At 36.5% G+C, this 125,188-nt stretch overlaps 2 protein-coding genes and 1 long non-coding RNA gene across 11 annotated transcripts; all 3 read right to left on the minus strand.

The window, feature by feature from the left end:
* Window positions 1-46,686: 46,686 nt before the first annotated feature.
* On the minus strand, window positions 46,687-56,929 carry LOC121315863 (2-aminomuconic semialdehyde dehydrogenase-like). Its single transcript, XM_041250396.1, has 7 exons — window positions 56,628-56,929; window positions 55,368-55,515; window positions 54,294-54,449; window positions 53,683-53,832; window positions 52,767-53,023; window positions 51,353-51,514; window positions 46,687-50,446 (listed from the first exon to the last, which is right to left on the minus strand). Exons 1-7 carry the CDS (start codon window positions 56,772-56,774, stop codon window positions 49,994-49,996), a joined length of 1,473 nt encoding a protein of 490 aa, XP_041106330.1. The 5' UTR covers window positions 56,775-56,929; the 3' UTR covers window positions 46,687-49,993.
* A 7,940-nt stretch (window positions 56,930-64,869) lies between these two features.
* LOC121315865 lies at window positions 64,870-69,442 on the minus strand. 5 transcript variants are annotated; one of them, XR_005950335.1, is made up of 7 exons: window positions 69,365-69,442; window positions 68,822-68,899; window positions 68,117-68,220; window positions 67,501-67,550; window positions 66,902-67,005; window positions 66,342-66,485; window positions 64,870-65,483 (listed from the first exon to the last, which is right to left on the minus strand). It is a non-coding gene; the product is annotated as an uncharacterized LOC121315865 (long non-coding RNA). The 5 variants fall into 5 exon arrangements; XR_005950332.1 differs by having other exon boundaries at window positions 67,342-67,550; XR_005950334.1 differs by having other exon boundaries at window positions 66,386-66,485; window positions 66,902-67,550.
* A 183-nt stretch (window positions 69,443-69,625) lies between these two features.
* LOC121315864 (HBS1-like protein) lies at window positions 69,626-112,568 on the minus strand. Of its 5 annotated transcripts, XM_041250400.1 has the most exons (7): window positions 112,369-112,568; window positions 111,831-111,893; window positions 108,939-109,082; window positions 107,809-108,003; window positions 70,667-70,701; window positions 70,243-70,328; window positions 69,626-69,711 (listed from the first exon to the last, which is right to left on the minus strand). In XM_041250400.1, exons 1-6 carry the CDS (start codon window positions 112,409-112,411, stop codon window positions 70,260-70,262), a joined length of 549 nt encoding a protein of 182 aa, XP_041106334.1. In that variant the 5' UTR covers window positions 112,412-112,568; the 3' UTR covers window positions 69,626-69,711; window positions 70,243-70,259. The 5 variants fall into 5 exon arrangements, with proteins under 5 accessions (XP_041106334.1, XP_041106336.1, XP_041106335.1 ...); XM_041250402.1 differs by lacking the exons at window positions 69,626-69,711; window positions 70,667-70,701 and having other exon boundaries at window positions 70,265-70,328; window positions 112,369-112,564; XM_041250401.1 differs by lacking the exons at window positions 69,626-69,711; window positions 70,243-70,328; window positions 70,667-70,701 and adding an exon at window positions 73,406-74,286 and having other exon boundaries at window positions 112,369-112,565.
* Between the last annotated feature and the right edge of the window lie 12,620 nt (window positions 112,569-125,188).

The following is a 125,188-nucleotide window of genomic DNA, read 5'->3' on the forward strand; positions in this document are numbered from 1 at the left end:
TTCACTTGAACCACTGTAAACTGCATTGCTCCAAAATCACTAATTCACACACCAAACGGACTTGTGTATGTGTTTTGTGTTTAATGTGGGGACACAATAACGGGACTATTGTTTTGGAACCAGCCCAGGGATTATAAATGTTAGTAACACACAAAAGTAATAAACACACCTTTTTCACCTGGATTACAATTGTCTGTCTGTTCTTGGATCACCTGCACACTATTAACCAATTTGTCACAGCACTTTAGATATATTTCGGGCTAAGAACTGGAATATAGATAAGTACCAGCCCATTTGAAGCACTGTTACATTGTAGGTTCTATACAATGCTTCATATGTTCCCCCTGTTTCTATTTCGGTTCTGAACACAGATATATCCTGTGGTGTTCGGAACCCTATGTAAAAATGTTTGTTTAACGAACTGTAACAAAGGGCTCTATCAGAGGACTGTTGTTCTACAATTAAATATGAATTTGATATGATTTTTCTGAAGTTATTTTTAAACAGTATTTGCAGGGGTGTAGGCAGGCATTTGAGGGGATGCTACTTCCGGAAAATAAAAATGAGCGGCAAAGCCAGGAACACAAGAGCTGAAGGGGTGGAGCCATAATGGGTGGGGTCAGGGGGCATTTCACCTTTAAAATCTATATAAACACTAGTGAAGCCTTATCTTTAAAAGAAAGTGCTACTTTATAAACACATTCTATTACAATTACTGTATCTAAATAAAACTTTTGTTGGGGGAAAAAAAATTGAGAGCAGCGGGATTATTTTCAGAAATGTCACATCCACCTAAATTAATAACTCACACTTAGAGTGCCTGGACTCAGATGAACTGAGAACAGTATATTAGTGCTTAACTGTATTTAATTTGTAACGTAATACCTGCTGTAACCCCAATCTCCAACAGCATAGTTGGTAGGGTGACAGAAAGTTAATCGTGAGGACCAGACACAATTCAGTTGAGTAACAGCTGCCCCCTGGACTGGCACTGGCAGAGCAGTTAATTCAACACAAATAACATGTGTCATATGAAGTGTGTTATTTAAGCTGAATCAACTGCCCTGTCCAGGCCAGTCCGGAATCACTGAGTCTCAAGTCGAGATGGACAAAGAATTTATGGCTGTCCCCTTCCCAGCTCCGTTCCCTGTCTTCAGAATTAGCCCCATCGGAATAGTAACACGCAAAATATAAGGGAAAATACCTAATCATCGAGGCGAGAGGCACTTCCACTCCAGTCTCAATGGCCTAATTCCCCACAATCAATTGTCCCTTCATTACATTACAGCTTCCGATGCTATTAAATCCATCAAAGCAGCAGGGCACAGCGCCTAGCTTGCAAAAGCGGATATTAGACACTGAGTTCACCTTTTCCATTCTAAGTAGATATGATAGTAACAAATCACTGATCAATCCTGTATTAACTAACACATAGGATGGTCGGCATCTCATCTCTCTAGACATGTCACACTGTGGTACACCTTGCTGCAACACTGGATCAATCAATGAATGAAGTTCCAGCAGCTCATCTTTAATTATTTGGATATCAGTTTTCCACAATTTCATCATCCAAGCTCGCCATCTTCCAAGCATCTACAATAATGCAGCCATCCCAGCAGTACATCTAACACTTTGAGGAATCACCAAGAACCCCCCTGATTCATCTTCCAGACTTCCTATAATTCCTCCAAAAGCATCATTACCAGACACTGGTACTCTAACCACTTGGTTCTCTTCCCACCCCTCCCCTATTCTATACCACATTCTCCTTCAGGATTGGCTCAGCCTCTTCAGCAGCCAGAGCCTGCATCAGATATCACGTGATCAAGACCATGGGACGTCGGTCCGTTTCAGCAGTCAACTCCTACATCCGATCGCTGCCATCCAATATCACTACAGCTCACCAGTCTATAGCTAGTATGCCCGGAGTGGGGGCCCCCTTTCAACAGTTGAACACTTGTTTACAATAGTCTTAAAATCAGAAAGAATGTAGACTGTGTTGAATGTCAGGAAGTTGTGTTTTGAAGGACAAGCAGCCTGAATGCACAATGGAAATGGAATACCATAGATTGTATAGTTCAGTTCAATGCCATTTCATTTTTCCTTTGCTCTCTTCTGCATTAGTCTCGATGGTTGCTGTTATGACACCTTAACTAAGCTGATGTGAACCGATCAACTAGGCATGGTCTGGTTAGGTTTGGTTTGGTTAGAGATAAAGGGGTAGATATCCTGTTCACTGTGCAATCTGTTAACTGCAGATTTTCCTTAATTTCCCATTTGAATTGCGTCTAACCATCCAGTGGAAATGTGTTACCGGTCTACTGGCCAGACCTTCCTCACGGGAATTGTGTGTCTTTCCATTATTAGCAATATACAGAAAATCACACAATTTCACCAGGTGAACTTCACATATCCATGATTTCAGTTCTTGTAGTTTCTTTTCCATTTTTCACCTGATGAAGGGACAAGAAGCGTTGTAAGCTTCTGTACCATTTGTGGGTACCGGTCAACTCGGCATAAGCCCAACACTCTCAGCAACCTCAGACCAAAATCATTTTGCCCCAAAATATTTGAATGATGAATGTCTGCAGATGTTTCAAATTGCAGTTGCAACATTTATTAAGAAATCTAAAAGTAAATCTCTCTCAGATGTCTGCATGTCATCTTTGGAAACCTATAAATCCTCCAAAGGATGGATGTGTTCTTCAGCATATTGAACAGAGATCAATGTTCTCACTAACTGTAAGTGATGATACAATATCAATCAACATTGTTTCATGTATATTGTATTAATTTTATCTAACTAAAAAAAGTTCCATAAAATGTCTTCCTTAAACCTAAAATAGTACCCAATATCATGTTTTAAAATGAAAATAAATGTGTGCTATAAGAAGGGCATCTGATATTACAACTGATACAAAAAAATGAAATTGGTGTATATCCAGTAAACACAGGAAAAACACTGGACATGGTTGCTCAGTTCATGTTGACTTGACCCCTTTCCCCATGAAAAATAAAAAATAAAATACAAAAAAAAGAATAATTCCCAGTGCAATTGGGCAATGTCCCTTATTCCTGACTTGTATCTCACATTGATTCTCTCTGAATACTTTAAACTCACCCCAACTACTGAGTGACAGCAAATCCCTTCATTTCTACTGGAGGATTGTAACTCGCTGTGAAACTGTGGTTTGCAGTGATTAGGTGATTAGGTTTAACTGGTGCAAGGACAGACACAAAGGACAGACACAAAGTTACGGTTCAAAACAGTCTTCTTTTTTTTTCCTTGGTTTGAGACCATGAAATAGTAAATGCTGACTCTACCCAACAATGGGTATTGCCAGCAGTCAAACCACAGGGTTCAGTCCCAAAATAATAATACACAAGCAAACACACAACACAGACACAGCCACTTCTGTCTGTGCTCTGAGTGCAGATGCGTTGCAAGGCATTTTACAGTGTTAATTGCAGTCCGCGCTCGTTGCTGGACTGTAGCAACAGTTCCCGGATCATGTTAGCCGACTAACAGTGACAAACACACCCAGTTAGTTTTCATAAAAACAAACACTTAACAATCACGATTGTTTATACACGGTCCGTTTACTTTTTGGTCAATTTCGTAGCCACATCAGAAGGAACAGATTACGTCGTCACATCCCCAACTATACCCTTAGTCACGCCCCCTGCGATAGCTAGCTCAGTCGCGTCTCAGGCATTTTGTCTCCACCCCTTACCTGGCTGGCTTCCAACTGACCCTAGAATGAACTGCCAGACCAACCAGTACAAGGCACTCTGTTCCTATTACACAGTGCCCTCACCAATCAGGAGGGAGATTGTTGATTAGGACTCATTTGCTCTCTGTCACACATGCCTCTTTGATTTAAAATAAGATTTCTTGCTAGCGAGATTTAAAGTTATATACAGTACAATAGGCAGTATTTACACACATGCTCATGAAATTTAAAACAGAATTGCACATTGTGACGAAATGTAAAAAACATGCCTAATCACACAAAAAATTCCAGAGGAATATGCCCGTGGCCATAAGGATTTTGTTGTGGAAGACAGCGAAGAAAGAAGGTACAATTGAAGTGATGCAAGTACTGTCAAGTTACTATGCATAGTGTAACAGAACAAAGTAACCGAAAACAATCATTTCATACAGTATATAAAAAATGAAAATCTCAAAGAAACAAAACGATACATAACGCAAAAATAGCTAAAAATAAGAATCAAAAAAATGAAATTAATAAAAACAGAAAAACAGAAACCTTAGCTGTAAGATAAATTTCTCTTAAGCCTGCACATTTGAGACCGCTGTAGCTCATGGAACTACAAAACAGGTAAGATTTATGTAATTTTTTTTTTTTAGCTTCAATTACTTTAATTGTGGTGGGGGTGAAGAACAAAAAAACAGGTATTGATACTGAAAACAATTGTGACTTACCCAGGGACAATAACGTTGCTTCTTTTTAACAGGAGATATGAAACATAGAAAGATAGCCTGAAGCAGCAAACAAGCCTAAAGCAGTTAAAAGCAAACTAAATTTCCACACATTTCAATCATATCAGGCACGCAGTTTTTAAAAGTCAACAATACTGAGTCAAGAACCTGAAAACTTCTGAGGTCAGATAATAAAATTAGTTATGAAACCATTCATCTGAGAAAACTTGAGCTTCAGTTACTTTGGTGATGCGCTTTTGTGTTTAAATGAATGCCAATGGCCTAACCTTTAAAGCCTGTGTAGTGTTCAGTCATAAATAAGAAGATGAGAACCTACAGTGCTTAAATAACAGAGCTTTGGCTACTTAACCAGTTCACAATTCACTCATTATAGACAATCACATTGCTTTATTAGAAGAAAAATAAAATGTTTCACACAGTGGTGTAGTACATAAAAAATACAAGCAAACTCCCCTGTTTGGTGCTTGAGGCCATGCAGTGGCATGTTAGGAACTTAGGTTGACCATTGTTTTCAGTTTTCTAATTGGGGCTGGAGGACATCAGGGGCAAAAATGAAAGCCATTAAAATGCACTTCTGGCACTCAGTTCCACAGGTACAGTGACAACACAGTTTTAAGAATGATTTTGGTTTTGCAAATAGCACACGAGTTTTCAATACATTATAAATGTCAGAACACTGGAAAACCTAGTTTCAAAAAACAGTGGAGGCCAAAAATAAAGAAATAAACCAATGATGAAGGCTACTAGCACTGACCTGCAGGCCCAATGCACTGAACAACAGAACTAGGGCTGTCGAGCGATTAAAACAATTAATTGTGCTTAATCTCACGATTATATATATATTAATCTCAGTTAATCTTGGTTTTAATCTGATATTTAATTGATACAATGACTGCATTCATCTGATTCTAATTTGTTTTCTTCTTCTTCTTCTTCTTCTTCTTCTTCTTCTTCTTCTTCTTCTTCTTCTTCTTCTTCTTCTTCTTCTTCTTCTTCTTCATAAAACAGTCCATCATAAAAACCCTGTTTTCTTATTTCTGGATTCATATTGTTGTCCCTTCTTTATGGTTTTATATTTATTTACACAGAATTATACAGAAAAGTCCAGCTTTTGCTGTTAAATTGTTGAACCAACTGTTAAATCATAATGGAGTCAGTTTATTACTCACCTTAATGCATTTCAAATTAAACTGAATATTTTCTTACCAGTTTCCTTAAAATGGTATATTTTATACTCATATACTCAAAAACAGTTTTTCATTTCTGCAAACTGTATTTATACAGGAATGTCACTCCTAACGAAGACCTGGACTGAATGCCAACATTTAACTGAAATACTTATAGGGCTACTTTAAAGTGGGACACCCTTGCCCTGAATATCAAAGCTCTTTCCACAATTGGGAAGGGCTTTTGTGGCTGGGTTTTAACTTTCCAACTGTTTTTTGTATTCTGAGCAAAAATCTAAAATGGCAAGGAAGGATGAAAACAGTTGAAAAACCCCATATATATATTAGAGGCAGGCACCAAGCCAGCTTTCACCTCACAGCTGTGCAAGGATCTCAGTTTTGCTCAACCCTCTTGCCTGTTGCGTCATGGCTAACACTAAAGTCCATTGGGGGCTTGGTTTAAACTATAAGATGACTAAACTCGATTCACGATCCGCATTCAAACCCAGATGTGTGAACGAGTCGAGTGAATAACCCCAGTGACACAGGAGGAGGTTAAAGATCAAAACGTTATTTAGATGGTGTGACTAGACCCCCTCCCCCACCCTAAAACCCAATTTTTCCTATGAGGAATGTTATGCAAATAAAGTGTGCACCTAATTAACATACCCCCCATTCATTAACAGAACATAAACAACCAATCACAGAACACTTGCACAAACGCAAACAGAACGCACAGTCCAGTTGCCATGTCCCCTGCTCGCGCTGCAGTTCTGACAGAGCTCTCAGCTATCATTCATGGGGTTTCCATGCGTGGCAATTTACATGTGAATGGCAACGCGTGTGCACATTTGGGAGAATTACGCGTGTAAATCACATTTGTTGTAGAAAAAAAGGGATGGGGTAAATCTCATTTACTTGTGTAAATGATGACACATGGGAAAATCCACGCCCAGTTTGACATGGAAACCCACATTTCACGAGTAAATGTTAAAGAGCATGTTAACTCTTAAGTGACATCACTATAAATAATGCAAGGGAGCAGGTTAGTTGTTACTGTGGATTCCAAGATGGCAGAAAGTAGTGTCTGATGGGCGATAATGCGGGTGGCTTTTTTTAATTATTGTTTTTTGCTGTGTCTGGCCTGTCATGTTGTATATCTCTTGTGGATTTACAGTTCTGTATAAAACTACTTACCATGAACTGCATTATGTCCTTGTTATAATATTAAAGCAGCTGTTTGTGAATACCCTAGCTGTAAAAACTATGCTGAAGTTAAATACGAAGAACAAGTGAGCTGCATACTAAATGTCTGTAACTCAATTCCCTTATTTTCATCCCAGCTGTTTCCAAAGACAACATGTGTCTGCCCTCTACTCAAAACCAGGGCATTAATAAGTATAGTTAGTGACTTGGATGTGTTGAGCCAGCTCCATCGCCTGAAACAGCGTAACAAGCATGTGTATTAACAAGTGGTTGATGCCCTGTCAGAAAGAGAAATAGGGCGCACAGTCCCACAAGCTAGAGACAAATTAAAAAAATTGAAACTCCACCAATGTCACGCTGCGGCAAAGTGGTTAACTGTGTGCAGGTGCAAAAATGCAGTAGTGATCAATGAACAGACAGGCAATGATATTTTATTTTAAAATCCAATTGGCCTGATGACCCAAAGACATTGCTGTATTGCTGTTTTAATCCGTGGGTTGGTCCCAAAATAACAATCCCGATCTTAAACACCCACACGTAACACAAAACACAAACACAAATCCACAGTGAGTGCTAAAGTTCTGATTCTCCCCAGTCTCGGCCCTCTACCTTAGACACTCTTGGTTGTAAAAGATTAGTGCTAATGGTTGTCTGTAAAACCAGGCAACGCTTTTGGGACTCTTAAGTGGATGTCCTTGTTAAGAAAGACTAACTTAATTGCACAAGTGCTGCTATGTTGACATTTTTGAAAAAGCCTAGTCAGACTAATTTACAGTTGCACAAGAGCAAACAGTCATATCAGAAACTATTGTACATTTGAGCTTTGCATAGCCATCAGAAAGACTAACATGCTGATTTGAGAAGCCTTGCACACCCGAAACGTGTTGCAAGCACACCACCATTGTCCGCTGTAAATTTTGAAAATGTCTGTGCTTTGCCAAAAAAGTGCATTCCACATATGTGTAGCAAACATCTGCCTTGGTCCTAGCACACCCAAATAAACTTTTTGTTTTAACATGTGGTTTGTGAGGAGTTATGCAGTATCTAATGACAGTCAGCACAGTGAACAAGATCCTGGTTGCTACGGCGATAGTGCCTGCATGACTTGGAATCAGCATGTTGCCAAAAAATTCTATTGCTGTGAAGGATTAACATTAACTCTGACATTCAAGTCCCTGCTAACAACAGCAGGGTGACTGTAATTTAAATTGTGAACACAAGATGCCACAGAGTCTATGATGAATGCAGTGGAACAGTAATATATGCCGGCAGACAGATTTTTGCAATTACCTAAATTGCTAGTTCCATTAGCCTTGTTACCCATATCACAATTCCTCTCATTCTATAATATCCACCGATATTATTGAGATGGGCGTCAAAGATAAGTACATGTATAATAATTTCTGATAGGGGTCAGATTAAGCCACACACTGCATTGTATGCTTCGAGGTGGGAAGATTTTCTTACATTTACCAAACAATACACAGCCCTGTAGAAAAGTATACATTAACTGGGCAAAGTTGTCAACTGTACAACATTAAATCTACTGCAAAAGTAACTGAGCACTGCATGAACCTGATTGGTGTGGCACTGGTTGAAATTATCATGGTAAAGAGTTAGCTAACTTACTCATTCAAAGGTGGCCTCAGAACTTTAACAAAAGTAACCCATTTCGAATCACTACAATTGTAATGTTAAGAAATAAGCATTTTTTTTTTTTTTAAATGTAATTTTGTTTTTGTTATTTTCATAGTTTATTATACGGCCATTAAAAGCTGTAGCTACTCATGGGTATAATACAACTGCATGCCCTGCTAAAGCTCACAGGAATTATGTTAAATTTCCCACAAAGAGGACAGGTTTACACATCTGGAAAGTGAGCTTCTACCAGGTTACTGGCTTCCCCAATGTGTTGAGAATAAATAATTGAGAATTTCAATACATTTCAAGTATATCAGATATTATTGTATTCGTAAAACCAGACTTTGAAAAAGCAGTATTTTAATTAGTTTTGTATGCGTCCAATTTGGGGCTTAAGAAGTAAGCAAATGAAAGCTGATGCACAGCTTTCCATGACTAAATAGCCAATAGTCAGTTAGAAGTTTCACCATACATTACTTGTATATAATAAATCTGACCTATAATAATAGCAGTGTTTGGGGAGAATATGAATGCTCATGACTTTATTTATCTAGGTTAGTCTGTTTCATAATCAACAGTTCTTCACTAATAATTTGCTCAATACCTCTAATCAGTGTCAGCCCTGTCAGCAATTTTATACCACATGAGTTCAAAACCCTTATCGTGTCTAAAATAGCTCCCATTCTAATCACCATTTTCATTGCAGGAAACAGAGCTTCCTACTACAGGATGCTTCAGATGGGCCACAGAGACACCAGTCTGAGTGCTGCTGTGCCAAAGAAGCACTCCCTGACTGTACAGGCAGATACCAGGAAATATCTGAAACATATTGCTGATATTATTTTTATAATATGTCACCTTCTTCCTTTGTCAGGATAGTTTGAGACCCTTTTTAATTTGCTCTTCTCTTTAAATAGGCTGAGGGCAAATCCCTGGCCCTGCTAGAAAAGTATAATGATGAGCATTTTCCATTTTTATGACTATCTTGATAAATGTCTTTGTGGGAAATTTGACATATTTTCTCACACTTTGGTGGTGGCTTCTTCTGTTCTGTAATTATCTGTTTTACATGAAGTGGTTATTTTTGGCACTGCTGACACAACTGTGTTAGTTGGCAGTGTTTTTTTTTTTTTTTTTTTTTTTTTTTACTTGCACATTGTGCATTTTCCTAATACATAAAGTGGAATGTACCTTTTCCTAATTCCTAATTAACTGACATTTTTGCATTGTACCAATGACAATGCAGTGATGACAGATCATTAATTCAACTACTTTATTCCAGTAAACTGCTTTTATCTACTATATAGTCTAGGACTGGATTACTGTTGGCTCTGCTGATTTCACAATAATGGTCAAATTAATCAAATACACAATTTCATAGGACTTATGAAACAATAAACCACCATCTCCACAAATTGAACATTAATATGTTACAGTTCCCACAGTTACCTGAAGGCAGTTTAATGAATCAGACAAATGTCCTCACGGTAAATGTCCAGGATTAGTACATTAGGAAATCTCACTATTGGAGCAACTGAACTCCATTGAGAATGATGCTATTTAACCTCCAATAAATGTTCAACAGTTGCACCAAACTGTACCTGAGTAAACTTTTGGTAATCTTTGTTTTTGTCAATAATATATTGTACCAGCAATGCAAATAGATTTTCTCAGTCTGATGATATCAACTCACAAAAACATGTAAAAAGACATGTAAACATGTAGGACTTTGTGTGTCATAATTTTCCTTTTGTGTCTTGACTTTTGTGGCTTTGTAGACATCCCGTGATTTTTGCTAGATTTCTACAGTGTTCATAGCCCAATGTCACTTCAAAACTATCCCAAACATTTATTTATTTTTGTTAACTGAAACCAAGTTTATTATTATTAACACGTAGGCCTATGCATAAAAAAAACAAACAATCAAAAGCTTTTGTAAGAAAATATATCTAGTATAGATTTAATAAAAATGACAAGCGCCATTCATACCAACAACCGGATTGCGGTGTGATTCCTGTACTGAAGCACTAAAGGGTCGTTCACACTGGCGCAGCCATTATAGTCTACCTCAGTGTTCACCAGTGTTGCCAGATCACTTAAAAAAATGTTGAGACCAGCATAAAAAAAAACACCTCTAGATTTTAAAGACTATCCTCTAGATTTGTGACGTATGTATGGCAGGGGGTCAGGGAGAGGGGGTGCTGTTGATAGGGTCATTGAGCCAGCATGTTCTTTTCTATAACTGTAAAGCACATTACATTTATTGAAAATATGGTTAAAGGTAGATAGTAAAATTCTCAAAATAAAAAAAAAAGCCATGACTGAACTGCCAGAGCCCCATGCCAGTGGAGAAGGCCTTCTTTGGGCAGGCGTCGTGTGCCAAGGATACCTGGTAGTAGCCACACTTCAGGTAGAGAGAAGAGAACTAAAATGAGCCCGCCACCAGATCCAGCGATTCGTCGATCCAGGGGAGAGGGCAAGATTCCTTCCACGTCACTTCAGCCTCCACACTCCGTCCTTTTTGGTGACCATCACTACTGGTGCCGCCCATGGTCTGTCGGACGACTCAATTAGCCCCGTGTCCCTCATCTCTCTCACTAGCTCTTCGGCAGCGTCGTGTCTAGCCAGTGGCAGGCGGCAGTGTTGCAGCCTGATTGGGATTGTGTGTAAAGCTTTGTGTGATGGACTCTCCCTAGCTATATTGCGCCAATCCCTGCTTTTGTTAGGGTTTCTTTTTGTGATATTTTGTATCAGTGTTTTACATTCATCCTGATAAAGATGGAAATGTTGATTTTACTTGATGGCATTGTGTTTTTAATTTAAATTAATAAAAGTTGGAGCTTCATAAGTGTGCAGGCATTCTATCTTACTTGTTTGGACCAATCTGTGCCCTGCACCTTTTTGATTAATGGATGTGCGTATAAACATATATATTTTTTATATTAAATTTTCCCTTGTTTTTATCATTTTAAAAACAAGCTGTTTAATTGGTCTATTTTTAACTACATTACACAAAATATATATTGGCTGCACATTTATTGTAGGTGTGATTATCAGCAAACACATAATAACCAAAGTTACTATTATGTGCTGGCTGGTTTATGTTATTTAATATCAGAGGTGAAGGCTGGAAATTTTGTAAGCAGTAACTTGGCCCGCGGCAGGTTTTCTCCCACCTCTTTCACCTCCTAGCATGGGGAACTATGGTGTGGCAGTTGATTTATTTTATTTATTTCTCTAGAGTGGTTAATTGGTTATTATATTGTTGGCATGTTTGATCCGTTTCTTTTGATTTTAGCCACTTGTGTTAGATTGTCTTTACGTTGTCAATTTGGTTGATTTTTTTATATTTCTTTGTTCACTGTGCTGTGGGCTGGAAAAGGGGGTGCTGTTCCAGGATCTTGCCATACCTGTTTTCTTTTTCTCCTACCCAGCTCTTTGTACATTTTGCAGCTGACCTTATCTCTCTTGTTTCGAGTGAACATTCCTGGATATTCTAGGTCATTGTATTGTACTGAAGCAACCAAAAGTATTGTCTTTGTTTTATATCTATGGGCGCCTTTGAAAGCCCCATGTGTGTGGATTCTGTATCAATTAAAGTTTTTGTTTATTTCTCATATACTCTTGACTTATTGTTCCTTCATTTAATTGAGGGGAACATCAAATTGGGAACTTGGTTTTGGTGTTTAGATTTATGTGGTGTTTATAAGGGCCCCCTGCCCTATGCAAACCTCCAGAGGGTGGCGTAGTCAATAGAGCTGTCCCCCACTACAGTGAAAGGGGTGTCCCCTACACATTGTTTTCAATTCTATCTAAATTTTGTGGTGGTCAAACAGAGCGTTATAGATGTCTTTCATAGACATTTTTCCTTCACATGTCATCTGCCACATAAACTCCAGTTTTGCTACGTTTCTGTATATATTATACCAAACATAGTTATACAAAATGAAGTTTATACCAAGCAGGGTCATTAACACAGGATTTTGCCACATAAGAATTTTTAATTGGTTGGTTTGAACCTTTTTTGAAACAGAATAGTTTTTCTTACAGAGCTTCCCTGTGCAGTGTCACACTCTTTTAAACTCGGTCTGAACACCTCCCCACTCGAATGCACTAATTTATAATGTTTGGCATTTTCATTCATGTAATACATACTGTAGTATGCTTTCTGAGAGCTACAGCGGTGGGAGTATGTGATATATGGGTTGTTTAAAAATCTCAACGCTTTTTTAAAATAAAAGCTTCAAGAAGAAATGGGTATTCTGAGATTGGGAGAAGGAAAAGAAAGCTGTGCATTAATTCTCATCATGGAAATCTACTTTTGATAACTGGCAAGTGTGTAACAGAGTTATGGCCATAGCTATATAAACCCTTTTTTACTTATCGGATATGCAGAATTCAGTCAGTTATAAAGGGACCCCTGTACACATTTTTTTAATTACACCAGTGTGATGAACGCAAACATATTTAAGTAAAAATAAATCTAACGGCATGTCTTTTTCAAATTGGCAGATCATACTTTAACAATTTAAGCTGTCAATATATCTGCATAGGCATATAATAGTTTAATTGTATGATAATATAATTGTTTATAGTTAAAACATATGAACTGATATTTTATTGCATCTAAATGGACTGACATTTTATTGCATCTTAGTATTTGTTTATTTAGCAGACACTTTTATCCAAGGCGACTTGCAGAGACTAGGGTGTGTGAACTAAGCATCAGCTGCAGAGTCACTTACAACAACATCTCACCTGAAAGAGGGAGCAGGAGGTGGTTAAGTGACTTGCTCAAGGTCGGGCAATGAGCCAGTGAGTGAGCTGGAATATGAACCAGGTAGCCTGGTAGCCCTTTTCTTTAACCATCAGAACACACAGCCTCTGAATGTGAGGACACATTAGAAATATACACAATAAAGTTTACAAATTAATCTTTCGTTATTGTGTTATTTCAAATGTTCACACATACATTTTAAGCAGGAAATGCGACTGACAAGCAAGCTTACTAAGGCCCTGTCCACACAACATAACCAAGCTCAAGAACCATACTTAACAATGTTTCAAAGCGTCCACACTAAAGTACCGTTTCATGTTTAGTTGGGCTTAATGCATACAAATACTATTAAAATTGTTTGGTTACAGTTCCTAGCAGCGCAATGGACTGTGGACCTTAAAACTAGAACGACCAAGGCAGTCATTTTGACCATTTTTGGAATTTAAATTTAAATTGTGTTGCGTGTGTTTAAGATACAGAGCTGTGCTTTCCTGACTTTTCCTAAATATATGTACTAATTACCCTGACAAAGAAAGAATCGTGTAGCTGCAGAAATTTGGGAGATAAAATACTGTCATGCCTATTCCGAACAGGAATGGTCAAATTGACCGATACATATAAAACATATTATAACATTTAAATGTTGCAGTATTATTTGTATTTATCAGTTGGGACTTGTATAGAAGTTTGATTGTATCAGTCTGCATTCCTCAAGTGAACAGTCTTCTGACATTTTTATTGTTTTAGTGATTCTCCTGATAGCCCATCAATCAGTCTTGACAGCTCGTCAATCATTTTTTTTTAAGAAATTCATTGTTACCCCAATACACATTGAAAATGGATCACAGGAGATGCAGAACAGCAAAACAGTGTTTGGAATTACCGCAAAGTTTACCAAACAAAAATTGTGACAAAAAACAGACAAATAGCATTTATTTTGTGTTTGCCTCGCAAAACCACCTGCGCATTCAATACCAATATAGCAGAAATGCACAAGAGCGACACGTGAATGCACAGAACTGGAATACTACACAACAGTGGGCTGTTAACAATACCCTGTCAAGCAGCTATCATAGGTGTACAGTACATACCAATATTTCTCAAATGTAACCTGCACATGAAATGCAGAATCAAAGCTCAACACACATCGTAGCATTGGCACCCCCCGAAGTTGCATACCCACCCCCACAAATATATAAATAAGCTACTAAATGGAGAAATGGAACATACAATAATTAATAATATTAATAATCCAGCTGGAATCGCCAGTTTTTTTATAGCCTATATATATAGGTTATAAAAAAAAACTTCACAAACCTGGGGGGCAATTAAAACTGGCTGAACGAGCAGTGGAATAAGAAAGGAGAACCTTTCATACATTAACTTGACACTCGAAACACCGACAAAATTTACCAATACAGTGATCAGTAGTCTAGCCTACTATTGTATAATCAGTGTCTTTGATATTGAAATCTGTGTGACTGCAAGGTAAGGGGGTGAAGATTGTTGCTTGATCGATCTATGTGTCTATTAAAGTAAAGCATTCCTGCATTATACAGGTAGTTGTTTAGTATACTCAGTTCAGTTATTTGCGATGAATGTTGTCTGGGGCAGAATAACACATTCCAATCTGATTGGTATACTAAGGAAAGAAGGCAGGCTTTTGTTTCAGTGACATTTCTCCAATTGAGTGGATTACATTTGATGGCGGGGTTATTTTTGACTTTTGACTCTTGATAGAAGCCACTGATTTGGAGGGAGTTGTGGATGAAAACACATGTTACTATATACAAAACAAAACATAAAGAGTGTCAAAGCAATGTTCAAGAAAATTGAAAATTGCTTCTAATCTTGGAGTCCTCAAAATAGCCACCCTTTGCCTTAATAACAGCCTCACAAACACGAGGCATTCGGTTAACAAGTTTCAGCAGGAAATCACCCGACATGTCTTCCCAGCTCTTCTACAGCAATTCCCAGAGATGTAGGGCACTTGTGCATAGCTTTGCTTTGACTCTTCTGACCAGTTCGTCCCATACAAGTTCTATGGGATTGAGGTCTGGAGACTGGGCACGCCAGGTCATTAGATTCAGCTGTCCTTCAATATTCTTCTTTGCAGGATAGCTCTTGCACAACTTTGAGGTGTGTTTCAGGTCATTATCTTGCTGAAGAATGAAGGACTGCCCAACTAGCCATAATCCTGATGGAATGGAATGCCTCTGAAGTATGTTATGATAGCCGTGCTGGTTGAGCTTACCATGGACTTGGTAAAGATCACCAACTCTGTCACCAGCAAAGCAACCCCAGACCATGACACTGCCTCCTCCATGCTTGACAGTGGGAACCACACATGCAGAACTCATGAACTCACTCTCTCTGCGTCTTACAAATACTCGACGGTTGGACCCAAATATTTCACATTTTGACTCATTGGTCCATAAGACCGACTTCCACTCCTCAAACATCCAGTTTCTGTGTTTTTCGGCCCAGGCAAGTTATTCTACACTTCTAACAATGGTTTCTTTGCAGCAATTCTTCCAGTTAGGCCAGCTTCATGCAACCTCCTCTGAACAGCTGATGCTGAAACATCTGTTCTTATAGTAGCATTTAGCTGAGCTTGTATTTCAGGGGCAGTTAATCGCCGGTTTCGCAGACTTGTGACTCGAATGAACTTGTTCTCCGATTCTGAGGTTACCCTTGGCCTGCCTGACCTTGTTCGGTCCTCATGAGTGCCAGTTTCTTCAAATTGTTTGATTGTCTTGGCCACAGCAGTTATAGACACTTGCAAAGTTCTTGCGATTTGTCTTAAAGATTGACCTTCATTTCTTAAAGTAATTACAGACCGTCTTTTTTTCTTTGCTTAACTGAGCGTATTTTGCCATTTTCTGCTCCCTTACATTCAGGAATGACATACTTGTGCCTGTGCTACCTATATTTGAAGTAAGAACATGAGAACATAAGAAAGTTTACAAATGAGAGGAGGCCATTCGGCCCATCTTGCTCGTTTGGTTGTTAGTAGCTTATTGATCCCAAAATCTCATCAAGCAGCTTCTTGAAGGATCCGAGGGTGTCAGCTTCAACAACATTACTGGGGAGTTGATTCCAGACCCTCACAATTCTCTGTGTAAAAAAAGTGCCTCCTATTTTCTGTTCTGAATGCACCTTTGTTTAATCACCATTTGTGACCCCTTGTCCTTGTTTGTTTTTTCAGGCTGAAAAAGTCCCTTGGGTTGATACTGTCAATACCTTTTAGAATTTTGAATTAGGTCACCACGTAGTCTTCTTTGTTCAAGACTGAACAGATTCAATTCTTTTAGCCTGTCTGCATATGACATGCCTTTTAAGCCCGGAATAATTCTGGTCGCTCTTCTTTGCACTCTTTCTAGAGCAGCAATATCTTTTTTATAGCAAGGTGACCAGAACTGCACACAATATTCAAGATGAGGTCTTACTAGTGCATTGTACAGTTTTAACATTACTTCCCTTGATTTAAATTCAACACTTTTCACAATGTATCCGAGCATCTTGTTAGCCTTTTTTATAGCTTCCCCACATTGTCTAGATGAAGACATTTCTGAGTCAACAAAAACTCCTAGGTCTTTTTCATAGATTCCTTCTCCAATTTCAGTATCTCCCATATGATATTTATAATGTACATTTTTATTTCCTGCATGCAGTACCTTACACTTTTCTCTATTAAATGTCATTTGCCATGTGTCTGCCCAGTTCTGAATCTTGTCTAGATCATTTTGAATGACCTTTGCTGCTGCAACAGTGTTTGCCACTCCTCCTACTTTTGTGTCATCTGCAAATTTAACAAGTTTGTTTACTATACCAGAATCTAAATCATTAATGTAGATTAGGAATAGCAGAGGACCTAAAACTGATCCCTGTGGTACACCACTGGTTACCACACTCCATTCTGAGGTTTTTCCTCTAATCAGTACTTTCTGTTTTCTACATGTTAACCACTCCCTAATCCATGTACATGTGTTTCCTTGAATCCCAACTGCGTTCAGTTTGAGAATTAATCTTTTGTGTGGGACTTTGTCAAAAGCTTTCTGGAAATCTAAATAAACCATGTCATATGCTTTGCAATTATCCATTATCGATGTTGCATCCTCAAAAAAATCAAGCAAGTTAGTTAGACACGATCTCCCTTTCCTAAAACCATGTTGACTGTCTCCCAGGACCCTGTTACCATATAGGTAATTTTCCATTTTGGATCTTATTATAGTTTCCATAAGTTTGCATATAATAGAAGTCAGGCTTACTGGTCTGTAGTTACCTGGTTCAGTTTTGTTTCCCTTTTTGTGGATCGGTATTACGTTTGCAATTTTCCAGTCTGTCGGTACCACCCCTGTGTCAAGAGACTGCTGCATGATCTTGGTTAGCGGTTTGTAAATTACTTCTTTCATTTCTTTGAGTACTACTGGGAGGATCTCATCCGGCCCAGGGGATTTGTTTATTTTAAGAGCTCCTAGTCCTTTTAACACTTCTGCCTCAGTTATGCTAAAGTTATTTAAAACTGGATAGGAACTGGATGACATGTGGGGCATGTTGTCAGTATCTTCCTTTGTAAAAACTTGTGAAAAGTAATCATTTAATATATTTGCTAATTTTTTTTTCTTCATCTACGATTTTGCCATTTGTATCTCTTAAACATTTAATCTCCTCTTTGAATGTTCTCTTGCTGTTGTAATATTGGAAAAACATTTTGGAATTGGTTTTAGCTCCCTTAGCAATGTTCATTTCTATTTCTCTCTTGGCCTTTCTAACTTCCTTTTTGACTTGCATTTGCAGTTCCGTGTACTCTTTCTGCGTACTTTCTTTTTGGTCCTATTTTAATGCTCTATAAAGTGCCTTTTTTCGCTGAATATTTTTTTTAATTGATCTATTAAACCATTTTGGCAATTTAGTTTTACATTTAGATTTTTCTACTTTAGGGATGTAATTATTTTGCGCCTCTAGTACTACATTTTTGAAGAACAACCATCCTTCTTCTGTGGGTGTTTTCTCTATTTTACTCCAATCTACTTCTGTTAGTCTCTGTTTCATACCTTCATAGTTTGCTTTTCTAAAATTGTAAACCTTAGCTTTAGTCATTACTTTTGGGGTTTTAAAAAACACTTCAAATGAGACCATGTTGTGGTCTGAGTTTGCCAGTGGTTCTCTGACCTCTGTTTTAGTTATTCTGTCTTCGTTATTTGAAAAGACTAAATCAAGGCATGCCTCCCCTCTAGTCGGTGCCTTCACAAATTGTGTTAGGAAGCAGTCATTTGTCATTTCCACCATTTCGATTTCATCCTTCATGCTGCCCACCGGGTTTTCCCATTTTATATGGGGGAAGTTGAAATCCCCCATTAGTATGGCTTCTCCTTTGCTACACACATTTCTAATGTCATTGTATAACAGATTATTCTGCTCACCGTCTGAATCTGGCGGTCTATAGCATGCTCCTATTATTATGCCATTTGAATTTTTGTCCGTTATTCTGACTCATATTGATTGCTGTCTCACTTCTTCCAGCTCCATTTCTAGCATACTTACTAGTTTATGCAAATCCTGGATCACACGGCACTTTACGCACACTTGGTTTAGCTCCGCTGGGTTTTCTCAGATTTCCCACATCAAGCAGGTGTCACAGATTATTGGCTTGAAGACCATGTTGAGGGTTTTTTTTTTTTTTTTTTTAAGTTTAGTTTCTTCTGCAGCCGTCAACCTGCTTTCATACTGCTTCTAAACTGCTCTGTACTTTTCCACGCCTGTACTTTTCCCACTCGCTGTCGCTTCCACTCGCTGTCGCTGGGAAGACTGCCTCATTTAACTGCGTTGTTCTGCTGTGCTGTTGGCTCCTCCCCTCGCCCGTGTCTCAGAACGACGCCGAATTTGAATCAGCTGCTCCGAGTTTCAGCTTGTTTGTTATTAGAAAAACACACGCGGCTGTTTGACTTTGAGCTGCTGCTGTGTTTCCCCAATGTCCTGTGTTTTCTGATTAAAGCAATTAAAGATGCAATTTCTCCTTACTGCTTCTAAAACTGCTCTGTACTTTTCCACGCCTGTACTTCTCCCACTCGCTGTCGCTGGGAAGAAGTACAGGCGTCGCTATAGTAATCATGTCGCTATAGTAATCATGTCGCTATAGTAATCTGTCGCTGTAGTAATCATGGACCCTCACCTGTTAACAATAATTGGTAACAAAATGTTAATTAGGTAACATGCTAGTTAACTCAGAGAACATCTAACAAAGACACTTTTATACTTAGGCCAATGTTCTAACACCGTGTTATACACATTTCAGACTTTTAACTGACTTGGGCTTCAGACTGAAATCCCCTTGCTTTGGGTGACCATTTCATTGAAATTGACAAGATTTACATTTTCATTTAAAAATTAAATTTTTGAATGCAATTCACTTATGATTATCAGCTTATATAAGTGCATGTATCATATAATGAAATATTAAGTGTTTATAGACAAGTTTGTACAGTTAAAAACAAGATAATCATGAAAAACTTGGTTTCAAGGAGGTGTACTCATCTTGGTAGTGGAACTGTATTCTGCTATCAATAAGCAGGCTGAAGTACTGATTATTTTAAGTGTAAACTGAAAACATAATTTATGTAATTGGTTGTAATTGGTGTATTATATGTTGAGCTGTTTTGTTCTGTTTTTAACTTTGTACAGCGCTCTGTGTTGCCATGTGTTGTTTTTTGAGTGTGTGTGTGTGTGTGTGTGTGTGTGTGTGTGTGTGTGTGTGTGTGTGTGTGTGTGTATATATATATATATATATATATATATATATATATATATATATATATATATAATGTTAGTATAATGTTGTGTCAGTGCCTCAGAGTTTCATGCATTTAAATGAAGATTTTTTCCACTTATCTACACACTATATTCCACACTGTTAAGGGGAAAAAAGTTTTTAATGAGAAAAGAAAAAAAAAATAATGATGTTGCCACCACCATGCTTCACAGTAGGGATATGCACTATGTTGGGCTTGTGCCAAACATAATGTTTTGCATTTCCATTTTAGTTTTGTCTGACCACAAGACTTTTTGCCACATGGCTACAGAATCTTCTGAGTGTTTTTTTTGCATACTTCAAACAAGATTCAAGGTGGGCTTTCTGAGTAATGATTTCCTTCTTGCCACCCTACCATACAGGCCATATTTGTGTAGTGCTTGGGATATTATTGTCACATGCACACTTTGACCAGTCTTGGCCATAAAAGACTGGAGCTCTTGCAAAGTTGACATTGGCCTCTTGGTAGCCTCTCTGAGCAGTCTCCTTCTTGCTTGGTCATTCAGTTTGGAGGGACGGCCTGATCTAGGCAGGGTCTTGGTGGTGCCATACACCTTCCACTTCTTAATAATCATCTTGACCGTGCTCCAAGGGATATTCAAGGCATATTATATTTTTTTTATACCCATTCCCTGATCTGTGCCTTTCATCAACTTTGTCCCGGAGTTCTTTTGAAAGCGCCTTGGTGCGCATGGTTGAGTCTTTGCTTTGAAATGCACTACCCAGCAGATGGAACCTTCAGGAACTGCTGAATTTATCCTGAAATCATGTGAATCACTACAATTTAACACAGGTGGAGGCCACTTAACTTGGTGTGTGATTTTGAAGGCGATTGGTTACACCTGAGCTAATTTATGATTGCTATTACAAGGGGGGTGGACACTTATCCAACCAAGCTATTTCAGTTTTTATTTTTAATTTTCTACAAATTTCTAGAATATTTTTTTCACTAGGAAGTTGTGGGGTAGGATGTGTAGATAAATGAAAAAATATATATTTGAATGCATTTTAATTCCAGGCTATAAGGCAACAAAAGGTGAAAAATTTTATAGGGGGTGTAGACTTTCTATAGGTACTGTATATATATATATATATATATCTCAGTACCTATAGAAAGCCCTACACCCCCTATAAAATTGAATATATATATATTATATATATATATATATATATATATATATATATATATATATATGGCAAGGCGGGGTATATGGACCGTGAAAATAGCATACGTATACAAACTTTTTTGGCAGTTACAAAAAAAAGCAATGTGGTTGTTCGAGCAAGGTTCCAGCTGTCCAAATATTGATTGGATGGATACGGACAGTTGGAGCCTTGTCACATATTCTAAATCACTGGTCTGAATTGAAGAATTGAAAGTACCAGTAGCCGTCTTGCTTTTACAGCTGTAACTGTGAAACTGAGTGACCAATTACCTGCAAAAAATCCATCCCAAAGTAGTGACATGCCGATTTGGATAAAGAACAATTAAATGAACTGGAAGATAGCAACAAAAAATAAATAAAAATAACAATACAATTTTAAAAAATGTAAAAATTGCTGTCTTTATACTCAGTCTCCCTTCTTAAAATAATGTACAGTAAAACACAAAATGACACTTCCGCACATTATCCACCCCTCTCAGATGTATAGCTTAAAAAACAATGAAGTCCGAGATGTTGTTGTATTTATTTTTATTCCTCCTGTCTGTTCTGCTCAAACAGTGTGTCTGCACTGTCAGTGACTGGGGAAAAAATTACTCTGTGCTGTCTCAGCTCCATTCCCTGGTGTATTTTTTCAATGGCAATGTTCACATAAAATTAATTTACACAGCTTAACTTAAGTAATTAGAGTTTATAAATGGGATTACTTTATTGGCGTAAGGACATTTAATAAAAACAAAACTAATCATTTTTTGCCCTAAACATGATTTATGTTTGACCTGGATTATAAATGCAATAAAGCCCTTCAGTGTGTCTGTATATATACTGACTTCTCGGGCCAAGGCTTCCGTATATTCGTATACGAACACTGCTTACTGCGAACCACCCTGAAGGTACTTGTATCCTTTGTTTATGTTTGTTTGTTTTGGCCATTGAGCCGTTTTGTCTTTTGTTCATTTTTGTCTATTAAATAAATAGACTATGCAGCCACGCAGTGTTGCCACGTATTTGAATATTGCTTCCTGGCCTGACGTCATCCATGACTAGCTAACCTGTCCACAGTGACACACTGTCAAAATGAAAACATTACAAAGTTAGTATCGGGTATGACCTTCAATAGTATTAACACAGTCCTGGCAGCGTTAACGCATAGACCCCTGCCTTCCAGTACGTCGCCTGTCCCTCACAGAGCTGATTTCATGATTAAAAAGTAAATAACATTATGTATGTGCCCAATGAGCTATTGATGGGAAATCGTGCGTTTTCACTGTGCACCAGGACAAGAAAAGCCTCAAAACCCTGTTGTGTTTATTTTATGAAGAAATTAATTATCACCAGTGTCCTTTTTCATTTTATTTGTATGTGTATTTTTGTATACTGTGGATAAAGTTTGTTTGGGGGGGATCTAAATTAACATACAGTGTAATGTGTAACCCTAGAGGGGCAGTTCATTTGTTCAACTTATTTGTAAATTACAGATTTTAAGATGTTTTCATGCTATATCGGGTCTGGATACTGTACATCTCGGTGCAATATATTTTACATTATATAATTTACACTTTTACAATATTTTTTTTTGACCTTTAGATACTAGTACTTTGGTTTTACATGTTAAGGGTGCTGTGGTAGGGCAGGGCCTTGCTTGTAAATAGTGTGGTTTGTGTATTGGTGTTGGTGGTTGGCAGGGATGGGGTTAATTTCCTCTCTGCTTGATTAATGGTTAATTAAGCTCCATCCACATGGTATTTAAGGAGGGGGAAATCCTTTTTATTGAGAGGAGTGGAGTTTGGGGTGAATTTACACTGAGTGTTTGTAACTTTGTAATGAAGGCTATTGCTCAGCCTACAACTGTGTACTCTTTTTTTTAACCTTTATGTTGGCCTTTATGCCTTTTGTTCTGTTTTTATGTTTATGTTCAGGGTGTTTGTGACTTGTTTTTGTTAAACCTTTTTATCTTGATCTGTGTTTTTGTTGATTTATTTGTGTTGAATAAATGCACGCTCCAACACTTGAAACCGTAGTTCCTAAACTCTGAGTCTCTTTCCTACCTCCGGACCGCCTTAGGCACCCAGCTACCCTGTCACATGTGCTCACTTGTGGGTAGTGTGGTCTTCAGGTAGAATGTCTGTTCCGGGTTATTTCTTAATTAGCCCCACGTGGTGGTGTTGTTCCTCAGGGTGCCACAGGTAAGAGTACGGTCCTTATGGGAAAACAAAGTGACTGATCTTGTTGGAATAATTCAATGTAAACATGCAATGAATATTCAAAATGTCATGCAAATCATGCTGGAGCGTGACTGCCGCTTAAGAAAGAGGGAACCACTGCCAGGTTCAACCACACGTGTGAAGCTGTGGAAATACGGCAGGCGAATGGGGTAAGATTCCCAAGTGACGTAGTCAGGTTACTTGTCTTTAATTAAAATGTATCAGCCTATTCTGTCATGCTACTGTAATGGACCTCTTTGATCGCTCCATTAGAACTGTGAATAGACACACCTGTTTAATTAGTGCAGTGCAGTCTGTCGGCAGGTGCCGACTATTGCAATTTGACTGCCCAGACTTTAAAAAGAGAACCGGCACTTAACACAGGGTGCCTGGACCGGGGATAGATTGCTCTGAGTGAGCACCGGGATTCTATTAGTCTGTAAGGGGACTGACTATGACTGAAATCAGGGAAGTGTTCTTTGAAACTGTTACACTATTGTACTGTATTTTCTTCCTTGTAATCTGGGTGTTTTATCAGTCTTAACCACACTTAAACTCTAAATTGATACACTGTATTTAAATCGTGTGTGGATCTTTAAGGGAAATTTCCATTTTAGCCACAGGCATCCCCTGTCATTTAGAAAGCCTTTTAACCCCTGTCATTAATTTTATATTATATATATATATACATATATATATATATATATATTATATATATATAGATATATATATATATATATATATATATAGATATATAAATGTTTACAAATGTACAAACATTAGGAACACCTTCCTAGTATAAGTTCAACGTGATGTGTTCCCCCTTGATAATTTTAGGCAAATATATGGCTCTATATCAGTAACTGAGTTATAGGTTGTTCAGGCTTACACTTAATGCAATGTTTGTAAAGTACAATTACTGAATTAAAGTTTGTAAAAAAAAAAAAATAGTGCTTAAATCAGTTAAACTAAGATTTTAGTTTGTATTAATAATTGTTAATATAATAATAATATTGTAATAATTTTTTATGCATTTTTAAAGAGTGGTTGATTGTAGTTTTTTATCAAATTGTTCAAGTAAAGTTTATTTTTGTTAGAATAATTGTTATTTTCAATGAGTTTAAAATACAATTAGAAATTACAAAATGCATTACATTTTAAATAAATATGCCAGTTTAAAGTGTAATTTCACAACTGGACAGAATGGACTATTATTTTACAGAAAAACAAACTTTATCGATAGGGTTTTGTGCTGAGATACTGCATACAGTGTTATATCTGGATATTGCAAGTTAAAGAAACATGTTTTTGCTTGTCATTTACTTCCCTGCAACCTCTATGGGACCTTCAAGGCAGAATTACACCACTGGAAAACAAAGAAAAGGCAATACAATGCTAGAAAAACAAATCAAGTTTGCCAATAAATACATGTACATGCCTTTAGGGAAATAATACTGAAACAAATGATGATCCCAGTCTTATATAAGACCTAGCAGAAGAAATGTCAGACTACATCAAGTCATCCATAACCATACTTAAATTTAATTGCAAAGCATGCAATCACCGTTCATAGATATCCACCCCACATTCAACTGAGATTCTGATCTATAAAGTTTACAGTCTTAATTTGAAATTGTACTGCACCTGTTTCTGTTTGCACAGGAAGGACATCTAAAAACACATCCAAGGCAGATGTTAATTGAGACAGTGCTGCTGCAGCTATTGTGCTAGTGCCAAGTAGTGTCCTTAAAATGTCTGTCCCTCATCCGGTGCGACTGAAAAGGAGCTGGTTTGAAGTGTAATGGAAATCACCTGTAGTTCCATGGAAAGGCTGAGCACAGTTCTATTGCTGCATGTAGAATAGCTCTTAGCTGTTAAAGCTGATTGTGTGCATTGTGTGTGTGTTTCCACATTTGGTTGCATCCAGCTAATGACTGATAACATATCGTTGTGCTATGGTTATTCCAAACCACTACATTTTCATTACCTTTAACGGCATTTGGTAAAAGTCTACCCCTGTTTATACTTGGTCTGAGGAATGAGTGGGAAATAATACAGGTTTAGAGGATAGAGAATGCCCATGTATGTGGGTATTATTGGTGCTAGTAAAAACTGCATTAGTAGTTTATTTGCTGTTTTATTATTAATATACAAGTTAAAAATGTATGTTATCATTTTGGATTGACTGCAGTTGAATGGAATTAAAAGAAGGGCTTCAGGTGTGTTTTAAAGTAGGTGCCGCTAACTGTTCTGTTATAATACATCACGGTAAAAACTAAAAATGGTACAGTTTATGTCCTGATTTGGGTCTCTTCAATATGTATCCTGGAAAACAGCGCACTGATTGATTGAAAGATCCTCAGCAGTCTACAATATACTGTATAACCACCCATATGTACAATGTACAGTAGTAATGCTAAAAGTAACTTTTTTTTTTTTTTTATAAACATTTCATATTGAAATATAGAGTAAAGGCTGAGACACACATACAAGGTGCAATGGCGTCGGCAATCAGGCAGCATTCTACCACCAATATGTTAGTGAATGGTGCTGCACAGAGTGATATAATACCACAGTGTTGATGAGCGGTGCAGCCCAAATCAGATCCAGAGCCATATTGTACAGTTGCCGCACGGTACAGTCGGTGAATTAACCAATCACAGTCAAGTGGTGACAACACGTGCTTGACAGAAAAAATTATGAATAACAAACAGTTTGCAACGGTGTTGTTTAAGCACCCTGAAGTGTTTAATCCTTCCCATATTTCCTACAAGGATGTTGAGATGAAAGCCATAGAGCAACAATTGGACAGGCAGGCCAGTATTTAATACATTGCTCCTGATAAGCATCCTTCATGTAAACTGTCAATCACTATTTCACATGTAAATCACTATTTCCTCAAAGTATCAAGTATCAAATGATACTGTCCTCACTGTTTGTCTTTTTTGATCATTCCTGTAGAAGAGTATTTTTTTAAATAACTGGTTGAGACTGTAAAAAAAGTATATATATATATATATATATATATATATATATATATATATACACACACACACACACACACACACACACACACACACACACACTTAATTATAGTAATGCACTTGCTGTATGTTTCTTTGCCAAGTTGATTGTTCATTTCCTGCATAAAGATGAAAGGAAAACAACTTTAATAAACAAACCAGTGTTTTTTTATTTTCTTTAGTAGATTATATAGGGGATATTACAGCTATGGCCAAAAGTTTTGCATCACCCTATAAATGAACTAATTTTGTCTCATAAAGTTGAATCAAACCTACTGAAAAATGTTGTGTTAACATATTGAACTACATACCACTTTGTAGTTTTCATATGCAGTACTTAATGAAAAACTGACAAAAATTTAAAAAATGTGACATCTCAAAATCTAACATGGAATACTGACTTTTGCAATATCATTTATCGGTTTCTTTGATTACATAATGTTAAATAAAATATCTAAATTATGTTCATATATATATATATATATATATATATATATATATATATATATATATATATATATATATATATATATAGTTTATTATTTTATTATGTCTCCATCCTAAAATTCTAGGCGATATTAAACTTTTGGGCATAGCTGAACATTGTATTCAAGTACATAGCTTATTGTGTGATACTGACAACTAGCATTCAATTATTCTACAGTACTGTGGCAGAAAGTCAGTCTCGTAGTGTATACCGCTCATGTGTTTCCAGTTTGAGCCTGTGGGAGGGTGGTGGGTACAGTCCGCTTGAGGACCAGAAATTATAACACTCTAAGCCGTAGATAGAGTCGCCACCCAACACTGGGGTTTTAGTTTTTATTAATACAACAGCTGCAATAGCCATGAGAATTTAAAAATAAATAAATAAACTACTGACAATCAATGGTAAGGTCGCGTGGCGAAAACAAACAAAAAGGTAAACAAAGGGAAAAAAACACACAAAGGAGATGCTCCTCCAAGCTGCACAGCCCTGCTTCGTTTCCTTTCTTACAGTCGGCTGGTGTACTCAGTGTCCTGGGCAATCGGTTGTCTTGAATCAGTTTTCTCCAGAAATCCACAAACAAGGTGAAAGGGGAAAGACAGCCACCTCAAGGTTCTAGAAAAATAGCAAATAATTAAAGTGCACACACTCACAACAGCACGTCACCACGCTGGCACTACCCCAGGACAGAAAAGGTGAAAAGGCGCTGCTTAAATAGGGCTAAGCCCCGCCCCTGAAATCAGCCAACTAATTGCCTGGCCATGCTGAGCATTGCTGCTCAACATGGCCACTGCTTGGCCAGCACTGTTACTGCTGGCGGCTCACCAGCACCACCAATGGTCGGGAGGGCGCACTACAGCTGGGAACCATCATACTCCCGTCACAGGGCGCAAGAGATATTGCCCAGTGGTGGTGTGTGGGTATGTGTGCTCCGGCCATAGACTACTGTCCTAGACATTGATTTCTCATGTGTATTAAAACATGTATTATTTTGTTTTTTAGCATTTTAAAGTCAATAATGACATTTAATTCTGTCAAAACGGTACAAATCCAGTGTTGAGTATAAATAAGTAAAGGTATGTTGAGGATTTTATTTCTGTCTTCTGGTAATGCAACACCAGGCGGAGCCTACAATTACACAAAGTACACAATTACATTTGTTGCAGACTGTTAGCATGTGTGGAGTAAAGGTTAGGGCTCTTGACCGAAGAGTCGTGGGTTTAATTCCAGATGGGGGACACTGCTGAGCAAGGTACTTTACCTGTACTGTGTAAAGGGTAACTGTATGTAAAAAATAATGTGATATAATTGTAATAATTGTAAGTTGCCCTGGATAAGGACGTCTGCTAAGAAATTAATAATGGTTCCAATAATGTGTAAACCTTAAAACAATTTTTATGAAAAAAATAGTTAGAGACCGTTACCAAAAATGTAGCATGTCATAAAAACGAATCAATGGGTAATTTCTACACCTATGTTAACCCAAGCAAGGGCTGTCAACCTTTGAATATCATCACATTACCTTGAAGCAATTTTTTGTAAATAATATTGTTTACTATATTGATTCAAACCCTAGCGTCACAATCGTAGCTACAAAGGCCTTGCAAGCTAGAGTGACCTGGTAGACAAGCAAGGCATTGTTTGAGTTGAAAAGGCCCGTTGTGTTTTATTTTCCCACTTGGACCCACAGAAAGTCTTTCAAAAAAAGACTCTGTGGTAACACTCAGGCATTGTGCAAAAATTTCTATTTTGTTTATTTTTTGTCATCTTTATTTTTTTTATTGAACAGAATTACCTATAACAATATTCAAGTTTCCAAGGTAAGTTCCTTTCAGGCCATATAGATATTTATTGTTTTACAAACTATACCAATATCAGGATCATTACATACTGTATTTAGCAACATTGCTTTTTTAAAACCTTTAACAATGGTTGTTTGTAGATGCATTTTTTGTTCAATTGCAGATTCATAGTTTGAGTGCTATAGTATTATTTTGGAAATGTTTCACAGACTATCAAAGGTTTTCATGGATTACAAAGCTGGCAAACAATTAAAAGTACTGATATAAGACATAATAAAGAACCATGTTTAACTATCATTTAATAGATCTTACATTTCCCTATGTAAAAGACAAACACTATGGTAAACATGTATTAGATTTTTTCTGACATTTTTTAGACACTAAAAATGAAGTACATTTAAAGACTGCTCCCTCAAGATATTTCAGTGCTGTTCCCACTTTCTACTTCAAGAGGGTAAGTGAAAGAATGGAGAGACATTACAAACCTGTTATTGGAAAAGCTAATAAGGAGCTAGATTGCTTCTGGAACTTTTACAATAACTCAAACTCCCACAGCTCTCTTTCTGTGACTCTTGTTCTCAGTGCATTCCTTTTACAGTGGCTTACATGTTTTCAATCTCTTTGTGATCCTCATGTGACCTCTTCAAGTAGAGTGTAGAGATGAGACAGAAATGAAACATTGAAACATCTGGAAGGGGCGTTCTGTAAATTTAATTAATCATTACAACAAATACACATTTATCATTATGCGTATGGGCCCCGTCACAGCAAGTACAATTAAATATTTTGTTAACCCCTTATTCAAGCCTAGTCCCAGCCCTGACTTTTTAAAACCCAAGCCTTTAAGTGCTAAAATATTAAATGAACTGCTTTAAAAAATGTAAGATATTCTATGTAACTAAAAATAAACTTCCTGTTAAATGCAATGGAATTTTATTAAGTTAATTTTCATTTAGATACTTAATATATGGGTTGTGGTTAGCTAGTGCTGTCGTTATAATACAGCCATTTCAAAGCAATTGTTTGGGTGAATGGACATGTTTGACAGGAGGTACTTCATGTTTGATAAGCAGATGACCATTGTAATGGGAAATCTCACTCAGGCAGTGTGATTTGTTGCAGAATTGTGGAAGTAACAGGTTGTGTGTCAGCCAGTAGACAATCCAAAAATAGAACAAGACTGTCGCCCTGTAAAGATTACTGTATTTCCAAAGAGCTTGGCAGCACTGTACTGTGACATAACCAAAAAGCTAGACTGTGGGGGAAAAAAAAAAGTTTATATACTTCTCATATAAAAATACTGCAGATTGTAAATAAATAATAATAAAATCTAATATTCAATATAGCTGTCATTAATATAACACTCTTCTTGGATTCTGTACATGAAAAAGTGAAATAGCTAAGTGCTAGGTCACATTGGATTGCATCCCCAACTTCTCTTCTCAAAACCATCTGTAGCACTCCAATTTCATGCTCCACAACCCTCAACTCATTTTAACAAACCACATGACCAACTGTACAGCACATTCCTTAGCTGTACAATGTCATCTTCAGATCTACAAATTATCCATCGGCCCAGAGTTTTGTGTTCAGCTTAACAAACCTTGCTTTGCCCTGAATCCTTTCTACTAAATTAAAAGTCAATTGCTGGGATAGGCATTTATCTTGTGAGTGTATTCCTACACTGCAAAGTAGCTGAAAGTGTTCAGCGTCAGAAAATAAAAGGTTTGCGTTTCTACGGCTTTCTCCTTCCGATAAGTCCTACAAAGACCAGCTAACCACACAATATTCAGATTGAAGACCTGAGGAAACTGGAAATGTTCTGGAGCGTTTTTTTTAACCAGTCATTGTGGTTGTCTTGCAAGAGGCATTCCACTTTAGACCAGCATACTAAATTCACACAAGGGAAGGCCCATATTAAGCCCTTTCAAATGTAATTTGCCTGTGTTACTTTACATCCCGTCGTCCACTGCACCCAAGAGCTAAAAAATGGACACTTCTCTAACATCTTCCCATGTCTCTTCCTTGTTTATGTGGCATACCTTGAGTTTCAACATCCCCTCCACCTCTCCACTGAGACCATTTGTTATGTCTTTGGTCTCAAGTAATGTCTTTAAGTGGCTTCTGGATAAAAAAAAATAATCCTTTAACAGTCTCCTAATGTGACCAAAGAGTACAGTACAGTGTGAAAACAGCAGCAGTCACCTGGCTGGATTTAGACCAGATCATAGAGGTGAAGTCCAGTGACATTTCCAACCCTTCTTACCTCAACTGAAAAATTAACTAAAAGCTCTAACGCTTAGTTTGGTTGATAAGTGTTCACAGACCCTTGATTGTGGCTGAATTACTTTTTTTGGCTCTGCTGTGTTGTGATTGGTTACCAATAAAGTCTTTAATTGTCTTGATCTTCCTTAAAGTTTAATTTTAACGTCATTTTTGCTGTGGCAGTATGCGTCCGAAGATTGCAAATGTCTACGCTTTGTGTGAGGGGTAGTCAGATTAATGTAGTTATTGCTAATGTTAGATATTATTTTAACTGTACTTACTGATGGTATTGTAATTCATGTCTACTTTCTCACACTTCTTTTTAAAAGTGCATCTAGTTAGGTTTGATACATCTTATAGACATATCTGAGTACATGATCAGTTGAGCCCACCCTTGAGGTCTATAATATAACTTGCCTTTTTTAAAAAAAAACAGATATCACTAATCTAATGAGCATGTCAACAGACATGCTCATGGTCAAACACTAAGCTTATCCTTTGTCACTGTTATCCTTGACCAGGTTCTCACAAAGCTGTTTCCAGTTTGTGGTATGGAACTTTTGTCATTCCAAATCTAGTTTAGTGGCACTGCATCACATTCTTTCCATTTCACATAACCAACTAACTTGTTAATCTGGAACACATTAACACACAGAACCATTTACAAAGCTATGTCAGTTTTTTTGAAGTCTGCTTTTACAAAAAAAATAAAAATAACTTACAGAACTGAACAGTTTCATGTAGCTTTAAGAATAGCCCAGTAATCAAGATCTGTTCTTCCTAAGAAATCATTGGTTTCTCTTGTATTCTGAATATGTATTGTATTTTTGTTAGCAACCCATAATAGTCTTACTGAATCTAAAGCCCCTTTCCCACTGGCATGATCTACCCGGATCAGAACCTACCCGGGCAGGACCCAGTGTCATGCGGGTCAGGTACGCAATTTCACACTGCTTTGCAGCTTGTTACTGACGCTTCCATCCAAGCTTCTCTGGATTGAAAAGACGTCCAAATTTTTAATTGGAGCAAATCTTTCTACATCTCTGCTGCATTCTGGCTCATGCTGTATCTCAATCAACAAAAATATGGCTAAACAGAATAAACAGAAATGTTCCTTGTGGTCCGACCCAGGTATGTGGTTTCACACTACGTAATTGTGACCAGGTTAGCCAGGACCCGGGTCTGGACTCGAGTAGGAGTGCCAGTGTGAAAGGGACTTAAGTTACTGTATTTACTAATTTTGTAGCATGTAGTACTATGTTGATAAGTTCATGGGAAAATCCTTAAAACAAAGGTGGTCCCAGTTTTGTAAAAGGCTGGGCACCAGCTTGGGATAGTAAACACTTTGGGATAGGGACTTCCTGTTACACACTAGGGTTGAAAGGGCTGTAAGTCCTAAATGCAATACTTTAACAACCATCTATTTCCTACTATTTGTGAGGTGGCTCTCTTTTTATATCAGTAAGTCATTTATTAAACACTAATGTCATGTTTGAACAGCTGATAGTCTGCAACTGGAATATCTATTTTGGCGCTTAATAGGCTCATATTTATACAAAATATACACTTTATTGTGGAGATTACAGTGCAGAGTTCAGTAAATCCATCCCTTGGCATATTAGACTACAGGAGAGGGTAGTGGGTGAACAGTGGGTTATTAACTACTAGGTTACAGGAATATTGGCAGATCCCAAAGATCCTCATTACCAAGTAACTTGCTTTGTACATAATTACGAATTGAAGACTGCAGAGTTACATGTTTCACAACAATAAAATACAAAGAAATGGAACCGATATTTTTTGCATACAGGTGGCATGGTCAAGCACTTGAACAGTGGTTTTTGTTTCTTTGAGTAACATATGTTTCAGTAGAGCCCTGTTTCATTGTGTGTCTGTCAGTGAAAGTGTTTTATTTTTCACTGGGGCCGTGGTGCTACAGAAAAACAAGAGCACAACCAGAGAAAACTGGTTCAAAGTGGTGTTCACTAAAAAAAAAAAAAAAATGCCTGCCTCAGGAAAATACATCCATTTTCTTATTTATCTTTCCAGCAGTTTTCATAGGCCTCTGAAATCACATTCTAGTTGAAAGGTGAGGTGTTCAATTCTTCTTAAATGTCTTGATGTAAAGCCAATGTGCCAATCACAGATCTTGCATAACAACTACAACAGACAAATTTTTACATTGATATGGCATGGGAAAACTCTACTTGGTCATGACAAGTCATAAAAGAAACATGATTCTTGTGCACATTCTCTGTACTTCATTCCCTGCGGAGTGCGTATTTAATTCACACAGAGTTTTAAAACAATGTCATTTATAGATTTATTTGTCCCAAATAAGGTGCAAAAATACAGTAGTCATTGTTTTATAATGTTCCATAAACAAAACTGTGCACATTGTGAAAGCAACAGGCATAGTTGTCACTAACTGGCTCCTTAACTATTTAATGGTTGATTCCACACTTCATAAACAGCCTTATTTCATCCCCATTCATTCATTACTGTGGCAGGGCAAAAGCCCTGCTTGTGTAACTGTAAGTGGGAATATAAGGTGGGCAGGGATGGGGTTAATTATGTCCCTGACAACAAATGGCCATTCCCCAATTAGGTAATTGAGTCCTGATAAGAGAATTGCCACCTGTATAAAAGAGAGTAAATAGCCTTTATCTGGGGAGAGGGTTGGGTACCTGTACCTGGGATTGAAAACTTTATTGCGAAAGTGAATGCCCAGCCTGTTTGTTTTGTGTGAAACATTTCTTTTGGCCCCTGTGTCAATTGATTGATTTCTGTGTTTGTTTTGTTTATTTTTGTTTATGCACAACAGCACATCACTGAAGCTTCTGTCTCTGAGCCTCGAATTCCTGCCAGTAACATCTTGGAGCACAGCGCTATCCTGTTACAGTTTAGTTTGTGAAGTGGGTTATTTGCAAGAGATTTAAATCAATGTGAGAGTGAGGTCAATCACTGAATCGGTTGTTGATTTCTAAAGCCAAAAACTGTGTAAGCTGGCGACACATTTATGATTACTTGTTAGGTATTACAGGGATGTGTTTAAGAAACATCCAACAGAGCACATTAGGCAATATGTGGCTGACGTCTTTTTTGTCAAATATTAAAGGACCTACAATAACCTTTTGTAAACATTACCAGAAAAGGTATGCAAAGAACAGATGGAGAAATAAATAAACCAGAAAACAATAATATATATGAACAATTCACTGCAATATCCTCTGCAATGCACAGCTACACTACAAACTAAAGAGAACCTGGTTACAACTGTCTAGCTTTATCAACAGTATACTATTATTGTATCCCAACATGGTTCCTTTTTCATAAAAAAGTCCAACATATTATTCATCTACATGCTAAGTGTATTGTTTCATTCCATGGTTGGCACTCAGGATGCACAGTACCCACATGTGGGGATTTGGTTAAGTTTTGCTTCATCTTGCACCTGCTGGGTGGTGCATTATGTCACCCATTGTATATGAACAAGGCCAACTTTACAGTAATTTGAAAGTAACACAATTGTAGTTTAGAAGCCAACTTTGTCATCAGTCCCTCTCTGCTTCACAGAGTTTGTTCACAGCGCTGGGTACTGCTGACACACATGGTCTCATATTACAAACACATGACCAGGCTAAAGAGTCAGAAATTTCCTGTTGCATAGAGAAGCTGTCTGCCAATGTTATACTTTGCCTTTAGATATTTTAAGTCCAAATGTCTGTTTAACCCTTCAAGTGAATATTAACAAGACCCCTCTAAATTCGCATACCACTAATAATACTTCAGTAATTTTGAACATAGGACAACTGCAAAAAAAACTAATTCACTAATAAATAGGTCTTTACATCACCTACCAGATGACCCAGGGAAATAATCTTTATCTATCTTTATAAAAGAGCAACAGCATAAATGTAATAAACAGGCTCAGCTTAAGATATCAAAGTAGCTTCAGGTTTCCAGTCTTTTGCATATGTGGGAGAAGGAGTGTGGTCTTCGCTCGTACTACTTAGCTTTGTGATGAAGTACTAGACTGCTTATGTAAGTGATAGACCTCGTGGTTATTTCAGCAGACTTCTGTACAGGGTGGGATATCTGCACTAGTCTTAAGAGGTCATTGAAGGCCTATTTGTAACTTAAAACCCAGACAGCAGCTGGGGTTATTCCATTTCCTGTTTTTTGACAGCTTATATGAATTACTTTTTAGGTTATTTTAGAGTCTGTAGTGTAAGAGCTTGCAATATACATTAAAGAAGTGCTAACAAATGTTTTGAAATACATTTACTCTTGTTAGCTATATTTACTATTACTGGTCACCCTTTTATTGAACTAGGAATAGTATCACATAGTAATGCATCCATGATTTAGTTGGAGTGAGTTTTAACAACACAGGATGTGATTGGGTACCTGGAAGCAGCAGCAAACTTTCAGCTGTATTTAAGAAATCTGTATATCCCAAATTAAAGCTATAAAAAAAAACAAAAGGACCAAAATATAAAGGTTAATTTTAAAGCTATAATTATGACTTTTTAAATTGTTATTAATCTGTGTTAATGTGTTTTAAACCTGGTTGGGATGTGGGGGAATTACAGGCAAGGTAACCACCAAACGTTTAATCAATTATCATTATTGGTTTTGTATTAGACCTCCACAGAATCTTATCAGCTTTCTCGAAAAACAGTTACCTGTCTCTATTTACAATTTGTCGAATAAGTCTTGTCTTGATTTACAGTAACTGTCTATAGTCTAACATTGTATATAGTTTTCATTGCGTAGAATCTGTGCCTATAAAAAGTACTGAGGCCAATACAAGACTGCCCCCTACAGTGTAAAAGATGTAAAAGTAAAACTCTAAGATGCTTTAGAATACTGAATGAGCGTTTGCAACTTATGGCGGAAATTAAGGAGGCAATGAACTTAAGCAAGCATTATCAGCATCTAAGTGCCTGCACATGCATGGCTAGGAAAGCAGTTTGTGCACTGTGTTTCACAAATATGTGCCCCCTCTCTATCTATTCATCTGATTGTTTATCTCTCAAAGTTACATTTAGATCAATGATCACACCCTGCAATAAATGTTAATTGTGTCAGTTGTTTTCATAAAAGACCTGGAGAAAGTTTTGCCTACATAATGTAGTTACTGGCTGGACTGAAATTAAACTACAATGACTGAAATGTAAATGCCACAATTTCTCACTGCCACTGCCCTGAGCCACCCTGTATGGAGCTTTACTGAATTAAACTTAGCAGACAGATCTATAATAAGTGATCCACGTGATGATAAGTTTGGTGTTACAATAGCGCCCCCTTTCATTTTTGTCACTGCCTTTGTTGCTGTTGCTTTAGTATGCATACACCTATGTCCAAAGGTTTTGCATCACCCTATAGAATGAACTAATTTTGCTACACAAAGTTGAATGAAACCTGATGAATAATGTTTCGTTAACATATTGAATTACATATTGTTCTGTAGTTTTCCATATACTTAATGAAAAACTGACAAAAATTGAAAGACGTGCCATTTTGAAATCCAACATGAAATGCTGTACTACTATTATAGCTTTTGGTAGACCATTTTGCACTTTCATTAGCTACATACAGCAAGGTGTACATCTGGTACTACACTAGGTTAAAGAACATTCCCAGTTGTCTTACCTTAAATAAGTGTTTCTTTCAAACAGCACGTTTGAGACTTGCATGGCAGAGGACATGCATGGAACTAGTTTATTAGCTACTATTACTTTAATTTGTCAAGCAGTTGTACAACAATTAAACATATGGAGGTTTTCCGATGTGATACTCTTGTTTACTGTAGTTTAACAGCAGATATTCCCATTAAAATAATAATGAAAACCAAAATCTCAAATTAGGATCCCAGTCATATGTTGGCAAGGTCCAGTCTCATATGTAGAAGCAGGAAGGAAAGTGGAACAGCAATTGACAATAATAAGAGACTTCTGTTCTAGCGTGGGCGTATCATGCTCATGCCAAAATGAGATTGCTCAAGGCCCTGGCACAATGAATGAGTGCAGTACAGAAACATGGTTTACTCATAGCAGCAACTATTCGCTGAATCTAACACTAACCTAACCTGTGTATGAGCAAAAATCTGTTCAACATCCGCTCGGTATCAGGCATATTAGGGGGGCACTGGCACTGCACGACACAGTGGGTGACATGCTCAATGAAGTACAAGTTAGGGTTGAGAGAAAAGAACACATTTATTAAAGCTTTTGCTTCTCTGAAAAGTTTGAACTTCATTGGAATTAAACAGAAAACATTCACCGTAATGGTTCCGAAATATAAAACCTTAGGGACCCCAAATTGTTAATAGTTTGTTTTATCCCTTTTATAAAAGGATCTTACCCCTAAAAACCATATTCTTGTTATTTTGTAGCCAAAACAAGAAACAATTGGTGTCAATAAGGCTTGGATGTTTTATAAAACCTTACAATTCTGCCCAAAAAGGTCGCAAGGGTAGAAAATACGCCTTAAACTTTATTCTGGTAGCTAGTTATAGTTATGACCTGCTTTCCAGTTTTTATTTTTTCCATTTCTTACAAATTTTATTTTTAGACATTCAACATTGTTTTACCTGTGTTTTATAGCCTAAAGTCAAAAGCCCTACTTACAGTTCATCTAATTGAAATATTTAGACTTTTCAATAAGGCAAGGGCATTCACCATGCTTGATTGAACTCAAATCCAGAAAGAATTTACTTTAAAGAGAAGTCCGCTCTTCTGCTCCAATAACTTAGAAGCGGCATTTGCTTTTTCAATCTTGATCTTTCCTCCTCTGCCACTCTGCCTCTTTTCTGTTTCCGTTTCCATAAGAAGGGCGGTTCTTTTTGAAAAGGGAGGCTCCTTTCAAGGCTAAGTGAAAGGTGAAAGGCTGCTGGTCCACAGCTATTCTATTAATGTATTAGATTTATTTCACTAATAATGCTGTTGTCTTGTATCTTACGTTTTCTAGATAATGGTGTTGTGTTCTTACTCATAAAAGCACCATGACTTTGTGTATCTCGGTTCTTATCGCCAAAAGCCGAGTAGGCAGAGAGTTTGCAGCTATTTATCATCAAGAGGAAGAGGACTGAATCAGTCTGACAATACAATGAAAGTGGTTCAAGGATATACGGGAAGATGCTCCTGTAAAACATGATTAGAAGTCATTAGTTATCTTTTGCTAGCAGTTCAACTTAGCTTGAACTACAATGAAAGTTTAGTTAAGAATAGCAAGCCTGCTATCAAACGGAAAGGGCCTGTAAAGATTATAGATATACCTTGTATGCTTTTTTGTACTGATTTCCACTAGTCAAAGTCTTTTGCAAGGGGGCACAGAAAATACCACCAGACAGGAACTGCAGCACATATAAAAAAAAAGTTTCACTTTTTGACATAATTACAGGCCCTTTTACACTCCTAACAAAAAACACACCACCAATAATACTTACAGCAGTAATTCTTATGTAGGACAACTGCAATATACTACTAATAATGCTCTAATGCAGTAAGTTACTCTATCATAAATTATACCCTATCCTGTAATAAATCTCTTGCATTATATTTTGTAACTTAAGAACAAAAAATGTACTGAAAGCACTTTGGTTTCATTATTTATTGATTGCAGTATACCACAGTATATATTACCATTCCTGCCAATTTTTGAAAATATAAAAATCTGGATTTTTTTTTTTCTTTTTTTTGGGGGGGGGGGTGGCTTGATCCTTTGATATATAAACGAGCTGTCTTTGTATAGATTTCCACTAAAACAGTTTCAAAGCTTGTATTTAAAATGAAATTAATATGTAAATAAAAATAAAGGTTAGCTAGTTTTTGCCAAAGAGTTTTTTTGCAGGACAAGTCTGCATCTTATTCACACTGTAAAGAGGCTGCAACCATAACGTACATTTTCGTGGGCATTTACACAACCTTAGCGACAGCGGTGGAGGAGTATTAGGCTCTCGTGAAGTGAGCTCTAAAAAGTAAGACAGATTCTTTTCAGGCCGAGTCTCCTGGCACCAAGACACCAAAGCAATGTTCCAGACCATGTCAATGTTCCAGACCATGTCACGCTAATAGGAGCTACGTGACACCTCAGCTTATCTTCCAGACCAGATTAACAAAACAATCGTTTCCACTAGGAATTCCCGTACACACACACACACACACAGAATAACAGAATGTGATTTTATCATGGCTGTAACTCAATTCTGACGCTGAAACAAGCATAATATATTTATTTATTTTACTGTCGCAAACAAAGGTAATGGCACCCTACACTTAAGATAATTCAAGAAAAGACCAAAATACACTATTTAGGGGAGTTTAATACTTTATTTCTGCAACCATATATTCTCGCTTCAGAGGAACTAGTAAGTCAATTAGCTAAACTCTGTGAACAACTATTGTGTTTGTAAATTGTAGATTTTCCTAGGTATACACAGATCAGCAAACATGTTAGTGTATATATATATATATATATATATATATCCTGTGTTATCACAACTAGAGGTGTTGCGATATGACGATGAAAAGATTATCGTGATATAAATTCGGACAATTATTGTATCGGCAATATTTTTCAGTATCTCGTCAATTAATTATTTATTTATATTTATGATTCATCGTGATCATTTGTAATGCTAAATTATTCATACAAATAAGTTCATATTGCAGTGATGGAATTTTTTTAGTGATCTGCCAGTATCATACTGTATACTTCATCCTGCATGCTCTTTTCCGGTGTAGAAACTTTGACCTACTTTTCTAATGCTGTGATTGGTTGTGTTATGTGGCCCACTGTGTAAGATCAATTATGTTTGAATCACGTGTGAGTTTACGGCGCTACTGCGCTACAAGATGACAGACAGTGAAGAGGGAAAACAACTGTACCCCCCACAAAAAAATGTATTCAATAGTATGGGATTATTTTGGCTTAAAAAAAAAATGACGACGGACAGTTTGTTGAAGAGGGGGGTGCAATTTGTAAAGTATACAGAGTTAGTGTTCTCTGCAAGACCAGCAACACAACAAATGTGTTTATGCATTTAAGACATCAGCACCACTGAAAAAGCCTGGTCAATTATTTTTTTAGTTAAAAAAATAAAAAACAATGGGGATGATGACTGAGTTCTTTCTGTAAGTCTTAATTTATTTTACTTTGGAAATGCTCCAAATTATTTTTTATTTCATAGAGTTCAGCATTTCAAATATTGAGTATTGTATACATATCTATTGTATTATAAGTAAGCACCATTTTTTATTCTTAGTTCAAGTTTAGGCTATGCTGATTTCATACCTATTACAATTTAAAAATAGTAAACCTTATAGATTTGTAATTTTTTTTTTTTTGTAGTTCTTTGCAAATTATCGTGTTTATTGCAATTATCATGATAATAACACACACAATAATTGTATGAGAAAATGTTCATATCGTGACACCCCTAATCACAACACAGATATGACATTTTCAGCAATATTGTAGTAGTCTGGCTAAGAGAACACTCTCTGGGAAGCAAGCAAAGTGTTCTCTTAGCCAAAGTCTTCTCTAAGACAGAGTTGACCACTGGATACAATTTGCCAAGGCCAATCATGATATAAATCAACAAATAAAAATGTATTTATTACTTATGTCATGGCGCACGAGCATCAACATATGAAATGAACAGAATAAGTAAGAGAAAAGCAAAAGGCAAGCGTGTGTAAATAAACTGTGATAATAAACTTTAATAAACAAATTGACAAACTAAATGAACAAAGCTCCCTACCTATGGTAAAAATACAACAGCGGCTCTAAGACGATTATGAATATGAGAGCATTATTCAAAACAAGCATTAATTTTAACAAACGTTTTTAAAAAAATGAAGCAGCTCTAGATTACTCTCACGAAGACAAGTCAGTTTTGAACAGATTGAATAAACCATTTGAGTTTGAGTTATAGGGTAAGAATACAGTTCTGTATCAGTTTTGAATCGGTTAGCAACTAATTGCTATCTGTGCCTGTGACAAAGACAGTGATTCTTGATGGTAAATCTCCCTCCCGACCTGTGAGGGCACTAAGTAACGGGAACAGAGTACCCTGGACTTCTTAGCCTGACACTTCATTCCGAGTGTTAAAAGGAAGTCGGTCATTTGGAAAAGAGGCACACTAACTCATTGACCCGGAAGGGAAGTGAGGTGGCAGCCGCGGATTGGATGAGTAGCTGCAATCGTTTACTAACGGGTCATGAGTGATGGTATAAATTGGAGTCAAAGTGAAGTAATCTGTTCCTTCATTTTGGTTTATATAAAGTGACCCGGAAAGACCTGTGTTTGTGTGAAATAGTCGTGAGTTTTTGTTTTTGTGCTGTCAATTTGTTATGTAAGAAATAACCCACACAGGAATTTTTACATTTTTTTATTTGCCATAAACATTACATTGAACATAGCTATTTATAAAAAATTTTCAAGATGAAATGACATTTGTGAATTGAAAGCAGACCAATTTACCCACATCTGAGGGAGGATTCAATGAACAGCCAAAAACTACACTGCACTGGCACTCAAGGGAGGGGCTTACAAGTTTTTTTTTGTTTTGTTTTTTGTAAGAAATGATCCTACCCAGGCTTTGGGGTGTTCAAGAGAAGCTGACCAAAATTTCTGAGGCCGTTTTCACACCTATGCTGGTAACTGGCTTAATTTCCCTACATTGTAAACCAGCATTAGAGGATATGTGGACTAAACGACTTCCGTGTCAGTTTGTGCAGTGCTGCAGTCCTTCCCATCCGCGCCGAACCCGACCTTGTTTAAAAGCCCAATGGGTGTGTCAGCAGAGAGCAGGAGATATTTTTTTAATCTTTTAATTTTAATTTTATCTAAATATGTTTCTGAAATCGGAGGATAGCGGTGAGATGTATCTCTTGTGTCAAGCTGAGTGAGACTTGCGTGGTGATTTCTCTAATTCTTAGTGACAGAGATGAAGAAAAAAAAAACAGAGTGTTGAGTGATTTAAGTGCTGTTTCAGTTATATGTTGACATTTTTACCTACAGAAACACGGTTTTGATAATTGTTACTATTAAGGCATAGTAATGTTAATAGATCAGGTAAGTAAGTTGGTCTATGATGTCATAGCCATGCGGTAAGACAATTATTACCGCACAGTCATGTGATCTTGTTCAGCCAATCATTGCACTTAATTTATCCAAGCCATTTTATAATTGCTTTCATTAGACAGCTAACACATTCCGGAGCTGTCGCCAGAGGCCATCACCAACCCGGGACAGCACTTCACTTGTACCACTGTAAACTCTATTATACCACAATCACTAATTCATGCACTAAACAGACTTGTGTATCTGTTTTGTGTTTAATGTGGGAATACAATAACAGAACTATTATTTCGGGACCAACCAGGGGATTACACGCTGCTGTATCACTTACCAGCATTATTATCTATTGTTTGTTTTGCCATCAGGCACTAGACATAAACAAAAAAAACAAACCTTTTCATCTGGATTACAATAGTCTGTCTGTTCTTTCACACCTGCACACTATTAACCACTTTGCCACAGTGCCAAAAAGATGTTCTTTGAAGAGAAGTTCCTGTTCCTTTAGGCAGAGCATTGGTCCCTAAACGGAAGTGTTATTTTAGGAAATGTTCCTATACATGGAGACTAGTGTATGTATATGTTAGTGGCACAGAAGTGATGCCACAAATTGTTTGATTAGGGGAGAGAAAGTGGTATGCACAAGTGGAGGCCAATCCATGTTTAAACAATGAAACTCACAACAACCTTACGCCCACCACAAGTGCTAAGGCTGTGTCGACACGGTTTACAGAGAAACACACAGTAACAACAAGGTCATTGTCCAGGTTGGATGACTGTTTTGAGAGACAGAGAAGAAAGCAATGGATCTGTAAGCATGGATAACAATAAGCATGGAATCAACTGTTCTGAGTGTTATTGTCATGGAAAACTGCAGATTATTTCAGCCCACATTCAACACTTTGACCCTGCTTAGCACTACTCTTTGAGCTACCTAATGTTACCTTTATTGATAATCGGGGTCTGTGAAACTATTTGTTCCGATGATACTAATTCAAAGTGATATCAAACCTGTGAGCTTTATTTTATTTGTAAGTTGCATTTGCTTTTATGGAAAGGGATTAACAAGTAAATGGTTATTTAAGGGGAATCCACCACCTCCACCAGCAGAGGGTGAATTCCTGCTGGTTCTGTCTCTACTGCCATGGGAGGACTGCTTGCAACTCTCACCTCCACCAGCAGAGGATGAATTCCTGCTGGTTTCCTCTCTGCCACCCAAGGATGCCTGCCTCGCTCTGGCCAAGGATGCCTGCCTCACTCCACCCAAGGATGCCTGCCTCACTCCACCCAAGGATACCTGTCTCGCTCCGCCCAAGGATGCCTGCCTCACTTCACATCGCCTGGGGTTGCCTGCTGCTCTGCATCGTCTGGGGAGCTACCAGTTACAGGGTACGAGGGAGAAGTGGAGCTCCCGCTGCCGCCTCTATGGCCAGGGGCTCCCTTCCCGAGTTTGCCTCCCGAGGGTCCGCTGCTGCTGCCGTCGCCTGGGATCGCCAGAACTGCTTTGTCTGGGGTTGCTATCAGCCCTGCTTTTCCGCAGGAAATACTGTGGCTGGAGACCAACAAGGGGGAGCTGCCAGCTATGAATGGGGGTTGCCAGGATTGCCTTGGCCACTACAGCTGTTGGGGTGAGAGAATGACCTCCCACCATGGCTGCCACCCTTGGCCCAATGCTGCCCCTTCCTGGGCCGGGACTGTGAACCAGGACTGTGAACCGGGACTTTGGGGACTAAGGGGGAAGGTGGCCTTCAAGGCCATGTGTGCTGCACACAAGGGGGGGCATGTGTGGCGGAGTGTCCTGCCCCTTTCATTATTTTGTTGTTGTTATTGTTATTATATTGTGTTTACGTGCGGGCGTTCGAGCACAGTCCATCTTATTTACTGTTTGAGACCTGTGAAAAGCCGGTCTTTATATTGTGTAGTCAGTCAGTCGGTGGGGATCGGGTTAAAACTCCTTCCCTAGTACCCTTGTGGGAATGTGGCTGGAGCCTTAAGGTAATTATTATATCAAATTAGGTAATTAAGGCTCCAGCCACAGACTATAAAAAGACGCACTCCAGACTCATTAGATGGATGTTGTTAGAGGAGAGACGTCTATTGAAAAGTATTAAAAGTGTAAACAATTGCTATACGTGCTGTATTTTGTTTGTTTTAAATCTTTTATTTTCTATTATTTAATAAAACACTGAGCATCCCTGTGCTTCAGTTTCACCCACCATTCCTTGTTTTGGAGTCTATGTTTCTGGTCTGACGTCACCCCTGAAAAGCCATCCTGCTCACAGTCACTATAACACTATACCATTCTAATATGTTAACATTAGCCTGTGTTTAGATATAAATAACTGGACCTTCCATTCAAAACTTAAAGATTTATCAATGGAGTAAAATAATATTACCATTTCTAGGAGCAACTGTTATACTGAAGTAACTTAATTAGAATACATCTTATAATGCCATTTAAAGTTAAACTGTTGAAAGACCATAGTAAAGGTTCATTATAACAGAAGCATGGTGTTGACAAAATTGTAAATATATTGTTAAGACACATTTGAAATAATGTTAATTTAAATCAATTTAAAAATTAGTTCAATTTCTCCAAGTAAACAAAAAGTGTCTTTTATACATTACAATATCAATTAAACCAAAGAATATGCACGTTTAAGCTTATATAATGATTTTACTGTAGTAATGAACAGAGGTAATTTGCAAAAAAAAGCTGTAGAGTTTGAACATGAAATAAATAATTTTGGGGTCTGCCGTTTTTCTGTAGATGTTTGTCTCAGACACACAGTATAATTCTGGAAGGGCATTAGACCTTCAAAAGATAAGGCTTAGTCTTTGGCACCTCAAAGCAGGATTCGGTGTTGGCTCTTAAAAGCGGGATTTGCCAACCTTGAATGATAATCAACAGAAGGTGCTTTAAGAAAGACAGGAGTTTGTATCTCATTATATTATAAGAAAATAATGAGAGCTTAGTTATAAAAATTAGGATGATTTGTTGTATTATCTGAAAAGATACAGGTCCAGGCGTCTCTTGAATCGGCCAAAAAATTACTTCATGCAGTGAACTGGAAAAGTGCTTACAATGGAGTTTCATATTAATTAAAACACTAGCCTTGGCAAGTAAACATGGTGTGTGAAAACTTGCTTGTGCGGGCAAATTTTTAGAAACCGAGAGAAAGGTCAAGCTTAGTCCAAGCATGGAACAAGTTAATATAAGGCTATTATATTTAACATGTTTCATTATATCTTAAATTTAAATGGAAATAACTGAACTGACCACTGTATGCTTACTCAAAGGCTTGTGATGAACCCCTACAGTCTTTTCATTCCATAATTTGTTAACGTATCTGTATATGAAAGTAAACCAAACTGAAAAGGTGATGAGATATGTTACTCAGAAGGAATATAGTAGGCTCAGGTTAATGTAATCACACAGAAAGTTGATGTTAAATATGTAAAACAACGTCTCTTTTTATACACATATAAACTTGTACCGTATTGCATTATATTGTAGCAGGGATCCTGTGAACTTTGTTTCACCTGACTTTTTGGAGAAAGGAGGGGTTAGGAATAAGAGCAAAGAAAACATGTTTCAATATTTTTGGAAAGAAGTTATCTCCAACTGGTTTTAAAAGGAGTTGACCGGATCCTTCTAGAAAATATCATTAACTCAAAGACGGGAACTGTCAAGGCAGATTGATGATCAGATTTTATTGGGACTCCTGATGTATTCAATGGAGAGAAAATCCTATAAAAACCAAGGTAAAACCACAGTCAAGTATCGCTCAACTAGCTAACTACAAGTTGTGCGATCCATGCTCTGAAGGCCTCTGAAAAACTGATTGCTGTTTGGTCAAAGTCAAGTCTCTGCCTTTTGAAGACAGTTCTTATTTCAATATATCCTACACTACACTTCCATATACTGGAAGGTAAGCATATATTTGAATTTAATATCTATTTTATATTGATGCATTTCTATAAGGTATAGAAATTATGTTTTAGTCACAAGATAGTGACATATATACTGAATGTTCTACCGGTATGCGTTTTTAGCTTTATGTTTGCATAGTCTGAAGGCTAAATATATAATAACCATATTTGTATTACTGTATTGAAGTACTAATGCTGTTAAACTTGTAAAGCACTGGATTGCCAGGACTGCTTTTTATTTGGAATTTATGGTGGTCTGCGCAACCAACCAATCCAATATTTAAAGCATTTAATAAACCGAAAACAGCACTTGTACTGCTCTGATTCGTTAAAACTTCAAATTAAATGAGTGTGAGTTTTTCTCGATTATTAAAAAGTCATCTGGATACGTTGCAAGCCCAGTGCACGAACAATCCACTTACAGGAGTCCGAAACATCTTTATGTCCTCCTTGAACGTCTTCCCTGAGTTTAAGAGTGTGCTCAGAGCATATATATCAATGAAAAGAGTATGTGTGAATTCTGACAATGTGCTTTTAAAGGATGTTATAAAAAATATACAACATTTATTAATAACAAAATGCATAGTGAGCAGAGCTCAGCATTGTAAAAATAGTTTTGGTAAAGTAAAATCCCATAGCTTTTGTCACGTCAAACAAAGGTAAACTATGTTAAATACACAGTACAACAATTGGAACAGAATGGGGAAAACTGCAAAATTACATGTGCAAATGAGACACACTTATAGGTGTTTTATTTATTTTGTAATCTTAAAAGGAGTTGACCAAAGTTAAACCCAATCAAAGCTTAACACACAGGAGAGATTTTAGGGACAGGTAAGAGGACAGCTGGAGATGTAGTAGAATTAGGACAGAGGACAGGAGACACTCATTTACAGTGCTGAGGGTATGGAATGGGTTACTAGTTAATGTTGAATCACTGGGAACTGACTTGACAAAGTTTTGAACCAGAGCAGCACTGATGGGCTGACTGGCTTTCTCTCATTTTTGCATTTTTTTTTTAAATGTTCTTATTAATGGATCCTTAAACTTATGACTGACTCAATTCTTTTGTGCTAAGCCAGTGATTTGTTATAAGTAAAGACTTGGTTTGAATTGGTCTTTCTTGACTGTTATAAACACTTCACCTGTTTCATCACATTCACACCTTGTTAAAAACTAGGAAATGGTATACTATGAATTTGTGGACTGTTGTTTCTTTGTGTCCAGTTTTCAGTTCACTTTGGGTAAGTAATAAATATTCTGTTTCAAGGGTGAATCATAGATATATCTTTTTGATACTGTTAACATAGTGTATTTCCAATGAGAATCATGGGATCTGTAGTGAATGGTAATTATAATTCTGATTTCATTTCCTGCACTGTATCTCCCTGCTGTTAAAAGTTTACTTCACTATACTATTGTAAAAGCAAACCTAAATTTGCATTTATTTTTTTAGTGGTCCCTTAGTTTTACTTAATAAACCCAAAATACACATTTTATAGAATGAGAAATGTTATGGCTTTTGAATATGCTTTATTTGTGTTTTAAGAGTATTTCATACAGATTTGAACCATACAGACATGCTGTGACTTTAATTTGGGAAAAGTGTAATATTAACCCGATTTGAGATTTAGTCTATATATCCTTGCATATCATTCATGTTATTGTTTTCTGATTCGGATCAAAAGTTAAACCTTAGCAAGCTTCATTGCCACAGATCATTCAGGAAGCCTCAGTTTACTGTCACAAGACCTTTTTGTGTCATCAATGTGAGACTAAGCGTGAGAGAGGGAGACTAATTTGATTATTAGTCTAACTTTCTAACTTTTATCCTCACATTGATGATGCAAAAATCACTTGAATCTTTTTGTGATGAAAAACAGAAACACTTAATGTTTGACCACTATGCTTTTCTTCATTCGTTTTCCATACTGTGGTGTGTGTGTAAAGGATCAGCCTTTAGTTTTTTTCATGCGTGTGTTTGGGGCTCATCAGTACAGTGAAACTGTACTATAACTAGTGGAAAGCTCAGAGGCAGAGTGCACCACGCAGGTGTAAATGATGCCATCGTTACTACTTCCAACTTAAGCCCGACTTAAAGTAAATTCCACGCCAAGTGCACGAAAGCAAAATCACCCCAGGCACAGCTGAGAAGGGAAACAGCCATAGTTTCACGTGTTGGCCTACGCATTCTATAAGCAAAAAATGTCAAGAAAAAAAAATTATAGATCACAAAATACGCACACTGCTGTCACTATATAAAGAGAACAAGTAAATTCTTAATTCTAAGATGAACACGACGGTAATATTGAGTCAGAAGACCACCGCATTCCCTTGGTTCATATATTGAAGGTCATCCTATATTTAATCTATAAGATGAAGGAGGGTTTGTCTTAGTAATCTATAGCGCTGACAGAACTCAAGATCAAACATATCCAATGGATTAAGTCTGTCCCAGTCTGTAAATCAGGGGTTTTAAACCTTTTTTTTTTTTTTTTTTTTTTAAACGGTACCCTTTCTGTCGGGAGGTTTCAGTTAAAGTATAATTTACACTCAGGTTAACACATTTCTTTTTTTCTCCTGTTTATTTAATGTATAATTTGACACAACAGTCTGGGGCTGACACATTGCTGAGACAGAAAACCAAACAGCAGGCTTCATTCTTAAAACTTACATTATATGTCTTTGGATGCAAAGAATTAAAAGGTAGTATTTAGAAATCTTGGGAAAATCTAGGAAAAGTCAATACAAATAATACAAAATAGTCTGCACTGTGAATGTTTGTCACGTTTCTATATACTTCCCACCAAAGCATAATTGTGTGCCGTTTAAAATGTTTACAATATCCAAAACATTAACCTCAAGATAAAACTATAATTACTAACTAAAATGATCCAAAGGGACTCTGTATAACTTTATCGCTTTGCACATTCTGACTTTTTGTTTTCCTTTGTTTTTTTATTGCAAGTAAGAAATGTAAAAAACACCAAAACACATATTCAACCAGCCGATATTGCTGTTAATAACATGCAACCGCGGTAATAAACAAAAAACGTTAAAGTATCATTATTGTGATGACTACTTAAGTTTACCTGAGCATTTATACTTGTAAACAATGCAGAAACACTGCTTCACTGATACGACAAGTTGAAAACCGCAACGATCACGAGCAATACAGAGCACTCTCCAGGCACAATCGCTTCACCTATATATCAGAGTGGAAATCCACGCAATCGAAATCGCACATGCATTGTGGAAAATGTGGACTTGATATTGTGTGTTTTGGTTTGTTTTTCATTAGCGGTTAACTTTGAGCTGCTAAACAAAGATTAAATAAGTAAACATCGTGGATTAGAGGACATATAATACTGTTTAAAAAATTAAAGATCATTATTTTCTTTTACTTTTATTTGTGCATTTCTGAGTCGTCCTGCGTACCCCCTATCAACCTTAGAAGTACCCCCAGGGGTACGCGTACCCCAGGCTGAAAATCCCTGCTCTAAATCAGCAAACCAATGTACTATTCCACCCATCTTTGGCTTTTGCTAAACTAAATGTTATTTTACAATATTCAAAGCTGATTTACTTTTAAATTTAACTGTCTGCCGCTATCCTCTGTGTTATTCGCCTGTCTATGCCAGCCTTACACCTACTCCCTAGCAGGCGTACAGTTAAGACCTGAATAAGTCTTACGTGTGCTTGGTGCACTCTGCAAAATAAATTGCGGCCATCACTTATGCCGTCGTGACACTTACGCCTGCTTGGTACACTCCGCCAAGAGAATAAGTAAACAAAAGTAACTTTCCAGTTAGGGTGTAGGAATAATGGGCAAGTATACAATGTTCTTCTAGTGGAGAAAACCAGCATCACTTGACCATGCCTTTAAAAACTGCATAGTCATTGTGGTCTCTACCCAGCTAAATCAACATAATTACAGGGGATTCATGTTTTCTTCATTATGAATATCAGTGTTTAATTGTGATGGTCTTGACCTCAGTAAAGAACTCATAGGAATCCTTGCCTCCTTCCCGGCCCACCCCAGAAAACTTCATGCCACCGAACGGCAGATTGAGGTCTCGGACTAGCCAGCAGTTGGTACACACCATCCCAGCCTGCAGTTTTTTGGCCATGCGGTGGACTCGGCCGACGTCTCTCGACCACACTGTGGCTGCCAGACCATACTTGACGTTATTGGCCCTCTGGATGACCTCCTCCTCGTTCTCGAATGGGACCACACAAGTCACAGGGCCAAAGATCTCTTCCTGCATGCAGCGCGACTCATCAGCCACCCCCGTGATCACCGTGGGCAGCATGAAGTAGCCGGTTTGGTTCTTGGCTGGGAGGTCCAGGGAATTCACTCCTTCACCACACAGCACTTTGCCTCCCTCTGTCTGAGCTATCGTCACATAACCCTTTACCTGGGGAAATATAATTGAGTGAGATTGAGATAATAGCTTTGCATATTCAGGGTGGTCATGAGCGCATTGCAGAGGGTACTCCATTAAATGCATGTTTGCCCAGAAACCTCTTTACAGCAGCTCAGTGATGGAACATGGCAATTTCAACATCTATTCAGTGGAAATCATTTGCCAATCAGTGGAGCTAGCAAATTTAAAATTAGAAGTATATTAATTCACCATATTACACTACAAAAGGTGTCTATATTTGTGATATCAACCCCTCAAAATGAAGAGAAAGTGGTTAATTTTTGCCCTTTAATGAGATACTTGGAAGTTCAGATCAGCCATAATACGTAAGATTGTTTATTGTATTTTTGAATGGCCCTAACACAACTTAATTACTCTATTATTAACTTGCCAAGCACACCGATACAATTTTGTACTTAAAAAAAAAAAATACAATCTCAAAACCGGGAAGATTTAACTTAATTGTACTGTTTCCAACTGGGACAAAAAATGAAGGCTGAAAACTGGGACAATCCCTAATGTAGCCCGAGACGTTTTCTTGTTTCCTCAGAATATGAACTAAACTACACGTGAAATGTTTACTTCTGAGTCCGGTTACCTTGTATAGTTCATTTCCTATGTGCAGTGGGACCGATTCCAGTAGTTGTTCACATTTAGGTTTAGCTAGCAAACCAGACCTCTAGGTGGACTCTGTACCGTTCGTTTTGGATATCAAACAGAAAAAAAGCTTTGTGCACAGAGCCCCTACTCTGTTACGCAGTGAGTTTATGCTTTACTTATGTGCAGAAAGATGCCTGTTGTGCCAGTTCTATATGCAGTATATACAAACCCTGAAGAAAACCTCACAGCTTGTTCTGTGCCAGTGTGGACTATGCCAGCCCTGTATATACACAATACCTTTTCTAGGTGCTCCTTGCTAATAAGTGCTCCCATGTTGGCTGTGGTATCCGAGGGAACTCCAGTTTTCCACTTCTGGGCAGCTTCTACAAACCTCTGCAAGAACTCATTGAAGATACTCTTCTGTACAAAGATCCTGCTGGTGCATAGACAGATCTCCCCCTGTCAGTCAAGTAACATGTGATTAATGGAATCTATACTGAAGAATAATACACAAACTCCAAACCAATCCAAAGGATTTCACAGCAAATTTGGTTGTGCTCATACCCCCCAATCAGATTTTTGTATTTGCACCAAAACTTTATGAACTATCAGATGATATTTAATTTACAAAATCTGTCAACCTTACACCCAAAAAAGGTTGAGTAAGCAATCCAGAAAAATGAGCATCAGCAGACAGCATTCGTGTTGAAGCGCTGTATACATATCTATTCAGTGTGCTAAGAGCTCCCTCTTATGGTCATTTGAACTATTACAGCCCTGACCTATTTCTGTTGAACGATCATCCAGTAACTACTAACATTAGCCATCTATTTTTAAAAAAAAAAAAAAGTCTTCTGTTGATGAAACATAGATTTTTCAATGTTACAGGTGTCCACAAATACCTAGGTATAATATATATATATATATATATATATAGATATATAATATAATATATATATATATATATAATATATATCCTATATATATATTTTCCATATTTGTCTCAAAAGGGTACATTTGAATTGAATGAGGTGTGACTCAGTTGTGTATTCGGGGGATGCTTAAACCTGTACATTTTTTAAAGGTATTGTAGAACCGTCTACATGAAAACAATTAAAGGATGGCTTGCATTCATTAGATTTATTACATGTGTAACTCAGAACTGCAGTTCAAAAAAATAACTGTTTTATTATAAATAAACAAAAATAAAGTGCAGCTTTAAATGAGCTGGGATTTAGAAAATTCAAAAAACCACAAAACTGCCTTCCTGACTACAGTGCAACAGGAAAGTCTACTCTGGTGATATTAATAAAAGCCCTCACACAATAAAATCCAACCAGGAGTAATGCTACTCCATTCCATCTGCATTACAGTATATGCCTGAGCTATCTGACTGGAGATTTCGGGATGGCTGTTTGTTTGGCTATGACAGTAGATACAGGGCAAGCTTCTCCTTCATGTGCATCTTGTACCATGCTTGTCAATGCCCCTGTATTTGCGTGTGTTTCTTTTTGTACCTTGTGTGTATTTTTAAAGAAAATGTTCCAGGTTTCTTTGAATTGTTTTAGTAGATCACAAGCCACCTTGTGGATAAACTTACTTTCTTTTATCAAGGATATTGAAGGAAAATTCAAGTCAGATAATAAACACCAGTCAGCAGCAGATAAAAGCTATCTGGCCAGAAAACAGGTCAACAAAAATACCCGTCTACCTGGTTAGAGAAGCTGGACCTGACAGTAGTGGGGATGCACTCATCCAGGTTGGCGTCATCGAAGATAATAGCCGGGTTCTTGCCCCCAAGCTCCAGAGAAAGCCTCTTGCAGTAGGGGGAGCTCTGCTGGGTGATGCGCTGTGCAGTGGCTGTGCTCCCGGTGAAGGAGATCAAGGGAACGTCGGGGTGAGAAACGAGGGCCTCTCCGGCCTTGGGGCCCGTCCCAAACACGATGTTCACCACCCCTGGTGGGACCCCTGCGGAAGCCAATCCTCATTTAGGCAATCAGAAACTGCCATTACAGACATATCAGTAACACCAACAGTTATCATTCTGCATTACTGCTTAGTGATCTGAAGTATGTAAATAGGGAAACCTCTTCTATAATAAATTAGGTTAACAAGGTTTCTAGGTCATCTGTATTTAGTCGTGTTTCATGCATTCAATCATACAACATTGCATACAACATAATAATATGCAGTAATACTTTTTCTAACATGCTGCTGCAAAAGCATGAATAAAGAACAAGCACATAAGCCTGCATGATTATTCTGCTGTATAGAAAACAAGAGATTCCTGTATTTGCTATGAGCTTAAAATGTGTCAGCTTTTTCAGACAAACTAAAGAAGTCAAAGATTTTAAAGACAACTTTTTTCCAGCATTTTCAACTATTTATAGAAAACACAATTTGCTAACCGCCCACCATACAGATCTCTGAAAACTGATAATACAACAACACAGAGACGTCAGCTACAGCGACCTGTGTTGTGATTGACCGAAAAGGTAGTTGAAGCCATCATATGGTTACTGATGGGTAGACTGAATTTCATAGCTCTGAAAGGAATGATTTGGCAAAGCACAACCCTGCATATATCCCACTGGCAGCTGCTGTGTTAAAATGTTACAAGAAACAACCTGCTTCATCTAAAAGCTTGCACATCATCCAGGCAGTGACTGAGGTCATCTCGCTAGGCTTGGCCACCACAGTGTTACCCATTGCGATAGCTGGGGCGATCTTCCATGTCAGCAAATACAAGGGCAAATTCCAGGGGCTGATGAGACCAGCTGCCATGATGGGGGAAAAAAAAAGCATACAAACTTACTCATTCATTTACAATACAAAACATGTATCTTCTGTAATTATTATTATAATAAATAATATATTTTGACATTATAAGAATAAGTTACAACCATAAATATAAAAAAAGGTAATCACTATGCAGTAATAAAACTCTTCAATATAAATTAATAAAACATAATTCCGCAAAAGCTCCAAGCCCAGCTTGTTCCAATGGGTTGAGAAAAGAAAAGCATCTCCAGGAGAGTATAGTAAAATTGAATTTTACTGAGGTAACAATAGAATACAGCTGCGCACCAACTTTTAAGACGCTACCTTAAAGTGTGTGGTCTGGTTTATATTACATGGATTAAAATGCATTGCTGCAGTCTTAGGTCACAATGTTATAGTAGCAGTCACAGTAGCGACGGGTCTACAAAATACATTTTTTGTTGAATTGTAGTCTTACCTACTCCCACTGGAGTGCGCACTGTATAGTGCATACAGCCCATGTGGTCCATCTGAGTGCATTCGTTTGTATGGTGGAGGATAGAGGTTGCAAAGAATCTGAAGTTATAAGCAGATCGGGGAATATCTACTGTTCGGGCAAAAGTAAGTGTTTTCCCTGTAATTTAAAAAAAAGAAAAGCATGTTCAGTTACATCTCCTAATGCAAGAATTGTCTCTCTTACATTTCCTATACACACACAAAGATACAATTAAGACAGGTCAATCAGTAGATAATATACCACAACGGACAGTTGGGAGTCACATACCAAACAGTGAATTATATGTTTGAGACATACACTACACCCTGCCTAAGAAGCAGACTGCAACAGCGTTACAGCACAGCCTGTTTCATCAGGAGAACTGGAGCTCAACACTTTAAATAAGCAAACAACGTAATCTTGCATCTTACTGACATGCTTAGAGGTTTTTTTTTTATTTTAAAACAGGTTCAATTTCCATAGCTACAGCTGCCACCTGTGTATGCTTCTGCTTTTTACAGTGATGTAAAAACGAATATGATTGGCTACAGAAAAGCACACGTCACGGACACTGGGTATGCACCAGGAAGTACCTTTTAATTGGATCAAATAAAAACAACATTCCTATTGCAAAGTAGATGATGTTAGTAGAGGTTTGTGGATATGCTGAATAACCTGACACCCCCCCCCCCCCCCCCCCCCCCCCCAAGCCTGAGATCAGTAACTGCTCTAATACTTCATAGTAAAACACCCCTGACCACTAAATATTATTGAGTCAGGTTCTACATTGTGTCTTAAAAAATGCATGTGTTAACTTATACTGTTATAAATACAGTACTGTACATACAACACAAATAACCTCCATTTAACATACATTATTACAGTATGTAAGTGGTTTCCCTATTTGCATTGATACTGATACTGACAGCACTTTAAAATTAATGCAGAATGAGATCTGATAAGTATCTCTTGTCGAATGCCTCACTCTTAATTTACAATTTGGAATATAGTCCTGCGGTGCCCCTGGTACGCTGGTGCTTAATCTAGCCTTCTGACCTTGGTCTTTAGACTCTGCTTGTGCAAACTCTTCCAGGTGGGCGTCGATGAGATCAGCAAGTTTATTCAGCACCTGAGACCTCTCCTGGGGACTCTTGGAGGACCATGCAGGAAAAGCCTCCTTGGCTGCCTCCACTGCTGTGTCAACCTTTGAGAAAATGAGTTGGTTTATGAATGTTGGAGAACACAGCTAAAAACAAAACAAAAAAAAAACAACTAAAAAGTATAGAAATATAAGTATTGGATCACTGTTGAGCTGGCAAATGCGTGTCACATACTGATCAGTCACAACATTAGCATGAAATACTGTATGTCTGTCCAGGAAAGGATCAGGGAAAGGTCGTCACTTTTGACCACCTTAATACACAATACAGGCCAGCCTCAATCTTCATTAAATTTGGTCACCAAGGGAAAGAAAGTTATATCTGTGCTTCCCAGGTACCAAACCCTCAATACTGCCAAATTTGATTTTTCAGTAGAACACCTGGTCACACTGTTTCTCAGAAGTGCACTTGGATTGGATGTAGTTGAGAGTCTTGCATAACCATCTTTTGGGATTTTGTTATGTTTAGTTTGGTGAAGGTACAAATAAATGATTAACATTGAAGCTGTTGTAATATTACCTACATTCAGTGCACAGTACCAAAGGTTGCCTGTGAATCTGCTAAACAATATTTTTCAATGACTAGCATACGTATGTACCTAAATCAAAAATATTATTTATAGTTTAATATCATGATTCGAATAATTACTGAATATTTTTCAAAAAGATTTCAAAGGGCGAATTCAAATTTGAGATTATATAAATCAGCACAATTCCAGACTTTTTGGTGTTTTTAAAGACATTCATAACAGGCTTATTAAAGAAAAAAACGTACTAATGTAAGCGTTACCATCAAAATTGTATATGCCTTTTCTAGCATATTGTTTACTTAGTTATTAAAAAAAAAAAAAAAAAAAAAAAAAAAACAACAAAAAAAACTACGTTTTTAAGGATACCTAATGCATACATTTTGTGTGCAGAAGGCAACCACATTTCTGACAGTAACTCGATATGTCGAGATCACGAGATAAAAGATCTCAGATCAGACAGTGTACTTGTCTTCATCTACAGACTAGTGCGTTCTCTACTACGAATCCTGCAGTAGAAACGTGACATGAAACGTGATAACAATTACAATCTCTAACTAAAGTATAATGCTTGTCATGTCATGCAGTACAGTAATTTCAATATTAAAATAACATGCATTCTGATCTCACCTCCTCTTTGTCACTGTCAGGGACTTTGCAGTACACCTCACCAACTGATGGGTCGTATGCATCTATATATTTTGTGCAAGGCAAAAATTTGCCTCCAATGTAGTTTTCCAGCATTAAGTGTGTCCTCTGATCTGCCATCTTGGGCATGATTGTTGTTTTATTTTATTTTTTTTCTTCTATTTATCTACTAGTAGAAATACGTAGCACATCACAATATATTATCTGCCTTCTGATGCGCTGGTACTATTGATCTGCCTTCGATGCTTGCTGCTACCCACTCGCCCCCTCCCCTCAATTCCATAGATTCTTACTTGGATGGGAGTGGAAACCTTGGCCAATCGTCGTTGTACGTGGCTTTGTCAGTTCTACAAACCAATCGTGCCACAGAAGGGGAGGGGAATTCAACACGCTAACAGTCTGTGAAAACAATGACTTTTGCCCATTTTTCTAAATAGGCTAAAGGACAGATATGAGGATTTTCATGTGAATTTAGGTTGTACACAGGTCATTATATATTACATGAATGTAGGTAACTTCTTTGAAATGCAAAAGAAAAGCATATGTCTTACTTTGAAATTGATAAAACTGAGTACATTTACTCATAGTCCACTTAAGTTGTGGAAACCAGGCTCTATGTCCCACCTATCTGTGTAACCTGTTGGAAATTCCAGAAACTGCTGGTGTGAGCATCTAAGAGAAAGGCATTTGAACAAATATGTAATGGCCTCATGCTGGACAGCCATCCAGCAGTTAGTGAGTAGAAAACTTTGGCAATGTTTAGTAAAACATTAATGGACATATTTTTCTTGACTCAGCTTAACCAGCTCATCAACTAGGACCAAGTCTTCTCAAACAACTAACAAACGATATGCTCAGACTACCATGCACAATAGTGCTGGTGAATGATACAATTTCCATCATTGTAACCACAGGTCCATAAATCTGCCCCCACCTCACCCCACCTCCTCTTTTGTTGTTCAGCTGCTACAAATGCAATTTGTGGAAGGTCTTTTATACAAGCAAAATGCTTCTATGTGTTTTGAAAACCACATGCAAACAAACTATTCTACTTATTTAATTTCTTCTTTCTGATTTTATTGGTATCAGTATGTATAACCTTTGCAGATTCTTAAAGATGCAACTATCTTTGGTATACAAAACAATAGTACATGTTTTGCAGGTTACTTTACATAAAACTACAACAACCCCTTTTCTTCACAAATGGTGATTAATTGTATATTGTCAGAAATTATTTGATTCAGCAGTGACAAAGTGCTGTGCAGATTTTGAAGCTGTGGTGCAAAAGCACTACCCTTTTAGCCCTGTTTATTTTCCACTTTAGGTATCAAATTAAATGTATTTGGTCTCCCAAGTTAGGTCCTGATACTCAACACAATTGGCCCTGCCCACCCTTATGGGCATGGAGACGGAACAGATCCCTCACTCCTAGACAGGATGGTCCCTTCCATGACTGGCTAAAAAGGAATACTCAAAAGGCAATGAAGGAAAGCTTACAGTATCATTGATCCCTGATAAATGCATGCAGCACTGAGTTGCCACACTTCTCCGAAAGGAACACTTCTCATGCTTAATAAGGCTCCACCCACTTTTCTATACTAAAATCAGGTGTGATGAGTTGCTGTAAAAGACACTACAAAATTACTTGCAGTCTCAACATTTCTTGAACGAGAGTTAACAAAACCACATGTTGTTTAACGATTTTAACAAAAACAATCTTGGTTCCTCTACCCAACAGCTGTCTACTTTCAGTTTAACCCCTTAAGGACCAGTCATTTGGGACCTGTCATTATTACTCAAGACACAAGTGGGGTTTTTTGTTCAAAGAAGAGCTTATCATCCCATCTTTACAACTGATGATAGATTTACAATCTTTTTAAAATGAATTTACTCATCCTGTCTTAAAGGAACTGTATGCTTTTCATGAGCATACTATTAACACCACTGATCTACAGTTATTTTCTGCCCCTGTAACGATTTTATAACCATTGCATTTTGAAAGACAGTTAAATATCCCTAACTTCTCATGTAGTATTTAACAGTCCCACAGTCCATAACTTGGAAATCATGGGAAATCAGGAACATTGTTCTGTACTAGATTATGCTCACTAAAGTTAAAAAGTTTTGTGGGTTTTTTCCCACCTACAGCATACTGTTCTATTTCCTCTGCTCTCATAAACACATTCAGGTGCTAGAGGTTGGTTAAACTGATATTTAATATAGACACCTGATATATAAAAACAAATGTTTGCAAGTCTTTGCTTTTACACACTGAAACCTTGTACAGCACAAGCTGGGAAGATAGTGGGCCCACTTTTAGCATGATTAACAGCAGTAAATGTATAGAACTATAATTACTGACATGGTAATGCTTTGTGGTAAAGCCAAGAATATCAAGAATTCACTGCTTTTAAATATGTGTACATCATCCATCCCCCAAATAGAGCTTTGGGGATTTATGTGAACAAGCTGGGTCTACTCTGAGCCCTAAAAGCCTCCAAAATTGTTAATCTATGCACTTAAGTAATGGGGCTGTGGTTATACACGAGATGAGTTGAAGAGAAAGTGAAAATGTATTAGAAATCCAAGGTTTAAATGTGTTCCTTAATCAATGTTACTGTCACAACCATGTTGATGTATAGGAATGCATTCACATATCTGCCCCGTGCCTTGAATGTACACTTCTTTTCAATCATGGTGCTTATACTGCAAATATTCTCAAAACCAGTGCGTACCCAAGTATAAGTCCAGGTGTCTTTTTGCATGACTAGCACCTAGCACGAGCACTAATAAATGTCTTACACTTAAATGCCACAAGATGGTAGCATAACAAAGTAAAAAGAGACAACAAGAATAGCTAGCTTTTTACACATTTTTAATAAACAGTCCTCATTTTCTTTTTTTAAAAAACATAATTCAAACAATTTTTTGTGGCAGTGAATGGATTCAGATTTCTGCAGACAATCACTAAATACTTTCGTTACCCTAAACTACAGCAGCACAGTCTTACTGCTTTTATTTTGTTTGTTTCAGAACGTCATCATATGCAAATGAATAATAATTTGATATTTTTATTTAGTAACTTTCAGTACCGTTTTTGCTTAACAGAAGACAGAGAAAGTTATACCGTATTGATAAATGACAACGAGTCTTCCAAAAGTGCTATAGTAACTGCCTGGAAACCACACACTGCAGGTGCTTGAAACTCTTTCACCTTCTATACTGGTTTCCTCCCTAACAAATTCAAATACAGCAAAGTCCCAATATCTTAAGTTGGTTGCGAGATAAGCTGAATGGAATACATTTAAAATACAGCGCCTGCTACAACAGTAAATATAAAACTAGACCCATCATCATGAAAAAGTAAATCCCCAGGATCGACATCCACAGTACGCACATGTTACATATTGGTGCAACACATAGAAGAAAACTCCATATCAACCCGCAATCTGATCTTCTCAAAAACGTGTTCTAAAGAATGTCCTTACCAAGTTTCATCACAATTGGATAAGTGCTTGTCTAAAATGGAATGTAAATTGTAAGCATGAAATACAGACAACAGGTACACAAACAGGGCAACTCCTGTAATGGCCTTGGCAAGTATCATCTCAATTGGAAAGGCTGTTTCCTAAAAAATATGTATAAATGTGTGACACTAAGACAGGAGAGCTTCCAACTACCGCCAGATTCATATTAACTCAATAAATTGTGCTAAAGAATGCCTTTAGCAAGTTTGACCATAATCGCTAGATCAATGTACAACCCTAATGTGATTTATGTGGTACGTACCTAAGAAAGCTTCCAATACATCTCCATTACCGGGATAATGCATCCCCTGAAGATGTTTGTCAAACTGCATATACTGTACACACATAGAGCACTACCTGGACAAATAAACAAACTGAAAGAAGGTGAGTGTTTATTTGTTCGTGTCTCAATATCAGCCTGCACAACAAGTTTATGAACAGTGGTACTTCTTCAACAAAGCTGCTTTAAAAATGGAATGCCGATTGATGTGTGTACAGCCAGGTGGGATGTTCTGGCAGTGAGAAACAGGTTCCAGGTGGTTGAGAATGTCGTGGCAGATTCATGTTCATAAATGCTGTGTTAGCACACGGTGAGGTGAGCTGAGGTAAGATGATGTGCTTGCTGAATTTCCCCTTGTGTTTTTTTTTTGTTTGTTTTAACATACAGACCCCTTTTTATTTAACTTATTTGGGTTAGAATTTGACAGCCAGGGTTAAAAACTCCTTTAGTAAACCTTATAATTGATATCGCAAAGTTGTGGAATTGAGAAATCGTAACTCTTGTGAAATCTTGTATTCCTTTGTCTTTCTTCAACTGATCTATGCAAACAAAAAAAAAACATAAGAGGTATTCAGAATCTTATCCAGCATGTTATGCACAACTTTTTGCTGCCTCCGGGTGTAAACTTCAGGTACTGGATATTTTCTAGTTACAGAATTGAAACCATGAGAATTCAATTATCAAACGGCTATTCTGGACCCAGACTGATCTATGTTTTTGTACTTCAGATAACAGGCCTAAATACACCAGCTCATTGCAAAATCTTCCTGTTACAACAGATGACTCTTTGATACATTACCCCCCCCCCCCCCCCCCCCCCCCCAAGAGCAAACTGTAGTTCTGGTGCTCTGATTTTTAGTAGTGTTCCATTACAATCTTCTCTTTTATGTGTTACATAGCTGAGGGGAGGAGGTGTGCTTTCCCCATTACCCCTATTGAAACAATTGGTGAAAGTTTGTGAACATCTTTTACATACACACACACATTATATATATATATATATATATATATATATATATATATATATATATATATATATATATATATATATATATATATATATATATATATATAAAACTAAAAATCTGTAAAAGTGGAAGCTGGCTCCTCGTGTGATCAGAGGACGCCCACTGAGCCTGCGGTCAGAGTAATAATGCAGACTAGAAAATCCTGCAAATCTGTACTAACTTAATCCTGATTGCAGCGTATCAAATAGATGATCCCGCTAATTGGTTTAACTGATCGGAACAAGTGGAACAAGTTAGAGCGACAGTGGAGACTAACCTAAAGCTATGGTCAAAAGTTTTGCATCACCCTATAGAATTAATGCATAAAGTCGAATGAAACCTGCTGAATAATGCTATGATAATATATTAAATTATATAAAGCGTTGTAGTTTTCATATACTTAAAAAACTGACAAATTAAAAAAATTGACATTTTGAAATCTAACATGAAGAAACTATTATGGCTTCTGGTAGACTTTTTCAGTATCATTTTGTAGTTTATCTGATTGCATGATGTTAAACTATATAGTTTTTTTTTTTTTTTAGTGATGTCTCAATCCTAAAATTCTAGGCGATGCAAAACATTTGGCCGTATAAAGCCTTCTTTGCAAATCCGATACGTGGATATCGGTGTCAGATAAATATATAAAGGGAGCCCTGTACAAAAAGAAAGACACATTTTTATTACAGCAAACATATTTAAGTAAAAATAAATGCCGTGTCTTTTAAGTGCACATTTCAAAGTGGCAGATCATACTTGTATTTAAGCTGTCGACACTGCTGCACAGGCACAGCAAAGTTTAATTTGCATGATAATGGGACTGTTAGTTGTTATAGTTAAAGCATATGAACTGAAGTAGTAGTGTTGAACTGAAAATGGTATCAAAGGTACATGATAAAAAAAAAAGTATTTTAAATGTAGGGCCTATATATATATATATATATATATATATATATATATATATATATATATATATATATATATAATATATATAGACTGTGCAAGACTATCCTCACAGATCTGACTGCCCGAACATGACGGACATAAGAAATGTACAGAATAAAGTTTTCAGATGTACTAGTCATTTCAGAGGAAAAATGCATCTGTCTCTACCAAAAAATGTAAGCCGTAACTAATGCTTAGGAGGAGCAAGCATACTAAATGAATCTAGCTGAACAGGATAATCACAAATTTGATTTGGGACACTGCAATCGGATCTTGTTTAGTCTGATTTAGCAGATGATCCACCTGTGAAGATTAACTTCTGGTACGCTGCAATCGGGATTAGAAGCTGTACTAACTTTAGTCCAATCAAGTGGACTAAACCGGCTTAATCCACTAGTTGGATAAATCAAGTGGTATGCTACAATTGACCCAATGTTAGGAGAATGGCATCTATTATGGAATAGTAAATACTGTACTAAGTAAAATGGAGATGTGGAAGAGGTCTGTATTATTGATGTCCAATGGCCAGTGAACATCTACCGGCAATCAAGTTTCCTTTTGCATTGCTGTCAAAATACAATAGCTTTTCTGGATGGCGCTGGCTTACACAGCTGTGCTTTTACTTTGCTGATTCACCTGAGTTACACACTGTTTATGGAGACAGATAATCTGGCAATTTAAGAGCTGCTCCTGAAATAAGATTACAGATAAAGTAAGAGAGTGTTTGAGTAATAATAACAAGCACAGTTCGGAAGGTTTGCCAACACCAGACTAGGTAAGAGAACTGTTAAAAGCTGAAATGCAATTTGAAGCTTCTCATTCTTTTAGATTTGGTTCTTTGTTACCAAGCAATGTGAGAACACTCCCACTAGATGACTTCTCCTCTATCTTTATTAAGGTCACTACTCATATAATTTAGTATAATTTGCATAAGGGGCCCAAACTGCATTGCTTGTTAAGAGGGGAGCTCCCTTGTTCTAGATGACAATCACCGTATCACCTATTTTTCATTATTGTACCAAGATTACTGAGATAATGAACATTCACATTAAAATGGAAACCAAACAAGAACATTTAAACAGGCAATATTCCTCTGGAGATGCAGGTTGGGGAAAAAAAAAAAAAGATTGTTTGATTTAAACCAGGGCTGTCCAACTGATGGCTCTTAAGCCACATATAGCTCACCAAAGCAACTCTTATGATTGAAAAGACTACAGGGGAATCAACAGACTTTTGTATAAGCAAGCAGAGTTAAAATGCAGAAAAAAAAATGACGCTTTGTTTAAACATTTGTCTACTTGACAGTTTCTTAATAGTTTTAACTTAGAATTCTGTTGAGCTTTTTGTATATTAAGCTTCTTTAAGGCCTATTTAAATGAAGCATGTTCTGCAGGTGTTCAAAGTATTCTATGGTAGACTGAAACTTGTTGATGCACTGTACATGTTTTTCTGTTTTTAACTAAGTGCTCTCAGAACTATTTTGAGAATGGCTTTATGAGTGATGTGTTTCAACACCTTCATATATCCATTGTGTGGTAAGATGTCAGCTATGCTTCCTAAACCCTTATTGTTTTTAATCTTTTCTCATTCATTTAGTCTTCGAGTACATTGCCAAAACTCAATCACATTAAATAAGTATAAGTAAGTCTAACCTGGGATTAAAACTCAAACTACAGTGCTGCTTACTGAAAATTATTTACCTAAGAAAATATACCCTGAATGTAGCCTGAAAGTTAAACTTTACACAACATTGCACAACGTTTTAAATACCCTTCCCACTAGATAAAATGTTAGATCTAAGGATTAGCAACCATGAGTCATGCACTGTTTTAATGTGCAATCCTAAGGAAATGTGAATTGGCTCCATGTACATCATTCACATACTCTGTATGATTAAGAATGCAAACAGGTTAGTTAAATTATCAAAGGCAGCATAATGGAAGTATAGTGGAAGCAGAATGGAAGCAGAGTGGAAGCTGGGTTCTGCTGCTTGAGGGTGTGATTCTTCAAGGCCAATATTCCATTTGCAGTACCCTGTAGTTTTTATACAGTATAAAATATGCAGGACTAAGCTGAACATCATGTATTAGTATTACAGGAATGCTTCGGGTGGCTCTGAACACTTTATCCCTTTGATTTAAATATTGAATGTTATATAAACAAATTTACTGTAATTCTAGAATCAATCATGATTCAAAATTGTGAGGTAGACAATACCATAACCATTAAAAAAAAACAGCAGGTTCTTACTGGAAAGTAAACAAGGCATTTCATGTTATTAACAAGGTAACCAAAAAAGGTTTATTTATGGCCTAACCCATGGATTTCAAAAAGCATGTTTATGCCTAAACCAGGATATATATTTTATTATAATAATAATAATAATAATAATAATAATAATAATAATAATAATAATAATAATAATAATAATAATAATAATAATAACATTATTAGTATTAGTTATCATTTTTCTGCATTTATAGCATTACAGTTTTTCACATCTTCTCCCAAAGTATATGGACATTGTGTACTTGCCATTTCCATTTTTGGCTCCTGTATACACGCATACACTTTCCTCAAACAGTTTCTTACTTTAGAAATGACCTTGGAAGTACAGTCAGATTACCAGTTAAATACACATTATGCAACCTTGGATTCAGGTAGTAAATTTCTACTTAGATCTGGGACACTGTCTCTCAGTGTTCAGTCAGTCGCTTTACTTTCACAGTGCTGGGTTAATTCAATGTTACACAATTTAACCATTGCAGTCCTGTTTCTGTGTTTAAGGGATCCTTGCAAACAATTGTTTTGCTTTTCAAGTGCACAGTTTGGCCAGAGAGAGCGTTGAACACTTCAGCATTGAGGTCACACTGGTTTTAATATGCAGTCAGTTGCAAATCCACAGAGGATCGATGTTAGATAATTTCATAAAGGATGAAATCACATTCAGTTGAAGTCCATTTTGAAAAAAAACTGAACAAGTGCACTTTTGTTTTGCTGACTGGAGCTCTTAGATGATTAAAGACGAGAGGTTCCCTCTCACAGAGCTGGGCTGACAAAAGTCACATCATTCTTTGATCTAGGGGAATAAAATGGCTTCTTAGTCATTTCAGTTAAAGAAGGGTTAAAAATACTGCACACAGTACTTTTGCTTTTTTGCAAACACACTCACTCAATAGTAGGAGATACATACTCAGTTACAGTTTAAAAAGTCCCTTTACCATAATCAAACATTTTCATATTGAGATACAGTACATTAGTAATACATAGCTTTTTTATTATTATGAAAAGAAAATTGCTTTTGAAATTTCTCAGTTCCCAAAGGTTCTGTATACATTTTTGAAAATCCATCATGTTTACCTGTTCACTTCTCTTTTGACAGTTCTACACTGCAGACGTCATTTGTTTAGGGACTCAAAAAAAAAAAAAAAAGGCTGTAGTGCAATGTCATTCAAAGCTAGGCAAAAGAAGACAAATATTTTTGCCAAATAAAACTTGCTCACATTATAAAAATACAATATAACAATGAACAAGCTTTGGAGAAATCACAGCAACATTTTTAAGCGAGTTCCATTTCAAATGATTTGTACCTTCACTCAAACATTTATCTGCAATGCAATTACCGGCATTAACCTTTTTTTTTTAATTTTTTTTTTTTACCTTAAAGGCAGGTTTTAGTTTCCACACAACTATCCAAAGGGTTTATTTTCCATGTACGGAAATTATTCTAGCACTGTACATTTTCTATACCGGTTTTATACCGTGAGACTAATTTTGTTTGTCTCTGAAGAATTTGCCTGTGCAAGTGCTTAAAGGGCATTCCAATGCTGACTTATGTTTGCTATTTATTATATCTGATAAAATTCACCTTTGTTCACCAGAAGGATCACAATTTAAGTATACAGAAATGGCAACCATGAAACCTGAAAGACACTACCTCTGTGACAATGCCTGCAGCTATAGTGGAGCCGGCACACGTACAATAAAGCATCCTAGGTCTTTGAAGTCTTTGTAGAGTTCGAGAGAAACCGGTCTCTGGGTCTGTAGTTCCACCAGTGCATTCTGACCTTTAGTCAAGCACCTAGAATTCACAAGATACTTTACTTTTATTACCTTTCAAAAAATGAACATCCATTCAAGACACGATACATTTAAAAGGAAAATACATAAACAATTATTTTGGTTTATACGTGAGCCTTAAGAAACTGAATAATAATTTTTAAAAACATATACTTAACAGTAAAATGTGCTAATGATGGTTACATACAGCTCTTGAGGGAATTTCAGTTTTTTCAATTCAGTCAGAAATAAAAATGCAACTGTAGGCTACATAAATAGTGAACGTTTGGTTTGGTAATGCAACAGGACCAAAAATTGGTTTATTGAAATAGAAAAATAAAGGTTTAGCTTCAGGTTACACATTTTTTGGTAACATAAATAATTAAAAAAAAAAAACAAATAAAAGAAAATATGTTGAGGATTTAATCCCAAACTTACAGGAAATTCTTCTGTTATTGGAACTTCAAAACTGAACAGGAGGATCCTGGCATGGAATTGGGTGCATGCTTTAATTGGTTCCTTTGGATCACCTAACACACACCCTACAATGAAAACAGAAAAGGGATGTATTAGTTTGAAACGCATAGCGCTTTATTGGATTAACTGGTAACATATTACTTCACTGGAATCAGATAATGGTTTGTTTATTAATGAGTTAATTAGTTCATATTTAGACAGGGTACTTTATAAAAGTGAAATTTATAGGGGAGAATCTGGCATCAATGTTAATTTGCTTTTTGTTCAGCCAACACAGCATTATCTTTCATTTTCATATTTCCTTTAGGGAACAGCCAGTGATACTCTGGATTTAAAAATAGCTCATCAAATAACAAAATGCTCAAGACATAAAGATAAACAGAACACCAGGGAGGGACAACCTGAGCTGGAAATGAAGACTTCAAGGTGTTAAGGTGAGACATTAACTTCAGGATATGCAATGTCATGCCGTTTCTTGACAACAAGTAACTAGGTCTGATGAAATGAGTGTGCACCAGCTTGATTTCAATGATACCCATGCCAGTCACTGTGAGACTAACGTGATCTCCGGCTCCTGCCCAGTCTTTTGGCTCGTCATGCAACGTGGTAGCTGGAAATGAGTCAGAACAAGAACTGCTTGGTCACCGAATTCAGTTTTCAGGTAAAGATAGTAGCAGTTGTATACCTGCCTGAGCTTGCTCTGACTCATAACATTTCACTATGAACAGGCATAAACTAAATACATGCAGCCAACATATGCAAAACTGCGCCCTCAAATAACCAAAAGAGGGCACACTATTGTACAGTAACAGCAGTTACTAAAATAACTGAAGAGAAGCAGCAACACACTGTCAAAAAATGAAGACTGCATAACTCTACACAAAATCTATTATATAGCATTGGCTGGATGAGTTGCATTTTCATTAAAAGTTATTCAGGTTTGTAGCAATCTAGTTTTACAACCAGTAACTTGCATCATGGTATACAAGGCACGTTATAAAAACACATTAGGTCATTAGAGATTTACAATTGAATCCCATTCCATCAAACAATTAAAGTCAAGGAATCAAGAGCTTGTCTGTTGAAAGGGAATAGAGATTAATACAAATGTAACCAATTAATTTCTGTTACTTAAGTAACACAAGGGAATATAAATTTCAAATTTAACAGGAGTACCTTTAATAATACAGGATTCATTCGGGGGCATTGCTAATATTGTGTCCCCTGTCTGTACACAACCTGCTTCATTCTTCTCAGTCACACAGAACCCGATCCTTGATCTGTAAAAAAATTGACAGGTTTGTCACCGTGGAAGATACCTAAACAAGTACTGTACTACCAATATACTCCATCCTGAAAGAGGAGAGTGGGAGTCTTATCACACACCTTTAAAAAATGTCAGAAACACACAGTCTAAAAGGTTTGTCCACTGGCCTTCATGGTGACTTAAAGGCATCTCAAAAAAAATAAAATAATAATAATAATAATAATACGGTTAACATATGGTACCAAAGAGACAACAAAAAAAAAATCAATTTGATCTATTACACCACACCTTAATTTGAAAAGCACTACTGCAATCTAATTAATTATGTAGAGTGCAGAAAATCAGCAGGCCACCTCTGTTCTTGTTGTTAAGTGCCAAAATAAAGCAACAGATGTTACCAAGCTACTGATTCCTGGAGGCTGCCAGTGGGATTTCAACCACGCTCGTATGGCTCTAAACTACAGTCTTTAAAGTGGTTAAAGGATCCTGTTACAAAATAAAATACTTAAAATACTTTGTATCTGGTCACTATTGTATAATCTAAAGTTATGCATTCATAATGCCACACAAAGAGATGTGCACCAATCTGTTCCAGAAGACAAGGTCCTTCATACCATGCAGTGAGCTCGTGCTCTTTACTCTTAGTTGTCAAGTTTTCACCAGAGAGCCCACTAGTAGGAGACATCAGAATCCTACAGGGAAAACAGAAATACATGCATACTAAGGTATTGCATAAATCAGCTGTGGATAGTTAGCCAACCTGTTATAAACATTCTTATGCAAATACAAGTGTGATGGTTATGTACCAGCAGCATAAAAGGCTATAAAACATGGGTATGTATATTAAACATTTCTAACTTCTAATCTTATTAAGGCATCACACTCGTTAACCTTATTTTTGGATCACTACACCATCATCAGTAAAACACATGTAACTACATATATATATATATATATATATATATATATATATATATATATATATATATATATATATATATATATATATATATATAATTTTGTATATATACATTGTTAATTATTGTAAGATCCTTTATGATTTTGTCCATTTCTAATTTAAATAGGCAAACAGTGAAATGGAATGGAGGAACAGCAAAAATAGAGTATAGAATATGCTTCTAAGCTGTGGCTCTTACCTTGAACACAGCTTGCTTCAAGAACTGACCACGTTTAGTGGAAATTTCCTTAAACCTGTGCTGTTGCCAGTTTACCTGTGAACCAGACTTGTTATTAACCCTGGGAAAATACACAGTAGTGGGCAAATGGTGTACATTTTCTCACAAGCGATAGGAAACTGTGGCGCACTCTGAAGTGCAGAGATAAGTCTTCAGGTTACCTGATCCATTTTGTTGACAGAGATTGCCAGCTGGGCGACGCCGAGAGACCGAACCAGCAGCCCGTACTCTCTCATCTGCCCGCCTGTGTCGAAACCTGCCTCGAACTCCCCGTGGCTGGCATCGACCACAGGTACTGCCACATCAGCCTGCCGGAGAAAAAAAACAACACCCTGACAGCACCTGCAGAGGGCATCCTCAAACACCTGCCAATGATATAGAGGGAACCACAACTGTTGGCTAGGTGGGCACCTTCATATGAAGATTCACATTTCATAATCAAAAGAAGCATACTGCTTATTTCAATGAGTCCTATATAATTGTGTGGCAATATCTTTGGCAAAAGAAGAAAAATGTGGAATGTCATTCCACTCCTCATGCAACAGTTCTTATTTAAAGGCTCAAAACATTAATTAATCTGTATGCATTTATTACCATAATTCATAGAAATTAAGAAACATGGTATAAATGCCTAGTGATACACCCTTACGGTAATGTATTAGTAATTTAAGATTGTGGTGACATGTTTACGCTTGTGGTGTCTTTGTGTACGTGACCATTAAGTAGCCATGTTGTTGAAAACTATTAATCCTCCCACCACAAAAGAAATCCCCCAGCGTGTTCAAATCCACCATGTTCAAATACTATCTTATGATCTGCCCGCAGGAAATCTTGTGTACCTGAGCAGCCTCAGTGATCATGTTGGGTATTGATGATCAGGTTCATTACTTTTGTCTTGGTCATTCCAACATCCATTGTCACACTCCTATGATAACAAAACAAGAAATCAATAATGCACACAAAATACAATTGCACAGTAATGTTTTTGGGCTATGTTCAACAAATACAAAGCTGCAATGTTCACCAATGTTAAATGCATGCTTAGTTTCACGATCAACAATTTTGCACTGGTTATTTGGTCCAGCTAATAACTTATTTCTATTTGCAGTGTCTAAACTAAACCAGTGTTCATCTTGCACAGCAGCTGCTGTGGTTCTGTGAGTGGTGTTGTAAGTGCACAGGAAAGTAGGGCAGATCTTAAATTAAAGTAAATATAGTACCTGCTTGACACAAAAACCTGTACATTTTAGGATATTCACCCACCTCTATGACTTGCAAAAATCCCTGTATTACAGTCACTAAAAAAAAAAGAAAAAAAGAAAATAAAACAGATGTGTATGGTGGACCAAGTACCTGTCTCTTTCTTCCCAGGTCACATCCAGTACCTGTATGCAAAGGCCTTTCCAGCCGCCTTTGATTCTTGCTCATACAAGTGCACTGTCCTTTTGTTAACATTACCCAACAAGAAAAGAAGATGGCCCATTAAAGTGTTTTTACCCGCATCTACATGACCCACAATTAGATTAAAAATATATCAGGTAACTATAAATGCTTTATACTGTGGCACAACATAAGATAAATACCTACACGTACAAATACAAAATAAATACTCACCAGGGTGAGGCTGGGAACAAAACAGAGTGACTAAATCAGCATTAGACTAAATGAGCAGGGGGTGTCCCTGCTTGTAGCACTGACAGAGATGCACATATCTCCATCAATTTAGCACATTTTAAATATAGATATGTTTCATAATAAACGTGCATATACGAGCAATATTACATGACATACTCTATTTGGTTCACATTACTCACTCTCCAGAATAGCAAATCACCAGCATTAAAAAAATAAAAGTCTGCAAAAAGCAGCATTTTTTACACAATGTAATGTCAGTTGTTTAAGTGTCCCTTTTGTTCTGGTTATGAGTAGCACACTTTAAAAATATTGTTTCAAAACAATTTTGAAAAAAGCTCTTGGAATCTAATCCGTTCCTATGACTTACTGAAGAAAGTAGATGCTGTGTTTATATAAATTTACAGGTATACTAAAGTAAATCCCTTGGTAAGCATTGGAAAAAGACACTAGTTAGGAACAAGATGGTGATCACTAGGAAAAATGATACACCCACAGATTCATGTATTAATACTGAATACACAAAGAGACAGGCAGACATAAAAAAAATATTAACTATAACAGCAAGGTTCAGTAGTGGCTTTCCTCCTTGTCTCTACTCCAGTTCTGCTTTGATGTCGATGTGCGGCTTGGCTTTGTGGATGTTCTGACAGGGGTTGGCACAGTTAGAGGCTCCTCTAAGAGGTTCTGGCTGGGGGGGAAGGTGAAAATGGGAGTGCTGGTGTGGCAATTGCTTCAGAAATTTGACCCCTGTGGGAAGCGCTGCCTAGTACCCCATTCTCTTTGTAACATAGAAAACTTTATTTTTTTTTTAAAATGACAAAATGTCTGACAACATGTATTTATAAACATTATTTAAAAGTGTAAAACTGCCACCAAGAAGCAACACTAAAAAATGCTGAAGATATACAAGGTACAGATTTATCTGAGGTGTTTATACAAATCAATTTAAACCATATTCTGTAAAAGTAAACACATTCATTTTAATGTTACAAAACAAGTTAACTACTCAGAAGGTTAATTTCATGACTCAGAAGTGTTTGTTTGTTACTAGTTAAGTAACATTAAGAGTTACTTTCTTCTCACAAAAAAAGAATATGCAAATTTCATTTTGGTGTAAAGATCTTGTTAAATTTGGCCCAGTCTATCCATGTATTTATAACATTACACAATTATGAAGAAATTGCAAAATTCAGTTACATTTTTAATCTTATATAATAGGTTGTGAAACAATATACATTAATACAGTATCAAATATTCAATTAATACTTTGCAAAATGAAGTGCAAAAAACAAATACATACAAGTCTGTTTCTAAATTCCTTTAGCTCGCTATATTATAAATAAAAGGCTTTTGTAATGTACACGCAATGAGGTACATATTTCTGTTCAATAGTTAATTACTTATTAATGTAAGATACTGTAAAGTTATTTGGTGTTGTAAAATGTGCAGTTATGTTAATATCACTTTCTAGTTTTGAGTCAGCAATATATAATATAAACCGTAAATAACCCTCCTAAGCAAGTAAAAGTTTAGGAAAAAAGTACATTGTAGAAAAGCAACTGAATCAATGCTTTATCATTTCCGGTGATTTACTTCCTTGCAGCCTTTATATACTGTAGGTGACATTTGAGGCCCTAAAGACCAAAGTAACAAAGAAAAAAAAGTCAGACTTCTTAACCACTTCTTCCCACACCACTTGAGCAAAAACAAAAGTGAAACCAGAGAAACCACGGCCAGCTTATTACCTATCCATCTTTAGTCCTTTGCACGCAAAAATGCCCCGACCATTCTGAATTAATACCTTTAAACAGTGTTTAAATCCTGCTCGGTTTCCAAACTCCACCTATAAAAGCTAATGTTTTTAATTTTCTTAGCTAGTTAATTTGTTTAGCTAGTATATGACTTCCAAGCATTTTTGACATAAGTGCATGATCCTGAACAAAGTAATAAAATATATCAAAAAATCTCTTAATATTCGTAAAAAAGATTCAGTTTCTCTAAATGATTAGACCAATAACCCCCCTCCCCCCACGATGCAATTTATCCAGCTGCTAATCTGCACTGTGTAGCCTGTTGCTGACCAAAGAAAATGGAGGCAACTATTTCAATTAGTTATACTTGGGGCTTGAACTTTTCGGTTTTTATTTTCCAAATCTCTACCTCCCTTTAAATGCTAATTATAAGTTGTTAAGCTGTCAACGCATCCAATTAAAGAGGAAGGTACTAATTGAAAACTGGGTTTAAGATTATTTTTTGCTTGGCTACAAATCAAGGAGAGTTTCAATGATGGACCTGCTATCAGTGTACACTCTGTACTGGGGATTTTATGCTGAAAAGAAAATCTGGCAGGACAACTCTGTTAAACGAGTGAAAACAACAAAAGCACAACGATAAACTAGGAAACTGCAAGAATGAAATGCAATTAGAATCAGCGATGAGCAATTAACGTCATTTGTCATGTCTGTTTGAAACAAAAATTAAGCTAAACAGAAATCAGGCTCAATCAAGTGACTTTTTTTTTTTTTTTTTTTAATTAACAGCTTTTTCTGAGTTTAATTAGGAAACAGAATTGGCTCAAAATAATTAAAATGGACATCATGTGATCAAAAATAAAAACCGAAAAATTCAAGCCCTACTTATAAATAATTTGGTTACATACATGGTGAATATGTCTAGTTCAAGTTCAGCTGGTGGACAAATTCAGTTTAAACTGTCTGTGGAAAACAGCTTAAAACTACAATATCTTCCTTTTCCTTCCACCAAGGGGCGATACCTGGTTATATAAGATTAAAATAAGATTAAACCAGTAAAATAAGATTAATCTGACCAAACAAAGGAAATACATCTTGTGTTACATTTCTGCACACACATTTCTCAGCTGTATCATCTAATTTACCAGGTTTGGTTTTTAGATTTATAGTTATAAATCTAAAAAAATATATAGGTCTGAACTGTATCAATATACGACTGAAAGATACATAACAGACGGTAACCAAACATCATGAAAATGAGGCAGCCATTTACTTTCTTTTATAAATCATTAGACTTCAAATACTCAAATATGTTTTTGTTGAACTCTCGCATATACATAAACTGAAGTTCAAATCTTTTTTTCTTTTTTTTTTTTTTTAAAAACATCTTGTTACCTTTTTAAAATTCCCTCTGCAGCCTACGTCCATACAATTTGTTTTCCAATCTCTGACATCCAACACGCTATGAAGATTGTGCCTTGTAATACTTGGAGGAACCTGGAATGATAATCATGTTCTGTAAGAGGTGGCTTAGCTATAGGGGCTCAGCAAGGCATCCTACTTATTAAACATTAACCAAGGTCAAGTGTACCTGCAACGTGGACATGTTAACTGTTAACTTCCAAGCACTGCCTACATTGACATATAAACTTCCAAAAATATAAAATAAAACTGCTATTTTAATAAGATCTAAAGTAGCAATTCAGGCACCTGATGGAGGAAGTATATAGAAGCCTGGGGAATCCCCAGCTCACTGAACTGTTCCTTACTGTAAAGTAGTCGTTATAGAAATGTCTTTCTATTTTCACCAGAACATTTACAGGGTTAATGCTGCTTCCTGTGTGTGCAAATTAAACCAAAACAAAACAAAGAGCAAGACCCTCAGCGCACAGACTACTCAGTAGAAAGAAAGGTTAAGACTTGCAAAAATTCACATTCCACCTAGCTTTCATAAGAAACATGGAAAGGTTTTTTCAAAATAATGGTGGCAATAAAAGACATGTGCTACGTAAAGGCTCTGTAAGCATCTCTTTCTTTTTCAGAAGCTTCTTTTTTCCTTATGGAGAGCATTTGCAGAACAATGGGATAAAAACTTCAGTTTTAGGTTAGGTCTGGAACTATAACTATCTTGCTCTTCCTATAAAATAAGTGACAAATATTATCACTGAATCATTCAATAAAAAGACTTTTGGGAGCAATAGGTTGTTTCTGATTAAACTGCTTTAAAATTGGGATGCAAACATCAAGTTTTTGGTCCATTAACACAGATCTCCCTGAATACAACCTACCATACACAGATGGCAGTCTTCAGGTACTGAGCAGATGAAACTAATCTGTTGAGAAAAATGGTAAGACATCGCCAGCAAAGGACAGTCTATGAAAAGATGTCTAGAAGCTAAAATAAATGCAAGGAGGTCATAAAGTGTATTAAATACACTCTTTTGATCAAGATTATGTTGGACAAAATGTGAACAAAAATTGTATTGCTGTTGAAAGTTTTGCCAATGAAAGTGAATTAAGTATTTTAACCTGGAGATAACTAATAGTTGTTTATCTGAAACCATAGGGCGTCTGTACATATGGGCACATACAGTAAGATTTTCCCCTTAGAAACAGCTGCAAGACATACTTCTCCTTACACTTGTCATTACAGATGCATATCAAGAAGCTTCAAAAGCCGCCTTTGCAAACTGCTTTGCAGAACCATCGTCATAATGGCACCTTGACTCATAGTTTGTGAAAAGGTGTTGCTGTCTGACCTAAAAGGTAGTCTACAGAGCAAAGGGTTAAATTTGCAACATGTACTGACTGTTACTCTTCTAAAATATACAAGAAAAAGAACACTACAGTAATTGGTATACAAGTTTGTCAGAAAATGTATTTTTACTTGCCTGCAAAAACATACAGCGAGCCTATGAAATGACTAATTATTTCCTTTGTTCTTTTTTAGCTATTCAATTATAAAAAGTATATTATGAATGTACTAACAATTACTGCTTATTTGTATCATACATTCCCTATAATCACTATTATAAAAAAGTAGATGCCCATGACTTCTGATTCAAGGTTTTCAAAATAAGCCGACGACCAGTGCAATCAACCATCTAATAATATATTTGTGCCGGCTACTTTATTAAAAATATATTAAGATTATTTTCTGGTATTACTATTGTCAATTTTGTGTTGTATTATAGTACTGTAAGGCGATAAATAGTACATAATAGCACCATATAATAAGCGTATTCCTTTTGTTGTGAGATCGTAAAAATATGTACCCAGGTGCTAGTCAGAGATATTGGGGGTTCATGTATAGAGGCTGTACGCCTTTAAAGAAAGAAAGAAAGAAAGAGATACGGTAATCCCAGTTTCTTGCAACAGTTGTGATTCTGACCAATTTTTTTGCAGAGGTGTAATAATTTATAGAAATGCTTCTGCAAGTAAAAAATAACTACACTCCAAACTTGCAATGAACTAGAAATCACCCTATTAAGAACCGTGATGTTTCACCTCGCAGTCGAATTTAGAACCACTAATATGCAGTTATCAAACATACAAATTAAATAACAGAAAGAGTAACGTACATTACCTGATGTTTCGCTCCCCAAGTCCATTGTCCTGTTTATCATTACAAACTTGTTGAGTACTTCTAAGTCTTGGTTTTACACCAGCTGTTTAAAGCATGATTCACTTGGGACTAAAAAAACAGGTGTCCTCAAAGTTGGTCAAAAGCAGAGGACATCTAGTAGCCTCCTAGACGTGGATTAATTTTCATCAAGAAAAGTTGGTAAATTCTAAATGAAATGCGATGTTGTGGCCAGAGAAGGAGCTTTTGTGCATGATTTGTAAACATTTCATCCTTTCAGCGATGTGTATTCCCATACATATCTTCAAATGCACTGTTAAAAGCATTACGCCAATTATGTTTTGTATGGCCAATCGTTGTGTTTTACTGAACTGTAGAATCGTACCAATTTGAATATTCTATTATGGTTTATTGCGAAGGCTGGTATTGCTTTGAGGTGAATACCACGGAAATGCTCTATTAGTTGTAACATCACACTGACATGGTCGATTCACCCAGGAGTAAAGACACAGGACGTCCGAGTTTGGCATTTTACAGAAGGTCCCAATGTCCTGTAAAATAATCAGAGGACCTCTGAGAAAATGTATCTGGCATAAAAAGAAATGGACAGTTTATACAGGACTAAATTTCACCGACGTGGGTGCAAAATTTGACATACAGTATAGTCGGGTGCTACCAGGATGCATTTTTCTGACGTTACACGGGCAGTGAAACAAACAGCACACAGATCAGAACTTACATTGGTTGGGCCAGTGGGTCGGGGGGTTTACAGTGTCGCAGGTGGCTGACATTTTTTTCTCTCCTGTGACTAAATTGTCACGTTACTTGAGTGGGGGGCAAAATTTGCCATGACAAAGCACATTCACTTGGATTTTCAAGCTCCTGTTGAAAGATCCTCAAACCTAACATCCTGCGAGTCCTGAATCACACATCAGCTCAGTACTGTATTGGATTGTTTACATCATGTGGATGGTCGTTGTCCCCAGAATGGGGACAAAGTAGAATGTACAGATCAGTACATTTTAAATAAGACAATAGAAATAATTTAAGCAACTTGTGTATGTCAAAGAAAATAGTAAAGGAAGGTTGGCGTTTCTTAAGTGTTTCACTTAAAACCGGACATTACAGCATCTGGGCTTGCAACATTGCTTACTGTCTGAAGTTTAAAAATGATTTAATCTCGTTGCAGATTCCCTAGTTAGATGATTAGCTGATAATATCTCTTCAGCCAAAGGAGCAAGCACAATAACTTAAGACGTTACCATAATAAAAAATAGTAATGTAGCATGAGTTTAAAGCAGGGTCAGATGTTGCAGTGAAAAGTTTATTTCTCAAACTGACCAGAAAGATGAAAAGATACCACATAGAAATACTTGGGTCTGTGTGACAGAGAAAGAATAAATCTTGGTTATAAATCTCCCTCCCGACCTGTGAGGACGCTGTGCAAAGCGAATAGTGTGCCCCAGACTGGATGGTCTGACAATACATTCCAGGGAAAGGTGGAAGTCGGCCACCTAGAAAGGGGGCGGAGCCACCGTACAACAAGTCATTGCCCCCCAGACAAGAAGCGACGTGGCAACTGCGAATTGGAGGAAAAACGGTTGCACTCTCTAACCAAGGGGGCTTGACTGATGTTAGAAAAGGGGACTTGGCTAAGCAATCTGTTTTTTTTTATGGTTGAGAGAGAACCGCTGAAGGAAAATAAAAAGTAACCATGACTGTTTGTCGTTTCTAATTGTGCTCGTTTGTTCTTATTAGACGGCTAACAGGTAATGGGAGCTGTCGCTTAAGGCCAGCACCAACTCGAACAACACTTCACCACTGTGCATGTTAGCACTCACTCTGGACTTGTGATCATGTTTGTGTCTTGGGGTGTAATACTGTGTTTATTATTTTGTGACTGTAAGCTGGGGTTTAAAACTGTTCAATACACATTGCTGCGTATTGCCTGGGATTATTATTTACGGTTACCACGACTTGGATTAAAAACAGAACAAATAAAAAAATGTTTGGACTGTGAACTTTCTTGTCTGTCATTTGTTACGCATTGCATCACTTCTACACCTGCACACTGTAAACCACTTTGCCACAGGCTGTAATTAGGAACTGCTGAGAGAAAAACTAAATATTTAGACAATTAAAAATGTATTGCAGCTTAATTGCAGTAAAATAAAAGACCATTCACCAAATTCAGATCTCAGATTGTGCTAATGAAAATATATGACAATATGCTTGCTGTGGTGTATTTAATATAAAAAAAACCAGAACAAACTCACTGCAATTTAAACGTGTTTTTCTGGAAAATAAACGATAACATGTAATCATAACAGCTGTCTGTGTTAGAGTACATGCTGTCAGATCAGGACTTGACTAAAGAATTGGAGCTGTAGCATGCTGTTTCCCATATTACAACTGTACACAACTAAAAGGCACGGTCACCAATTCCACCCAGTCTCATATTGCAGTGGCCTTGATGCTCGAAAAGTAAACTTTTCTTTTATTATGATCAGTACTGCATCTCCAGCCAAGCCTTTATCCAAGGCGATTTACAGAGACTAGTGTGTGCGAACTATGCATCAGCTGCAAAGTCACTTACAGCGTCTCGCCAGTGAGTGAGCCAGGATTTGAACCGGGGACCTCCTGGTTACAAGCCCTTTTCTATAACCACCAGACCACAGTCTCTTTCTTCCTGATCTTGTCTTGTGGTGAGCAGTGCTGAAATAAAACTCATTCATTGCACTAATGCAGTACTTTGTCAGACACTATAAGCAGACATTAAACTACGCTTAAACTATCCAAAATTGTGCCAGAATGCACACTTTTAAATGCAACGATGAGAAAGCCCTGTGATTATGCCAGTAACATGAGGAAGAGTATTACCCAGGTTTTATCAAAAAGATTTAAGTGGTTGCAACTTTCAGAATGTACAGATGAAGATGGATAAGAAGGCAGCTCCTATTATCCCCAGACTGATACTCCACTATATCCTTGTCACTTGGGATGTATCTCTCTATTATACAGTGTAATTATTTTGGTCAGCAAAGTTATTAGAGAAGACTTCTGGCTTTAGTGCTTATGTATAGAGCTGTAACTACCAACATACCTACTAAAATTAAACTAAAAACAGTTTGAATAGTGCAAGTGAAACTGCTTAGTCAAAAAGTCAAGAAAAATTGGCAAAAAAATTACTTGTGTTTTGACTCTATGTGCTAACGCATGACTCAGGTACTCAAAGTTGGCTTCAAGTACCTTAAACTACAGAGGATAGCAAACTGTTCTACATTGCATTAAAATAATCACATTGACACAAAGGAAATGACTCAGAACCCCCTGGGACACCTAAGCAATATGTAACCATGAAAGTTAAAGAATTTTGATGATTCACTGCATTTGGGCTTCCATGCTTAGGAACAAACTCTGCCAAATGAGCATTTAATTAAAAAAAGTAAACAATGGGTTATAATAACGGGTGAATTAAATCTCATCACTCTTGATATTGTTAGTAATAATTGTATTATATGGTGTCAGGGCAGTATTGCTTCAATATTATTTTTTTTGTGAAAAAGATGAGCTCTAGAACTGCATTAACAATACATCACATGTCACTAGGCAAAACATGCTAGCATAAGCATTTACAGTATACCAGTAAGCAGCTTGCATTTCTGACTGCACTGTACCCAGGTAAATATTTATTTAATCTAAGCTGAACTGAAAATCAAGAGTACTGGAAAGAAAACAAAACTCCTTACATTCTTAGTTGTGTGTGAGTGTGTGTGTGTGTATGCACTTGTCAGCTTTGGGAAATTCCAGGGAACAAAAGGTGACATCAATTTAAGGGAGTTTCCATGGGGAGGTTCCAGGGAAAGGGACCTTGGTGTGCATGTTACGGTAAACATCTGAATATTGGCAAATCTCAAGACTTACTGGTAAATGTCAACATTTACCAAGTAAAGCTGTAAAAAAAAACTGTAATAAACATGACAACACTTTACTTCGGAAATGTACTGGTAAATCAAGAATAACTAAATGCCTTTACCAATAAGCTTTCAGTAAAAAGTCCAATAGAATTCCAGACATTTACCACCTTACTTGATAAATGTTGACAGCTACCAGTAAAACTTAAGATTTACCAGATTTAGACTTTCTGGAGGGACTAAATAAAGCATTAAAAAACTACTTGAGAACAATAAATATATTAGTTTTATTTGGAGACCAGTGGTATTTTCTGTTTGCTACAAAATAGAAATATCTCCATAAAACACAACATACTAAAAATATACTGCATTGGTATTGAAATTCCCTCCAAAGCCTAAATTGTTCTCTTTTTTTAGTGGCTTGACTAGAATAAAATTAAATAAATGACAAGGTGAAAAATATTTAAACAAATAATATGGATTACTCTAAAAACAACAGTTAGAGCAGTATGTCTTTTAACCTACAAGTAGAGGTGTGTAGAATACAGCCCAAACAAGGCAACATAAAACAGCAGTAACCTTAATCTAGGATTTTAACTAAAAAGGTCTAGAAGCTCAGAGAGAAACGACACACCTTAAAACCACAAGATAAACCCAATGCCCAGGTTGGGCTTGTGGTCAGACTTGTAAAAGATACGGTTCATGATGGGGGAAATAGAATACCACAACTAATTGCAGTTCCTCTACACCTCGAGTGCTGAAAGCAAGGACAAACTCAGTTCATGTTACTGTCGTTCCTGTTTTTGATTATAACTAGATCCTTCTTTTAATCCATAAAATTTAAATTATAGTAATGGTAAACTTGAAAGAGTCTTAAAAATACATAATTAAGGTACTTTTGGTATAGAACAGATAGCATCCCACTCATTTCAACATTATTATTATTTTTTTTTTTTTTAAATCTTTAACCCTTTGTGGTCCGACATTACAATTTTCCCTTTCCAGACCGATGTCGCACCCTGTCCGACATCATCAAAAAGACGTCAAGCACAGGTCTCTAGTTGTTTTTCTCCAGAAAATGCCGGGAAAACCTTTCAATGGCCGAATGAAGCCGAAATTATCTGAGCAATACACATATCCCCTGCACCACAGAGATAACACGGACGCAAACAAAGGAGATAGCTGCTTCCGCATTCAGCGCACAAAGAATACGAAACATTTGCAGAGCTTTTTGAGAGGTTATTGTAATAAAATAATGACCTGGATCACATTATTGAGGAGTTTGGTGATAAAACGAGTGATCAGGAGAGGATTTATCAGTCTGCATGTCTATAAAGAGGTATGTAAAATAGACAGTGAAAAGGGGTGGGCTTGGCTGGAGATGCAGTACTGATGTCCTTTTGCTATGCAGGGCCTTTTAAACCTTTTTTACTCTGAAAAAAAAAAATTAAACAGCGTGTGTAAAATAAACAGAGCATGTGAAAATAAATTGTACCTGATGCACCTGACAAGCGCTGAATAAATGGACCGCTAAGGGTTAAGAAAACAACCCTCCAAAAAATCTAATCAGTCTTATTATTTACACAGCTCAAAAACTACACCCAAATATAGCCCACAGTCTAAGTGGTAGTCTACACTTCCTCCTGCTCTCAGAAATCAGTTTTTTTTTTGTTGTTGTTGTCAATTCAACACTTGTCTTCCATCTATTCCTTAAGGATATCATCTTCAAGTATTGCTCATCCTTGTTAGACAGCTTTTTCGGTATTCCAGTCCTGGTTTTGTCAATTACAGATGTTTCTCCCTCATCTGCTGACTATTTTCGATGATTTTAGTGCAATGTCGGGATACAAAGTTAACTGGTTATCTGGGTGTTGAGATTTATCCTTCTTTACATAATACCACAGTAAATAACTTTATTAAAGTCTTTAAGCAGGTGAATACTGATTTGAACAGGTGGATGCACTTTCCTAATTCTCGTCAGGCTCATATTTCCATCGTAAAAATTAATGTGCTTCCTCGCATTAATTTTTATAGCTCAATGATTCCTTTATCTCCCCCATCAGGGTATTGGGATAGACTGCATACAAGAATCTCCAAGTTTATATGGAAAGGGAAACAACCAGGCATCAAATTTTCCACTTTGCAGTGCGAAAAGTCCATGGGGGGTTTGGCTCTCCCAAATTTAAAATTTTATTTCTACTCATTTATTCTACACCCAATCTGCTTGACTCCTGTATCTTGGCGTCCTCTTGAGGAAGACATAATCTCGCCTTATAGACTCCCAAGATTTAATCTACGCCAATGCCCCCCTCAGACAGTGTAAATTGTGCTTTGGCCCTATAATTTCTCATTTAATTGCTACGTGGCATCTGGTAGAGAAGCTTACAAATTCCCAAACTAAATGGCATTCTCATTCACCTATCTTCCATAACTACAAACTCCTCACAGGCAATTCTCCTTTCTCTTTTTCACACTGGAGTAATAATGGTATACATAATTTTTAGGATATTTTTAATGACAATGGTACGTTCCATGCTTTTAACTTGCCAGGATCTTCTTTCTTTTTTTATTTACGTCTCCGTTCTGCAATGCGTGCCTATGGTGTTCCCCGGGAAGCACAACTGCCTATACAGCCACTTCACAAATTATTAGATAAACAGGGCAAAACAAAAGGGTTGGCTTCAGCCATGTACATCTCTCTTTTAAAGACCTCTTATAAACCTCTAGCACTTTTTACTGTATGGAATAGAGATCTGAATTTTGGAGATGACGAGATTTGCTGGAACTCTCTCTGGGACAACATAAGTCTGGCTTCCAGGAACCCTAATCATCAAATGATTCTTTTCAATTTTTTTCACAGGGTGCATTTAACCCCTTGCAGACATTTTCAAATGCGACTTACCCCCAGCCCTTTGTGCATGCTCTGCCCCCAGGGTGCTACGGGTACTTTTTTACATATGTTTTGGGAGTGTCTAGATGTGGCTCACTTTTGGGCCCGAGTATCCTCATCCTTATCCACTACACAAAAGTTTGAGTACACTTGCTGGAAACTAGGTTTTTTTTCATAATTGACAATGTTTTACATCGTATAAGTTTCTGTAAATACTTGAAAATGAAAACACATGTTACAATATACAAAACAAAAAATAAGGAGTATCAAAGCAATGTTCAAGAAAATTGAAAATTGTCTCCAAATCTTGGATTCCTCAAAAATTTCCTCAAAACCCTTTGCCTTAATAACAGCCTCACAAACACAAGGCATTCGGTTAATGGGCAAGTTTCAGCAGGACATCACCTGACATGTCTTCCGAGCTCTTCTGCAGTAATTCCCAGAGATGTAGGGCACTTATGGGTAGCTTTGCTTTGACTTTTCGGTCCAGTTCGTCCCATACAAGTTCTATGGGATTGAGGTCTGGAGACTAGGCAGGCCAGGTCATTAGATTCAGTTGTCCCTCACTTTCCTTCTTCGCCAGATAGTTCTTGCACAACATTGAGGTGTGTTTCAGGTCATTATCTTGCTGAACAATGAAGGACTGCCCAACTATTCATACTCCTGATGGAATGGCATGCCTCTGAAGTATGCGATGATAGCCATGCTGGCTGAGCTTGCCATGGACTTGATAAAGATCATCAACTCTGTCACCAGCAAAGCAACCCCAGACCATGACACTGCCTCCTCCATGCTTGACAGTGGGAACCACACATGCAGAACTCATGCACTCACCCTCTCTGCGTCTTACAAATACTCGGCGGTTGGACCCAAATATTTCACATTTTGACTCATCGGTCCATAAGACCAACTTCCACTCCTCAAACATCCAGTTTCTGTGTTTTCTGGCCCAGGCAAGACTCTTCCTCTTATTCTGCACTCTTAACAATGGTTTCTTTGCAGCAATTCTTCCAGTTAGGCCAGCTTCACGCAATCTCCTCTGAACAGTTGATGTTGAAACATCTGTAATTCTAGTAGCATTTAGCTGAGCTTGTATTTCAGGGGCGGTTAATCGCCGGTTTCGCAGACTTGTGACTCGAATGAACTTGTTCTCTGAGGTCACCCTTGGCCTGCCTGACCTTGTTCGGTCCTCATGAATGCCAGTTTCTTCAAATTGTTTGATGGTCTTGGCCACAGCAGTTACAAACACTTGCAAAGTTCTTACGATTTGTCTTAAAAGACTGACCTTCATTTCTTAAAGTAATTACAGAACTAAGTCTTTTTTCTTTGCTTAACTGAGCTTATTTTGCCATTTTCTGCTCCCTTACATTCAGGAATGACAAACCTGTGCCTATGCCACCTATATTTATAGTAATCTTGGACCCTTACCTGTTAACAATAATTGGTGACAAAAGGTTAATTAGGTAACATGCTAGTTAACTCAAAGAACATCTAACAAAGACACTTTCATACCTAGGCCAGTGTTCTAACATCGTGTTATACACATTTCAGACTTTTAACTGACTTGGGCTTCAGACTGAAATCCCCTTACTTTGGGTGACCATTTCATTGAAATTGACAAGATTTACATTTTCATTTAAAGTAAATTTTTGAATGCAATTCACTTATGATTATCAGCTTATATAAGTACACGTATCATATAATGAAATATTAAGTGTTTATAGACAAGTTTATACAGTTAAAAGCATAGATAATCATGAAAAACCTGGTTTCAAGCAGGTGTACTCAAACGTTGGACTGGTACTGCACACACACACACACACACACACACACACACACACAGATATACAGCCGGTGCTACGAAAGTGTTTGAAAGTCTTGGTATAATGACGGGGTGCTTCTCGTCTTGGGAATGTTGCACCAAAGGTCTCCTTCAGTGGCAATACACCAGAATAGAAATGTTGAGTGCATCTCCCGGTTAAAAAGCAAGTCCACAACCCCTATGGTTCAGTTAAAAAACAAGAATTTATTACATAAAAATACTAAATCACTAACGTTTTTGACTGATCCAGGTCTTCCTCAGAGCATCAAAAAAAAGGTTGAATCACTAGTATATTCAGTTATATAAGGCTATTCTTTGTAAATTACCTCCATATATAAATGAATACTTTATAATCGCTTTTTGTAACTACAGTATTAGATCACACACTTTTTTTTTTTTTCATTTCATGGTTCCTAAAGTGCGTACAGAGGCTGCTAAAAGATAATTTGCCTATTTTGCTCCTTGGTCTTGGAATGATTTAAAATCTAAACTTAAGTTGGAGTCCCGAATAACTTTAGTACAATTTATGAGTAAGATGCATGACTATCCAGTTTAGAGTTGTGCATGCTTTAAGTAGTTACTATTTGATTGTTGACTGTTTCACTGATTGTTGATTGTATTGTTATGATTTTTATGCACATTTGTTGATCGTATGATTGTTAATTATCACCCGCACCTGGCTAGCGTTGTAAATTAGAGCCAGGTGCAAGGTACTTAAGGAGAGCAGTCAGTCTGCTCGGGGCTGCTGCAGAGTGAAGAGCCCGTTTGCAAGTGTGTGCAATCTTGAAAAAAAAAAGGTAGTGTGAAACCTTTGTGTTAAACTGTGTTTTGCTTTAGGACGGGAAAACAGCTTAGCTGTCCCATGTTACATAGGGCCGGTATTGTGTTTAGTTAGTGCTCCAAATAGAAGCTAGGTGTTTGTTTTTGTTTACTTTGTTTTATTTATTTTGTGTTATTAAAAGAGCGCGCAAACGCTGAAACTTCAACTTTGTGTGTTTGGGTCTGCATTTTAAAGGGGCAACCAACCACAGAGAGTGAAGCTCAGGTTACATTTGGTGGTACTGGTGGGATTGTGTGAGCAGGGAGAGGGTTAATTCCTCCCTGCTAAAGAAAAAAAACATGTGCAAATGTGATTTTGTACATGTTTTTTTTTTTCTTTCAGGGAGGAATTAACCCTCTCCCTGCTCACACTATATATATATATATATATATATATATATATATATATATATATATATATATATATATATATATTGTGTGTGTGTGTGTGTGAAAGAAAAAAAAGGTTTTTAAAAAATGTACACAAAGTTTAAAAGATTTAAAAAAAAACTTATTTTTATTCAGTTAATTTTGTTGCTCGGAAACAAAAGGAACAAGAGTTTTTCTTCAAACTGGAGACTTTGAATCCTCTGGGAATGAACATTATATTCTAAAAATCATGACACCATCCACAGAATTGTTGTCTAATTACAATTCTTGGAAAAACAACAAGGTTACTGCACTGTATTTACTTTTCTTTTTAAACAGCTGAAGATGGTCTTTTGCATGAAACATCCTGAAAATAAGATTTTTTAACATTTTAAACTTTTTGTGTACATTGTTTAAAAACCTTTTCTTACATATGCCTTCAATTTTGTACAATGGAGTTTATATATATATATATATATATATATATATATATATATATATACATAGACATAGACATACACACACACACACACAGATAGATAGATAGACAAACAGACAGAAAAATTATAACACAGACATCTAATTAAAGAAGCGGTCGGTGGAGTCTGGATATAAAATCTTGACTGCATACCTGGACTACAAACTTTTGTAATTTTTTTTTTTCTTTTTTTTTTTTTTTAAAGGTGATTTCCTAGCTAACAAACCACAAATCGGGGATTTTCGAGGTAAACATATTTTTTTCTCAGTTTAATCAGTGCCAAAGTTTCACTTTTTTTACATGTACCAAACAAAGCTCTTTCATAAAAAACAACACACATCAAGCGAGTAAGTTTCTAAAGTACTGACCTGGTGCAGGGTCTTCACATCGCCATGCACTGTCATCTGGAAATTAGGAATCAAATTCATTTGTTTACTGTTAAACTAGATATTGGTGATTTTACTAACAAAAACAAAGCTTCCTGGTAGCATAGTGCAAGGGAATGGACACCTGATAAAATGGCCAGTAAAATATATGTGGGAAAATGAGTAGCTTACTTGCTGTAGACTGTTTCTGGTGGGAGGTCAAAACAAATGTAAACTGGTATAAAAGAAAAAGAAAATTAACAGCATATGGTGTCTATCATTGGTGGCTAGAGGTTAAACAATGTGGCAGTGAAAAGCTGCAATGAAACTTGGTGTATCAAATAGGCTATCACAAAAACTGTTCTCAGTATAGCGACCATATTGAGCCAGAGGCCAGTATATAATGTCAGCAATGCGTTCCCTGCCAATGTAAACTGTGTACCTTAAACAATCTCTGAGATACGAGGTCAACAGTGCAGTGGTAATGTCATGCAGGATTCCCCCATAACTCTGGAGGTGAACCCAAGTTCTGAACCTGAAGAGTTTGGTTCCCTTATGATAATTGGACAGAACTGGGTGGTGGTTTGGAACTGGGGACTAAACATGAAAGCCAATACCACAAAACTAAATACAGATAATGTAGAGTAAGGATATCAATGTATTTAACCAAATGTAAAAGTGATTAAATGAAGCAAAGACTCCCCCACCCACTTTTTTATTTCCTAATGAAATAAAAATGGAGGGCCAAGTTCATCCAATTGCGTAGCCTACATCTTTACAGGGCCGACCCTTTTTTGTATACAACTTTGCCGCTTTCATAGATACAGCATCACATCTTTATATGGCTGGAAGCGTTATGCTAACTTAGACATTTTAGTACACGTGAAATGTTTTTGGCCAGATTTTTTTTAAACCTTTAGCAGCAATGTGAATGCTTTTCTTTTTCACTGAAGTAAACTATATTACCAGAAGAGGGAGTACGTGGCACTTGTATGTGGGGTTTGGGGTTTATTTATCATTCCTTTAGAAAGGCCCCTCCAAATGTTGTTTTCTGTCTTTACAAGAGTTTAGTAAGACCTATTTTCGAGTACGACTGTTTTGTCTGGAACCCATATCAAAAAACAATACCAATAAGCTTGAGTCTGTGCAAAAATGTGCTTGCAGGATTGTATTGAATAAGTTGGGATTCTACTTATGATAACCTTCTTCTCGTAAATTATTAAGTGGCAAAAGGTCCTATTTTATTCTTCATTTCTACAAGACTCTGCATTCACTGTGTTCTACCTCTGTCAGTCTGTGCTTGTAAAAAAAAAACCTGGGCTGAGAGGTCTCCACAGAACTGCTCTGACCATTAGTCCTTTTTGCCTTCGGTTGTGTCGTTATTCTTTCTTTGGCACAGCCTTGAGGGTATGGAATGCCCAGATTCCATTGTGTCATTGTCAAGCCTCTCCGTGTTTAAATCTTCTGTTCAGTGTCCTCTACCTTTGAGGTGAACTTGTTTTAGTTGTAATGTAATGTAAATAATAAAGGAAATATTTCTATCTTTAATATATTTGTATATTGTATGTATAAGTGTGTGTATACGTGTGTTTTTTATTGATATTGCTTGGATGTATAATTGTTGTATTGTTTATTATTCAATATGGTCTACCTGGGTCTCTCTTTGTATTAGTGCTGCACTATTCAGATATGCCTGTGCTGGCCCTGTGGGCACAAAGTGAATAAACTAAACTATGCAGTCTGTTCAACATGTTAACTTAAATTAATCATCAACCACTATACTGAATCAATATAAACGTTATATTGTGATCAAAGGATCAATGAATTTGTGTACATTTCCTTTAAGTGCGCCCTGATTTTACAATAAACAAATTCTCTGTACAAAAACTATAAATCATACATTAAAAGTCCTGTTACTTCTCAAAATTGATTAGTGAAGTGTTTTGTGTTTGCTACAAATGTTTACTTTTGCCCTACTGTACTAGCTTACCACAATTCACTCAAATCAGTAAATCTGTTTACAGTTGATTGAGTTTACTACTGTTCTATGGAATGACGTTCCAGCAGTCATTCGCTACACGGGTACCTATAACTGAACTGCCATGGAATGCATTGATGTGAAAAAAAAAAAAAAAAATCTGATTTTAAAAAAGTGTCCACAATTTATATATAAATTAAATCCATGTCGAATGTGTTCAAATCTGCAAAATAAGACACTGATATTAACATGGTAAAAACCTCTATAAAAAATGTAGGCAACACTGTTTTTTCTTTGAAAACACTACACTGACCTAAATATTGTAGCTATAAAGCTACAGGTGCAAAAAAGTAGCACAAGAAAAACACTGCAATGGTAAATCACACATAAAATGTCATGCTCATTACGAAATGTAGGTCTGTCAACTGCAGATGGTAAAGTTCAACAGGATTCTAACCTTTCAAAAACCAAAACACAAGAGACTTACAATGTTAATATAAATGTAAAAACAGCACTACCTGTGCCAGGGTCCTAGCCTTTCCAATGCATGAACAAGTTTACAATATGAACTAGATACTGTAAAAAGTGATGTTTGTAAACAAGTAGCATAATGTTGTATCAGAATATTATAGCTTATCCAAATGTCACTTTGTAAGGGTGGTGTTTAACACAGATATTAAATATTAAAATCCAGGGACCTAATGAGGCTTTATGTTCTGACATTTACTCAACAAAAGTAAGAAAAATAAAATAAAAAAAAGACACAGAGAATTCTGTCACACAGAAACCAAACAAGTATGACTGCCATATTAGGTCTGAGTCAACAGACATTGGCAGTTTCCATGCAGTTTACGAATTCCAAATTTTCTCTCCATTGTCCTGAGAATGTGATGCAGCATGCACAAATCTTGCACAATCGCTAAGAAGTAGTGTAAATTGAAATGAAACAAGTCCGAAAGCCATGCCGTTCTTGACGTCACCTCGCGAGCAACTTTCTACTACAACTAAAGGCCGTACCAAACAATCCTTTAACAACTGAGATCTGCTGGGTGTAGCTCTGGCAAGAATCTTTGACCACATAGGAAAAAATAAGCATACAGTACGAATATTTTTCTTTTGCAAGACACCATTTATTCAACATAAAGTTGAAGTAAAATCTCATTGAGCAAGACATGATTTACAGAATGAAAACATGAAAAAGATTTTATTTATTTATATATACATTTTTTAAACTGCTTGTTCCAAGAATTTGTTGAAAAAGACAAATACGGGGTTTAATATTGGCTTGCTGCAATGTGACACTGACTGAAAACTTGCTTGGAACAGTGACTGTTAAATAAAGTTTTTTTTGCCAAAGTCAGCAGCAGTTCTTTTAATAGGCCGCAATAAGGTGCTGCTGCAACAAGCTTACTGTATATATCGCAAGCAGCATCAATTACATGTATGTAAACGTTTAATTTCCTTTAAATTCTCAAAGCATGATTAATGTTCATGTGATGTATTTTTAAAATGCATGTGAATGTTATAGTATCTTGCCAATGTGGTGAGGCAATTAAAAAAAAGCAAACAGAATGTTATTAGGCTATATTGCAAAAAGTGTGGAATACAAGTCTAGAGAGGTTATGCTAAGATTATACAATGCCTTAGCTATACCCCACCTAGAGTACTGTGTACAGTTTTGGTCATCTCACTACAAAAAAATCTCTTCAGCCAAGAAAAAGAAGGGAAAAAGGGTAGTTGATGGACGTCTTTAAAATCATACAGTATAGATAAGGTTACCCCAAGGCAATCAAAGTTTTGTAGAAAGAGAGAACAAGGGAGCATAAATGAAAGCTGTGTAAAAGAAAAAGTAAACTTAGAACAGGCGACGTTACGCAGTTTCACTTTTCTTATGCAGAGAGTTATAAATGCATGGAACAGCTTACCAGGTGAAGTAGTAGGATCTAAAACACTGGGAACATAAAAAGACTAGATTATGTGCTTTTAAAGTAGTTGTTGTCCCCCACCCCCCACCCCCAAGTAGAGGAGAAAGGTATGCTAACAAGGAACAAGACTTGATGGGCCAAATGGCTTTTTCTCATTTCCAAACTTGTCTGCTGTTCTTATGTACTGTACTAAATAGGGGTGTAACGATTCATCGAATATCAATGCATCGCAATATTTTATAAAACGATCCAATCCACGATCCATGGATTATGTATCGCAATACAGCAATAAACATGCCAAATTATGTCTTCTTCTGGAAACCGCCACATTGATTAGCAAATAAAAAGAAAGGGGTTAGTTCCATTATCCAATAGTTGAACGTATATTGTAAGGGGAGGGATTGAACTTCACTGCCTGCTTGATTTCTGAGGGCAGAGACATTTTCAGGAAGTATGCAGAAACAAAACACATGATACAGTAACTTCTTTACAGCTTAGAAAAAACAATTCACAAAAATTTGCCTCAAAGCACTAAACAAGAGAATAAATAAAATTCATATTTTTTTAAGAAGAAATACAGAAATGAAAATACAGTGCACTCCGTTTATAAGAATCACACATGTCCTGGATGATTTGATTCTTATAAGCAGTTGATTCTTAAAAGCAGACCGATATGACTACTGTGGTGAAGTGGTGCAGAATCAGTATGTCAGTTTGAGAATGAAAGCTTTGTTCCCTGCAGTGTAATGGGTTGACCACTAGATGTCATGAGTTCCTGCATGTAAGCACAGGGACCACACAAAGTACCGTTTAGTTAGTGCTCCAACTGAAATCTAGGTTTATCTATTTTGTTTGTTTTAATAGCGGTTGTTTCCCCTCCGCGCTGTAAGAAAACAATACTGGTTTCAAACTGTAAATCAAGACTCCAACCTGATCAGTCACAATGCCCTCGGCCACGTCACAGTACAATTAGCAAAATTTCAAAATCAGCCGTTTAAATACAGTATAAAAATGTCAATGGTGCTCAATCACCGAGGACAACGATTACGTTTATTTTACTACAGTATACTTGAGAAGCAACCGTCTCGTGAGGGTGCCTAGTTTAACTGCCATTCTGTGTTGCATGTATTGACCTTTGAATTAAAATTATATTTCAGTACAGTATTTTACTGTCAGGACTACCACTGCATTTAAGCATCAGTGACTTACTTATTTTCTGTTGCAATGCAAATCTCAGTTTTTCATTTAGCGGAGATGCAACGCTCCCCCTCCCTCACCGTGCCACAATTCCACTCCCTCTGCATGCATATCACACAATAACACGGCTGTACTCAGTATGTATTCCACGAATGTGTATTCACTTTATTGAAACAAATTTTCACTAACAACATAAAAAAACATACCTGCACAATGCAGTGGTGCAGGCACCATTAGATTACAAACGATACAATGTTTCCTGCATAATTGCACATTCCTCGCCGCATTTATGCCTAATCACGCAAGATGTGATCAAACTCAAATTCAAAAATAGCTTTTATTGGCTGTACACGCCATTGCACATTATATTACCTAAAGTGATGGATTTTACCTCCTTATGGTACACTACCATAAGGATCCAAATTGCTGAAGCTACAGTTCTCTAAGAAAACTTGTGTATATTATATATGTACGTTTATAACAAATTATATAAATATATGCAGTCAATAAATATTTAGCACATAATACATGTATAGTATACAGTGCTTTCTTAGGGAATGCTTGCTTTTTTTTTGTACTTGTGTAATGCTACATCTGGGTTTTTGTTTTGTTTACATTGCTTTTTTGATAATATTTTTGGCAAGGCAGGCTTTACTTCTTCGACACAACCTAAAAACTTAGAAGAAACCCAGTTTAAGAAAGCTGCACGATATCAGTAGTCAGGTAAGGCCAAACTGGAACTCAGACAGAAACATTTAAATAGACCCACCCGTACTTTAATATATATTAGGTCATTTGCATTTGGAAAGAGACTTTCTCTTTAAAAAAACAAAACAAAAGAAAAAATAATTACCCAAAAAGTACTACTAAAATATTGTGAGAAAAAGGAGAGACTTATTAAAATTTTTCCATGGAAACACAATTGAGACCTATAAACCATAACAGGAAATGATGCATGTCGACTGCTAAGCTTTTGATACTCTCTTTCAAGTTAAGCTACATCAGTTGAATAATAGTATTTAACCAAATACAATATCATTGTACAACAGGAATATTCATCATATAATAGAGCAGCTTCATAACCTAGCAGTTATTTATTTTTTTCACTTGCAGGGTAACTCACCCACATTTTAGAATTCTTCCATTTCCAGTCTTTTTTTTTTTTTTTTATGGTAGCACAACCTCTTACATTATGGCTGTTGGCATTTTTGGTTTATGGTAATAGCCTACACAAGTAGAGAAGCTGCAATTACTCATTTAAAGGCAGCAGACAAAACCAGTTATGAAACACATCTCAGTTCAGCAATTGTTGCAACATGTTTTGGCAATCCACAGGTGCAGGGGTGCTCAGATTGCTTATTGCACAGAGCCAGAAAGATTATCACTGATGAGCAAAGATTTAAAAGGTTATAAAGTTAGGTTAAACACAAAAGAAATACCTGTAAAACAACCTACAGAATTGTTACAGCTTCTGTTCAATGAAATACTTCTGAAACTAGTGGTGCAATCGGCAACCCAATTTCTTAAAATTGGTTATCATATAAGCATTTATTGACAACATTTTAAAGAAGAAACACTAGGATTTTATCAGAAGATCCAATAACTAAAAACACTGTTGTGCATAATAGTTGAAACAGCAAGACGCAACTTACATTTAAATAAAAACACACAACTTACCTGGGATTCCAGAGGCTGAAAGGTGTGTATTCTAGCAATGTGCTGATGTTGGCTACCTATCGTACTAGAATTAATATAAGTGCATAACTACATAATCAATGTTTTAATGCAAACTGGCAGTGGGAGACTTCAGACTGGGCTGTAACCTGATGCGTGGTGTCACCAATATTGTTGAACCTCTTTCTGAAACTCGAGTAATCTAAAATATTATAGATTAAACCACATAGGCTATTTAACTAAGATGCCACTAAATGCAAGTGTGGAATTTGTATGAAGGTGGATACAGTGGCTGTACAGTGATTTTAACACCTACAAAACAATTGATCAAAATTAGTTAATCAAATCACACCGCCCCTTCACTCAATAAAAAGGCAGGGGTCCCTCAAAATATAATATTATAATGGTAATGCGACTAGGCATATTGCCCAGAAAAGCAATGCATTTGGGTACATTGTGAATAACTTCAGTCTCGAAGATGCACTCAGGGCAGGTCAATTTAGAAAGGGATGGCAATAAGCGTGGAAAGAATAAGGCAAAGATCAGTGATCTCTCAAGGCCTAAGTGACTTGACCTGAATCCAACTGTAAATCTTTGGGATATCATGGAAAATGCCACGAATGAACAAAGCAGAGACTGAAGAAGAGATTTACAACAGTGGTTCTCAAACTCATGGTCCGTGGATTCTCAAATTGCCTGCTGAGTAAAACATGCCAAATTTACTCTTTCTGTTTACACGCTGTGGTATTCCTGACAGTGCATGTGTAGAGGGGCTGGCTGAATGCCCACTGGTGACGTTACTCTGTTTCAGAAAAGACTCTGCAGTCACCTTCCTTAACAAAGCTTCGGAATGCAAAAAGTTAAAAGGCCCACACTATTGGGGAAGAATTGATTCTTCCAGCTGCTGTAGAAATATGTGAAGTTATGGTGAGCGAAGACGCATCAAAGAAATTGAAGGCAATACCACTTTCAAACGACACGGTTAGAAGGAGAATTGATGATCTTTCAAAAGATATAAAAGCGGGCATGTGAGCAGTGTGCAATTCAGCTTGATGAGACAACTGATGTTGTTAATGCAGCGCAATTATTACTTTATTTTCGTTATATTTGGCAGAGTAAAATTATGGAAGATTCTTTTCTGTCAGAAGTTACAAACACTGACATCAGGTGAGGAAATATTCAAATTTCTGGATAATTTCACGAAATCTGAATCGCTCAAGCAGGAGAAATGTGTTGCTGTTTGCACGGACGGTGCAGCCTTTATAACAGCCAATAGGAGTGGAGTTGTAGCAAAAATATTTCTCTTTCAATATGACACTTTTCAAAACCCAAATGATTTTAAAATAAAACAACTTATTACAAACTGCTTCTGCCTTGCTAGATGCCATTTGTGACAAATTATTTTAGGAGTTTGCTACTGTAAACCTTGGAAAAAGTATTGCAACCTAGATTTTTTAAATTAGTAATGTAACTTTTTACTATGCAAGAGCTATCAATTAAATGGGAACTGTCTTCAAGAACCCTTTTTATTACGCCAATATGCAATAAAAAATACAAATCAGATATTTTAGAACAGTTTAGACATTTCAAACTAAATAACGTATTTTAGTTATAGTATATTGCTGCAAAACTATATTTAAATTTCATTTGGGAAGCTTTTCTCTTCTAATAAGGATAAAACAAACACTGGGGAAATATGGTGCAAGTAACAGTGTTTGATTTGGTTGTTACAGAAGAGCAAAACCATGGAGTGGTTCACTTTTTCCAATGTAGGTGGAGAAAAAAAAATGGGTGGTGTACAGAATACTTTGTATCGCTGACATACTTTTTCTGTGAACTAAACCACTTCCTGCAAAAAGCCCACACAGCTCCTTGTTCATGCAGAGATTCAATTAGCCATGTTGACTTTCGGATCTGCATAATTATCAAAACAGGAATTATCAGCAAAAGTTTCAGGGTTCAGTGTGAACTACAACAATGTAAACTAAATAAATTAAAAAAAAAACTAAAAAAAAAAAACGCACACGCACGAAGAGCCCAGTCTGTGCCTAGACGATACAAAAACTTTTTTTTTTGTTTTTGGTTGTCTGGGCATTTAATTAAAAAAAAAAATCCCAAACAGCAGAGGGTTTGTCAGACATTTCTTTCAATACAGCTTACGCTACACAACATTTTGCTATTGAGATGGCGAATGAAGAAAAGTTCTGTCTCTGGAAAACACAAGCTGAAGGGGGAGGGGAGGATGGTGCTCAGTTTTCAAAATTAAAATTATTAGTGTTGGTGTATATTTTGTATATTTCAAACATATTCTACCATAGCACTTCTCTTACACCGTCTTGTACACTAGGTATTCATTATATATTTTACTGAAGTGCTACAACCTATATAGGTAACCCCTAGACTTGTAGTTGAGTTCAAGTATTCAGGGTCTGAGTCCCAGTCACAAATCCCTGAAAAAAACTAAATAATTTTCATTAAACTAGTGGTAATAGTGGGGGAACAGTTTACCTAATGGACATTGTCTGAGACCTCTCAGGAAAAAGGCACAGATAATAAAAAAATTAATAAAATACAAAAATATTGATTTATTTTTTCTAGCTAGATTATTCTATTTGCATGCCTTTTTCAACTTGCTTGTCACTAACTTTTCTTTTAGAATTGGAATACTATTTGAATGTACCTGAAGTTTATAGATAAGCTTGTGGACACTGTTTTTCACCGTGATAGAAGCCGTGACCTGCACTATAGCGCCGATATGGTCCGGTATTGCGTACTGGTAAAACATTTGTTGCCAGTACTGTGTCAATCATTGAGTTTTCAAAATAAGGGAGCTTTTGTAAACTGAAATCTTAGTGGTCTGAATTGAAGTGAATACCTACATAAGATAAAGGCATACAATTATTCCACTTCATTACTTGATAGAGTGATAGACTGATACACTGCTCTTCTTATTGCTTTTATGAAACCTCATAACAGAAAAACAACCATGAGATGCTTCACACTCAAAATGAACTATACAAAGTAACACCACTTGGAAGTAAACATTTCGCACAGTTTATTTCAGGGGGGAGGAGACTAAACAATAATGCAGTATCATTGCAGTGTTAGAAAGTGGTACCTCATCAGAATGTGGTACACATACCAGACTTGACCTGTGTAATGTCAGAAGTGGTACTGTCAATCAATTGCGATCTGATCAGTGTTTTCTTATTCTCAAAAATAAGTACATTTACCATTATACTTTATTTTTGCAAATTTAATCTGGAAACCGACAATCAATTTCTCTAAAAAGAAAGAACAAAGTCACAAGATGTCCACAGCAAAGTAAAAAAATTACAAGACCCAATGTAATGCATCTGACAAATCTTCACCTACTATTTTGTAATGGTGGAAAAATATGATAAATGACATTAAAACAATGAAAAACACTGGAAAATATGATCAATTTAATGAAAAAAGACCGAACATAGCACAATGTACCAGATTTGAATAGGCGCTTCCGTGCTTTCTTAGCAGTTGTTTAGGCACGACCAAGCGCAGCACGCTGTGTACCACTTAACGTGAACACTACATTAAAGTTACTTTCACGTCTGACTATAGCATATACCTCAACTTCATCGGGTCAAATCTGCCAATTTGATTTAGACATTGCCGGAACTCTGTGTGTGTGTGTGTGTCTATCTGTCTGTCTCTCTCTACACAGTGTTCTTAAATAGTACATTTATTATTACTTTTATCATTTGTTTTGCAAAACAGAAACGTTTCAATTTCACTGCATTTGCACTTTTATTAAGTCTGTAATACAATGATGCATTTATGAGATTGTGCTTAAGTTCATTTGATTTCAGAAAATGTATTTTTTCTCTTTTACACAAAAACATATTATATTTATTTATAAAATAGGTATTTTAAATACTCTATTCTGATTGGTCAAAATGGGTCACATGGGGGTGTTGCTATTACAGCATATCACCATGGGTAGGCACTTTTTTTCAAAAATGGGCAAATCACTGTCAGATATCCATACACCTAGAGACTAAAAACAAAAATGGCAGACATATTGGAATTTATAGCAATAAACATGACCGACGACATTTATGTAAATGTTGGAACTTTTAGGAAACCGAAGTGTCCATGAGATATTGAATGAATCTGAATCGGACACCAATGATTTATTAAAGTAGAGAAAAAAGGAAAAGTATTCAAATAAATTCAAAACTCGAACTACGGCGTTTCACTATCCCATCTTGAAAATAGTTTAAAAAATCTCTCAAACTTTCAGCTTTTCACAAATGATTTGGGTCCCTCTTAAAAGAGAATTTGGGGTTAAAAGATGTTTTGTTTCCGTTGCTCCCGCTGTCTGTTCTTCAGTCTGCCTGCCTGCCTGCTGCCACTGGACCCACCCCCTTCGCAGCTATGTGATCTGATGCTGGACATTTATAAATTCATCTCGACAGTTCCTGCCATACCTTTTAAATGTGTCCAGGTACGATGGTATCATGTCTTCTGCTGTGCCCTGCATTGTTTTAAATTGTTTCTTAACACAGGCCCAATAGTTCTCCACGTTACCAAGCTGTAAATTGCAAAATCAGTTTGATAAGTAACTGGGTATTCCATGCAAATAACGTCTTTCTCGCCACCGTGAAGCTGTAGCACAAATCTGGTATGGATACCTCCTGTTACTACCCCGGAGAACAAAGGATGATTAAAAAAAACACACTCTCATCTGATACTGTTGCCAGTCTTGTGAGGAAGGGTCTGCGTGATTTATTATATTTTATTTGTGCTGCTTGATTTAAAGGCAGACTCATTTGTGCTGTGTCATGATGAAAATGGACAGTAATATTTTACTTTAAAATGTAACGAATAAACAAAGAATTACAAGAAGTGTAACTCGGCTTCGCCTCGTGACTTATAATACACTCGAGGCGTGTGGATATTAGAGTATATCCCACACCCAGTTGTGCCTTATTGCTTACGTATTTCCCCTTTGTTTAGGTTCATAATGGATTAAAAGATGAAGTTAACACAAAGATTTCTAGATTGACGCTGCACAGCGCATTGTAAACGTGTTTTTCCCGCATCCATAATAAATTTTCATTTTGGTAAATGAAATAATGTAAAGTTACTCTGTCGTTCTTTTTTTTTTTTTTTGCTATCAGTGCTCCTGTCACATCAGTCTGACATATCTGAATATTTGACAATTTCTGAGGCAATTTGAGACTTTGGTGCCTAGTTTTACATTGAATTTGCCAGGTAAATGAATTGACATTGCTTGCAAACAGTGATTGCATATCCTGGGAATAATTGGAGATTAGAAGGAAAGCACAGAATATTTAATCACATAGCGGCTTTCTGATATGAATTAAGATCTAAAAGTATGATTATAACACAGGATTATTATTTTTAACTCCAAATTATTAAGGTGTTATATTTAAAATCAAGGGAAGAAATGTTAAAACTTTACACTGCATTAGTAAGACCGCATTTGGAATACTGTGTTCAGTTCTGGTCACCTCGTTATAAAAAGGATATTGCTGCTGTAGAAAGACTGCAAAGAAGAGCAAACAGAATTATTCCAGGTTTAAAAGGCATGTCATATGCAGACAGGCTAAAATAATTTAATCTATTCAGTCTTGAACAAAGAAGACTATACGGCGACCTGATTCAAGCATTCAAAATGCTAAAAGGCATTGACAATGTCAACCCAGGGGACTTTTTCGATATGAAAAAAGAAACAAGGACCAGGGGTCACAAATGGAGAATAGATAAAGGGGCATTCAGAACAGAAAATACAAATACTTTTAGACAGAGAATTGTGAGGGTCTGGAACCAACTCCCCAGTAATGTTGTTGAAGCCGACACCCTGGGATCCTTCAAGAAGCTGCTTGATGAGATTCTGGGGTCAGTAAGTTACTGACAACCAAACAAGCTTTCGAAGGTTTAGAACTAACTTTGAATACCTGGCTAGCGAACAAACCTTTGAACCTCCAAACCTTTGAACACAGCTCTAAATTTCTGCAGTAAGATTTCTTCTTTAGCACTACACAAACTTAGAATCTCTCCTGCATTTACTTTGTTAATATACAAAAGGAAAACAGGATGTTCTCATACACAACTACATTACTTTGAACAATTTGTATCTTTAAAACATTTTGAAATTTGCACTTAAGAAAATTGCCTACTCACATTTTTGGAACTGGTTTGAAGGCTGGTGCCATTGGTGAGGACAATGTGAATTGTATAGGGCAGAATTATCCTGATAATACTGTCCTTACTCTAAAAATGTAATAGTGCGGCTTACTTTTATTTTATGAAATGTATTGGATTGATTCAACAATTACAGTTGTTTGGAACCCCATTACCAAAATTGTAGCGCAAGGCAATTCAAACTTTTTTTTTTTTTTTTTAATTTTCAGATCAGTGATTGTGTGTGAATGAGCCATTCGTGTGAGCAGTTTTTAAGGTGTGTTATTCCGAGGTTCATTCACAAATTGTAGGAGCAGGAAATGAGTACCTTATTCTAACTGTCTAGGCATATCCAGGGATCAAAACCAAGCACACCTGATGTCATTTTTCTGGGCCAGACAAATGTGTGTCTGATATCGATTCTACTGCTGGCCACAGCAGCGGCCACTTTTTCTGGCCTGATTTGCTATATCATACCTGATTGTGGAGCAGGAAGGAGTGTGGTGGATAAGAAGCTGACAGGAGAACAGAGCTCCAAATTTCAAGCTTATTTCACTATTACAATGGCTGTCGAGAAAAGTTTGGCCAAAAAAAAAAAAAAAAACACATTGTAGTGGCGTGTGGTAGAAAAATGCAACTAAAATCATTTCAACAATCTGGGCATTTAGAAACAGTTAATAGGCACTGCGCAGAATATACATGTGTTCGACGGATGTTCTTTCAATTGCAGCATCCGCTGCTCAGGCAGTATTTTTTCTTCTTTTTCTCCACGTAGTCCTGCTACAGGTTTCTTTAAAACACAACCGAATACTAGGTTTTCTCTTTACAGTTTTTATATAATGGAAAACAAGCAGATGACTTTCTTATGAAGCTCAAAGTATTGGATGGCCTTAAAAGGTGCAAACAAGAGTTTAGTGAAAGACTGACACCTAACACCTTCACGAGTGTGGGATGGGGAGCCACAATACACACCTTCACACATTTACCACACATCACAAGTCTGTAATTCATTTTTATTGCAATATTTGACAAACTGCAAGCATAACAACACATTTTAAATCTCTAGAACCAGACATTGGTACTATTCCATGTACATAAGTACTTGTTTTAAACTAATCCATACAATAAAAAAGGTCACAGATACTATACTGTTAAGTGTTCAGACATAAAAAAAGGAAAAACAATTAAAGGAATGGAACACCACAAACAAATCACTTTAGCTTTTAAATATCATAAAGAAACTGATATATTGTGTCTGTTCACTTTTAAAAAATAAAAAAGTTACCTTAATGCTAGTTTCTATCAAAGCTGCCGTAGTCACCTGGTGAAACACAAACCCTAAATGCAGAATATATAAAAACAGAACTACTGTTTCATTAGATGTAGTATTTACATTAAATTATAATCTTATTTAAAAAAAAAAGAAAAATCTACACCTATTTAGAAACTAGCAAAACTAAACAGATTTAGGTTTGAATTCTGCATGCGTGAGAAACTCCAGGTGCCCCCACCCATGAAAGCCTTAATGCTTCAGCTCAGTGGTAAACCAAAAGATTACGTCACCTGTTCATTATTTCCAATGAATTTACACCTGTGAAAAGTCTTTGTTTCTTTTAAAACATTTAACTGTGGTTTGCAGTCTCTTCAGCTCTTCTCATGTTTCCAACCACTATCCATTAGTTTACTTAAATATCTAAAGCTCATGCATATGCTTTTACCCTCCACAGAGCACCGATGAAACATCTTGCTTATGCTACATTTATGTCAGCTATTTTAAGTTGTATTAAAGAATGTACGACTGGAAATAAGATAAGATATATCTCAAAATCCATACATAGATTTCATTGGCAGCGATAGTCCAACAATGGGTCAACACAAGAAAGGGAAGATTTTAAGAAATAAAAATAGAATATCACACAGGGTTAAATTAATTTGCTTCAGTGCCTTAAAACAAGATAGAAGTATCATGATTACAGTAGTATTACACACCAGATTAAAAACAAAAATATTGTGTGTGTTAGGAATGTTACACTTTAAAAAAGACACTCACATTTTGGATTTATTCAGAAAATACTGCAGATACAAATATTAACAAAATGTTATCACCATTTCTTTTTCTGTAAACCACATGCAAAGAGCAGCTGATTCGTCCCATCTGTTCACACTTATGAACTCTCAGCTTTACCGTAAATTGCTCTTTGCCTACTGTATGACTTATTCCAAGGGAAAATATGATGCTGTCTGTAATTTATATCTTATTTTAAAATTCCTGAAGTTTAACCATGTAGGTCTAGTTATTTCATGACCATGATTTTGATGAAAATCTAAATCTATGAACTATAAAATCAATTACAAAATATTTTGGGTTATATGTTTCTTCGGAAAAATATATTAAAAAGAGAGGTAAGTAACAAATGCATGTATTTTCTTCTAAGTTTGAATCCATTTTATTGCACTAAGAATTTTTTGGTTCTTGACTTTGTTAATTCAGGATATGCAAATCTACACAAAATGCTACAAAACTACTTTTAAAGATAAACTGCTGCAACCTGGTACCTTGCAGCTTGACCATTGAATTGAGTGTGAACTACAACACATGGAGTGATTAGGCATCGGGAAGCAGCAACACATTTTAATCTCTATCAATAACTGCAAATTTCTGTATAAAGAACCAAAATTTCTTTTGCACAAAAAAGCATTAAACCTTAGAAGCATTTCTTTAAGTGGAGAAACTACTCAATTGTGATACAATTACACACAGATTGAAGTGAACTTGTAAGTACTGCATTTATAGAAGTACAATCCTATCATTAAGATTTGTCATCAATTAAGGATTAAGGTCTTACACTTTTCATTTAGTTAAAAACAGCAAAAATGCTGGTACTGTACCTTGTTTAAAAACAAAAAATAAAATAAAAATAGTAAGAAAAACTTTAAGATAAAAATTAGACCCCTGAAGATATGTTAGTACAAAAATGCAAGACAAAAGTAAAATATCATTTAGGTAACAAAATTGAACTAAAAATCACTACAACAACTGTCATACTTTTTATCTGGTAAAAGCCTTCTTTTGTTTAGCTTTTATAATATCATCTGGAGAAGGTGTCTGAAAGTCAAATGGTGCGATTTTAAACAGAGGTCCCTGGTCTTTTCTTTTTACCACTTGAATCTGCTTGCCATACAAGAATGCTTTATGAATACCAAGTACTTGTTTCCTGAAGCCCCTGGGAGGACACTGAACTGACAAAGCCAAGGCAAATACTGAGGGTTTAGCAATTAGTTCTTTTGACCAAGAGACAGTCATGGTTCGCCTTTTAGACACTTGCCCTGTTTTGCCCTTGCAAAATGATTGACTGTTACCAGAAGGGTTTATATTTTGATCTTTTGACTTTGACAATACGATTTTTGTCATTTCTACTTCAGGTGGTTTCTGGATAAGCATACTCAAATCTACACTCAAATCCAATCCCACAGAGGGCTGCGACTCTAGGACATCATGCTTATTATTCATTAACCAAGTCTCTGGGGCTCTCTCAACACTGTCTGCAATCAAGCTGGACAGACACACATTTTCTTGCTCCCTGGCTTTGGTAGTTACAGGAGTCAGTAATGAAGACAAAGTTCCTGTTAGTGGAAGAGAACCAGTTTTGGCCTCGTGTTGAGAAGCTAACTGTGACAATGATAGAGAGGCAAAGGACAAAGGTATACTGTCTTCTGCCACTGGCATGACCTGGCTGTCATGCAGGGTATCGTAAGGACTCAGACTAGTTTTTGTATGCTCCTGGATGAGGTCTGCCAGGGACGGGCTTCCACCATGTGTTTTATAGCTGTTATTTCCACTAGTAATATCTAAGGGCTTGCTCTGAAAAACTGAGTGGAGACTGCCAAATGCCTCAGGTTTCAGGTTTTGCTTTGGATCTTGCATGCTTGTCAAAGTCAAAGTGCCCAGAGAGGAAGGCAAGCAGTTGGTATTGGGAAAGGGGGTATTAAAATCAGTTAGGCTACCCAGGGCAGAGGTATACCTGGGGCCCATTTCTGCACTAGTGTCTGAAAGCGCCACTTTTTGAGGCAATGATGGATCTGACATTTCTGATTTACTCTTGGGCACTGCAGTAGCACAGCCAGCAAAAGCCAAAGGAGTAAAATGAACACCTCTTTGACTGTCACGCTCATGGTTAGAAATCAACTGTGCGAGATTGGTTTTCCCCAGTGAGTTACTTTTTGTGCTCTCATGTTCTGTTTTTTTAAATGACGCATTATTCAGTTCAGACAGTGAGAGATTCAAGAAATTGTTTTGGCAAGTCTTTGATCCTCCCTCATCAGAACAGTGCATCTTAAGGTTTGTAGAGGAAAGTCTGTCAGTTAAAACAACTGCTGGTAACTCAAGTTGTGCTAAAAGACTGCTAAGATCCAAAGATGATGAAGTTTCTGTATTATGCAATGGCCCATCATGCTTAGAAATTCCAAATTTTGATGAAGAAAATAGGTCTCCTTACCTTACGATAGCCAACAATATTCAGGTTTGATTATGAAAAAGACCCAAGGTTCCATAAAGAAGATTGCGATGGCCACAAATGATTTAGCAAAACATGTTGAAAAACACAAAAAAATGAAAAGGCATTTTATTACTAAATGTTACTTGAAATATTTAATTACATGAATTAAAGTGTCACTTCAACAAAATGATAATGGAGTCTATCAATCAATTAAACGGGCAGATACTAATACTATAGTCCAAAACTTGTAGTCCTGCTCTGCAGCAGATACTTTGACACTATTTGTATTGTATTTAGTAATGCTAACAAGGAAATAAAACATTAGTTGGATAAAGAGAGCAAAACGGTTGACAACATTTACATCTTTAAATTAGACCTCACTGTCTGTTTCTTGACTAGAAAGGTCAGGAATGTGTTCTATCCAAAAGCTGTTCACTCGTCGTATTATTTAGTTCCTGCCAGACCTGGGGTCAATTATAATTGTAATTTGTAATTAACTTCAATTACAATGTCATTTTAGTTGAACATTGGCAACCCTGTGTAATTGTATTTAATTGTAATTTCCATCTAATTGATAAATTGCAGTTCAGTTACAAACCTTTCCAATTACAATTGCAATTTGTAATTAACTTCAATTACAATGTCATTTTAGTTGAACATTGGCAACCCTGTGTAATTGTATTTAATTGTAATTTCCATCTAATTGATAAATTGCAGTTCAGTTACAAACCTTTCCAAGCGCAATCATCCACAGTTCCGTGTTGTGTTTTACATTGAGCGAACATTCTTCTTGTATTATTAACCACTTTTAGTTACCCATGTGTTTGAAAAAACCTTATATAGTATGTTTCTGTATTTGTACCTGTGATTACTGCTTGGCAAAATAATGTGCTTTAGTGTAACTGTAATTATAACTGCAATTACTGCAGCATAATTGTAATTGAACAAAACAGCACTGTAATTGAAATTTCAGCAAACAGTTATGCTGTGTTTGTAATTGTAATAATTGACCTCAAGTCTGGTTCCCGTTTTGACGATGTATACAGATGTATTGACTGCTCATTAACTGTCAGATATGGGGTACTCCTATAAATCCCCATGGCTTTTTTTGATTAAATGGATTCACCTCCTTTTTAAAGACTATATTCCATTGGGGGGGGGGGGGGGGGGGGGGGGGTTCAAGTCATTATTTTGCTACAACCACTTTAAATATATTCAGTGGATGGGGCTAAATAAATAACATTAGGGGTGCACTGATACCGATAGCCAATGGATACCGATAATAAATAGTGCAGGTAAACTACTAGAACAAGACGAAGGGCCTATATTTAAACTGTTTTATAAATATGTTAAACAATCAACAGATATTGTTTACTTCTTGTACTTATGACAAAAAGGAATTATTTGCCTGGTTAATACTATTTTTTTACAAATAATAAATAAATATTATATATAAGTATATCAAGTATAATCAAAAGTATATATTCTTTTATACTTATACTTATTGGTACTCTAAATTGTGAATAATAACTAGAGTTGCCAGCAACTATAAGGCTTCCAAGGCACTAGCGAAGCATTAGAATACGTGTTCCATAGTAAACATGGACCTTTCTGCACTACCTAATGAGTAACAAGCCATTTGACCATTAGGAAAGGTCAGAGGTCACAGGCTAACATAATTTTATAGAGCAAACATGGGTTGCTATAAGTGTTCCATAGTAACTAGGGCCCTATCTGCACTCTGTAAGGAGTTATAATAAAGTTTTGCATTTGAACTTTAGGAGAGGTCAGAGGTCACTGGCATGGGCACATTTTCATAGAGCATGTACAGCTTACTTATGTCTTACATAGTAATCACGATTATATCTGCAATCTCTAAGAAGTTATAAGTAACATTGGTCCACGTCGGCCATCTTGGATTGACGAACACTCACAATTTGAACAACTTTTGATGCTCTCATGTTTGGAAAGTTTCAGCTCAATCGGTCCAGCGGTTCTGGAGGAGTTGCATTTTAAAGCTAAAATGTAAAATCAAAAAATGGCAGCTACGTGTCACGTCACGTGATATGTGTAATTGCATACCTCTCCTCAACATATATGAGAAGTCTGAGGGCAATAGCAGCCATGGTTTTTGTTGTTTTAGTGTCTTCAAAATTAGTTACTAAAAATACAAAATCCAATATGGTTGCCAAACCATGTGACCTATTTGCTCATTTTTTTTTCAGGGTCAACTAACCAGTCATGTACCACCTTACCAAACCATGTGATTTCGTGCAACAGTTTTCGTTTTATGGGCTGTTAATGTCCTTGGCAGACAATAAGAAATAACAACAGCGATAATCCTATCATGAGAGGATTGACTTTTTGATAGAACACATATGGGTTCCTATATGTGTTCCATTGTAACAGTGGCCCTATCTGCATTCTTTAAGGAGTTAGACTACTTTCACTTTTGACCTCTAATATCAAACATGGCCACCATTAACAAAAACTTTTTCTTTGAATAACTTTTAAAGATTGACCATTCATAAACATGTACAGCAAGTTTCAGTGCTCTAGCATAAGCGGTTTCGGAGAAGAGTTTTGAAAATGACCAAATTTCTGCAAAAATCCAACATGGCTGCCAAACCACGCGACCTTTTGCATCAGGGTCAACTTCCCATAGGTATCTATCAATGTTCCAAACGACGAGCCTCTGCTTGCAACAGTTTTCATTTTATGGGCTGTTAAAGGATTTACCACTGCAGCGGAAGGAAAATAATAATAATAATAATAAGTACCAGTGTTATTTAGGATTCTATCTTTTTTTTTTTTTTTAAGCATCAGAATAACATTCTACTCGCAGTTCATCGTTGGATTTATTGTAGCATCAAGTCTGTTCTGCACACAGCTCACTACCCTACATTTTCCTTAAGAAAAAAAAAAAGAAAAAATCCAAACACTGCTATTTTGAGACGTATTTACTGCATTTTGGTCGCCCCTTACACAGCACTAGGAAAATGAGTATCTCAGTGTTTGTGTATCATTAGTAAGAGCACCTGAGCAAGCATTACCAATTCTCTGCTGGATGAAATTCAAGCACGAATATCGGTGTACATTATCAGCTAAAATAACAAAAACTGCCAATAGCCGATTGTGATTTTTTCCCTTATATCGGTGCACCCCTAAATAACACTAACAAATTACTCGACTTTTACTTTTATTCTTTCACTATGCATGCAGATATAAAAGGCAAATCCACCACAGTTTCTGATAAGTAATAAGAGCAAAGGCAAATATTCCCTGTGAAGTCAGGAATCTCTAAAGGAAGAAAAACATACCTTTTGCAGCTTTCCCTGTAGAGATCTCTCTCTGGATTCTTGTACTTGATGTCTTCTTGCCTTCTTCAGATAACATGAGGTCCAGGGCCTTCTGTAAATCAAACCGGCCCTTAAGAACCGCTTCCACCAGAATAGGATCCGGGACAGAGTCACCAAGGACCTGTCGCATCTGATCAAGGCATGAATACAAACGAGCTAAGGAGAAGGGGGAAAAAAAAATAATTAGTCTGCATTGACACATTTTCAGCTACTACCATACATAAATTAAGCATTAAACCACCATAATAAAAAATAAAATGAAGCATCAACACAGTGCAGGCAATTTTGTGGCGAGTGCAATGCATTATGAAACAAGTAAATAGAAACAGGAAATCCCAGCTTTGTCACTGACCTCCTTGATCACAAGCTATTTCTTATCTTTCCCGTCTAAATGTACAATTACCTTGTGGTGTGTAATGAACCTTGCAAATTGTTTGTAGAGAAAATGTGGCCTTCATCCATAATTTAGTGTGTGCAACAAGAAACCTGGGAAATGTTTCTTAGTAGCCAAGGTAAATTTTCTACATAAAGATTGTGGCGAGTTATTTTTTATAACCAACTAAATCCAAAAGTTTTGGTTTCTCAAGTTTGATCCTTATGGAGATCCTTAAAAAAGGTACTGCAATGAAGAAAACATTTAGCTTAGATAACTGCCACATGCTCCTGTTTAAGCTAATGCTACTGTTTTTTTAAAGGAGTGCATCTGCAATGATGTATTGTGTGGATGTGTAATCTGTTTGTTGTGTTATATTGATAGCATTTCATGATTTAACTTTGTACTACTGTCCAACTGGTCAAGTCTTCCTTAGACATTTTAGTGTGATTATGGGCTTCTTGTTTGTTCTAGGTATCTCATTGGTATTATCTTGGCGATGCACTTTCTAAGAAATAATCTTTATGGAGTGAACCACTGCAAATATTAATTGGTCTTGTTGTCCTCCTACAATAAGAGTCTATGATAGATGCGTGGTACATTTGCCGTGGGCAAACAGATATCACATAACCCAATCTAATTTAAGAAAAACGTATGTTTTACTTTGTGTGTACTTGTTTACATTTAAAAACTTGAAAATAAGAATTTCTTACAGTACCTTGATCTACTTCACTAAGTTCTTCATGATTCATGCTGGGTGAAAAAGCGGGTACCTCCCGCTCCTCAACCACACACTCCTTCTCTTCAAGGGGCTCTCTTAAGACAGAGGGCTCGTCGTGCTTGGAATAGATTAACTCTGCAGCTGGAAAAAACACAAACAGGAAACTTCACCAGAGGCAACTACAAATCTATCAGGTGAAGATACTGCACACAAATGAATATCTAGATATTTCAACCTGCACCCTCCCCACAAATGCCTGCCTGCAGCAACACAGACTGCTACTGCATATTATTGTTTACTGAGCAACCTAGACCATGGTTATCTTAGAAAAATAAAAGGATGTGCATCAGTCTCTAGTACTGCTGCTTAGGAACAACCCCATTTATTACAATGTCCTGCTTAGATAGTGTACATTTTATACCACATCTGACCATACTGGTAGTGCTACTTTTAACATACTGTAATTTCAACAACTGGCTGTGGCAAAAGCAATACCACAGGCATGTTAATTTACGATTAGGTGCCACCACTTTCGGACAACATTTCAAGAGGACAACTCCTGGAAATCCAATCGGGAGGGTTGTGTTAAAAGGTTTGAAGGTTTGTTCGCTAGCAGGAATTCGAAGATTGTTTTTACCTTCGAAGGTTCATCAGGCACCATTCACACACTATGGTGTTTTTGTTTTGTTTTTTCCTCTGTTAACAGAAACTGTTTGACAGTGTGTGAATACTACAAATCACACATTAAATGTCACTCACATCTAAAATTGGATCTTTTGATTTGTATAATGGATATTACATAAACATGTTGCATTAAAATCCACTACCAAATTGTTATACATAGCAACTCTATATGGCGAGGCAGCCGTGTATGGAGCAATATACATATCCAAAGCACTGTGTGGGTACCTATAACGGTTGTAGTGCGTCAGTAAAATATGTACTGAATACATAGTGTACAAGAAAGTGTAAGAGAAGTGCTATCGTAGAATATGTTTAAAACATACAAAATATACGCTAACACTAATAATTTCAATTTTAAAAACTAAGTACCGTCGCCCCTCCCCTCTCTCCAGCTCATGTTATCCAGAGGCAAACCTTTAACTTCTTAATTTTCCATCTTGACAGCAAAGCGTTGTATAGTGTAAGCTGTATTGAAAGAAATGTCTCGAAACCCCTTTGCTGTTTGGGTTTTTTTTGTTAAATACCCAGACGACCAAAAAAAAGTTGAATGCAAACTGTGCAAGTGACTGTTGATGTATCATCGAGGCATGACCAATCTCTGGGGTCACTTGACAAGTGTAAATATTATTATTATTTATTATTATTATTATTATTATTATTATTGTTATTATAGTAAAATGTGACCGATAACTTGCTTGGAACGGTGTTAAATTGTTAAATTAAGTTTGTTTTGCCTAAATCCTCTGTAGCAATGCAAACTTACTCGAAAGCAGCAGCAACTACATGTAAATAAACAATTTTTTTTTTTTTTTATTTAAATTATACAAACATACTGTTCTATATAATTTTGATGTATTTTTAAATTAATTGTATAACTGTGTATTTTTAAACTACATGTGAATGTTTTATTCAATTTATATGGATTATATGTAAAGTAATAGGATTTTCAGTCCAATACAAACAAGTAGCTATGGTGACATCACCAGTAAACTATGCAAATTAGTACCATCAAAGGTTCGAACCTTCCTTTGGTAATGTGTTCTGAACCATCGAAGGTCAAAATGTACCCTTCGATGTAGCCATACCAATCACTACACATGACCTTTATCTACATTTTGATATCCACTTGTATAAGTTTAGGAAGTTTACAGAAGAGTGACAGATATTTGAATTTGTATACTAGACACTCTTTTGATGGCAGTCCATGTGACATATAATTGACTGTCATATGTGTGGACTGTATTATTGATGACTGAAATACAAAACTAGGTCCATGTGTTTGCAATATGTTATCACCCTTAAATAAATGCTTAAAACTATAAATCAGTAATGTTATTGTCGAACACTTGTTCAACATTGCAATCAATTGCATATCTTGGTTGCTGGATTTGTAAAGTGCTTTACCACAGTTTCTACACGCTACTGGAGCCTCATGTAAGGGCTCCAATAGCTTTTGAATTATATTATAACACAATTTTTGTTCCTGGGTAGTAAGTGTTATTTCCTAATTGCTTATGCGTCAAAAGTATAGAAAATGGCTATTATTCCCCACAAACTTTGCTTTTGTGACCAAGACAGGTAAATTTCAAAATATCACTACTTCCAATTTTTTCGAGATTCACGATTGTACCGTAAATTTACAGTATAATCATAAATCTCGAAAAACTACTCACTTCTAAATCTTTTGTAGTCATTTTTGTATTACTTTAGTATAAATACATGCTAATTTGGATTCATACGTTGTTTTTTTCTGACTTTATGTGAACGAAACGACACAAAAGCACGCGTTTTCTCACTGGAAATAGTGATATTTTGAAATTTACCTGTCCTGGTCACAAAAGCAAAGTTTGTGGGGAATAATAACCATTTTCTATACTTTTGAGGCATAAGCAATTAGGAAATAACACTTAATACCCAGGAACAAAAAAAAAAATAATAATTGTTACACGGTGTTATCATCACTGTTTACTGTACCTTAAGATTTGTTTTGTATTTTGTTTCTTCAAATGCAACAACAAATACATGTTTGCATACATGTAGTCGGAAATTAGGGGTCAAACTTTTTGTTAGAGACGTTTAACTAAACTTACTTGTACTGGGCAAAACGTTTAATTTTCACTTCCTTGGTTTTATGACTCAAAGCTGTGCCTTAAAATGTCACAACCCCCACCCGCCTCTCCTTACTTACTATAAAAGCACACAAACCTGTAGTCGGTGATACACAGTGGTCATCAACAGACTGTCCACATGTGTCATCGTCGTCAAAATCTGTATTAAAAAAAAAACAAAAAAAACAAAACAGAAGTGTATTTTGCGTGTGACAATATTACTTCTATTGTGGGGATTTATTAAAATAGTTTTGCTAAACATATATTATAGCTCGGGTTTAGGTCAACGAAAAGTCTCTTTACCTGACTGTTTACGGAAAAACGTAAACACTAAAACGTTTACTTTACTGATCAAAATAAAGTCATGCGTTTTCAAAACTCAGACAGTATGTTTGGTTTTTTAACACTAGAAAATATTTTACATTGATGTGCTCACTGTTAACTGATGAAGTAGACAAACGTACACAGCAAATACTTAGTTATTCTCCACAAAAGTGAACCTCTACAACACACAGGCCTACAGCATTGCAGTCAGGTACTGATGTCATAGTTTGTAGTTTATATACACGGCAGCAGTTTCAAAATTCAGTCATGGCATCAAACTTTACATACGCGTTTAATTTCAGTGTCTCTACCTTCATCGTAGTTATAACCCCGAACATTTCTGTGTCGAGACATCTTTCTGTCTTGAACCTGTCTCTGTGATGTATAATAAAATCACACTGCTGTGTACAATAACTGTTATAGCAATAGCGGCCTCATTCTCCTATCGCCATGTTTTTCACTGAAGTCCTACTGCGCAGCCGCACGGTTCAATAAGGAGCACTTCTCAGTCTAGGCAGCTTTGTGTACACTGAATTGCAATGTGCGCGATATAACAAGGCACTGGTTTGGTTATTTACAGCTTCTCGCATTTAAAAAATCAGCTCAAATTTCCCTACTGACTGCCTAAAACACACTGCCTCCCAATCAAGTCTATCGTCAAAATGGAAAGCACCTTACAATTTATTGGAAGTAAGAATAACAATGACTTTGTACCATAAGATTTAAAAATAATAGCTATTGCTTCAATGCAAAAAAAAAAAAAAAAAAAAAAATCACTTAGTTGTGCGTGGGAGCACTTATCAGTGTGAGCAGCAGCTTATTTTTTAGTTTTTAAACAACAGTAGTTTGCACTTCCTTAGTAAATCTAGACATTTGTGTGATAAGTGTTTATTTTGTGATTTCCATATATATTGCACAGTACATACAATCAGTAAAATGAATAATGTTGGTTTCATGTATGTTACATTTTCCTATCCATACAAAAATAAAATTTGTTGTGCCTTTTACCCACAAAAAAAACATGATAAATTTTTCCATTCATCAAAGTTTTACTAAATCTTTATTCTCGATCGGAATCGACAATGACAGAAAAAAACTTTAGTTAAATTTAAAAAAACTGACAGATTTTGGTGAAAAGTAACAAACACGCTTGCACCAGCATAGTGAGCACCTTTGAAGATGAAAATATTCCAAAATAAGCGTTTGTACTTTTGTCATTAACTTATTAATAGGTGAGCTTGTTAAACGTTGTTTCATGACACGTTCTTTTGTAATCATAAAGGTGTACTCCGTCATTTACGTACCAGAGTGCCACGCTGCGCAGAATTAGATGATAAGTTTGCAAAAAGTTTATTGTCGGTGAGTATAGATAAACTGTCAATCTCAGTTACTATGATTTACCGCTAAACCTGCGGGACACTAAACCTTCACTACCATAAGTATAATATCGTAATAATAATTTTTTATATACTTTTATATATATATATATATATATATATATATATATATATATATATTATATATAGTATAATATATATATGGATATATATATATATATATATATAATATATAGTATCATATATATATATATATTAATACTATATATCAATCAATCAAAATTTGCTCACGAGATGAAACATCAACAGGTTGTAATGGTTGCGTTTTTATAACTGTTTACAAATAAAAATTACTACTTGTTCACCACATTTTAGGGGGAAAAATAGTTTTAAAATCAAGTGATACAATATTATTTCTTAACGTCTCATAACCCAGGGCCGAACCCAAAATTAACATTGATATTAAAACAGCGGCAGCAGCGTTCCTTCGCAGCATGTTTACGTCTCGTGACAAAAACACGTATTAACTGCCAGCTTGTCGACAGCATGCTTGTCTCTCCTGTGACGACTGCAAAATGCAAGGCCACACGCAGGTAACAAATGTGTACTTGTTTGCGGTCAACTAAACTCGAAAATGGTAAAATCACACTCCTGTCTGATAATGCGTTATGGGTGCTTTTCAGAGTTTTGAAAGTGATTTTTTTTTTCTTTTAAAAATAAAATTTAGATCGAATTCAAGGATCATAGTTCTATGTTTAAATTAAAACTGGTTTAAAATTGTTTAAAAAAATAAAAATAAAAAATAAAAAGTGAATAAACCTTACACAAATATTTCCATTTAGAAATGATTACAAGGAACTGGCAAAAAAAAAAAAAAAAAAAAATGACGATACATGCTCCCTATTTGCAAATTGTATGGTTAATCTTAAATGAGCCTCAGTCTACATGTGAGGGCCCAAAGTTTTGCAAATTGCAACACCTAGAATTTTAGGATGCAGACATAATTAAAAAAAAAAAAAAACTGTATGAACACAAACATTTAAATATTTGATTTAACATTGTATAATCAAAAAACCTACAAAATTCTATTGCAAAAGTCTACCAAAGCTATAATAGTACAGTATTTCATGTTAGATTTTGAAATGACATTTTTCAATATTTGTCAGTTTTTCATTAAGTATATGGAAAACTGCAAAGCAGTATGTAATTCAGCATGTTATGTAACATTATTCCTCAGGTTTCATTCAAATTTAAGAAGCAAAATTTGTTAATTCTATAGGGTGATGTTAAACTTTTGGCCATAGCTGTAGGTAGAAAAAATATTTAAAATAAAGCTGGTTTAATCTTCAACCAATGAGTCAATTCAGTGTTTTTGTAAAATCAAATGTTATAGTTGCTGAGCAGAAACTAAGAAAACACAGACTTGTGCTTGGAGACAGGATGTGCATCCAGTGATGACCATTCCCCTAGCACTGTTAATGCTGGGTTTCAATGATGCAATCAGCCTGGTTCCTGGAAATGCACTGTTTTTTTTAGCCATAGCACATGTCCTTGCAGAGTTTCAACCACCCACTCTTTCTCAGCAACAAAACCTGAATGTAGCATTTCAGAGATGTGATCTGCAATCTAACTGGCAGTTCCATATTCTCCAAGAGATTTGAAGCACATCTGCCAAGACACTAAACCAGAAACCTTTGCACCAATGCCAAGTTCACACTAGTAACAATAATTAAATTAGCATTGTTTAATCCTTTAAGTTACAAGGGACATGGGTCCAACCAAAGATCTATGCAAAATTTCTATATATTTCAAAATGTCTTATTTTTAGCAATTAGGTGCATGAAACAGGGTTTATCCAAATTGTCAGTTTCCTTGTGATACTTGAGTCACTTTCAAATGTATTTTAAGAAGAAATCGTTTGAACAACCGCTCAAATCCTTATGTACCTTAACGAGTAATTATCAGGGTTCCGGAGAATATAGTGTTCCATGTCCTCATGTGTTGCTACAACTGTTTAAATAACGTACCTGTAATTTTTCGTTTCATTGTTAACACCCTGACAACCTTTTAAACTTCTAAGTCTGTTTCAAAGTTCAAAGTCCGCTTTAGTGCACTGATAGGGATTATCGCCCACATTGTCAAACAGGTAACATAGCAATAATGATCCATGATGTGGTAATGAATAGACAAGCCAGAACACTTGTTGTTATGTAGTTTTTTTTTTGGTTTTTTTTTTGGTTTTTTATTGCTCTCCCTGCAGTGTTTTAGAGGACAGGTCTAAAACCCCAGTGCACTAGAGCAGACATTTTGAAAAGAGCTTTGAAACAGACTTTAAAGTGTAAAAAGTTGTTAGGATGTTAGCAAATGAAAAGAAAAATTGCACGTACATAATTTAAACAGTTGTAGCAATGGGACCTATAATGCTATATTTTTAGCATATGTTTTTGGTTGGACACATGTCTCTTGTACCTTAAAGGATTAAAAAATGCTAATTTGGTTAGTGTTACTTGTGTGAACTTGGCACTGGTGCAAAAATGTCTAGCTCTGTGTCTTGACACAGACGTGCTTACCCTGTATGGGGGTAGAATTGGTTAAGAAATTTAGTTATTGCTAATTTTTAAACAATGTTTTTATTGTGTTTTTAAATATCAGACAAGTATGCTATGTTTGACTTATAAAGAAGGTAGATGGAAAATATCTCAAATACAAAGGAACTGCAAGTATCAAAAGAAAAAAAAAACTCTGCACTAACATTATTTGTTGCTTACATGTAATTCAACCTCTTACTATAAAGGTCAAAACATTTGATGAATTTAATTGAAGCATGATGCATACAACATGCAGAATGACATCAGTTTTTCCATCACCATTAGTTAAGCATTGTTTAAAAACAAAAACAATACTGGGGCTTGTTATTTAAAGCATATCTACAACCCACCCTTGTCAGGGGGGTCTAGGAAGTACAATGTATACCATCTTTCCACAAAGCACATATTGTTCTGGAGGTCTGATTTACTTGATACAATTAGACATATGCATAACAATGTGCCTCATGTAGATTCTTAATAATAACCAGCTATACTTGGCTGCTAAAAAACACAAATCTAATTAGCACATTTGCTAAGGAAGAGCTACACAACAGTAAAACTCAAGGTTCAACCAGTTGAGGAAAAGAAACAGTTCACCATGCTTTTCCCATGCTTATACTAATCATCTACTGAGATTCATCAATGTTGAATCATGTTATTATTATTTTATTTTTAACCATGCTTTACCAGGCTGTTCTTTATAATGCTTGCCTGTGCTTTAGTGAGCTTTCACTGTACTTCACAAAAATGAACTATGCCTTATCCATGATAAGGGAAATTTTTTGGTTTCCTGGTAAAATAATTTTAAAATAAATTTGTTGCCAAAAAACTTCACTCAAGCTACTTTCTCACTAAATACCTTGGTATCCCTGAATAGAAGAGCATCTCTTTTGTGTTTAACCTTTTGTTTTGACCCGTGTGCCTTTTTGTTTTTTCTGTTTGTCTATTAAACTTCACTGCAGCTTCTGTCTCTGAGTCTCTTATTCCTGCCAGTAACAACTTGAGTCCTGATGCTCTCCTGTCACAGGTGCACATACTGTTTTGTATATGCTATCCTGTCACATGTGCACATACTGTACTGTATATGCTAATCCTGTCACAGGTGCACATGCTGTACCGTATATCCTCTGCTATCCTAGCACAGGTGCACGTACTGTACTGTATATGCTAATCCTGTCACAGGTGCACATGCTGTACCGTATATCCTCTGCTATCCTAGCACAGGTGTACGTACTGTACTGTATATGCTAATCCTGTCACAGGTGCACGTACTGTACTGTATATGCTATCTTGTCACAGGTGCATGTGCTGTACTATATATGCTAATCCTGTCACAGGCACATGTGCTGTATTGTATATGCTAAGCCTGTCACAGGTGCACATACTGTATTTTATATCCTATGCTGTCCTGTCACAGGTGCACATTCTGTATTGGATACCTATTTTCTTTTTAAACAATGTTAATGGACTACCATGAAAAGATGTGCACTACTTTTCTTCTTTCAGACACATAATGCAATGGCAAGGAGATACTGTGTTCCTTTTTTTACGTAGGAGTAATATTTCTGTGGTCAGCAACTGAAATATGGAAAATATGGTAAAAAGGACATAGATTTCCTCCTACATTGACCTTTTTTTGGCACACAATGGGTGCCTGTGCTGTTGACTTTATATGGCATGCATACCTCCAGCCTAAATTTTCTTTTAAATATATAAAATAAACTGTGAAGCAGTCACTTCTAATAAACACTACAGGAACATTTCTAGGCCCTAGGTTTCACCTTATAGGTCATTAAAGGTCCAAAAACCCATGACCCATGAATTTGTGTTATTTCCTATATTGGTTCTTGCCATTATCTGAAGTGTTAACCACATCTTATAAAGGAGAATTACAGTTGCAAGTTACTCAATTAACGCAATTAAATTTTTCTGTGCCTGTGCAGCAGTGTCGACAGCTTAAATGCAAGTATGATCTGCCAGTTTTAAAGGTGCACAATAAGACATGGCATTTATTGAATTAAATATGTTTGATGTAATAAAAATGTGTATTTCTTTTTGTACAGGGATCCCTTTATATATTTATCTGACACTGAATTCCACATATCAGATTAGTAAACGGTTCACACAGCTATGGCCAAATGATTTGCATCACCTAGAATTTTAACACTGAGACAAAAACTACAAAATGATATCACAAGTGTCTACCGGAAGCCATAAAGTAATACAGTATTTCATGATAGATTTCAAAATGTCACAATTTTCAATTTGCCAGATTTTTGTTAAGTATATGGAAAACTACAAATCAGTATGTCACTTAATATATTAACATAACATTATTTTGCAGGTTTCATTTGACTTTATGAAGCAAAATGTGTTAACTCTATAGGGTAATGCAAATTACAGCCATAGCTGCCCTTATAAAAGTTTACGATAGTAAAAGCATAGTAAAGCTTAATAAAGCATATTGAAAGCATGGCAAAGTATATTAAAGCAATGTAAAGAACAGTGAGGTATGGTAAAACATATTAATAAACATAGTAAACCAGGGTAAATTATGGTTAATACATGGTATTACCATGGAAAAGCATGGTAAAAGTGCAAAAATACATTGCAAAAATACCATGGTAAACTTGTATAAGGGTGTAGGTTAGTCCCCATTATCAATCTAACTTGGTCCATTTGTTCAGATCAGTTAAACCAATTAGCGGGATCATCTATTTGATACGCTGCAATCAGGATTAAGTTAGTACAGATTTGCAGGATTTTCTAGTCTGCATTTTAGTCCACTTGATGTGGACTAAGGCCCTGTACATACTAGGCTTTTAAACGATATTAGTTGCCTTTAAACTGGCTTAAAAGTGCTAAATTATGGTTAGCATCTACACTATGCAGGTTTTAATGCTGTACTCGAGAAACCGACTGACTACCTCAGGGGTTAGTCTCGAGTCCGTTTCTAAATTAGATCGCATCAGACAGTGCGGTTTGTCATAGGTGTGGATGCTGTAATACTGAACTAAATTTTTTGTGTACCCCACGCGCCCAAACATATCAGAACAGGCGTCTGAAGGAGTAATGACTATCAATACTGATATACCGTATACAATTTCTGAGGCTTGATGTAAAATGGTGAATCATGGAGCGAAGTGATCAAATGCAGAAATAATGGCACATTGATATCTGGAGCACTAAAATAGGTCAAGGAGAATTTCAGAGTTAAAAACCAAACTCACAGATTATGCACCTTGTGTTTTTAAGAAACAAAGCCATAACATTCATGCTAAGAAGCGCTATGTCTTCTGTCAGCACAGGCTCCATATTTGCCGGGTTGTAAACATAAAATACAGTGCATGGTGGGATAATCTCATATACATCCCACAGTCCACTGCGTTGCTAGGGCGTGTAGCCAGAATATGTTAATAATGTTTGTACACATTAACCCTAAAATGAAATGGTACTTTAGTGGGGATGCTTTCAGCTGGATTAATTAAGACGTTTTTAAGTATGGTTCTCGAGATCAGTTATGCAGTGTGGTCAGGGCCTTTATCACTGGTAGGCTGCTATTGACCCATGATGTCCTCTACACCGATTAACCCAAGCCTTAGCACTATTGCTGTTACAAGACTTGCTAATGATACATAATATGACTTATCAGTTGACACCACATTATTGTTATGCAGAGAACAATACACACTTTGCTCTCAAACACTTAGAATGAAGCATAAAATAAAAATTATTGACATAAAAATACTTTAACAAAAAAAAAAAAATCAGAGGAATAAAAGGTTCAAAACAGCAACATCCACAGACGAATTTAAATGCAAGTGATGATAGAATAGAGGTGAAAGTAGATGGATTCATTCACAAAGCATTTATGATCATGCTTTATGCACCTGAGTGCCCCATTTCTTTTTTAAAATCTTAGATCTCTTAAATTTAGTTTGGGGTTTTATATGAGTTTTAAACACCAAAGTTGTGTTTTCATTTTAAAAAACAATAACAAAAAAAAATGCTTTGGTAACATGCCCTTGAGTGTTGGAGATGGTTATAAACATAGCAAGATATTTCATAACCAAGTTTCATAATCATATCTAGAGTACTGTATTCCAAATATGCATGACTATTCTCTGCATAAGTAAAACAGGAGAGTATGTATTACAGTGGGTTAAAAGGTCAGATTATAGGTGTGCACATTTTACTGGATTTACTCATGCAATTCATTTGAACTTCATACACTTAATATAACTCTGTAGACTAGCAAAGCAGTTACACTTACCCTAACCTCCTAAAGACTGACGCATTTTAAATATCTTTATAGTGAATTTAACAGCAGTAAAGTTAGATTTTGTTTTCTGCAAAGATTTACCATGGAAACTCCAACAATCTAATTCTTTCAGGGAGACTACATTGCAAGTGCACACCTCTATTGCCATATCAGTGGTCATTGTATACTTGACTCAGTGAAGAAATATCACAAACTGCCTCATGGCAAAACATGCCTAATATCCATTTGTCCAGAGAAAGTCATCATTGACAATTAGAAAAGCCTATCATGGGATATACAGTGGCTTGCGAAAGTATTGACCCCCCTTGGCATTTTTCCTATTTTGTTGCCTTACAACCTGGAATTAAAATTTATTTTTATTTGGATCTCATGTAATGGACATACACAAAATAGTCCAAATTGGTGAAGTGAAATGAAAAAAACAACTTGTTTCAAAAAATTCTAAAAAATAAATAACGGAAAAGTGGTGCGTGCATATGTATTCACCTAATTTGCTATTAAGCCTCTAAATAAGATCTGGTGCAACCAATTACCTTCAGAAGTCACATAATTAGTTGAATAAAGTCCACCTGTGTGCAATCTAAGTGTCACATGATCTGTCACATGATCTCAGTATATATACACCTGTTCTGAAAGGCCCCAGAGTCTGCAACACCACTAAGCAAGGGGCACCACCAAGCAAGCGGCACCATGAAGACCAAGGAGCTCTCCAAACAGGTCAGGGACAAAGTTGTGGAGAAGTACAGATCAGGGTTGGGTTATAAAAAAATATCTGAAACTTTGAACATCCCACAGAGCACCATTAAAGCCATTATTAAAAAATGGAAAGAATATGGCACCACAACAAACCTGGCAAGAGAGGGCCGCCCACCAAAACTCACGGACCAGGAGGGCATTAATCAGAGAGGCAACAAAGAGACCAAAGATAACCCTGAAGGAGCTGCAAAGCTCCACAGCGGAGATTGGAGTATCTGTCCGTAGGACCACTTTAAGCCATACACTCCACAGAGCTGGGTTTTACGGAAGAGTGGCCAGAAAAAAGCCATTGCTTAAAGAAAAAAATAAGCAAACACGTTTGGTGTTCGACAAAAGGCATGTGGGAGACTCCCCAAACATATGGAAGAAGATACTCTGGTCAGATGAGACTAAAATTGAGCTTTTTGGCCATCAAGGAAAACTCTATGTCTGGCACAAACCCAACACCTCTCATCACCCCGAGAACACCATCCCCACAGTGAAACATGGTGGTGGCAGCATCATGCTGTGGGGATGTTTTTCATCGGCAGGGACTGAGAAACTGGTCAGAATTGAAGGAATGATGGATAGCGCTAAATACAGGGAAATTCTTGAGGGAAACCTGTTTCAGTCTTCCAGAGATTTGAGACTGGGACGGAGGTTCACCTTCCAGCAGGACAATGACCCTAAGCATACTGCTAAAGCAACACTCAAGTGGTTTAAGGGGAAACATTTAAATGTCTTGGAATGGCCTAGTCAAAGCCCAGACCTCAATCCAATTGAGAATCTGTGGTATGACTTAAAGATTGCTGTACACCAGCGGAACCCATCCAACTTGAAGGAGCTGGAGCAGTTTTGCCTTGAAGAATGGGCAAAAATCCCAGTGGCTAGATGCGCCAAGCTTATAGATACATACCCCAAGAGACTTGCAGCTGTAATTGCTGCAAAAGGTGGCTCTACAAAGTATTGACTTTGGGGGGGTGAATACTTATGCACGCTCAAGTTTTCTGTTTTTTTGTCTTATTTCTTGTTTGTTTCACAATAAAAAATATTTTGCATCTTCAAAGTGGTAGGCATGTTGTGTAAATCAAATGATACAAACCCCCCCAAAAATAAATTTTAATTCCAGGTTGTAAGGCAACAAAATAGGAAAAATGCCAAGGGGGGGTCAATACTTTAGCAAGCCACTGTATATCAAAAAAAAAAAAAAAAAAAAAAACGCATCCTAATTAGCACCAAAAGTATTATTATTTAGTTTAAAGCAACACAGCTTCAGTCATACGGCTAGTGGCATTATTTGGTCTGTAACATGTACAAATCTAAATATTTTTGAATTATATACAACAAGTTAAACTTTGTAATAGTAAGAGCCTTATTTCAAATACAACAAAGGTATAATGTGCCTGCAAAACGGGCCAGTAGGTCATGTGCAGATTTCTATGAGTAAACTGAGTACAATATAATACCTATAAGGCACTGCACTTAACTTCCTTTTGAATTTGATTATCCAATTTTAAGTATCCTACACACCCTAAAAGCAAGATTGAATTTGGTTTGTAGGTGGATGGGTAACTTCCATGAATAACCAGGTTCTGCAGGAACTTTTGGTGCCCCAGTAGGGGGCACTCTTCTCTTAGAGTCAGAGTTGATCCAATGTAATGATGTTAGGTGGCACTGGGCTTGATTTTCATAATTTACTAAACTGTGTTAAAAAAAAAAAAAAAAAAAAAAAAAACAAGTAAAAAAAACCCAAAACAAACATAAACACCCTTTGAAGTCTGATAGGGACGTGCAAAATAAAGTGTAATGGCATTTAAGAGACATAATTATAGAAAGTGGTACTAAGGGATGGTTCGTACTTCGTTCTTACTTCTGTTCGTCACAGATGAATGTGATACGTCATGTGCAGGCAGAATAAAAGCTGTACAGCTTCACTCAGACCATGCAGCAAATGTTTCAATTTTTCAACATTTTTCAAAGTCTGAATCCCAGCTCACCAACCGACTCGCTTGAGCTAATTGTGTTTGAACCGATCACAGATAATGGGGTTAAACAAGACCCCAGCGCAAACCAATGTTCCATTTGAATCCTTTCCAAATTAGAAATGAAGTTAATGTCTCATATATTTTTTAAACTTATTTTTGTTGTTTCAATGATATCTTAAGGCCTATTCACAACAAACCAATTTGTCTGGCGATAATATTATACTTTTGCTGTGACACGACCTTTCACCCCAGGCGACTCTCCTCTGATTGTGCATTGATCAGTTCTCTAGCTGCCACGAGACAAAGTAAAAAAAACAGACACCACTCCTATTCAATGTCGCTTCAGTGATATGCGTCGTATTGCAGGCAGCGTGAATGATTTGTATCAAAACTACATTTTATTTGTTGTGGCACAGTGTATCATACTGCACATTCGCGTGTCGCATTGCGTCTGATGTGAATACGCCCTTAAACGTATATTACAAAATACTTACCTTGGTATGGACACTAGCCCACTATCACTGTTATAATTGTTATTGTCTAATAAGAACATTTTAAAGGAAAAAAAAAATAAGGGATTTGTTTACAGTTTTCTGTAAGGTAGTTTTATTTGAGTGTTGTACAAAATTGATTACAGCAAGGACATACAGCTACACATTTCATTTTAATTGTTTTTTTTTTGTTTTTTTACTTCTCTAATATCTAAATTTCTCATATATAAATATTTAAATGTAATGGATTTTTAATATCTTTTTTTCAGTATTGCTGTCTAATTGGCTTCCATTTTTCTCACAGGCCTGCATTGTTTTGCCATGTTTTTGATTCTTGATTGAGAAAATCATGTGCTATCTTGACCTTTCCATTCTGTTCTACCTTCTTTGTGGTTTGATATTAAAGTGTGTGGCATTAACAGAGTTTAAAGATTACAGTATTTGTTATATAACTCATGTTAAGTAAACACTTAGTTTATAAATGACATGCATCTTGCTGGAAATTATAGCAGCTGCTGGCTTGCTATGTGACCTGCAATAGTTAGTGGTTTCTTAAAGTTTCCCTGATGATTTTAATCAGAACAGGTGTTCAGCAACTAAATGTATTAAATAAATACAACAGCCAATTGACTTTGAAATACAACACTGAAAATGACTCATGTGCCTTTCTTGTTTTAAACTAGCCTTATTGGAAACAACTTTGGTCGTATTGGTGGAGGAACTTGGGTGAGTTGGACGAAATTGTTTACCTCTCTCGACTGACCACATATATATATATATATATATATATATATATATATATATATATATATATATATATATATATATATATATATATATATATATATCACACATCATACACATCATAGTAAAAATACATTTGTTTTAATGGACATTTGGTCAGTGTGTCTTAACAGAGGCTTGCATTCTACCCCCTGGGGATTAGGTGGATGAAGGCAAACAAAAGAATAGGCCCCTATCTTAAACCTTGCAGGAATTCAGATAATATTTTACAAGGGATTTGCCCTTTGGAAACATCAATGCTATAAACTAAGGACCTGCCCTGTCGATCTAGCCCAGCCCTGCTCCTGTACCCTGTCCTGGACGCCTGTGACAAACTAGAATCTCACAGGTCCTAGACTTATCAAGGTCAAATGTTTTCATAGATCATGATTAGCAGTATTCTCAGACGGAATTATACTTTTTATATATATATATATATATATATATATATATATATATATATATATATATATATATATATATATAGATCTATATATATATTAAGCACTTAAATCCCACTTATCTCTGTTTTGAAGGGTTTAGTTGCTTCATATCTGGTTTAAGTTGCACTGGGTGTATGTTCATTTTCCGACAAAACTCAGTACAATAATTTCACTTTTTTTGTTTTATTATTTTGCTCTCGAACCCCTAGTTACAGGGCCCAGTATGTCTTTGTGTCAGCTGCAGCTACCTTTTAAATGTCCAAACAGGATGGATAAGCCTTTGTTCTATGTGGTTTTATTTTTCTTGATATCTAGTCTTTGTCATCGCATATATATTTTACTACCCTATTTATTTAATCAATGTCTTTGACTGATACTTGAACCTTGGAATCTCAGGGCTGTCCCCACAGAGCTGACTCCTGTACACTTTAGCTTGAATTTCCCGCTTCAGAAGTACATGCAGCTAGTGTTATATAAAATTTGGTCA

Source organism: Polyodon spathula, chromosome 5, assembly GCF_017654505.1.
Source record: "Polyodon spathula isolate WHYD16114869_AA chromosome 5, ASM1765450v1, whole genome shotgun sequence".
Classification (NCBI taxonomy): domain Eukaryota; kingdom Metazoa; phylum Chordata; class Actinopteri; order Acipenseriformes; family Polyodontidae; genus Polyodon; species Polyodon spathula.

Coding starts and splice junctions, on each gene's coding strand:
- LOC121315864 (XM_041250397.1), bottom strand. CDS start 112,411: ATGTCTCGACACAGAAATGTTCGGGGTTATAACTACGATGAAG. Junction 111,894..112,368: donor GGGTTATAACTACGATGAAG/GTAGAGACACTG, acceptor TTTTTAATACAG/ATTTTGACGACGATGACACA. Junction 109,083..111,830: donor CTGTGTATCACCGACTACAG/GTTTGTGTGCTT, acceptor TGTTTTTTCCAG/CTGCAGAGTTAATCTATTCC.
- LOC121315863 (XM_041250396.1), bottom strand. CDS start 56,774: ATGCCCAAGATGGCAGATCAGAGGACACACTTAATGCTGGAAAACTAC. Junction 54,450..55,367: donor AGCAGAGTCTAAAGACCAAG/GTCAGAAGGCTA, acceptor TTTAAATTACAG/GGAAAACACTTACTTTTGCC. Junction 50,447..51,352: donor GCAAGGAGCACCTAGAAAAG/GTATTGTGTATA, acceptor ATATTTCCCCAG/GTAAAGGGTTATGTGACGAT.